This window comes from Pinus tabuliformis, chromosome 1_2 (genome assembly GCF_031772625.1).
Source record: "Pinus tabuliformis cultivar Carrire ecotype Pingquan chromosome 1_2, CPIR1, whole genome shotgun sequence".
Taxonomy (NCBI): Eukaryota; Viridiplantae; Streptophyta; class Pinopsida; order Pinales; family Pinaceae; genus Pinus; species Pinus tabuliformis.
This window is the reverse complement of record NC_142298.1, coordinates 1,123,854,576-1,123,998,754: the sequence shown is the minus strand read 5'-3', so window position 1 is coordinate 1,123,998,754 and position 144,179 is coordinate 1,123,854,576. Positions and strand designations below refer to the sequence as shown.

At 38.7% G+C, this 144,179-nt stretch overlaps 1 protein-coding gene across 1 annotated transcript; it reads right to left on the bottom strand.

Moving 5' to 3' along the window:
- Nucleotides 1-290: 290 nt before the first annotated feature.
- LOC149210094 (uncharacterized) lies at nt 291-920 on the bottom strand. Its single transcript, XM_089398866.1, has one exon. The coding sequence runs from the start codon at nt 918-920 to the stop codon at nt 291-293; it is 630 nt and encodes a 209-aa protein (XP_089254992.1).
- Between the last annotated feature and the right edge of the window lie 143,259 nt (nt 921-144,179).

Genomic DNA, 144,179 nt, shown 5'->3' with positions numbered 1-144,179 from the left:
AGCTCCCCCATCAAGATAGGCTTGATCAGGTCCTCAACATCCTCCTGATCTACAAAGCGGGGGAATAAACGGGCCACTCTTATGATTTCTGCCAATGAAGCATTGCGGGGTGCCCTGTAGAGATTCCTAAAATGTGAAGTTCCAAGGGAGGCCAGATTTTGAAAAGAATGTACCTGAATTCCCTACTCATTTGTCATTTACCAGATAGTGTTAATAACTCTACATCCATTAGAAAATTTATGATAGAAATTTGTATTGTCATCCCCTTCTTTCAGCCAAATTTCTCTGCTTCAGAGTCTCCACGATTCTTCCATGTCCTTTAGAATTTTATCCCTTTGTGTTACAAGGGAGGTGAGGTGTTCCTTATGGTCAGTAGACAGGTAGCCACGCCCATGCTCATCTTCCAAACTTGCAATCTCAGATTCAATGTTATGAAGGGTTTCATCATCTCGTAGTCTCTTGTTATGTGCCCAATTCATAGAGAGACACTTGAGATTGATAAGATTATGAGCAAACCCTTCCAAAATGTTCCTTCCTGCACTAGGAGGGTTGGCCTTCCAATGGTATGTGACAAGCCAGATGTGCTCAGGATCCTTTAACCATGAAGCATTGAATTTGAAAGGTGCTTTGGGTTTGTGCACATGGCCACTGAATTCAAGATATATGGGCAAGTGGTCAGACATGCCCCCAGAACCAACCCATTGTCTGTAGATATGACACTGTCCTAATAGTCGCTCCTTGATAAGGAAGTGATCCAATCTCCAGGCCAACATTGCATCCCCCGTCCTCCTGTTCCTCCAGGTCGGTTGAGGTCGAGCCAAAGGGATATCAATTAGCCCATGCTCCTCAAGAAGGGCCTCAAATGTGTCGGATAGAGTATCAATCTGTGCATTTTGTCCCCAAGATTCAGCATATCCCATTGAACAATTAAGATCACCCCCCAATATAATATTATCCACTTGGAGGAGGCTGGATCGCAGGAGATGTTCCCAGAAAGTTGTCCAATTATGACAAGGACCATAAACATTGATCAGCCTAATGTCAAGATATACCTCAAATGAAAAAATGCCTGCCCCTATGTTACCATATCCACCCAAATGTTGTTCAATTTGATCAGCTTGGGATCAAGTAATAATGTTATTCCTCTAGATCTCCCATTCATATCCAAGGCATGGAAATGGAATCTAGGGATCATTGCTTCGAGTGATGCGATGATGTTCTCATCTAACCCAAGTGTTTCTTGAAGAAAAATTACTTTCACCTTCTCTATGTACAAGAGTCTGCGAAAGGCTAGTTTTTTGGTAGGAATAGCTAACCCTTCGCAGTTAAAGGAGAGTAGCTTCATGAGGGGGAGGATACCGGGGTATTCTATGCTCTAAGAACCTGTTCAATGGTGAGTTGGAGACCAACAACTACATCCATACTAGCTTGAATCTTGGCATTGGATATAAACGAAGGTCGGCCCCAAGGTGGTTTATGGGGAAGGGGGGGAGAGATAAAACCAATTCCCAAAGAGTCCTATGATGGGGGTGAATCAAGGATCAAAGGTTATAGGAGCGAGATCAATTAGATGAGTCTGAAGTTGTAGAGGGAGACCTCGAAGAGGAGTGGTCTAGGAAGGAAGGTGGAGTACAGGAGAAGGTCAGGGGGGGGGATTCAAGGGACAATATAATGAGGGGGGAGCCGGAACAAAATTATAAATGAAATTTGATGCAAAGTTGAATAACACAAAAGCAGTGGAAGTAAGGGAATTAACAAAAGAGCAAAGTTTGGAATTACCTGAAGAGAGCTTTGTCGTTGCTGCCACTCGAGCCTTGGTCAGTGGAGGTGAGGGAGACCTAATGTGAGCAGTGCCACGCTTCATCTTGTAGAAATTCTCGCTGTAGATTAACCTGATTATGCAATAGACTAAAGCAAAATACTTAATCTACTTCTACAATCAAACTTGTGGAAGCTTAATCAATTTGAGCAAGATCAAACGGAACACATATAGTAGAGAAGAAGAATCAATATGCATGAAACAGAGAAGAATACTATGGGGGAAGCCTAAGCTAAAAACCCCGCTATCTGTATTATCATACAAGGTGGAAATACATCAAGATTACACAAAGCCTTAGCTCCCACAACTAACCAGCTCTTAGTACAATCCTCCTAGATGCTCACAGGAAAACAAGGCTTCTCACAAACCTTCTCCTCTGCCCTCCAAGCCTCATATATCCTTGCATTGTTTCTCCTGGGCGATCCTACTATTACCAAGTGTAACACTGATCACTCACATTGATCTCACACCTTGTAAAACTACAAAATCCTCAAGGAACCTTGTTCCTTCTGCATGGATGAGTTTCCTTTATAGGAAAATTCCTCCAACTGATAGTACATTGTCCCTGTCTTTAATCTCAACTGGGTCTTTGTCTAAACTGACATGCATGAGTTATTTATGAGAGAATCTTCAGTTATCTGGAGTACACTAGTTTGATGCATGCATGCATTAACTAACTAAACTCACAATTAGTTCCTCAAACTATTTGTGTTATGAAACCAGCTCACAAAAAGATAGAAAAGAGAGATCCACGCCTTAGAATTCAGCCTCTTCGAGGGGGAAACCTCCTTTACATTACAAAAATGAACAATTCTTGGATGATACAAATGAAAAGACCTCCTTTCTATATATAGGAGTCTAAGGGGTCATAACATAATTAGAGCCGACATAACAATAATAATGTAAGGGCACAATAATAACAATAGTGGGCTTCTATGGGGCACAATAGTAACAATATGGGCACTACATGGGTACATCAATATAATAAGTCGGTTGTACTAATAACAATGAGGGGTTACACTAGTAGTATAGGGGCCTAACATGCCCTTCTCCTTCAAAAAGCGTTGTCCTCAACGCTTGAGTAGTTCTTGATGCTTCTGTATAAAATTCTTGTCCTCCCATGTGGAATCTTCAGCAGGTAAGTTCTTCCACTTGATGAGATACTCTGAAATTGATCGATTTTGTAGCTGTCGGGTTCTTGTTTCTATGGCTGCTCCAGGTTCCAATATGATTTTTCCTTCCTCTTCAGTTTCTGGCAATATTGTTTGAATTGGGATCTTTTGCAACTTTTGAGTAAGTGGCGATACTTCTTCATCCTTCTTCCATAATTTCATCCCTTGCTTCGTTTATCCAATCTGGTTGGATAATAGAAATAGCACAAAACAATGCTTCCACATCCTCATCCTTGAAGAGTCTTCCCATTCGGTAAGGTCGCCATTTTTTAAGTGCATGTAGTATTGCCAACATTTCCTTCTCATAAATAGCTTGCTTGAGATGTAGCAGTAAAAATACCCAATCACCTACATCAAAACATTTTTCACTACGATGTTGATCTACCTGTTGTTTCGTTTGATTTTGCACCGAAGTGGCGTTATCCTTTAAAAGTTGGAGAACTTGTTGTTGATGCTCAATGTGATCTTTCACTGCTTGAACCTTTTTCTTCTTGATATGTCCTTTTATCTCTAGATTTTGAGGAATGGTAATTTCTTCCAATCCTTTACAAGATATGGTCGGATTCATTTCTTGATGCTTGATGTGATCTTTCACTTCTTGAACATTTTTGTTCTTGATATGTCCTTCTATCTTGATAGTTTGAGGAGTGGTAATTTCGACCAATGAATTACAAGATATGGTTGGATTCATTTCTTCTTTCTCGATGTGATCTTTCACTTCTTGCACCCTTTTCTTCTTGATATGTCCTTCTATCTTGAGAGTTTGAGGAGTGGTAATTCTTGCCAATGCTTTACAAGATATGGTCCGATTCATTTCTTCTTTCTCTGGGGTGGGGTCCTGGTGTATATCTTCTTCTTTTGATGTTTCTTGATCCTTTTCTTCTTCCTCTTCATATTCTATGTAAAATAATTTCTTCTCAGCACACTTATGACCTTTAGTGCATTTGCTATCACAATTGTAACAAAGCCCTTTTTCTCTTTTTTCTTCCAATTATTGTGGTGTAACCCTTGTAGGTTGTGGAAGGCTAGGAGAAACAACACTTCCATCTTTATAGTTGTGAGGGGTATGCTTCCTGGTTTCCATAATTTTTCTTTCCACTATGTCACAAAGCCCTTTTACTCTTTCCAATTGTTGTGGTGTTGCTCTAAAGAAGGTGTTGCTCTTTGTATCCTCATAATGTGCTATCATTTCCTCCGTGAAAATTGACCACGTAACAAGTTGTTTACGAGAACAAAGCCCTTCATACCATAAAAATTTATCCGGTTCTAAATATGAAGATGCAATACATACCTTTTGTAATAGTGGTACATCATGTAGATCAAAATATTGCTCCATCTGAAGTATCCAATTTACCGGATCCTTGCCATAAAACTTCCTCGTCTTGCTTTTTCTTGATTTTAGGAGCTCAATCTTGAAACAACTGTAACTATGTACTTTCAGATCTTTAAGTTCTGAAATTGCAACTTGTAGTAGCCCTCTGTGTCCTCTTTCCAATGCCACCAGTCTAATCCAAATTGGATTCTCCAAGAAAGAGTTATGCACAATCTCCCACAGTGACCTGATTATAGACTAGTTCAGTAGAGCGAACTTGTACGACGTGCCACGAGTCACTGTTTCAACCTTTGGCTCTGAAAAATATATACAAGAAACTACAGTTTGTTCTCTTTCTATACCTTCTTACGAAATTTCAATCTGATGCTCAGAGAGAAAGTTATGACGCTTTTCCCCAGGTCACCTGTTTGGAATATAATCTAGGAGTCTGCAAAAAGACCAATGTCCTCAGATCATATCTCCGTAAATATAATACAAAAAGCTCTAAAATTCGGATCCAAGATTTAGAGAGGTTTCTTCTCAAATGTGTTTTTCTTTTAGTTTCTGAAACATCGCAAAAAAAAAAGTTATAGTGAAAATGCCACGATGACCTGTTTGGAGCAGCGAAACCCTAGAATCTAAAGCTCTGATACCAAATGTTATGAAACCAGCTCACAAAAAGATAGAAAAGAGAGATCCACGCCTTAGAATTCAGCCTCTTCGATGGGGAAACCTCCTTTACATTACAAAAATGAACAGTTCTTGGATGATACAAATGAAAAGACCTCCTTTCCATATATAGGAGTCTAAGGGGTCATAACATAATCAAAGCCGACATAACAATAATAATGTAATGGCACAATAATAACAATAGTGGGCTTCTATGGGGCACAATAGTAACAATATGGGCACTGCATGGGTACATCAATATAATAAGTGGGTTGTACTAATAACAATAAGGGGTTACACTAGTAGTATAGGGGCCTAACAATTTGGAACTAATTTAACTGGACTTAACTCAGTTAACTGAGCTAACTAATTTCAAATCAAACACAACTCATCCTTATCTCCTTAATTAAGGGATAACTTCCTCAAGCAAAGGGATAACTGTTGCATGACTTCAAAAAGACTTCTAACCTGAATTTCTCCAGCTAATTAACTCAAGATGAGTGAATTAAATTTTCTTTCAAGCAGCTGGTGAGACTAAATTCGAATTTTAATTCAAAGAAAAATTAAAATTGGAATATACTGAATGCTATTTTTAGCATTTCTTGTTTCTATTCTCAACACTTCCTATCAACAAGAAAGGAATTCAACTCGATCTCGATCCTGAACCTTTGGAATGTTCTACATGCAACACTTCTCTCAAGTGTCATTGCTCTAGCAACTCCAGAAACAAAAAAAACATCTAACCTAAATCAGTATGATACATCTGTCATCAAAGTCTCTGACTGATATTGCCTCTGTCAACTGAAAGCTCTGCACTTCTGCTGACTCTATCTTTCTACACTGTTGTCAATCCTTCTCTGCACTCTTTAGTATCTGACTACTCTAGCCTCTATCAATTTGATCTCTAACTGCATCAATCCCACTGATTCCTCTTACTACTATGTACTTTGGGTTCCCATAGCAAGGTAAGATCCATGAGATAAAACCTCTCAATGGACCCTGCCCAATTTTAGCCTTCTTGGGACTATCACTTCACATCGTCCCACTTCACACCTGGTGGTATGGCTGCATGTGCTCCCTCTGCCTACTTGGCTCGAAATTCCTCCCTATTGGAGGTATCTACATGAGTGGATTCCTCCTCTCGGTCTCCTCTCAGCTTCTCCAATTGTGGCTCCTCCAAAATTGTCTGAGACTTCTTCTGGTACTGCATATTGAGAGGTAATTTACTCTCCCTCTCAACCACCAAGTATCTAACCTTTTGCCTTGCTCATCAAGGCTTTGCATGCATCTTGAACCTCAAGAGCATATAGGTTTTGTACCCGTGAACCAATCTGTTTCACCTGTCCCGTGGTGATGCGTCTAAGGAAAACCTTTCCCTTACTGAAGACAACATCATAGCCTTTGTCCTCCAACATCACGATCGATACCAATTTCTTCTTCAGTCGAGGCACATACTTCACATCTGTCAAGGTGATAAGAGTTCCATGCTCCCTCTGAAAAGAAACCGTGCCCACTCCTGAAACACTAACCTTTCATCGTCACCCATCTCTATGAGTATCTTGATGTCTTTCTCCTCCAAGGTACTGAATAAACTTTTATCGTCGGTCATGTGGAATGAGGCTCCACTGTCAAGAAACCAACCACAACCCATAATCAAAGACACCATGCATGCGATGAGGGTGAAGTCCATTTCGAACTGAGAAGCCAATGCCTCACCTTCATATCCATTCGAGGATCCCTTCTTGGACTTCTTCAATGGACAATTAGTTGCATAATGGCCCACCTCATGACAATTAAAGCATCTCACTTTAGATTTGTTAATCTTCTTCCCTCCATGAGAAGAACTCGATTTGGAATGGGAAGCCTTCCCTTTCCCTTTCCTTGCCTTACTTTCTAAGGCTAGATTTTCTTCATAATCATTCTTAGATGAAGAACCATCTCTGGTGCTCCTCCTAATCTCCTCCCACATCAGATCTAACCACATTCATTCCCAATCCGACAGTTTCTCTCTTCCATTCACAGAGTCCTGGTAGCTATGCCAGCTCTTAGGAAGACCGAGGAGAGCAAGACTCACCATATCATCATTGGCTGTCGTTATTCCCACACTACCAAGCTCATCTCTACAGGTGGTGAGCTTGTTCAGATATGTAGAAATAGTGTCACCCTTTTCACACTTGATTTTCCGAAGCTTATCCTTGAGCGCCAGTTTCCTTTGGTCGCTACTGTTCTGATATAGGTCCTTCAATGTATTCCACATTGAAAATGGAGTCTCCTTCCCATGGAGACTCAAGACAATATGGTCTCTAAATCCCTCTAGAAGAATCCTTCTCACCTTTGCCACATACTTCTTCCATTCCACTAATTCTTCTGCATTAGTTGTAGCTGGCTTGGGGATTTCTTGATCAATGAAATCGTTCAAACCATTGTCTTATAATACCACTTCCATGCGATCTTTCCATGCGATGTAATTCGAGCTGCCATCCAAGGCATACTTGAGTCTCAAGCCATAGAACGCCATTGACCAACCTAAAGTATGAGATGAATTCGATTTGTACCTGCAATCCCGAACTTCAAACTTCGAATTCTCCTCTCCATATAGTGTTTATTGTTTTGATGATAATAATTTCATGCCTCGCACACCTTGGCATCTTTGACCAGTTTTGTGCCTATGGTCACTGGATGATCAGGTACCCCTGGGTTGGTCTCAGGTTCCACCGACTGATGTTCCAGAACAGGGGAATGCTTTACTAGAGGATATTCCTTGAATAGGTGCCCGACTTTGTGAGAACGCCTACAATGAAATGGTACACCCTCATAATCCAATATCTGAATGCGTGTATAATGCTTCCAATGGAGTGTGATGTGTTCCTCTAACCCCTCTCTAGTGTCCAAATGAACCAATATCTGCGCGAGGGACATGTTTTCAGATGATAAGTATTATTTATCGTGCTCTAGGTATGTGTATAGAGCATTCCCAATGCGCTGGAAGATATCCTCTAACCAAAAGTGTAAGGATAAACCAGGGAGTCTTACCCAAAGGGGTCAAACTCCTAATTATTCCCGCTTTGGATCAAACAAAGGGCTCCATCTCTTGAGCAACACTGGGGTAGCAATCAGTAGATTAGTCAGGATGTTCCACCAAATGTCCATTACCTAATGTTTGAGCCTGGCCGATGAGTAAGTCTGTCCCCGAACGTGTCCGACTAGCACCTAGTTAGCAGTATTGACAATGTCTCCCATTTGTATGCCCTCTCTGAATCGAAGGGATATGTCATGATTCCTTGCTTTTACACACTTTGATTTCTTTCCCCATTTAGATATATTGTTGGGTCGAGCTTCCAGGGAGGTTTCAGGAGGGGGTTCCTATTCATCAACTCACGGTTTAGAATCTCCTTCCACCAAACTCGATGGTGTTCCTTTGAAGAAACCAGATGTGGGGGGAGCAGATACAAGGGTATGAAAAGGTCTAGAGGGTAAATCTGGAGGATTTATATCCAGCACAGTGGATGAAGGAAGGGTTGAAATTCCAACAAAAGGAGATATGGTAAAACCTGGAGGATAAAAGGAGGCATCAGGGTCAATGCAGGAGGCCAGGAATTGTAGGGAAGCCGATGAGGGGGGAGGGGTAGCAGAATCCATCCAGGGGAGAGAGACATTAAGAAAATGGTCAATTGGACATGAGGGGCCTCGTTCAAAGTGCAAGGGAAAGGAAACCACTTGGGGGAAGACGTCAAAGGAGGCAGGATTCAGAGACAATGACACGTCTGGTATTGGGGGTGGTGTGGTCATCCAAATGGGGACTGAAGTGAAAGGATGCTCTGAATTAGCAAATTGATCAATCTCCATGTCCATAATTGACATTCCATGAAAATTCTGCACCAGGTGCTAGAACCGTCAGTGGAAGCGTTAACATCCGGGAGTCGCAAAAGTAGGAAGGAAAACAGGGTTGCAAGTAGGTCGTCGAGGAGATCACAGAGGGTAAGCAGGTAAAGGAGATGAGCAGATGATGGGCATGACCAGAGCATTTGCTGCAAGGAAGCTTAGAACCATCAAACCCTAACCCTTACCTGCCTCAATGTGCAGTCGAGTCTGTAACAATAGCTTCATCGCCTTATCCTCATTAATGCAAATACTATACATGAAAATGCTCACCAGATTCTCTATATTATAGTTTTATATGAATGATAAATTCATCTTCTTTCCATGCTTATTATTTTTAGTGATTTTTCTAAGAGGTTTCAAACAAAATTCTTAATTTTAAGCTCTATTTTGTTAGGAACTTCATGTTTATGTTACCTGTCTTCTGTTAAATGAATTCATGATTGCCATGCTCATTTTGATCTTTGCTTTTCTACCCTACATTAAATCGATAAAACCCCAAAGTATCACAAAGGCATACATACCCTTCTTCTTTATATCTCTTGCAACTGAAACCTTTGATCCTTTGACCTAGTTCCCTGATTTTCACTCTTGATCCAACAAAACCCTAAAATCTTCAAAACCCTAGAGCTGAACATATCTATCCTAACATCTTTTCCCACTCCAGTCATCGTTCGTTGTGAGTTCATAGGGAGATCCCTCTCTGGTTTAACAAAGCTAGTTGTTGAACCCTAAATGGTTTGAGATTACCGCCTTCAATCTCCTTTCTCATCCTTGGGATAGTGTGGAGGATAACATGTACAATAGTTAATATTTTACAATTTCCTACTACTTCTCCTGCTTGTCTTTTTTTGCACTTTATTTCCAAATGTCGATGTTCCCTCAAAATTACATTGGCGTTGTTGATGGCACTAGTTGTAGTACTCAGAATTTGTCTTCCGCAGCCTGGGTTATTTATTCACCTAGTGATGAGTTAGTATTTATTCATGGAATATTCCTCGATAAAACAATGAATAATATAGCATAATATAGTGTAGTAACTGAACTATTATCTGACACCATCTCATTTGTTATTCAAAGTTTGATTTTTAGGTTAGATTCACAACTCGTAGTATTAGATTTAAACAATGTCTATGCAGTAAGAAGTTCATCCATGTTAAGATTTTTTTACGGGTCCGTCTTTTGGAAAGGCGGTTTGATTACATTGAATATCAACAAATTCCAAGGAATTTAAACACATTAACTGATGCACTAGATAATTGTGTGTTAAATAGACATTTGTGACATTTGTAAGTAAAAACAATATTCATCCACATATTGATCAAGATAAACTGAAATCAAAAGTAGTAGTCTTCATTAGCTTAAAGTTTGTATAAAAGTGTGTCATACAAAAATATGTCATCTGAGGACATAAAACCCCATGGCCTTTATTATCCAAATATGTCGATACAAAAATCAAAATGTGACCCTAAAAAATAAACAGCTAAGCATGATGATTCTCGTGATAGCAAACTGTGGCACGGGTAACCTAGCAAAACAATCTCGCCTAAGTGGTCCTGGAAATCCAACCATGTGCCATTGGGACCAAAGAGGTATGTCATATGTTCCAGTCTCTGGGATGTTTAAATTCAACCTCTCCAATTTTTGTTCTAGCTCTGTTAATGCGTCCACTACATCTGGGTTAACTTTTGAAAATACTATAGGCTACTCACCTCACCTGTCAAAGCGTCTCAACCCTATTGGTTAGTTTAAGCCCACAAATGCATATCAATTTCAGATAATTAGCCTTTGAAGAAAAAAAACACATTAAAAAAATAAAAAATGAAAACATATCAAAATGAGAAATTCTTACCTAGTTCAACCCATTGTATCCCTACTGGAAGTGGGCTATTAGGGTCGCCTCTCTAATCCATCCCTACATATGGGAAGTCCTTAATCGAAATGATATGTTGGCCCAACTAGTAAAAAAAACTCGAAGGTATATCTCACCACTGGTCAATTACCTCCATGACATTCCATAAGCAAGACCCATCTCAGCATACGTGGATCCTAGGGACCTCCCTCATCCACTAAAATTTGTTGTCGCTGAAGGAGTGGAATCCTCTATAGGGCAAAAGAAATCAGAATGGAACCATAACTAAAATTATTACGTTTTCCATTCTTACATATGGTTAGTTTTCCTTTCATGTTGACAGCCACTGTATCGTATGAGTTAAATACCATGGATTCCCAACATTCCACGTCAATCTGCATCTGTGCCCGTGTGGCCACATGCAGAGTTGCACTGCCACACAACTTGTTGATAGTAAAATCTATTGTCCTCAAGGACAAGATCCTAATGGTTTGAATGTCAATCCTTCCATCCTTGAGTTGACATTCCCACAAAAACATTGTAGGTACCCATCAGTAGTGTCTCCTCCTGTTCTCTACCCAAATAAATAAATATCGGCTCCTCTACAAGAAAGTCCAATCAATAAGTAGATTTCATCGGCATCGATGGTAAGAAAATGATATCAGATCAAAAAGAATTTTTCCTAGACATTCCAGGTCCTTACCAACCATGTCATCAGATCTACCTGAGCTTTCATCCCACGAATGAGAAAATATTTCAATAGGAAACAAGTTCTCAAGGCATGCAAGGTATCTGGATCTTCTAAAGTTGTTGCATCATTGGCTTCATGTTCTTTCTCCCTCCATTCCATTTTGGAACAATAAATAGACCTAAAATATCATTTAGAAGGATTTAGAATCAGTATTGAAGCCAATCACACATTTTTGGGGTTCATTTTCTTTGTTTTTAAAAACTCTCGACATTTGCACTGTCGATCTTTTACAAACATGGCACAATTGCACAGATTTCTGGGAAGATTTCCATGTAGGCTGTGTTTTTCTAAGTGTAAAAAATTATTGGCCTGTGTGAACCCAATCAAGACACATTCTAAGGAATTTAAAGAGCTAAGGGCGCATATTTTGACAAATCTCTCCCCAAAAACTGAATTGCAAGCCTAAAATGAAAATATGAATGGATGGAAAGATAGATTGTGAGGAGACCTCTTACTTGGAGGAAAAAATTCATTATTTCATCCACCGATTGGCTCGTTAACAGTCCCAGAACTTTAGTGGTAAAAAGCTCTTTTTTCTGCTCTCAAATGGTAAAAATACAATTGGTAAAAAATGAATTACTTTTTCAACTTTTATGAGTTTTTGAGTGATTAAAATATTATTTTTTATGATTAAGACCTTTAAAAGTGAAAATTTTATGTTTTTACCCTAATATTGAGTAGTAATGATTATTTATTGAGTTTAAATGTGCTGAACATATTACAGCATAAAAAATGATTCATTTTGACTATCAACAGACTTTTATCACTTTTCTGCTCTTAAAAATTACGAAAAGTGAAACCCTAGAGTTCTCTTTTAAGCCCTTTTCAGACTCTTGAAATATGAAAATATCGTCGAGTACTTGATTTTTGGAAATCATAAAAGTAAATGAACAACCCTCCACTCAGTATAAGTTTAGCCCTTTTACGGACCGAGCTATGACTGTTTATGAAAAAGGTATACGTTGATAAAAAATGGTCAATAGAGTTCTCTCTTGTATTATTTTATCCTTTTTCGAACTTGAGAGACTTAATTTATGGAAAAGAACATCATGGAGTTTACTTATGTTTTTCTTCTAGATCCCTAAAAGTGAAAAAAACTGAGCTTTACTTTCTTCGAGCTTGTTAAAATTTTATGGTAAAATAATTGAATGAGTTTTCTTTTTGTGTATTTTTCAAACTCTTAAAAGAAAATGACATCGAGATACCCCTTTATTGGACTCATAAAAAGTAAACAGTATAGGACTCGTTAAGCATAACGAGACCGAACCATTTCTTCTTAGGGTTTGGTAAAAATACTTCGATGGAATCATCTGAAGGATGAGCTTAGAGGACAAGCATATGTTATCCTCCTCAACCTTGTAAAAAATAAAGAGGTACCTGCCAACAATGGTGGGGAAAACTTGGGAAAATGTGTTCATTTTACATTCATTATAAGGCAGTACGTCACTTTTGAACATGACACTCCATCATATTTTTGTCTAGGTTGGGAAACCTATTTTTCTTACAATTAATCGGACCTCATTGAAAATCTTCAGTTGGTTTTCAGTATTATCATTAAGTCAAATTCTACCAAGTCAAGTGTCGTGTCGCTATGTGTTCAAGAGAATTTCAACCTCAGTTCATGTTCCTTTGCAAATTTTAGCCTTCAATTGTGCTGACCATCCCTGAATCAGTCCTTTCAAACTATTTTCCAAAACTTGAAATTATGTTTCATGTCGTAGGCTTTCCTACAACGGGTCACTTCTTATCAACTTCAGCTCATTATCTAGGAAGTTGATCTAGAAACCTTCAGTACCTTGAAGCATCCATGCCTTAATCGCAGGTTTCTCACCTTCAGTGATAAGATCTCATCATTCTCCTTCGATATAATGATTGTATGAGTGTTCGACATCAAATCATTTATTCACACTTCACAGATTGTACTAGAAGTACCTTGAGATCCATTGTCATTATTGGTGGTTTCTCTCGCACTTATTAACGGTTCAAATCATCGACTAGTAATCAAGTGGTTTCTACCATGTTCAACTTCAAGACATTCACTCGCATGGCTAGATTCATACTATGGATCGAGAGATGGAGATCAAGACCTTGGATCTAGTTTCATCAATCCAGGTTGCAAGGAGTTTTATATTCATGATAATGTAGACAGATTCATAACAGATTGTACACTTTGTTAAGTAGGTCTTGCATGCTTTTTCCTAGAATTTTATGCACATTCGTTGAACTTATCCCTAAGAACAGCGCAAAACTACGCTCTGTCTGCCACTGTGGACCACGCAAGTGAATCAAAGAAAGTAAAAATAAAAGTACGTTCTAGAAGCATAGTTGTTCGAAAATATCCCAACTGAAAGCTTCTAAGTGATGCCTATTCAAGCTATGACCCTCAGATGATGAATCTTAATCCCTTTCCTCAAGGAACCCTAATCCCTCAATTAGAGGATCTCACCCTCCTCTTTTGGATCTAAAACTTCTTACTCTTCGCCTATGAAATGACTACAGGGCAGAGGGATAGATAGGGTCAAAACTCAGAGAAAATAAACTTATGCTACTAGTTAGAGATTGGAAAGATTATCATCTAAGGAGGAGATTGGATGCATTTGGGAGTAACCTCACGACATCAAGGAAAAGTTTGTAAGGATCTTCTTTATCTTTGATTAATACAAATGAATTCTTTTCCCCATTAAATTGTCTTATCAAAGTGATGAGTGGTCTATAACTATTTAGATGTTCATTAAAGCAATCTCAATTCCTAATCTCCTTGATCATTAGTTTAAGTCTGTTTGAATTATAATGTCGCATATGCTTTTGATCCTTCTTATGTTGATGGTCGCAAGTTTTATTAAGCATTGAGAGGTTACATCGACACACAACAAGGGATCTTAATCAAGCATTTTGTGAACAAGTAAGAGGCTAGTTTACCATCTTTTGTATCTATAATTCAAATGAGATAAACTTAGGGAAATAGTCATTTCAATTGTCTGTTTGTTTCTAGTTTCCATCTAGGATATAGGGAGATCACTCTTGTCAACAAGAGGGATTTGTCTACTGTAAAAAAAACAATGATGAATTCCATGGAAACGACTTCCCATTTCCACTCTGGAATCACAATCGGTTGTAGCAATCCACCTAGATGTTAACATTCTACCTTCACACCCTGATAATAAAAAAAATCTAACCATGAACTCTGCTACATCCCTTTTCAAATTTGGCCAATAGTAAAATCTCTTTACTATTGTCAATGTCTTCTGATAACCTGAGTGACCTGAATAAGTTTTTACATCAAGCTCTCTCAAGATTACCTTCTTGATCTCACTGCTATCTGGCACATATATCTTGTCTCGGAACTTGATCAATCCATATGTTGTAAGGAAATAGTCCACAATTTGTGTACCTCCACATGTACTCATACCTATACCACTACCTGTACCTATATTATCATATATACCTATACCTATACTATCACTTGTAAATGTACTTGTACCCTGCTGCAACCTGCGCAAAATCTCCATATACTTGACATCCTGTTGACTTACCTGCAAGATCCTATCCTATAAGTTTATCCCATAAGAGCTCATAGATACCAAGTGATTTACCTATATCCGCCAATTAAGAGCATCTGCGACTCTGTTCTCTTTACCTTTGATGTACTTGATCTTGAAATCAAACTCACTGATCATAGCCAACCACCGATCTTTCCTTCCATTCAGATTTGGTTGGTCGAATAGATACCACAAATTACTGTGATCACTCATCAATGTAAACCTCCTGTGCAAAAGATAGTGTCCCCACATCTTCAATGCATGTATAATCACTGCCAACTCAAGATCATGTGTCAGGTAGTTCTGCTCATGCTCGTTTACTTTTCGTGACCCATAGCATATCACTTGTCCATCCTACATATGGACTCCACCAAATCCTTTCTTGCAAGCATTTGTACATACCACAAAATCTCTGTCTGAATCTGCAATATTTAACATTGGTGCATGTGTCAACAACTACTTGAGATGCTCAAAACTAGCCTCACAATCCTCTGTCCATTCGAATTTCTTAGCTTTCCTCTACAGTGATGTAATAGGATAAGCGATCTGTTATAATTTCTTGATGAACCTCCTGTAATAGCCTGCCAAACCCATGAAAGATCTCACCTCATCCACATTCTTAGGAGCTACCCACTCCATGATGGCCCTTATCTTTTCTGGATCTATTGTAATACCTTCCTTGGAGACAACATGCCCCAAGTAGTGTACCTCACTCTGAAAGAAACTGCACTTGCTGAGCTTAGCATACAATTGATGCTCTATCAACAACCTCAATACTGTTGCTAAATTCTTGACATGCTCTTTCTCATTTTTAGAATATACCAATATATCATCAATGAACACAATAACAAACTTATCGAGAAATGGATGCAACATACTATTCATCAAACACATAAATGTAGCTAGAGCATTAGTTAATTCAAATGGAACTAAAACAAACTCATAATTCTGATGTCTGTTCTGGAAAGAAATCTTATAAATGTCTTACTCTTTGATACGTACCTGATGGTATCCCGATCTGAAGTCGATCTTAGAGAACATTTCTTCTCCCTTCAACTGGTCGAACAAGTCATCAATTGTCGGTAATAGATACCTATTCTTGAAGGTCACTTTTTTCAACTGCCTGTAGTCAATTCATAATCTAAGAGTATCATCTTTCTTCTTCACAAAAAATACTAGTGTGCCCCATGGTGATACACTTGGCCTAACATACCCCTTTTCTAGCATTTCCTTCAACTTCAACTTTAACTCAACCAACTTAGGTGTGCTCATCATCTAAGGTGCTTTTGATGCTGGAGTTTCCCCTAAAACTAAATCAATAGAAAAGTATACCTCCCTGTGTGGTGGAAAATACATAAATTCCTCAGGAAATACATCCTTGAACTACTATAGAAATGGATACATGCTCAACACATCTTCATCCTCAACCTCCTTACCTTTGTCAATAGAAATGTGCACTACAAATAACTTACACCCTTTTCTGTGACTACACTTTTTTTGCATAGTTGTCACCATCGTAACTAGTGTGGCTTTCTTCTATCCCTGCAAGACTCTTGGTTCCCCATTGCCATTGACACACTCAATGGCTTTCTCATAATAGTTTACCTTTGTTCTATGAATATACAACCAATCCATGCCCAAAAACATACTGTATGAACCCAACGATAATACATTCAAGTGTGTTGTGGTAGGCATACCATTCAAATCAAATGCACAAGCTCTTACCCAATGATGAACTCACTTCTTCGTACCTATAGCCAACTGCACTAACCAAGACTCTCCATGCAATTCCTTACTCAAAGCACACTTATCCACCAAGTCAGGACTAACATAGCTATAATTAGATCCAGGGTCAATCAAAATAGAAATAACTTGATCATAAATCTTACCATCCATCTCAATGATAAATGGTTGATGCTCTAGTTGTTTGTTATTTCATGTTGCATACATACCTGGAATACTCTGACCAACATCCCCAATAGTCTGTGCCTCCTGCGCACTGTATATCTTAGGCCTACTACTCTGGTACTATTGACAATACCTCCTGCAATGATCTCCTCCACAAGTCCAACACTGCATGGGCTCCTCATTCTGCTCCTCAGATATGTGTCCCTATCCTCTATATAATGCATTGAACCTCTTAGGTGATGCAACATTCTCCTCGTTACCTGAATTGTGTGCTCTTACTCACTTCTTGTCACATTTTCCTTTCGTTTTTTCATTACCTCTTGAGTTTGGCTTAGTCTCAGATCTGCACTTCGATTTTTCATATCAATGCTTCAGCTTTCAGATGACCTCCTCCAATGATCTACGCTCATCGAACTCAATCCTGTCTTTGAATGCCATCGGAAAACCACTGGTGAGTCTCTGAATCTTGGCCTTCTCCTCCTTAAGGTAAGGCACATACTTTAACAACTCCAAGAACCTGCTAGTGTATTCGTCATCTGTCATGCATCCCATCTTTAGCTCATAGAGTTCCTTTGCTCTGTGATCAAAGTATCTCTCTGAAAAATACTTCTTCTTGAATAGCTGCTCAAATTCTTCAAATATTCCTCTCGTATACCTCTGACATTCTTCACATGTTCCCACCAAATGTTTGCTTTTCCTTTGAGACTAAATGTAGCCACTCTAACCTTCATGTTCTCTGAAAAGTGATGCAACCTAAAGAACTGCTTCATGCCTAGCAACCATGCCTCCACATCTTGTGATTTCTTTAACTCTCCATCAAAAGTAGGTGGCTTTTCTTTCTTAAACTCATCTGGAATACCCCTTATCACTCCTCTTGTAAGCATGATAATGATATCGATCCTCATGGTTGTCCAAACCGGAACTAGAACATTACCTGTGTGTATACCTTCTCCTATCTGGAGTGTCCAACAATCTTCCATATCTGATTGTATCATCTCTATCTGACCTGTGACCACCATGTGACCAACTACCATTTGCCCCATTAGTTATATCCTCCTGCTCATGGCTGATTTGAGGCAGTCCCTATTGTTGCAAATTTGACAAGCTCTGAAGTATGACTGCATTTACCTTTGCTAACTTTTACTGTGCATGTATGATTTTGTCATTATCTACCTTACAACTCCTTATTTCTTCCTTTAAGCTTCTCAGTGTAACTGCCAAATCTGAAGAGTTCCCAACACCATATTGCTATCCTGATTCATAGGGAGAGTCTTTGTAGTCAACCTTCTTCATATCCATTTGATATTTCTTCCTGCAAGGTATATCATGTCAACTAAACCAAATCACCATAAACCAACGTACCTTAGTATTTCTCAGGGAGGATACCTTGTCTGCAATATCAACAAATTAGCGTGATACATGTATAACATAATCATGACAACATATAGAAACTTAATACATAAGCATATGACCATGCAACTGCCATTCCAACTAGGGTCCAGTCATCAATGCACGACCTCAACAACAACACACACCACGACCTCATGCATGACAACCACCATCATTATATCGCTATACACTTGACCACATGCAAACATGAACATGCAAAAGAAATGCATAACCATCCACACATATTCATAAACACAGATGATCAAGCATGAATGAAGAATACTTGAAATCAAACCTACAAGAATGATACATGTAACCAACAATCAGGATTGCAACCAAACATACTACAACTATACCTATAAGCGACATAAATTGACATGTAACTAGTCATAAACTCACAGTGATGCATCCCACAATAAAACACATCAACTCTACATGACGACATCACTACCACCATGAACAACATCATGAAAATGCAACAAGCACATGGAATGCAAGTGTGAGAGACACACATGAAACTGACATGCATGCATGACCAACACATAGCCCATATACTCTGAGGGGTGAACCATGCTCTAATACCACTCTATAACACCCTCCTCCCATATCCATGCAAGCAACCAGCTAGGTGATGTAAACATGCTATGAGAGGCCACCATGATATGATTCGACCCCCTAATTCACGTTAAGGAAGTGGAACTGATGGACACACACCATATAGACATTCAACATCAGCTACATGACCCTCAGGAACTAATCCAATACTTTAGACAACTTCCCCTTGGGTCCCACTAAACTTTTGAAAAACTTAAGCCTCAGTCGCTCTCATGCTATAGGCATGACAGCCTCCCGAAACCCAATTTCACTCTCATAGGCTTTCCTGCTAATGACCAGAGACTAAATTTTTCTATGATATGCCAGTGACCTCAAGATTTGAGCCACTTTTTCAGGCCCAGAGCCTAGGTCACTATCCATGATTAAACGATCTCTTCAAAAAAGTAAAATAACATGGAAATGTTAGTACTAAAGAAAATACTTGAATGAAACCTTAACTGGAGCCCTACGAGCCATAACAAGTATTTCATCAAACATATCACGAATATGTAATCTACAGGTTTAATAACAGTTTTGAGCATAGGAGCCTCATACTTAGTTGAAAATCGCTAAGACCCATTGATGTCTCAACACATAAACTGCCATTCCATCCATTAGGTCATAGATACATTGATCATTCATTTACAAGTAAAAACATCATGAAAGCCTAAAAAAATACATAACCAACATAATAGCAACATAAATACTCATGAAAGTACATCCATATAGACCACATAGAATCCATCAAAATGATCATAGAAATACAAGGAGAAATAAACTTTCATTGTTGATGCAAAATCCAACCCCGGGATGGGACTTCCACGTTCCACCCGATCGTAGAATGGCTAAGCCAAATCTCTCTTCAACCATTCACCGTCGTGCCATATTCCAAGCATGAATGTGAGATCTCACATAACACATCAATCAAAACTCATCTAGGGCTTCCAGAGGCCATCCACCTCAACCCATCAAATAATGATTCCACCTCACGATTGTACATAACAAAACCATCATCAGATTGGTCTCTATCCAAGATTTCCAGCTCTCCAGAGCATTTGTCCAACCAAGGCTCCAGGATAATAGGTTGTCAATGCCACTAACAAATCCATGGGAAGAGGGCAGTAGGATAATGCATTCATCATGCAAAGGATAATAGGTCATCAATGCCACTAACAAATCCAAGGGAAGAGGGCAGTAGGTAACTTCTACATTACTTCTTTGTGTCATTTTTCTTGTTAATGCACCTTAATTTCCACAGTTCCATTTCGCTGTCAACATTAACACTCTCTTGCTTTAGCCTTCAAGAATCAAAGGTTCTTGGAATTTTGTTGTGGTGGAATTGTACTCATTCATAATACTAGAAGACGTTTGAGGAGACGAAAAATTGCAACTATGATAAGAGATGGGGGTGAAGTGGATTTGATTAGATCTGGTGGAGTTCTTCACTCCCTTATGGTGACCTTTCCCTTTCTATCTACCACTAGATTAGTGATAATAAATCCAATCACACCTTCCATGAACCTTTCCCTTTCTGTCACTGATTTCATTCACACTAAATCCCATCACAAGATGACAACCATATCAATCCCCTACCTCAATCAATGTAGAGTACTTAGTGTGTCCCATCCTTTAGCTGGTAAGTATGTCCTCAAATTATTTGAATTCCCATTAGCCTAGCACTACCACAATTATTAGGGATGCAATAAGACAAATGGTGAAATATTAGTAATAGCGTTGTCACCCCATCATCCACTCTTCCCCCATCGAATTTGTCTTCACTTCAATCCTCTTATGAATAGTTGTGAGAAACCATATAGAGCTGCAAATCTCCTCTACATTTTCACCTCCCTCTTGTGGAATGTGGAATTTTTTCCAATACAACCCCTAATCCCCATTTCATGAGTGTTTAAGAGGCGTATAGGATTGCACTATGGGATCTCTTTGTTTTTCTTTTGTTATATTTTTTCTTCTCTTCATCTTTTCATTCTCCTCCTCTGCTCACTCTTTTTGAGATGATTAGAACTCCCTAATGGCATTCAAGAAGATCATTTCAAATTATCCTTATCATTACATGGAAGATTGGAGTCTTGCAATCCCCTCGTGTAACTGGATTGTTGTTACATGTAGGTTGTCATTCACTGCAAAACTGAGTAGTCTCCCTCAACCTTAGTTCTATCGATCTAGGTGGCTCCATTTCTTCTTACCTTGGAAATTTTTCATTTGTCCACTCACTTGATCTTTCAAACAACTCTTTACACGGTCATATCCCACCACAGTTAGGACACCTATTTCGTCTGAAGAAGCTCAGATTTTCTTACAATAAATTGGAAGGAAATATTCCAAGCTAACTCCATAGTTGCAGAAATTCAGTTTACTTGGCACTCTCCTTCAACAATATGAGTGGGAATATCCCCAAGGAGTTGGGTTCCTTAACCGTTAGAAATATGCCCTGTTATCCTCAATGTATAAAAGCGGGTTGGTAATGTTGCAACTCTTATCTATGTATTCCTGTAGAGGGTTGTTCTGAAACTCCCAACTGTTCTCCTCTTGTTGCCTTGTGAGGGACTTGGGTCGTTCCTCAACACTAGACAACTTGGCCATTGATTCAGCACATACCCCTACGAGCTCCTCAATTTTTCTATTCTTCTGTAAGATAGTGTCTTGGACTGTTTAGAATCTCTACTTCAACATCATTAGATATGTCTTGAAATGCGTGATATTTTCCCGAAAGTCCTCTACTAGAAATTATGGTGCCCTTCTAAATTCTTTTGTATTTATCTGCACCGGATGCTAAACTATCATAGCTCTAGCTTGAAACTTTGATCGACTCTCCAGAAATGGCTCATCTTGCATACTATATTTTTCATGTTGGTCCTTATGATCATTCTCATCATACTAGTTTACCATCACTAGCTCCACATTTTAGTCCCCTTGAATGTCTTCTTCCTGGCCTTCTCCACCTGTGGGGACAATTTGTTGTTCGGCCTCTTTGGTTGTCAAACATGGATGCACCAGTGGACTCTTATTTACGCTTGATTTCTCATACTCTTCATGGATGTCCTCCTAGAGATAAGAGTCTACGATATTGTTAGGAAGAATTATCTCCTTCCTTTCTCCATGTACTTTGTCAAGCTGACTGATTATCATCAGCTTGTCCTGCAAGTCTCTTTGAACAACATTGTGTTGTTGCTCACCATATGTACTTGACTGCTCGGATCCTTCAGATGAATCCTCATGGTTTGAAGGAATTTCCTCTGGTTTTGTCCTTGTTGCCTCCTTCCTATCACATGGACATGAATGGTTAAGTGCCCAAGATCCCTTGCATACAAAGCATAGGCTTTTCCTTCTTAGTTCATTCTTCTAGTCCCCACAAATCCTTGTTAGTTCCTCCTTCGTTAACTTCCTTTTAAGTAGCTTGATGTTCTATTTGACCAACCCCTCAACTAGTTCATAGGAAATAAGTGATAGAATTAGATCCTTCCTCCAAATGGCCAATGATTTGGACCTCAATTGTTTGCAGATGGCCATATCTTCTCCTAAGATTAGGGACGTGATCTTTTGCATGTCTGTTTTGAAAATTTTTGGATGAGATGTTGTGATGTTGGTGCAAAAGCATTGGAGCATTTGATGGATTAAGTCATCACATTCTAGATCCAACATAAGTATAACAAATCTGGATTTTTCCATGCATTCTAAAATTTTTCACCTCTGAAAGAAAGTAAGAAGGTTGATATTGTCCAATCCTTGGAGGGCTCCTACCATTACTCGAAAAATCCTCCTCATGATGTCATCATTGTAGGGCGGTAGCATTGCTGTTAAGGCTAAGATTTTACTAAGACAAGCGGCGGATGTGAGTTTAACCCTTTCACAAGAATACTCTAGGAACCTAGGCTGTATCAAAGTAAGCATGGATGGCTTCAAGGCCCAACTTGACCCTTTCCAATCTGATTTCTCTGTGAGACATAAAACTATGTATAATGTGTCTAACAGTAGGAGGCCATATTCTGACTTTGTTCTCTACATTTTGGATCCAAGTTCAAAGAGACACTTGCTTCTTACATCTTCCTTTTGGATATCCTTTGACCGTTGAAGGATAGCATAGATCTTCTGAGAGAAAGGCCTGTTGTTTTGCTCTTGCTTCTAATATGGAAGTTGTTTTCATTTTTTATTCACCGAAGTATTGCAGCCCAAAGAACCAGCAAATGTAATACTATGTTGATTCCTCAGGCGTTTCCAAAAATAGAATGATGACATTATGGCTTAGCCTTCATTCTCTCCTCAATTTTTTTTAATGCAATCTTAGCAACTACTCCCAATAAACTCTTACCTCATTTTTAATTTTAATATATATATATATATTCCCAGCAATATGCAAGCCACTCCACGAAAACATACATTATTTTTAATTAAACTATTCTATTAAAAAAAAATATTTTATTTTATTTTTATTTTCTGATCAACATGCAAGCCACTCCACTGAAAACATAAATGACCTATAAATATTGCACAGGTTCAACACACGCCTTTCCAGCAAAATACAACCCAAATCACTGCCAATACGCCTAGCTTCAAAACCCACGAGCCTCAGTAGAATCCAACCAGTCATCCAGTGATAAATAGTGTTGCCAATCTGGGACATAGAAATTCCCACAACCTCTGCGACGTTTGTTCTGCCAAGGATCTAAAAACAGTAGTCCCATGCAAATTATTGGAAATTATTTTCCATGAATTGTCCCTTGCGGACTAATCGTTCAGCTTCATATTCGACCCACAGTTACTAATACAAATTTCAACTCAATACAATTGATAAACCTCCAAAAATTTGGCCTACTGATACAAGGGAAGTTTGGCCCTCAAGGGTGCTGAAAAATATTCTTCCTCGCACAGGATATCCACAACTCCTTCAATTATGGTATTAACCTTCAGTGTGTCCGATTTCTATGACTGGATGTAATTTGGCTTTGATGGAGTTGATAGCCCAGAATTCAATCTTCAAAAGAAAACCCCTTTCAGATGCAATATCTTCCAGAAAATACCTTTCAGAAATTTTGTCGATTCAAGATGGCTAAAGATTAATGCCTTTGTCTAAAGTATGATTTGTTGGCAATAATTGGCTCAAAATTGGTCATCTTCCAAATCTGAAATTCGTGCTTCAAGAGGTCATATACAAGATCAGATTGCAATGTGAATTCTGGCCTATACAAGTTGTCTCATTATCCAGACAATTAAGTGGTGAAGCAATTTTCTCAATTCCGCCTTTGTCTCTAGAAAATTTTAGTTCTCTGGTTCAGTCTTGACTTTTTTGGAGATGATGATATAGCCTTGGTGAATGCGGCCTCAAATAATAGAAATAACCCTTTCTTGTAGCAGGTTTTACCCTCCGAAAAATGGCAGTTACGGAGCTTTTGAAACTTCAGCCACCCAATTTGTGTAGCTTCGAATCTTAATCAACCATATAAACTGCCCACGCAGTATCTTCGTCCAGCAGAAATGGAGATTCGGTCCACACTCAACAATGGTTCTTGGTTGCTTCAGTGAGCCAAACTTGACCCATTAACCATCTCCGGGTTATGTTTGGAAAAAATAAAACAGCTCGACGTTTGGAGAATGTCAATGCTCGCAGGTCACACAATTTCGAATTCTCCCCTTTAATATCACTTAGCACTCTTCACAATCCGGTGGAAAATTTGTCCTGTCTTCAAGATCAGGCAGGCACCAGCTTGAAATTTCAGATAGGGCTTCAATATGGTAGATCAATTCTCCGCTCCTAATTACAAAGAAGTTCGGTGCCTTTAACTCCACAAAATATTATTTGATCTGGGGTTTTAGAAGAATAAACCAAATAATAATAGTTTGGCCAAAACAATTTCTTCTTCGACCTTCCAATTAAATCTGGCTCAGTAAATTTGTGAATTTACTCAATTGAAGAATTTGGTCTTCAATGATATGGCATAATTCGATTCCACGATAAGAACTTGACCCATAATAATTAAACTCCAACCACTATACTTCTTTTGGCATCTTGATCTTTAAAAAAAAAAATCACATGCGAATCAAACTTCAATGATAGGAAAACAATTTCTTTGCAATGGTTAATTAGGGTGGCTATAGATGACCACTGAAATTAACGAGATTTTAGCTAGGGTGATTATGGACGATCACCGAAAACTAGTTTCTCTTGAAATTCTCAATCAATCTGCAATAAACGCTCAAACAAGATCACCGAAAACTAGTTTCTCTTGAAATTCTCAATCAATCTGCAATAAACGCTCAGACAAGAAAACTAGCTCTGATATCAGTATAAGATTCTAGAGTGCAAAATTTTCAATAGATCTGGCACATTACAGTTTCCTAAAAATACTTCAACCCAAAATACAAAACATAAGGGATCCCAGAAAGAAAAATGCAACCACTTATTTATATTAATAGTTGTAAATATGATACATGCCCATACAAGTAATATTGAAACCCCTACCAATGGCATGCACAACTGCTCATCAAATGACTAACCTAAAATATTGAAGCACTTTGTGAATCCGGGATGGATCCACCCAACAAAGATCACCATGGGGTTTTCGTCCCGGATCAAACTAGAACTGGCCAAGCCAAGTTCTCAACAAAACACAATAAGATTGATGAACTCGAGATGTCCCAAATGCCTAGCTCCTATCCCCTTTTATAGGCTTGATGGATTCTCTAGAAACATTATTTTATCGTTTTCCCTCGAAGGCAAATACCATGGGCAGATACCAAAGCAAATACCATGAGTAAATTTTTTCCATTTGACCTTATCAAAAAAAAGAATATTACATAAATGTACAGCGCCTTTTAAGTCTTGTTAGTCTTGTTATTCCATTGTCTCTAAGTTGGATGTTGTCATGATTGCTTGCCTCACCAACAGAAATTTATTGCTCAACCACAAATAATGGAAATAGATATTTTGTAAGAATCCTTGTCTTTCCTTCTCCGTCTCAAACCATCTACATGGCATTGTTTTGTTTAATACCTTAGCCAAGTTGGCAAAAATATATGACTCATTGTCTTGCAACTCCGTTCCAATGTTTGTAAAGTGAAGAATAAATAATTCCATAAGTAGAGACTCATTTATCTAGACCTCCATTGCATCTGTAAACATTAAATTCTACAGCATGGAGCATGGAAAAATATGTGTTCGTATGTGCAAGTTTCCAAATATATTCTGCAGTTCTATAGAAAAATTAGGAACTCCCCCGTCTCCTGAATTTTCATATCATTCTTTGGCAACATCCATCTCAATCAATGCATAACAAAATGACAAATTTATAGTTAAATTAAGGATCCCCTATCCCCACAATTTCAGTGTTTATGCTTGGGAATAGTCGAAAACAACCTCATTCTTTCCCAGAAAACCAAATGCCTCCATTTGTAAATAGCTTAAAAAGAAAGTTAAAGAACTTGGTATTTCGTCTAGCAACAAAATGAAGATACAAAACTCCAAAAACATTAGATGACTTACCCACCCTCTCTTAGATAAAGAATGAGCCCTCCAACATGCATGTAGGTAAAACCACTTCTGGAACAAAATGCTAATTTCTGAACATGCCACTAAAATTCCAAAAGAAATATAAACAAAGTTTTGATGCTCCCTGTCATGATCTATTATACAATTGATGTTTTGTGCTTGTAGTTGATCTCTCCCAGACATGGTAGTTTGATTATGGATTTGAAAAATGATATTAAGATAATCTCATCTCCATTTTTTTATTCGTAAACTTTGAATTGTTTAAACTACAAAGCTGAAGCTGAAAACAGGAAATGAAAATGACTTAGTTGAAATTCAAGCAAAGTATCTAAAATGAGGAATGAACACTCTTGCACCGCACATCATGGAAATATTCAACAACAACATTCAACAAGGATTCCCAAGGGACTGGACAAGTAGCCTAACAATACCCCTTTTTATAAGTGGAGACATTAATAATCCCTCGAGTTGTAGAACCATTTGATTTATCCTTTGTTTGCAAAGCTTTTCAACAACATGGTAGAAAATAGAATCAGTAAGTGGGCAGAAGTAAGAGAAAAGAGGGCAAAAGGACAGACAGGTTTTAGGCCAAAGCATTCTACAGTGAATCATGGTATCACATTGAGACACATTATTGAAAAGGTTTGGGGGGGAAAAGAAGAAGTATTATGCTGCTTTGTTGACTTCAAAAAGACATTTAACACAATCCCCAGAGATAAGTTGTGGCGTCGAATGGAAGAACTTGAAATTCCTTTGCATTATTGAGTCATTGTCCATAGACTTTATGAAGAGGTGAAAGTCAAAATTAGAACCTCAGTGGGTATTTCAAAAAGCTTTAGAAGTGACATTGGAGTCAAACAAGGTTGCAAGGTGGAGATGGTGTTCGGTTGGGGGAGTTTGTGATAAAGTTTCTTTTATATGCTGATGATCTTGTATGGATTGTTAAATCGGCCCATGGACTGCAAATGCACCTATATACCCTTGAGCATTTTTGTAGAGCAGTGGGGATGCAAGTCAATACTAGTAAGATCAAAATAATGTTTTTCTCTAATGAAAGGAAGCAGAGCCAGCATATGTTCTTCTTTGAATGAAACATTCTTGAAGAAGTAAACGAGTACAAGTACTTCGAGATTGATTTCAACAACAAACTTAATTGGGAGGGCCGCAGAAAGAAAAGAATTTTAGGATGGTGGAAAGCATTATATGCTCTTCAAAACAGATGTAGAGAAACAAAGTTATGAGATTGGAAAACAATTAAAGTGCTTTTTGAACTCCTAGTTTGTCCAGTGATTCTATATGGGTGTGAATCATGAGCTAGTAGCACCCCCATCTCAAAATGTAAACAAATTGAGAAAATCCAAAAACACCTGATCATGAGCAAGTTCAGAATAAGAAGTTCGGTACCTTATGAGATAATCCTGAGTGAAACAGGCACAGCTATCATCAAAGCAATTGATATGGTGCAGCTCATAAGATATCTAAAAATAATTGAACAAATGAGAGTAGGTACATGGCCTAATGTTATCTTCAATGAAGGCATGAGTGAAAGAAAGAAAACATTGATGAGACAAAACTACACATAGATGCAAAAATGAAATATCCACCTCAATGCTTGTCCCACAAATAGCAAGGAGGTAAATAATTTTGTTATGAAGAAATTTCATAAACAGGTATGGGGAAAAGAGTTGGGTAGAAGGAAGAAGTACTACATTGAGGAATTCAACCCTACGTGTGATCTCGAACAAAAAGAGTACATTGGCACTAGCATTCCGTGGAGGGAAAAGGTTCTTATTGCTCAATTAACAACCAATTCGGATCAACTTTGGTGTGAAACGAGATGGTGGAAAAGGCCTAAATAAGCTTGAGAAGGATGGGTGTGTACATTTACATATATGGGGCAATGGAATCCGAAAAACATTTCATTTTGGAATGTGATGCATTCAAAGACATCAAATAAAGTTATGAGAATATGTTAGCATTAGTTTCTTGTCATTGTCTTTTCAGCGAGGGGACTGTCAGAAGGTTGGGTCAGCTCATCATCAATTTGAATAAGCAAATGGTTGAATTGCAAAAGACCAAAAACAAGAAATTGATGGTCCATAAACTATTTTTAGTCTCGTAGATGTTAAAATATCATTTCATTGAATCCTCTTAAGTGATTAAGGATTTAAAAATTTGCAATTTCGTTAACTATGTAATTAAAAATTTTATTACAAATAATAAATTAACTGAAGTTGATTTTTTTTTCCTTAATCAAATAACTTTTAATTAAAAAAAATTATTTACACACCCATATATATATGTATAAAAAACAATTAAAATAACTTTTAGTTAAAAAAATTATTTACACACACCCATATATATAAAACAATTGAAATTCATGTTATGTAGTTGTATTATTTTTTTAATGTTTTACTTTCTAATTAATTTTTTTCTCAGAATTGAAATTCCAATAAAAATTATACTAGCAATAAGCTAGTTACGTTCTCTATTAACCATAATCGTTGTTTGATCCATCTTGTACAAATATATAGGCAAGTTAAGTTTTATATTAACCATCATCACTGTTTGATCCATCATGTACAAAAAAACAAGAGCAAGTGGTTATTGTTTTTCAATCAAATTTTTAAATAAAATCCAATTTTCAAATTGCTTTATATTAATACTTTCATCTCTATGTAAAACTTCTGCTTCCATTGTTTCAATGAGCTTTGGGGAAGAGGCTTAGGATTACTTACCACCCAATGTTCTGGAAATGTCAAGTCTTCCCACCGGATTGTCTGATGCTCAATTTTTTGGTTTTTCGCATCAGTCATGACAACGACACTTGACTTTGAGTCTCTACTGGGTGTATGGTGGATGGCTGGCCACAAAGTATTGGTGTGCCGAAAACAGCCTTTGGTCTGAATGGCTATGTTATTTCTCTTTTTGTGCATGTCGAAACCAGTAGTTTGGACCTGGAGTTGGAGGATCTGGTCTATGGTTTCATCGAATGTATATATAGAGAAATTTGGGTAACAGTCAAAATAGACTGGGCCATTTGACAGAGGTGCAACAATTCCGCCTACTAGGGAATCAATATACTTATTGTGCGTTAAATATTGGACAATGGCTAACACAAAAGTATGTAATCCTTTATGTATCAAAGGATTGATCCCTACTCGAATGCATCCTAAATTCAGATAGTTTGTTTTCAATCTTTTAGCCTTGGCCTGTAACTCTTTTGGGTTTAACAGAGATATAGTTTGGATATTATCTGAATTTTCTTGAATTTGGCTCACAGACTCTTTAATATTAATTCTAGTTGCAGCTTTTAAATGGAAAATAGACAAATCACTATACACTTCTGAGGGAGCTATGGCAGATAGTTCCCAACGGGCAGAAGGCTGGGGTTCTTCATATTCAAGTTCGGCAGAATTCAGAAAACGACTCGAACTTATTGCAAACATATCCCTTAAAGGGTTTTCTTCAGCCTTAGAATCTCTCTCTTCAAACACTCGGAAAGAAACTGATTTCCAGAAAGAATCCATTCTTTATGAGTACAAAGGTTTTGAATACCGACCTTCTGAACCGGACGTTACTAGCTCTGATACCAATTTCTAGCAGGGGCTCCTGTCACAAGCTTGCTTCTTGCTATGTCTCTTCGTTTTTTCCGATGGCCAACTCCTGGTGAACTAGTGGTGAACCTACTAAGAACTTTCACTCTCTCACGGCCTTAACAATGACTTCCTCGCCTAACAACAGCCTTGGCATCCCTTCGTTCCTTTGGCGAACTTGCTGTGAACTTCGGATGAAAGCTCAAAGAAAACTATTACCATAGCAGAGTAAATAAATGCACAGAGTATTCAATTGCGAAATGGTGTACTCATTTTATTTCAAAATGGATAAAGCTTTACAGAGAGAGTTACAAAGAGATTCTTTACAGAGATTGATTATCTTCACATTTATCGGGCTTTATGTTGTTCGCACAGAACAAGAAATACCAAAGGCTACCTAGCGAAGGATAAGCTCTGCCTCAGAATAAGACTTGGACTCATACACAGACTGGTCGACTCTCTATATGATTCAGCCACTTTAGGTTCACACCAACGTCAAGCATTGATGCGCAGGCTCCCAAATCACCTAAGGACTTGAGTTCTTCTCATGATGCAAGCAGATCAGACTGAATGTCCATAGATGTAGAGCAGGAGAGAAACTCGACACAAAACACAAAGACTCCAACTGACTTCGAGTGCGAATGCCTCGGCAATGAGCCTTACCCTCCTTATATAGGAAGTGAGGGGGGACAAGCATTACTGTGGGTCATCCGTGAACTGACCTAAAGGTGGATGGAATCATTACTTTTTAGTATTGCTAGGGCAACGTCCGCACAAAGATTCCAATCCAAGTGGATGGAATTATTTCTTTCGGGTAATGCCATGGCGTCATCCGTCCAGCAGATTCTTGTCCGAAAAACAAATCTTATGGAAAAATTTTACATAGAACAAAGTGGATGCTTTTATCAAAGCCCATGAGACCAACAAAAAAAAGTGGATGCTTTTCATAAAAGTCCACGGGAAAGATTATTTACACAGTGGAAGCTTTAGTACAGCAAAGCCCACGGGAAATCTGGTCACAATTAAGCCCTTGTGACTGGTACTCGTATTTACAATATGGATACTTTTAATGGAAAGCCCCTGTGAACCATCAAAATACTTTTAAATCAGGGAATCTATCTCTTTTATATAACAGGTCGTCCCGGGCTTTAGTGTATATCTTGTGAACTATCATTGGTTTTCCCAAAACAACTTGATGTTTCACTTTGGTTAAGACTAACCATTCTAAGTGTTCCCTCATATATTCCTGGAGTGAGTAGTTTAAGTTATGGAATGGAGACCATTCTTTGTCTGTCATGTCTTTGACAGTTTTGTATATAGTATGAAAACATTCTCCAATACCATGTTCTTGGCACCAATCACAATTTTTTCTTTTGTACGCCTCATGGTATACCAGATCCATGGCAGTTCTGCTTACTCCATAATCACTCCACCATTCTCGAAACCACTGGCACTGTTGATTTCTCTGAGAAGCAGCTAATGTGCTAAATTTTAGCTTTGTATAGTGAGTTTCCTCTTTGTCGTCGACATTAAGAAAATCCCATCACAACTTTTTGTATCCTGCAAAATCATAAACAGTATCAGGAAATATGATCTTTGGGTCATTTCTTGGCCAACGAGCACAAGGTTGGACAGGCCAATGTCCTTGTTCATTCCAAAGATCTCTGGTCCGGTAAATGCAAAATAATTTTTCATATATGCCAGTACTACGCCCTCCGTGACACCAAATCCCAGCAATATCATGAAAGTTATGTTCTAAAACTTGGTGTGTAATTCCAACATCTCTTTTAGCCTTATCATATATCATGTCATGAATCCACTTGCTACCTTTAGGGTACACTTTTCTTTCGGGTACAAAGTGCTAAATGTTAGTATGAGGCTGCAAGTTGGTGTCTGGGACCTTCGTGTTTCTGAGCTGCCAAGTGGGTTTCCAATTTTTCTTTTACTCTTCCCAGACTTGGTTGTTTGGGATGGTCTTGAGTACTTCTTGTTTCTGGTGCTGATCCCACTCAGTGATGATCATCATGACATGCTCTCTGTCTTCAATATATTCCCTGCTAAGGAAGTCAGGAGACTGTTCTCTTTTCCTTTTATGTGTTCCACCTAAAAATCAAAGTTTGCAAAAAGAGCTTGCCATCTGACAAACTTGGCTTCTCCAGCCTTCTTGATGTCTTCTGTTAACAGCTTCTGCAAAGAAGATGCATCAGTTCTAAGCAGAAAAGATTTGTTAATGAGATAAACTTCAAACTTACTAATGCAATTCCATGCTGCCTTTACTTCTTTTTCTATTGTGGAGTAGTTCAGCTCGGCTGGATTCCATTCTCTAGAAGCAAATTGAACCACTTGTTCATCTTTTCCAACCTTTTGTTTTAAAACTCCACCCCATCCAATATTACTTGCATCTGATTCAACAATTTTATATGCAAGATCATCGGCGACATATAAGATAGGCAAAGATTTTACCTTGGCTTTGATATTCTGGACTGCCTTTGTATGGACATTTGTCCATTCTGGAGGATTCTTCTTCAGTCTTTTGTTCAATATTCTTTTTTCACTGGCACAGTCCTGATAGAAATTGTTGACATAGTTGAGGCAGCCTAAGAACCTTTGTAGTTGGTTCTTGTTTGTTATGACATCTGGAAATTTATTTGCAAACTCAAGTGCATGTTTTTGCAAGGAAATCTGCCCATTGCAGATTGTGTGACCCAAAAATTTGATAGAAGTTTGAAAAACTTCTATCTTCTTTTTGCTAAGCACCAAACCATTGTGCTTAACCAAATTTTTAAATATATTTACATGCTTAAAATGATCATGAATGGTTTTGGAGAAAATTAATACATCATCTATATATACAATTAGCCAATCAAAATATGGCTTGAAAAGACTGTCCATTACCTTTTGGAATTTTGATGGAGCATTTTTTAACCCAAAAGGCATGACATTCCATTCATAATGTCTTGCTAGTATACCGAAGGCAGTTTTGAATTTATCTTTCTCATAAATGGCTACCTGCCAAAATCCTGCTTTTAGATCAAACTTGGAGAAGATTTTGGCTCCTGCTATCCTTCGAATTAAATCTCCTTTATGAGGTATTGGATAGGTATCATCAGCTAGGACTAAATTTAGAGGTTTATAATTGATGACTAGCCTTGGGATGCCTCTAATCTGCTCAGCTATTTTGTTTACGTAGAATCCATAACAGTTCTAGGGACTGTTTGATTCTCTTATCAATTTTCTGTTAAGGAGCTGCTGAATTTCTTGTTCGCAAAGATCTCTGTATTCTTTGCTCATAGGTATTGCTCTGCTCTTACAAGGTTTGCCAGCATATCCTTCCTTGTAAGGGAGCTCTACTGTGTGCTTCTTTCTATGCCAAAATGCATTAGGTTCCTCTGAGCAACATTCTTCTTCAATTTATTTCTTTAAATCTTCAATCTTACTTTTTATTTTGGGCAACTTGAGTTGTTCTTCAATTCTCAGGGTAGATTTTAGATCTTTCAGATCTGATAGTCGAGCTTCAGCCTTTTCCAAATTTTGTATAGTTTGGACACTTGTTGAAATTCTGGGATTAGAAATATATGGGAGCTCAATTTTCTTCCTTGTCCCTTTGGATGTGGGGACTGATATAAATATCCAGCTTTTCCTCCTTTGAGTCTAAGTGACCCATGAGGTTCTACTGCTGCTAGAAAGACATTGCCAAGTATGCAATCTACTGAAATGTTAGCTACTGCAAATTTTAAATAAACACAGTGAGTATCAAAGTAGAGAGAAGCTTTGGGTACCTCATATTGGAGCTTTTTTTTACCCAACCCAACTACCTTTTTTTGTGCAACAACCCAATACTTTGCTGGAATATCTTTCATATTTAGGATATTTATGTCTGCTCCAAAATCTAGGAGAGCAACCATTTCCAACATTATCCCTTTTATGCAGGCATTCACTTTAACATGGTGTTGCTGATAGGAGATATTTAATAATCTCATATCTCTAAATCCAAAATTTGGATCCTTCATTCCTTCAGCAACTTGGACTTCTTAGCTACTGCTATATTGAGAAGTATCCCATGGTTGATCATCTTCTTCTTCTTTTGCCATTTGTTTTCCTTTCTTCAGCTTTGGAATTTGAATTTTCATTGCAGAGATTTCTGCCTTGAGATTATGAATCTCACGGCTTACTTCTCCCAGGGTGAGTGATCTCACTCTGTCAGGTTTTTGATGATGCCTTTGAAAAGATTTTGTGTTTATTTGATATGAAGCATCAATGAATAAAGGCTTCTTACCTTAATCTTTTAAAGATTTGGATTTGAGCTAGTCTGTAAAAGCTTTGATCAAGCGGCTCTTCATTTCTCCTTCCTCCATGGCTCGTATTTGGGATAGAATTTTGAGCTCATCTTCTTTTATTGCTTCCATGAGGACCTTTTCTTTCTGGGGCTTGGGTTTTTCCCCTTCTTCACTTGATTCACTGTAATATTCAGAATCAGAACCATATTGAGCATGACAAGCACATTCTTCAGGATCAGAACATAAACAATCTGAAGAACTAGAATGTGAATATTGCTCCATGTAGGCTTGTAGTTTTTCTGCAGAAGAAGAACTAAAAGAATCATAGGATGATTCTTCTAACTGGTGCTGCTGAGCAATTTCCTTGATGGTAACATTCGGGCAATGCTCTGTCTTGTGTGTACGAGAACCAAATTTCATACAAATCATTGGTCCTCTTCCTTCTTGCTTAACTTGTTTGGCTTTTTGGGCAAAGGCTTCAGATTTCTTCCCTCTGTTTAACTTTGATTCTTCACCTTGTGGACACCTAGAAGATGTATGTCCATTTTTCCCATATAACCAACAAGTGATTTTATTCCACTTCTCCTGCTTGGCTGTGTGCAGGTGAATATCAGAGGGATTATAATAGTGTGTTCTAGGAACATACTTATAATACCCTTTCTTTGCTTTGGAGGCTTGGCCTCGCACTAGTTTGGAATATATTTTCTTGTCCTTTGGATATTTTCTTTTGTTTTTGTAGAAAGTTTCTTTAAACACTCTCTTTGCTCTTTTCTTAGCTTTCCTTATTTTTACCAAAGGATCATCCATTGTAAGTCCATACTTGTTACAGATGGAATTTTTGTCTAGCAATCTGGAAAGTTTTTCCAAAGATTTATTTACCTTTGAACTTGTACAAAGACTTACCAGTGTCTTTGTAATGTGAGCATATATATCACCCCATGTATATGACTCAAAAGGTAACTGGAAAACTTCTTGCATTCTGATATAATCAACAAATCTAGAAGGTAGGGCTGCAAGATATACCTGTTTCCATAACAGGTTCCTTGAATCTTTGACTTCATAGATCCTTTGAATATAGTCTCTATGGAAGTCTTCATACTGGGACATCTTGTAGCATTTTAGATTCATTAGAATAACTTCATTTTTGTCAGCAATTTCTGTTTCGCTTCCATAGCAATGTTCTAGAATCATTGATGTCAAGGCACCTATCATATTGCTGGTAACTGTGCCATCAGAATTGTGTATTACATCTCCTTTCTCATATTTGAGAACTTTTGCTTCCATTATTTCAATGAGCTTTGGGGAAGATTCTGTCTCCCACCACCTGAGGAGTGTTCTTGTAAAACACTGAATAATGGTCCTGCAAGCATCAATTTCACTTTTTCCTCTAAGACACATGAGTTTATATTCTGTATACATCATGTCAATCATCTGCCTGATTTGGCTGACACTCATGTTATCTATATTCCACTCTCTGTGGGAATCTGGGAAAAAGGTATGTGCTTCAGGAAGCTTTCCTTTTCCTTCAATGTTAGGGGCTGGGTATTTGATGAACCTATGCTCCAGAGGTTCACATATGGGAAAGATTTGTGTATCCTAACTTTTCTGTTCTTTCTCCTTTTCTTCTTCTTCATCCTTAAATAAGGACGCAATGGTTATCTTTGTGGTGGACTCAGAGTCAGAAGAAGAGGCTACTTCTTTGGGAAATAAGGCGGGAAACCTGTTGACATTTTTAACAGGATCCTGAATCTTTATGCTTCTTTTTACAAGAAAGGAGTTTGGAACTGGTTTTTCAACTTTTGACAAATTCATCTTTTCAACTTTATCTGTTAAACCAGTTATAAGATGTTTAGTTGTATCTAAATGATCGACTAATTTTTCTTCAACTCCTATTTTAGATAAAGATTCTCTTGCATAAGAACGAATCAAACTAGAAGCAAATTGTACATTGTTCAAACATTTATTTACATCATTAATTGATACTTGCACAGTATCAATTTGCTCCATGACTTCTGCTGATTTTGCTGCATTTATTTATAAACCTTTCAGTGCAGTATTTGTCGAGTTTATCTGTTCACTGGCTTTTTGTATTCTTCCATCAATTCCTAAGGCATTGTCATCTTTCTGCACTAAGGGAATGGCCTTGGTTGCATTTTGATTATCTCCAATCACAATTCCTTTGAAAGGAGGAAATGTTGATGGAGTTTCAACTTTTGTTCCATCTAGTGCAGTCCAAGCATGCTTGTTTGCTGAAGTGATTGTGGAACCAGTAAAAAAAATTAATGGAGAGATATTATCTTTCCAGGAATAGAAAGATATCCATGTGTTATTTACTTCCATAAAATGTTTCCAGTCTTCAACTAATTCTCTCTTCTCATTGGGAGTATAATTCTGATCAGATTCATCTGCCTGGGGATTAGTGTAAACATCCCAATTTAACATTGCTTTCATCCATTTTGCACTAATATCTGATTTCAGGCATCCATTCATGAGAGAGTAGAATTTATGTATCTCCATAACTGCAGGCTTTTTGCAATCAGCAGGAACTGGGTGGAATCTGCAATCTGGTATCAGGAAATTTTCATGTTCAAGATGTCCTAGGCCGTATTTGGGTTTTATTGGTCTCATTAGACACATCATCTTAGTTAGCCTTGGGTCTTCTCCTTCTAATGTCACAATTTCATGCATCATGAGTACATGATTTGTATCCTGCTCATGTGGGAAAGGTATATCTGAGCACTTGGGATTCGGACATGGACTGACAGAGGTTGAAGGAGGAGCAGTACCAGATCTGGGGTTGTGATTGGCATGGATAGCAGATTCTGCCAGAGTTAGCATATTTATACTTTCTTGGCATTCAGGGCATTTTACTTCTAATGAATGATAATTTACAAGTTGTGCTAACTCAATCAAAGAATCATGTTTACAAAAAGATGAACTGGAAGAAGCAGTATCTACAGTGGAGGGGTCTCTATAATATTTGGATTGCATACAGGCAGCCTCAATTCTTCGGCTATCAATTGTAGATCTTCTAGGAAAAGATATGACAGCAGTGTTAGCACCCAAATTTTCCTTTGGCTGAAGGAAGGTAACATTCAAGGTAACCACAAACCACGCTCGGTCTGGTAGCTAGCCCTACTAGAACAGGAGAAGGCTCTCTCCAGGTCACACTCATGAAAATAAACAATAGGGTCTGAGATGACTCAAAAATGAATACTGATTTTAGGCTAGGTAAATGAATGTGATGGAGATATTTTAACAAATGACTGAGTTTTCTGGGATGTGTGGGACCAAGGAACAACATGAGCAGAGAACTTAACTCAAAGACGTAGATTATTTCATGAGGCAAGATAGGCGGAAAGTCTAGAAATTAGATTCGAAATAACATGAAGTGGAGAGATTGTTTAAGAGTGTGAAAAGGGCATAAATACATGAATCCTTTTCAACAGAAGAAAACATAGAACGTGAAAACTATCCCAAGGCAGAGTAGCACACTAAATTCTACCTTTTCACTTAGAAAGCTTTCACTGGAAATGAATATGAATGAAAATACAAAACATAACGAAATACATATGAAACATAAAGAAGATACATTTGCTAAACTCACGCCATGGGAATCTCATGAAGCAGAGCTGCAATCTTTCATTAATTCTCTGTCAAAATGTACAGTGAGTGACTGGGTTTCTCTCCCACAGTTTCCCAGAAATTCCCACCCTTTACAAAATGACTCTCAATACAATAAATAAGCTTTGCCATGAGAAGGTTGATCAACCCAGGCAATGAAGAGCCAACCATCAGCAGTTACATTTAATTTTCCATGAAGACCAATTAGAAAAAAGAAAATATGAGCATAGATTTTGTGGGTGGTTGTTCGCCTTCATTTGGCCACTTGGATAGAAGCCAAAAATGCTTTTTAAACTTTGCCTTTGATGCCGGGAAAAACTTATTTCAAATGAGCGGACCCACTTGGAGAAAATTGCGAATCGAAATTTTGCGAAGCGGGCACGATTTTGGCCTTTGGGTGTCTGTGCGCCGTGCCAAAAACTGTATGCGTCATGCTAATTTGGAGCCGGTTTTCGTTGACACCTGATCCTCTGCGATTGGGTGAATTTGGAATGTGAACAGTCATCAGAAGATGAACTGAGCAATCACATCCTTTGTATATAACAATAGCTACCTAATGAAATAAATCGAATCAGTTTTCTACCAAACTGGAGTTACTCCTGGCCTGACATGGTATCAGAGCCAGCTTCTTTTTAGCTCTTGTTCTTTGTAACTCCCTCCTGCATAGTCTGCTCATACTCTGCCCATGTTCTGCAGGCTGACATGTCTGTCATATCCCTCAGTCGCTGCTTAATAATTTCGTTGTGTGTGAGTTCCATTTTGCTATGTGTTATACGCATGGATTCGTTGTAAGTCTCAACCCAAGCCTGCGCCTACCTGTTCTTCTGAATACATAAACGTTTCATAATGTTTTAGCGCTGTCCTTCATGGTACTGCATCTGCTCCAGGTTCTGAGAAGTGTAAATACACTGCTGATATAATCTACCTGCCATATTAGAGTCATAGTAACGCTGTTGAATCATAGTAACGTTGTTGAATCATAGTAACGCCGCTCTGTTGAATCATAGTAACGCTATCCCACAGCATGACTGTTCATCTCTCGATGCGAGTAACGTTGTCCCATATGTTGAACCACCTTAACGCTGCGTTAAAATTTTTTTGTGAACACCTCTGTTTAGTGAATAGCCTGAACGCCTCTGTCCAGAGCGATTAATGTCCAGATCGATTGGCATTTCGGCGGATTGAACCTACGACCTGCCCGGTACCAAACCGAACGCCTTAGTGGATTATCAAAGCCTCTCATTGTTCCGGTATTCTCAACTATTCAATACGCCTCTCATTGTTCCGATATTCTCAACTGTTCAATACGCCTCTCATTGTTCCGGTATATAGTATGCGTTAGTGGGTTATCAAAGCCTCTCATTGTTCCGGTATTCTCAACTGTTCAATACGCCTCTCATTGTTTCGATATTCTCAACTGTTCAATACGCCTCTCATTGTTCTGGTATATAGTATGCGTTATATGGTATCGACTGTTCAACGGAGCAGTAACAACCTGGTATATGGTATATGGTTGAGTGCGGAAGGGTTTCTGCATTCCCATTTGCGTTGAATGTTGTATATTAAATGGTATATATTGATGGCATATGGTTGGACAACGCATTTTTTAGTATGTCTTTAAAACGACTTTAACGTTGTCCCATATTTAAAAAAAAAATTTCCAGCACTTTAACATTGCGATATTTTTATTACTGGCTTCAAAGTCTAGAGAATCAAAGGGATTTATGGTGATTTTTTTAGTCTTTTCAGTGAACTTTGAATTTGTAATACCGTTGCTGCTCCAACTTTGTAGAGCTCGCGGTGAATGATGGATTATTTTTAAACAACCAAAATTATTTCCCACAGAAATTTTTTGAGTACAATTTCACTGTATATCAGCAGAAGTTTTTTTTTATCAATAGAAGTATTTTTTTTACAGAATGCATTCAATCATCTCTATGGTAGGAATAGTTCTCACTGGCAAGGAGAACTATCCTAAATGGTCTCGGATGATAAAACACACCCTCATCTTCAATGAGTTGTGGAAAGGAGTGTGTGTCAGAGAAGGAGACAATGACCCAGTGCAGCCTACATCAGACAAAGAGCTCGTCATTTTGGAAAACAAGAATAGCAAATCCTATGCATTAATCGGAGCATCTGTAAATGAAGAGGTGAGTCGCCATATTTCATCATATTCAACTGCCTTTGAAGCTCTACAAAAGCTGAAAGAACTCTATGACTCACATTCTGCACTTGAAGTTGTTCAGCTCATGATTAAACTCTTCACCCTTGAACTGAAAAATAATGATCCTCTTGCTCTTGCATCTGAAGTAAAATATATAATGCATGATATCAAATCCACTAAGCTTGAGCTGGATATCCCTCTTATTGCTTTTCTCAAGGCACTCTATCCTACTTACTCAAATTATCTTGAATCTTTACAAGCAAATGGAAATCTTAAAGATATAACCTTTGACTCTCTTGTGAAAAAGTTTGCTGAAAGAGAGAAAGCCTTTGGAAAGAAGAAAACCCCTGAATCTTCCGAAGAGACTGTGTGCCTTGATCATAAAGAAAAGCATCTTGCTCAAGATTCTACAAGTGGAAGAGGTGGACAAAGAGGAAGAGGAAGATACTTCAGAGGCAAGGGGGGCAGACATTCTCAAGGAGAAAAGGCAGACTTACATTGCATTCGCTGCAAAAGAAATGGATCACATGATGCCTCTACATGCAAGCTACCATGGGACAAAATTGAGCAGAAAAGAAACCAACAAAAAGGTAAAACTGATGATACAGACAAAGGTAAAGCACCTGAATCCACTCACTATATTGAGGCACAATGTAACATTGGAGTAAATGAAGATTTGTTTAATGCTTCACTTGCTTCTTCGAAAAATGATTGGTTGCTTGATTCAAGAGCAACCTGTCATATGACTCTTAGAAAAGATATTTTTGAAGATTTCACTGATAATGTTGATGGAGTAGTATACTTTGCAGATCAGTCAAAAATCAAGCCATCAGGGCTTGGCACAATCAGGCTTAAACTGCCTGGTCTTCCAGACTTTCTTCTGGATCATGTTCTATATCTCCCATAGCTCAAGAGAAACTTGTTGTCCTTGGTCCACATCCGCCAGCAAGGTCACTCCATTCATATGTTTGATGGCAAACTTGAGGTAAGAAAAGCTTCTGACCACTCACTTGTCATGAGGGGAATAGAAGAAGAAAGGCTTCTCAAACTGCAAGGAACCTCTGCTCATGCACAACATTTCTCATATATTTCTCATCATGAAGAAGGTACACTTCCATCAAGTTTATTATGGCATGCTAGATTTGGACATTTAAACTATAACAGTCTCCGCTTATTGAAGAAAAATGGTGTTGCTGGTTTGCCTACAATTCCTAGGAAACATAAGCAATGTGATGCTTGCATTCTAGGAAAGCATAGCAAACAGTCTTTTCATGATTGACATTCAAGAGCACATAGGAAGCTTAAAATCACTCATTTAGATTTATGTGGTCCAATGCCTGTTCCTTCTGCAAATGGAAATAAATATATCATGACATTTATTGATGATTACACCAGAATGTGTTGGGTTTATTTATTGAAGAACAAATCTGATGATTTTCAAACATTCAAGAATTTTCATAAATGGATTGAAAATGATGCACAATCTCATATTGGGTCTATTCGCACTGAATGGAAAAGAATATAGATCAAATGAATTTGAAAACTATCTTCGCCAACATGGGATCAAACATCAAACAAATGTGCCTTATAATCCCCAACAGAATGGTGTAGCTGAAAGAATGAATAGAACAATCTTGAATATGGTACGATCCATGCTTTTCTTCAAAAATGTAAAGATAATTTTTTGGGCTGATGCTATTTTATGTGCTGCATATATAAAGAATAGATGTCCATCTAATACTATAAGAAACAAGACTCCTTATGAATTGTGGTATGGACATGTTCCTTCGGTAAAACATCTCAGGATCTTTGGTTCCACCTGTTATGCTTTGATACCAAAGGTAAATAGAAACAAACTTGGTGCTAGAAGTCGTAAGTGTATCTTCCTGGGGTATTCAAACACCTCCAAAGCATACCACCTCTATGATGAAGAAAATAAAAAGTTTGTTGTATCTAGAGATGTAATTTTTCTTGAATCATCCAAATCTGACAATGTTGTTGAGCGGAAACTTGATCGCTTGGATAGATTCGAAAAAACAAAATCATTTCAAGAATTTGATAATAAGATTCCACATCTTGAAGGGGGGATTCCTATACTAGATCAACATGTGGAATCTTCTTCTGAAGAACAATCTCCCCTGCATGAAACTCCAACAACGGATGATGCTTTAAGTGATGTAATTGATAGAATTGGGAGACTCAATCTTCATTCAGTCCTAACTCAATCAACAGAGCAGCCTGGACCATCTCAGAAAGGTCCCCCAAAGTGGCTGACGAAGACACTTGAAAGTGTTCATCCTGATGAAATTGGAAAAACAGGAACCAGAAACTCAAACCAACAAAATGGAGGTGATGTATATGACTCTAATTCACCTGTTGATATGGATGTTACTTATGATTGTGAATTGAACTTGTCTACAAATTTTGAACCAACATCCTTCAAAGAAGCTGCTTCTCATGATGAATGGAAAGAAGCGATGCAAAAGGAGTATGATGCCCTCATAAAGAACGACACTTGGAAGCTGGTTGATCCTCCATTTGGAACCAAACCAATTGGCTGCAAGTGGGTCTACAAGAACAAGTACAAAGCTGATGGCTCACTTGACAAGCACAAAGCTAGGCTTGTGGAAAAAGGTTTTGCACAGAAGGAAGGGGTTGATTATGAGGAAACTTTTTCCCCCACAGCAAAATGGCCCACCATCCGGACACTCTTTGCACTAGCAGTCAGAATGGTTGGAAAGTCCATCAAATGGATGTAAAAACTGCCTTCTTGAATGGAGATCTAAAAGAGAATGTTTTTATGTCCCAGCCTGAAGGATTTGTTGTGAAAGGACATGAACATAAAGTATGCAAACTTGTGAAGTCCTTGTATGGCCTCAAACAAGCACCGTGATCTTGGTATGAAAAACTAACTGAGCATCTTCTGAAACTCAACTTCAATCCTTTTGATCTTGATGATGAAACTTTATTTGTCAAGAAAGTTGGCAAAACAGTTGTATATCTTGTGGTATATGTAGATGATCTTTTAATGACATGGAACAATGAAAGCTACATTGCATCCATAAAGAAGGAATTGGGGAAAAGTTTTGAAATGACTGATTTGGGCTATGTTCATTACTATCTTGGCATTGAAGTAACCCAACATCTAAAATCCATATTTCTTTCTCAAAAGAAATACATTGGAGATTTGTTAAACAGATTTGGCATGACAGAGTGCAATCCTCTTTCTACTCCAATGGAACAAAACTTAAAGCTCACATCTATTGAAGGAAAGGAATTTGAGGATGCAACAAAGTATAGATAGCTTGTAGGAAGTCTCATCTACCTCACTACTACTAGACCAGACATTTCATTTGCTGTTAGAATCCTCTCCAAGTTTATGCAAAAGCCTTGTGAGGGACATTGGTCTGCTGCAAAAAGAGTTCTAAGGTACTTGAAGGGAACTCAAAACCTTGGAATCAAGTATACACAGGTGGACAACTTCAGCTTGATTGGATACTCTGATTTAGACTTATGGAGACAAAGAAACTAGAGTATCTACTTCAGGATATGCTATGAGTCTTGGATCAGGAGCTGTCTCTTGGAGATCATGCAAACAATCAGTTCTAGCAGATTCCACAACAGAAGCAGAATACGTGGCAGCAACTGAAGCAACGAAAGAAATTGTGTGGCTCAGGAAAATTCTTGAAGATTTGCAGGTAAAACAAGTACAATCAACTCCACTCATGATTGACAACACCTCTGTAATAAAGTTAGCCAAGAACCCAAAGTTCCATGATCGTACAAAGCACATCAATACTAAATATCATCTGATCCGACATCATGTTGAGGCCAAAACAATCCATCTCCGTCATTGTTCCACAAATGAGCAAATTACAGACATCTTGACCAAAGCGCTTGGAAGAGAAAAGCTTGAAAGATTCAGAACGATGCTTGGACTCACCAACATCCCTTCAGATTAAGGGGGGGAATGTTGACACCTAATCCTCTACGATTGGGTGAATTTTGAATGTGAACAGTCATCAGAAGATGAACTGAGCAGTCACATCCTTTGTATATAACAATAGCTACCTATTGAAATAAATCGAATCAGTTTTATGCCAAACTGGAGTTACTCCTGGCCTGACAGTTTTGAGGCCCTTGTCGAAGTCCAAATTGAGCCCAAGTGTACTTGTTCGAAAGCCCTGCCTATCTACTCTCCAACCCAAGTGGAATTTCTGAATTTGGTGCCCATTTTCCCCTCCAAAACTGCAATCTCCCAAGACTGCTTCCTGTGTGTCAAAATAGGGGCAGAGATGTCATTGTTTGGGTGTTTTTGACCTCCTAAGGACTCAAAACTAGCCCAAACTTCTGGGAAATGCACCAATAGTCATGATTTTCCATGGAAAATCTAGAAATGCAAACCTTTTTTCATTTGGAGCTCCCTATTGTAAGCGCGCGCTAGGTGGTGTGGCGCACAGGGAGAAAAACCCTATTTTTGGCACAAAAATTTCCAAAAACACCAAAAATGCCCCAAATTTCTTGAAATTTGGGTTGGAGCTTCCTTATCAAGTGTTATGCTGGGCCAAAGAGGCTTCGGCCAATATCTGAAGACGATCGAGCTCCCTTTGCCTCTTTTGCTTCTTGATTGCCTTCCTCAATTTCGCCTTCAAATTCCTGATTCTCGCTTTGGAGCTCATGTTTCGGGCCATGTAATGGTGAGTCATGCACCTCAGCATTACTTTCTCCCTCTTAGCCTTCTCCAATAGCTGGTCCAAGTGAACGTTCACTTTCTCTAAAACATACTCTCGGTCCTCATCTCTTTGCTCCTCTAGGTCTACCTCGTGCTGCCACGATGTGTTGCCAGTTTTCCTTGCTCAGTTGCAACTCTATCTCAGCTTGCTGCTCCTCAAGTTGTTTGTTCATCTGCTCTAGGTATGTCATATTCCATTTAGCTCTCCAATATTAGGCAAGCTGGTAGCTAATGAAATAGAGTCCGGTGTAAGTGTGAAAGTAACACTGGCCAAAGTAACTCGAGCACCATGTAAATGTAGAACAAATAGGCGAGCCAACTCATGGTGAAATTGAACATTTGCAACCTTTTCACAAAACTCACAGCGTGACTGAAACCGAAAACAAGAGATGGCAAAAGGGCAGGCCTGCAATTCTGTGAGGGTAGTCGGTTCTTCTCTAACATGTTTGCCACTTTTGTGAGGCCTCCAGGGTGCACGTTCTTCCATGGGTGAGTCACTATGAGTTTCCTCCTCATAGTCCGATGAATGCTCAGATGCCATGACTACTATACAAAATACCTCGAAGACAAGATGACTGCTGTGTATGAACTGTGCTTGAACTGCTCTTTTTGGTGTTGTATTTCAATTTCTGTCACCAAGGGAAAAAGCAAATGCAACAGGGACTGTTAGGGATTGTTAGGAAGGGGGAACAATATTGAGGAATGAGAATTATTTGGATAATTTTAATTAGGGAGAGGAGGGGGATTTTGTATATGGAAATAAGGTTTAGGGTTTGGGATTAGTTATATAGGGTTGAGAGGATTTTAATAAGGGCTAGGGTTTTCGGATGTTGAATGTAATGTAGGATTGATTAACTTGGTGGGGGGGTAGGAAATGAGGCAACAAGGGAGAATGGGGAAGGAGGAGAGTCCTTGGTGACAAAACTATGAGCTCTGAAATCCTGGCAGCAATTTTTTTTTTGTTGGGTATGAATTTTTGTTTTAACCTTTATTCACCCTTACACCACCATATCTTATCATAAAATCTGAGGCAATGTCAAAATAGAAGGCCCTACCTAACAACTCCACGCAAGGGATGAGTAATTTTAAAATATTTGACACAATTTCGGGCTCTAAACTATGTGCACCACGCCAAGAACCCAGTGCACCGTGCCCTCTATGTGTGTCGCGCCCGTTCAAATTAACACTAGGCGGAAATCCCCAGTGCACCGCGCGCTCTATGTGCGCCGCGCGCTCTATGTGCGTCGCGCTCCTCCACATGTGCACGAGGCATTTTTGCAGGAGCCTTTTGGAGACCTTCCCGGTGTCCAAATTGGGCGTAGGATAGCTCGTTGGAAAGGTATTTGAGTTTAATTTCCAACCCAACTATAATTTGTCAATTTGGAGTTCATTTTCCCTATAAAAAAATTAAATCTCCCAAGACTGGTCAAAATGTGCCAAATGAGGCTGCCTCAAGGCAGAGTGTTGTTGCAGTCAACTTTTAAAGGTGTTCCTCAACTCCAAATTGAGCTCATGATAGCGCATTGGAAAGCTCTTTGTGTCTAGTTATCATTTGACACATCAAGTAAGTCATTTGGCTGACTACGCTATGAGAAAATTTGATTTTCCCAAGGTCACTTCAGAGGTGCATCAATTCTCCCGAGGCAATTGTATTTTTGACATTTCTCTAAAACCATGACACCTGTGTAAAAAGAAAAGGAATTTTTTCTTCCTTGGCTTATTTTGGACAAAAACCGCTCTCAGTTTTCCCAAATTCATCTTTTATTGCTCAGAAACATCATTGGAGTAAAACCTATCCCGATGTGTGGAACAAGAGATTTGTCGAAATGAAGCGAAATGAAGGGGATAAGTGATTTCTAAATTCTTGGGAAATTTATTGGAAGTAGGGAAGGATGTTAAGAGGTAGGGGAAAGTGGAATTTCAAAGATTGAGTGAGGGGAAGGCGTCCAAAAAGGCAAAACACAGGTCCAACTTAGAAAATTGAAAGGTTGTACAAGAAACTAGGGTTTGTGCGAAAATGAGGAATTTGGGGGATCTCAGTGATGGGAAGTGTTTGATAAGATACTTGAAGGATAGGGGAAGGTGTATGAACATTAGGATACAAGATTTGCCGATGATTTGACCGTCCAAGAGAAATTTCCTTCAAAACCCTAGGAGAGGGAAATGACCTTACCTAGGCACAACTGAAGCATGAACAAGGTGTAAAATGAACCATTGGAACTTGACATGATAATGAAAACCTCTGAATGATGGCACACTCATCTGAATGGTGACATAGACCAACATTTCGACAACTTTGAAAGGAGTGAAAGCAAACCCTAGACCTAATGCCTAGTGACCAAATTTTACTTGAAGACTCACTGAAATGATAAAATTTGACCTTGACACCTTAAAATCACTTTGTAAGAGCATGTTTGATCACTGGAGGAAGTCTGCAAAGATTGACACTAACATTGGCTCCAATGGGGATGGTAGCTCCTTGGAGGTGCCAAGAACCGCAGAGCTTTGGGTGAGCAGACAATGCCTTCGTCCATTGGGCTATGGAGTCCATTATTTTGACTGGAACTTTACTCAATGCAAACTAACATGACTGAAAAAACTTGACTCTAACGAACTAACTCAAAATACTAAGACCTGAACTTAAAACTTAAAGCTTGGTCGTAGTACATGACCACTTTTGTTTCTTACAAAGAAAAATATGCTCAAACTACATCAAAATGCCAATGTAACCAGTCAATCAAATGCCTTCTTGATTGATTCTCCTGATCAGATCTCCTGGTCAACAGTGGATACTTGTAACTGGGCATCCAAAAATATAGTCGACCATGATCTTCTTCATCACTGAATACTGCAATAATGACCTTCACTGCTGACTGCAACAAATCTGCCATCGGATCCTGAAAAATATGAATATTGGCCTCCTACTGGAAAAACAAGGTATCTTTTTCTCTTGATTATGGTATTTCTTCATAAGGTACTTCGACAAGAGTATGTTCCTGGTCCTCAAAAAATTCTAAACAAGTGGATGAGCAGATCTCCTTTTCAAAGAGCACTTCAAAACATGATACATACGAAGAACAATCTGAAAGAGAGTCTCGAATGGTCTGGTCTGCTGAAGTCTGAATATATTGTAGATCATCTTCATATGATATGATAGCCAGATTGTCATCACATTCATCAATCATGAGAAAATAAACTTTAGATGTTTCGTGAAACTCAAGCATGACATTTCTATCATCTACCAACGATTCATCCAGAGAAACTTTTTCAATTACTTGAACAAAGCTCTCACCTTGTTGTTCATGAGCGGACTGGATTACCTCTTTATGAAGACTGTGTTCTGATGACCTGAGTACATTAGGATCCAAAACTCTATTTTCTTCATCCCAGATGATTTCAGCAGCAGAGTTCTCTTTCATGGGACTTAGTACAAGGTTTTCTTGGTCATCACAATCTGAATTTGAAACTTGACTTGCCTGCATGCTGTCTTCTTCTATGAACAGATCTGAAACAACACTTTTTCTTTCATCATTTTCAGCCATAGAGACCTATTCAACCTGCTGATCTATAAAGCTGCTTACAGGATTGTCATCCTTTTCAGAAGAGGAAGAAGTTCCGCCCTCACCTTCTCGACCATGTGCACACTGTAGATCTGTGTTAACTTGAGCTATAACATGACCATGCAAGAGTTGATATCTCTCGTCTTCTGATAGAGGAGATAATACTTTTAGTTTTCTCTTTCTCAAGTAGAGATTGTCTTCATTAATTTCCAGTGAAGGAGTGTACAAAGTTTCCTCATACTGCTAATCCATTTCATGTAATTCTTGTTGACTGTCAAGATGAAAAATTTCTTCATCTTCCACCGTAGTAAAATCTTGATCATGCTGCAAATTTTCATGATCGTCTTTATGCTGCTGAAGTGTTTTTTCATACAATGCTTCCATGATTTGTCCATCCATTAAGTCATCATGCCCATAAAAATTCTCAAGATCTTCAATAAAACTATGAACATGGCTACAACAGTCCTGAACTAAAGCCAAGGATGGATACGATTCTTTATACCTTTCAAAGAATATTGTATGAAAATCTTTTAAACAATGAATAGAAGCAGGTGGCAAACTTTCATACCAAGATCGGGCTTTGTCTTCCAGAGTAGTCATAAACATTTTCATCAAACAGTCTTCAGGAAAATTGATCTTTAATTTATGCACATGAATGTGAAATTTCACCAGATGAAGAGCATCGTCATTACCTTCCACATTTTTGAACATATGAAAATTCTGAAGCCAATCCACCTTGGGCATTTTATTCGAGAAACCTGGGATGTGATCTTGGCTCATGGGAGTGTATCTTCTTATAATCCATTCCATCATGACAATCTCAAAGCTACTGATCTCTTTGTAGTGGAGTCACCATGAAGGATTGATTGCTGGATTCTTCAATGAATGGAGTCGCCAGGTGAATGATTTCAGCCTTCTTATGTCTGATCGTTGTTCACCATCAACAATTAGCTCTGAACTTGAGATATGTACTGGGGCAAAACAATCTTCAAGCAAACCATTTTCATCCCCAGCGGAGTCGCCACTATGTTAGCACCTAAATTTGCCTTAGGCTGAAGGAAGGCAACATTCAGGGTAACCACAAACCACGCTTGGTCTGGTAGCTAGCCCTACCTAGTTAAAGAGTCAAAAATGGTTTACACTTATTTATGTAACTTGAGTCGGCTTTTGAAGATCTACCCATGGTTTGTAGACCATGGGATTGTATAAATAGGTGTGTCTTAGAGAGTCTAAAGCATGAGGATAAAATAAGATGAATGTAATGGGTCAATAGAAGGAAGATCGAGATAAAACTCTTAGAGGATAAGAGGCTCTGGAGCTGAGTATGCAAAGACCTAGAGTAGTGTCCGTAGTTGAGTGCACGGACCCCTGTAGCTGAGTGCACAAGGAAGTCTTGAGTCTGTAAGCTTAACTAATTATTAATAAAGAAGATTGTTGCAGAAATTTCTATGTTTATATCTTTACTTCTATTATGTATGATTGCGCTTTATGTTGTGATGAATAATGGTATTATGAAATAATGATGTATTAATGCACGACTTTACTGGATCTATATTTTTATCTGAACGCAATTGGTGTTTGGTGTTTACGCGAAGATTATAATGCTTTCTGTTAAAGTTATCGAACACTAAGTAGATCTGAGTAAACACTAGTTTAAGAGTAATCTATGATGCACGTAAGTAGCTAATTTGCCTATTCAGGGTCTGCAAAAGCCAGTCGTAGACCTTCGCAGAGGTCTAGATGTTTATTAAAGGAAGTTACATCGATAAGCCATAAAAGCTTATCGATCTGCACGAAGACAGATCTAGGTCACAAATAGACATCACACTGATCTCTGGGTGCGGAAACTTTGTTCCAGCATGATCAATTAATGAAAAAGGTATTATAGACTATGTGTGAATTTGGTTATGTTACTTAGTGCAATAGATCAAAAAGATTGGGAAGAACATAAACACATAAGAAAGTTGAAAACACATTCAAACACATCAACACAGCCAAATTTAATAAAGGAGTTCACCAGAATTTTAGGCTATGTCTCCTGGTCCTTTCGCTTCGAGTGCTGACCTGTTTATTTTGTCTTCAAACTGTTGTTACAGGTATGAGCTCAAATATAGAGTCACAAATAAGAAAATGGACATCACCACTACGTTCAACTCGAAATTTCGAGTCAAACAAGTATAAACTCGACCAGATTTGGCCACTATGACCTCTAAACCCCCTGGAATGGTCCAAAACCACCTCTGTCCCTACAAAACCACCCTTCGTTTAGCAAAAACTACTCTGGCCTGCATAAAACCACCTCGGACTGCACGTCAGTGGCAAGGCGGGTTCAACACCTGCACTGTTTATCAAAAAATGGGTTTGGCTTTATTTCAAGCCCGAATTGCTGACATGATGGTTAGCAGAGGTATGCGAAGTCATAACATATATATAATTTTGGAAGGGTCGAGGGTTCAAAACCCCCGCCCAACCATTCCACCGTTGGTTACGTTAACATTGGATATGCGATATATTACTCCATTGTTCCGTTGGTTATACATTGGATATGCGATATATTACTCCATTGTTCCATTGATCATACTTCAGTGATATGGTATTGATATACCATATGTGGTTATAATCTGCAGTGAATGTGGGATAATACGATAACATAAAATCAAAGGACCGACGGTCGTGGGGTTGACCCCGACCATCCGGCCTTTTTCCGACAACTACAAATAATTCACCATAAATACAACCTTACTGCGAATCTAAAAAAGCCCCAAAGTAGCTCGCCCATTGCAGTCCTCCGGTGAAAATGTTGCTACTTCAAGAGGTCAAGGGTTCGATCCTCCCTGACCCCAAAATTTTGGGATTTCATGCCAACATTAGGCAAATCCGGGCTGCCACGTGTCAGCACTGGATTGGCCCATGTGAACAAATCAAAAATTGCCACGTTACCTTCCCTGCTAAAATCATCCAGAACCCGTGGCTCATTCCTGTGTTGCCACGTGTCCTGTTGACGTAGGCATTGACTGTTGACCGTTGACTTGGTTGACCTTTGACTTTTGAATTTTTTCCCTAATTTTCCACAAAATTTGACCAGCTCTAACGTCTCCATTTGGACTCGGATTCACACGCCGTTCACACTGTTGGAATCATATCAATGAGTACTTCGACTTGATCCCACTTTCGTCTGCATTTGAATACTTTGATCTGGAGGCAAAACTGAATCCATTTTGGATCACTCCTCCCCACTAAAAGCTTTTGGTCCACCAAAAGTTGGTTTTAGCTATCGAGTAAGTGAGGATAAAGTTCCCTCACTTTTCCAATCTCTATCCATTGTGCTTTACTTGTATTTGTACCTTTGAGTCCAACTCAAAGATACACAACATTTCTTGGTTGCGAAGTCCTTATCCTCCTGTCAAGAACTCTGTCCTCCTGTAGCTCATTAATATACTCGGGCAAAATATCTTCAATGGAAGGTATCTGACCTTTCTATTCAAGATCTTCAATCAATGAAGGCTCATACAATCGCAAGTTTTCAACATTTACGACAAAATAGATTTGCATGTAAGCTAGTAGATCTAGGCGGAAAGCATTTTCACCAATTTTGTGAAGTATTTTGAAAGGACCATATCTAATTAGTTTCAACTTCTTACCTTCCTCTTGCAGCCTTTCTTTGCTGATGTACACCCAGACTTGATCACCAACTTGAAAAATATGCTCAACTTGATGCTTGTCATGCCACACCTTATACTTTGCTTGGCTTCTTTCCAGCTGTTCCTATACTGCCTAGTGAATTTCCTGGATTTGTTCAATGAACATGGTTGCTTTGTCCACATCATTGTGTCCATCAACTGCTATGTCTTTAACAAAGACAAAATCCAAGGGAGACTTTGGTATAAAACCAAAACAAGTCTTAAAATGAGAACTCTGAGTAGAAGAATGTTTTGCATGGTTGTAAGCATGTTGCACATAACACAAATGCTCATCCCAAATTTTGGGATGCTTGCTGCAATATCCTCTAAGAAAATGTATCACTATTCTGTCTAACCATCTATTTGTGGATGAAATGATGTGCTCTTCTTCAACTCTGTGTCCATTTACTCCCATAGACTTGACCAAAATTTCCCGACAAATCGAGAATCTCGATTGAATACAATAGAAGTGGGTAACCCAAAATGAACCCATACATTTTGAAAGAACAACTTTGTAGTTTTTTCAACTACGACCTGTTATTACATGGTGTCAAAACACACATCTTACTGAGCCTATCCACAACTACATACAAATAATCATGACGCTTTCTAGACTTTGGCAATCCCCCAACAATATCCATGGAAATACTTTCCCAAGGACGAGAAGGAATTGGAAGTGGACTATATAAGCCTAATTTTCGATTACTTGGCTTGCTTGTAGCACACATAGTACATCCTTTAATATATCTAGAAATTGTCTCATTCATTCGTGGCCAATAGCAGAATCTTTGTAATTGTGAAATTTTTTTACTTACACCAAAATGACCTGACATGAGAGAAGTATGTGCTTCTCAAATTATATTAACTCTTTCAGTTTGTGGAATGCATAACTTTCCCAAATGATATAAGAGATTTTCCTTTATGAAATAATCCAATTCTTCTACCTACTTTCCATGACTTAAAGTTGCATATACGTCCTTAAAATTTGTGTCTTGAGCATATTGTTCAATGTAACTTTCTTGAATTACTGAATTATGCTTAAGTATTGTGGATGCGTTTATAATTGGTCTAGATAACATGTCTACAACCTTATTATGTATGCCATTCTTATATCTAATAACAAGATGAAATTTTTGTAGAAAACCCATCCACCCGTAATGTCGTGATTGTTGCAATTTAGTTTGTGAGTGTAAATATTGAAGTGGTTGATGATTTGTGTGTATGATTGTTTCTTTACCCATTATGTAATGTTTCCACTTTTTGACACTCTGAACTAATGCATATAATTCCTTATCATATGTAGGATAGTTAACTAATGCTGATGTGAATGTCTCGGAATGAAAGCATATAGGCTTTCTATGTTGCATCAACACTGCCCCCATGGCATATTCACTTGCATTTGTCTCGATCTCAAATGGATGCTAAGGATCTGGCAGTGCTAGTACTGGCTCTATACTGATCCTTTCTTTTAATGTGTCGAAGGATTTTTTTGTTTGCCTCCCCACTGAAACACTTGTTTCACACTTTTCAAAGCATGTAAAGGAGCCACAATCAAATAAAAGTTAGCAATACAATTTCTCCAATATTGGGTTGTTTTATAGACATTTTTGTGCCTTACAGCTATAAGCATGAAATGTCCATAAACCAAGGGATCCTAAGTCCCTAAAGATTTTGTTCCAGCTCCTAAAGAAACAAGGTCAACAAATTACAGCTTCTCCCAGAAGTTCTCCACCAGAAACTGCTCAAAACTAGTCAAAACAGGATCATTTCAAGTGCTCCACTAGCTGGCTGCGTTGCAAAGCACCCAAATACACTGGCTAGGTGTGTTGCAACACACTTGAATGCACTACTAGGGTGCGTTGAGCGGGAAATGACAAGTGGCAGAGTCATTCAACGAGGTGGAGAGACAATGGAAGCTTCCAGAATCTTCTCTAATGACACTTGCCTCACTGAATTCGACCAATGATGAGTAAGAGGCTCTCAGTATCCAAGTGGAAGCAAGAACTGACAGAGAGAAGCCACTAATCAATTCATGAGCTGACTCATCCTCTTTGCATACATCTATATATGGATCCCTCACTAAGAGATCCAGAGGCTGGAATTTTGTACATTGCAGAGAATTGTTGTTGGTTTTGTGATTGATATCAGAGTATTGGGTGATTTATGCTTTGTTAGAGGTGAAGAAGGGATTATTTGCTGGGAGGCTGATGCTGGATCAGGAATCATCGGTTGTAACTCCTCCTGGATCTTCTTGTTTTATCAATAAAACTACTTGAGTTTCTCCTACATGCTTGTATATCTGATGTGTGTTATATTTGTATGTTTAGCTTAAATCTGATCCTAAGCTTTTTATGAACATAAATCCATGTCTTTGTGTAGTTTCTCTCTTCTGTGAACTTGTAGGAACTTGGTGATGCTGGGCAAGTGAGGGAGCAGATCGGTGGAAGTTGGCAAAGAGAGGACAAATTGGATCGAACAACTAGCGCAAGACACAGGTCGGTTCATCTTAATCATCTTCATTTATAGTTCATAAAGAAGAATACAAGAGTATTTTTCCTTGTTTTCTTCTGAGGTCTCTGTCACAACCCTGTGGGATAGGGTCGTTCTGAATAGACACTTTTCCCGAAAACAAAATGGCGACTCCACTGGGGATCGTGTCTAGTTAGTTTATTTGTGTTTCTATTGTTGTTCATCTCATAAACTTAAGAGTGGCGAATCGAACTGCATTTTCCATTTACAAATGCAAAGTAGACATCTGCTACTCTAGTCCATTCACTGGGCCTGTTTATGATCTGAACAGTTGACTCACAAATGATCTGATTACCCTTTGTGATAGCTCTCAAACCTCTTGTAAATCAACCCTCTGATTGTACACATTTGATTGCTTTTATCCGGCCAAAAACCATAGATTAAATTGCAAACCGTGACCCAGAACCCAGAGAAAATTCTCGTTTCTACTTCAGCGCAGGCTCTGTGAAGAGACTCTGCATTTCAGCGCAGTTCCCGAGAGGGCTACCTGCGTTGCAATTCAGTTTTTCTGTGTAGCAGGTGCGTTGATCAGCCTAGCCCTGCCTAGCTAAGGTTCTTTGCTCACTTTTTCCTGTTTTTCCTCTGATTTTAGCAGCCTGTGATCAGTGTGTTTGTCTGTCTAAAAGCCCCTTTTCTTTGCCTTAATTCCGCCTCAGTTGTATAAAAGAAACTGTATTTGTTTTTGTGTATTTGTTACGTCATTTACAGTTTCCCATTGCAAAAGTAAACTGGTCATACTGTCGCCCTTAGATGTAGATCTATCATAAGTGTCGTTTTGATCTTAGGAGAAAGTTTATTTGCTGTTGACAGTTGATTACGCTTTTACTTTTGCCTTTGGTTTGAATTTGTGAATTTCTAGTGTCGAAACAAGTGTTTACTTCAAAATCATAAGGTGTCGTAATCGTCTCTACTTTCTGATTTCGAAAAGAAGCTTGTTTGTGTTTTTCACTTGAAATCGAATTCAAATTTGTACAACAACTTTATTTTTAGGCATCAATATTAAGAAAGTGAAAAACAAATACATGCACAAGTGCATTTGCATATTGACAGTTTGTATGGCTTGATTTAGGAAAAGTACATTTACAGTGTGCTCTTTGCTCTTTGAGAAAAGATTGTGTCTTTCTTTTCCCCTTGTAGCTAGGATTTTCATTGCTGAAAAGAGATAAAAGCTTGCTTATCATCTTTAGACTGCAATTTAGGAATTACATCTACATCTCGTGGTGAACCCAAAAGGAAAACTTCATAAGAAATATCAACCTAAAATAAATTCAATGAACTTAACAACGCTTTGTAACTTAACGCACAACATCTAGAGGTCTAGGCTAGAGACGTATTCTGGCGTCGTAAAGCCTGGTAACTGTTGTCCTCACTGTTGGTTGGGTGATTCCTCCACTTTGAGACGATAAGTGCCAGTACGGACTTGTGCTCCCACGTACCGTCGAGTATATATTGGGAGACCCCTATAGGCATAAATCCTTTATCCATAGGAAGCCGTGTCGGCTGCCCTACTGATCGCAATGCACTGAACACAGCATTCGGGAAGATTGACCACCGTACCTTAAAAAGTATTCTGCGGTTTTGCGATTGGTTTGGCACTCCCTCTACCTAGACCTCCAGAGCAGTCCCTTTCGTTCCTTTTCAGACTCCTTAATGGAAAAGGTCCATCTGAGCACTTGTCACTTCAGGCTCATTAAAAATCGAAGGAGACTAGAGTCATCTTTTGTTTTTTCTCGACTCTTAAAAATTGAAAAAACAAGTTGTGTCAAAGCGTCTAAAATTTATTTTAAATGGAATAATCATCACCATTCCCTCATTGGTCTTCGAAGTTAGTCTCTTTTCATCGCAAGTTCTTGTAGAATCGCTAGAAAATCTTTTGGATAGACTAGATATGTCTGAACAACCGTCGACATCCAAGACTGTGTCATCCGACACAGCAGCAGTAGAGCCTCCTGCTGCTACTCCAACGATGTTCGATGGTATATCATATGTCCCGAAAAGTTATCAACAACAAGCCGGAGTCCAATCAGGGACTGTTTCGACGACATGGTCAGTTCCTATTTCTTCATCCAGATTATCATTTGGTATTTCTTATGTTGAAACTCAAAAAATCGATCCAATGTGTTTTCAAAGGCCAATATACCCTTTAAGTACTGGATTTCCACCATATGGAGGGCAGTATGCCTTTTCATTGTTCCCTCCCGGAGAACAACCATATGGGAGTTTACAACAAAGTTCAGGTCAAACTGGAATTACATCCTGCGGTTGGGTACCAATACTGCCTCAACAACCAAGGGTTGCATATTCAATGCAACCAGTCCACCCTGTGTCGAATATTCCCACTATACCTAGTATGGTGATTGTGTCGCAAGTACAAGCGCTACCTGTTGTATGTCAACCCCAAGTTTCTCAGGTTGCAATACAACAACCTCTTGTCTCAACAACTCAATCACAACCTCAGGTTAGTGCCTCCTTATCTGGAGTGACTCAGGCTTAAACAAGTACTATGACTCCTCATCTTGGTCAATCATCCAGTATTGGACAACAGCAAATGGTCCAACAACCAGGGCTGGTTCAATCTCAACAACCGCAATTCCAGCAATCATATCAAGGACCTGAGCAACAAGTCTTTGTAAGTAATGGGCAACTGCATTTCCAAAGCGGTTATCAACAACCATACTATAATGGTTATGCCCATCAACCTTGTCAAAGTTGCCAGCATCAAATACATTATGCTGGTATACAAAGACTCACTGCTCAGGCGATTCCATCTTATCCTGGGTATGCTTCGCCTAACCTGAATCAATAGTTGCCCTTTGTAGCAACTCTAGAATTACCAGATCTAAACCGGCTGACGAATGATCCAATTGCTTATGCCGCTTGGTGGCCAGCGATTCCGCATAAACTTCCATCAGATATTCCTAAATTTAATGGAAATCTGGGTGAAGATCCGTCGAATCATGTGATGACCTTTCATCTGTGGTGTTCATCAAACACCCTAAACGATGATTCGATTAGGCTTCACCTTTTTCAGAGGACGTTAACTGGTCCGGCAGCAAAATGGTATATCGAATTGCCTAGAGCTTCATTCGACAACTTCAGTACCCTAGCCACAACCTTTTTAACCCATTTTCAATTACCGATAAGGTATGAAACGGGAACGGAACTCCTTACCAACTTCAAACAAACGACGGCCACTCACATATCTGATCATATACATGAGTGGCGACGTCGTTGTAGAATGGTAAAAACGTATGTTCCTGATCAGCTTTTAGCTGAATGGTTTATCAAGTCATTACTACCTTCCATCACGGAAGATGTGGCAAAAGGGGGAGTCGTCACAGAAGAGCAAGTTATCGCTCGTGCGCAATATTTGGACTTGATTTACACTCAGTTCGGCACGCTCTACGATAAAATACCTAACGCCCCTAGACCAGAATTCTCAGTTCCTCCTCTTCCTAAATCAAACAATGAATCTCATGCCATCGATGGCGTGATTGGCGTGACAGACAAGAAATCGACAAATGCTACATCTAAAAAGGCCTGTAAGATTTCTAGTCAAAATGCAAATGAGGAACTTCTTGCCTCGGAAGTAAATGTCGTGTCGACTGACAAGGGAAAACAACTGAAGCAACCAGGGGGCAAGAAGAAAAAGAAAGGGAGAAAAAGGAAGCAGGATGAGTCATCTCCTGAAAAGCCTTCTGGGCAAAGGAAACCCCCTGCGGGGTGTCATATATGCGATGAGGATCATTGGACGAGAGATTGTCCACATAAAGCTGAAGTTAAGAAACTCTTTAAGAGTTCAAAAACCTCAGCAGTATTGACTGATCCGTTTCCAAGCCTGGGAACCAAAATGGTTGCTAATCAAAATGCTTCCCGATCCCAAGTGCTTATGTTGTCTATCTCAAAGCAGCAAAATGATTCTTTGGCAAGGAATAAAGATTACGGGAATCCACAGGTGTCGAATAACAAGGCTAATGAACAACCTAGTAGTTCGACAACAACTTTGACCAAAGTTGTGCCACCCATCATTCCTGAACAAATGATAAAGTCACCAAAGGGAGTAGTGCACAAATCGACATTTAATCCTCATGCAAAAATTTCACAGAATTATAATATAATAGAGGATCTGGCCCAATCGTCGTCTGCTATGTCGACACTTGAGGTACCGCAAAATTGCCTCTCCCAAGAGCAAGCTTTATTATCAGCAATAGGTGGGATTGACCCAATGGATTCCAATCTTGTGGCCTTTGATCATAAAGGATATGACCCTCAGTTACCAGCTCAACTAGCTTTCCTTATTCAAGTGAAAGCCCTCAACAAAACTGTTCATCGAACAATTATTGATGAGGGGGCATCTACATGCATTATGTCGATGAGTTGCTGGAAAACTTTAGGATCTCCAACCTTGTCGCGATCTTCGACGACATTAAAAGCATTCGACGGAAGGACATATACACCATATGGTATCCTAAGTAACTTGAAAGTTGAACTAGGAGGGAAAACAGTAGAAATTGATGTTGAAGTAATCGACGGAAACCTTGATTACAACATCCTATTGGGAAGACCCTGGATATATGCCATGGCCGCAGTTGTGTCGACCTACTTCAGGAAGATTGCATTTCCCTTCCAAGGAGGAATTACAATCGTCGACCAACAAACATTTCTCCCCAACAGTTCACAAGTTACGGGAAGCATTCCAATGATCCATGGAAGCAATCATTCGCTCCAAAATATCGGAGTAGGTCTCCTAAAAGACCCTGCCTTAATGGGTACTTTTGCCCTACCGCCTCCGAGTAATCTGGCGGAAGTGGCCACAGTGGAATATGAAACCTTCTATATCTAATGGATTTGGACTTCGAGGACGGTTCTTATCTCGTGTCAACCTCGTTAAAAAATGAAACAAGGAGTTATGAGGATAGTTCTTTTACTGTGTCAACCTCATTAAAAAATGAAACAAATCCCCTTTTCAAATCTCAAAGGTAAACCTTCATTCCAACCACCGAGTTGAATGCAATGAAGCTTGGGGGGCATGCACCTCGATTTGCGTTATTATGCTGGGGGCATGCAAACTTATCATCGAGCAGTTTTAGCACATAGTTCAAGCTCGTTAAAAAATAAACATAAGATCGAGCAGTTTTAGTGCATAGTTCAAGCTCGTTAAAAAATAAACATAAGATCGAGCAAATGTTTCCACCCGCGTTTAAGCTCGTTAAAAAATGAACTATCCTCCGGTAAATAACCATCGTGAATGAAGCATTTTCAGCCATTAAAGCCTTGGTCGTGCTTGCACCGTCACCTCCACTTTTCATTTGGCCGATCATTCACCTCCATTTGATTGTTTACCCATTTTGAGGAACAGCTGCGAAGAGTGATTTCACTAGCCATCCTTGTGACACTGCCGTGATTGGAGAGTTCCAAACCTTACCTAGAATCAGCTGCTACCCATTCTATCATTCGTTCCTCAAAAGGCGAGTCTTCTTTAAGCTCTTTTCATCTGACTCGTAAAATATGAAAAGATTGTCGAGTTTTGGCCTTTCAGCTCGTTAAAGCAACCGGAAGTGCTATCCCTCCTCTAGATTTTAATCTTTTTGGACCTGAGGGATTATTGCACAAAAAGATCGAGCGCTTGTTTTGTTCGGCTCGTTAAAATTATCGAAAATTCATCCCTTTTGTATTGTTTTATACTTTTTCGGACTTAAGGGATTAGGTGACGAAAAAGGAATTCCGGAGTTATCTTTACGTACCTTTTCAGACTCCCTAAAAAGGAAAAGGACCGAGTTATCTTTGTCGTTAGGCTCGTTAAAAAGATTAAATAGCGACAAACTTGTCTTTAGACGAGAACGAGTTTCACTATCGCTAGGCTCGTTAAAACATAGCGATGGGTTTGCCCGAAGCGAAAATTATAGAACAAGCATATGTTATCCTCCTCAAGCTTGACAAAAATAAAGAGGTACTGGTCAGAAATGACTGGGGAAAAATTGGGAAGAAAACTCAAAGAAACTTTATTGGTAGCAAGTCGCTCTTGAACATGACATTTCCACTCCGTGCCAAAGTCGGGTTGGGTTGTTTCATTCACCGGTCACATCACCATGGTCATGTCATACCATCCACATTTGGGGTAAATGCTACCGATCCATCACATAAGTGTCGTCGACATGTTCAAGAGAAGTCATCCAGAGAAGTCACCCGTGTCCCATCCACTACCATACATTATATTTCACTCTTTCGTGACCTCCACCCTGAACCGTATGTCACCAGATCGTTTTCACCTCCATCAAAATCATTTGCTCCATTCCGTGTCATTGATGTGGGATTCATTAAGGCCCTCCTTTGACAGATCGCTTCTTGTCGACATCAGCTCATTATCCAAGAAGTTGATCTAGGAACACCCCTTCAGTACTTTGAAGCTTGCACGCCTCAATGGCAAGTTTCTCACTTCCGATGACGGGTATACATCAATGACCTTCGACCGAAATATTTTGCGTGGTGTTCGACGCCAAGTCCTTTATTCACACCACGTGAATTGTACTGCAGTACCTTGAGGGTCATTATCATTATCGGTGATTCCTCTCGCGCTTGTTAACAGTTTACATCATTGACTGGTAATCAAGCGATGTATTTCCATGTTCGACTTCAAAACATTCCTCACATGGATCGACTTGTACTTAGAGTGAAGATCGGACGAGATTGAAGACCCCGGATCTAGTTTCATCCATCCGGGCTGTGATATATATTTAGGAAAAATAAAGACATTGAAATGTACAGCATTGCAGCACAGATAATCATCCTACCAAAAGGATGATGACTTCACCAGAATCATTAGTCTACCATCAGACGATTGTCTGTCCTAGGTACATGAAAATGAATTTATAAAGCTGAGCATGGGAATGCCCGCCTCAGCTAGATCATGAAAACAGTATGAAAATAATGTATTGTATTGTATCTCATTACAGGTATCCTCTCCAGCATTAGAAGAACTTTGGATCCTCCTAATAAAGCATTTCACCCGATAAACGGCCTCATACTTTAGGGGGCAACTGTTATAGACATTTTTGTGCCTTACAGCTATAAGCATGAAATGTCCATAAACTAAGGGATCCTAAGTCCCTAAAGGTGTTGTTCCAGCTCCTAAAGAAACAAGGTCAACAAATTACAGCTTCTCCCAGAAGTTCTCCACCAGAAACTGCTCAAAACTAGTCAAAACGAGATCATTTCAAGTGCTCCACTAGCTGGCTGCATTGCAAAGCACCCAAATACACTAGCTAGGTGCGTTGCAACGCACTTGAATGCACTACCAGGGTGCGTTGAGTGGGAAATGACAAGTGGAAGAGTCATTCAACGAGGTGGAGAGACAATGGAAGCTTCCAGAATCTTCTCCAATGACACTTGCCTCACTGAATTCGACCAATGATGAGTAAGAGGCTCTCAGTCTCCAAGTGGAAGCAAGAACTGACAGAGAGAAGCCACTAATCAATTCATGAGCTGAATCATCCTCTTTGCACACATCTATATATGGATCCCTCACCAAGAGATCCAGAGGCTGGAATTTTGTACATTGCAGAGAATTGTTGTTGGTTTTGTGATTGATATCAGAGTATTGGGTGATTTATGCTTTGTTAGAGGTGAAGAAGGGATTCTATGCTGGGAGTCTGATGCTGGATCAGGAATCATCGGTTGTAACTCCTCCTGGATCTTCTTGTTTTATCAATAAAACTACTTGAGTTTCTCCTACATGCTTGTATATCTGATGTGTGTTATATTTGTATGTTTAGCTTAAATCTGATCCTAAGCTTTTTATGAACATAAATTCATGTCTTTGTGTAGTTTCTCTCTTCTGTGAACTTGCAGGAACTTGGTGACGCTGGGCAAGTGAGGGAGAAGATCGGTGGAAGCTGGCAAAGAGAGGACAGATTGGATCGAACAACTAGCACAAGACACAGGTCGGTTCATCTTAATCATCTTCATTTATAGTTCATAAAGAAGAATACAAGAGTAGTTTTCCTTGTTTGTTTCTGAGGTCTCTGTCACAACCCTGTGGGATAGGGTCGTTCTGAATAGACACTTTTCCCGAAAACATGTTGCCCCTAAGAAACTTCTAACTTCTGTAGCAGTAGTGGGCTTAGGCCAATTTACAATGGCTTTGGCCTTAGAGGGGTCTATATTCAATTCACCACCACCTAAAATATAACCCAAATAACTCAAAGATATTCTGCCAAATTCACATTTTGACAGTTTTACATAGAGATTTTCTCTTTTCAAAACATCTAAAATCTGCTTTACATGCTTTACATGTTCAATCCATGTTCTACTAAAAACCATAATATCATCTAAATAGACTATTACAAAATCATCAATGAATGGCCTAAATACATCATTCATGACTCGCATGAATGTCGTTGGTTCGTTAGTTAAGCCAAAAGGCATAACCATCCATTCATAGAGTCCTTGCTTCATTTTGAAAGCAATCTTCCATACATCATGTTCTGCAACTCTGATATGGCTGCTTTGCAAGTCCAATTTAGAGAAGTAAACTTCATCTTTTAACTGATCTAAAAAATCATCAATATGAGGAAGAGGATAACAATTCTTTATTGTGATTTTATCTAATGCTCTAAAATCAATTCACATTCTTTATTTTGCACTAACACAATAGGTGATTCGCACAATGATGTGAACGGTCGAATAAACCCTTGATCGAGCAAATCATGTACCTGCTTCTTTATCTCTACATTCTCTAGAGCTTATAACCTGCACATTCCAATGTTAGGTAGTGGAGCATCTTGCTGCAAATAAATCTCATGTTCTATCTCTCACTTGGGTGGAAGCCCTTTAGGCTCTTGAAACAGAATATCATAATCGAAAACAAATTTAACTAGATCTACTTTCTGTTTAGGATTACAGCCTTGGAATGCATCAGATTTATCAATATCCTTTGCTTTTACAATCATAAGTAAAAATTGTTTACTTGAATTTACAATTCTTTTCATCTGTCCTAAATTTATGAGAGAGAAATTATCTTTGAGTTTATGAGCCCTTACAATATATTAAATTCCATCCTTAGTGAGTTGATACTTATTTTTAGTTCGATAGAAGATAGCATTTCTGTCGTACAAGTATGGACTTCCTAATACAATTCCACATATGTCTAATGGGACTATGTCTAACTCAACCTCATCTTCAAACTTTGACCCAATAGCAAAACGAAGTTTACATTTTTTCGTAACTTGTAACTTAGTTTTATCACACGCCCAACCTAATGGATATGGCTTTTTATGAGGTTTTGTTTCTAGACCCAACTTCTTTACAATTGCTTTAGAAATTAAATTAACTTGTGACCCACTATCAAATAAAGTATCAATTTTATTATGCTTGGAAATGATTCTAATGTGAAATATCTCATTTATTTTCCTCTCATCATTATCATTATGAACAGAATGCGAATAATTACTTGTAGATGCTTTAGAATATTTACCTCTTATACTTGTAGCTGTAACCATTGTCTCATCACCTGAATCTGATCCCAAGTCCTTTTGAATAGCAGCAGCATTCTTTGGCTCTTTACTCCCAAACTTCCTAGGCTTCAATTCTGGATGCAATGACCAGTAGTGTGCTTCATCGTGTCCTTATTTCTTACAATGAGTGCATGAAGGTTTATCTTTCTTCACAGTGTTTGTTTTCTTCTCCTTCCATTTAAGTTTCTTCTTGCCTTTATTCTTTCTTTCAATAGGTTTGGATGATTTCCCAACATCTTGGGTTACATTTTTAGCTCTAGCTTCTAGATAAGTTGCTTGAACCGATACATCATCTAAGCTAGTTGTATTAAACATAAGTATGGTATGCCTAAAATAACTACGAAGACCACCTACGTATTTCAACAATGTATCTGGTGTGTCCAATGATATTCCTAATGTTAAATCTCTCTTACGGAATTCTTGAGTATAACTTTGAACACTTTGACCTTTTAATTGACATAGTGTTTTCCAACTCATCATTTCTTGTTGCATATAAGCAAAGGATAAAATTTCTTTTTAATGGCAAAAACAAATTCATTCCAAGTTGAAATGATTTTACCATGCTTTTGGAGATATGCTTGTGTCTTGCCTTCCCACCATACAAGTGCAGTTCCTCAAAGTCGAAGCCTAGCAAGCTGGATCTTCTTCTTTTCTAAAACAACTTTCTACACCCTACAATACACTTCAATTTGTCTTATCCAATTATCAATCTTTTCAGCGTTAAGTTCTCCATCATAAATTGGCAAATCAAATTTTACATCTAATTTGATCAAAGAGGATTTCTTATTTTTCTTCTTAGAAGGACTAGATTTATGAGAAGAATAGGATGATGACGATGGTGGTGATGATGGAGGAGATGGTGGAGGAAGAATTCCTCCCTTTCCCTTATCTTCTTGATCTTTAGGTGATGAAGTGCCTTGATCTTTGTTCTTCTTAAACTCGCGATACATCTCTTCCACCATTGCATGTATCGTCATGAAACTATCCAAGAATTGAGATTTTGACCCAAGTGGAGTTTCATCTGTCATCCTTCTTCGTGAAAAGACCCTTCCAATCTCTAGATTCACCTCAACAAGTTCACCTTCACCTCGTTCGAGCCTCAACCTAGTAAGCATTCAAATCTTCACACAAACTTGTCTAACCGTAAAAACCTTGCTGCTTTGTTACAACTTGATCCGTTAATGAAAAAGGTATTATAGACTGTGTGTGAATTTTCTTATGTAACTTAGTGCAACAGATCAAAATATTGTGAATAACATAAACACATAAACAAGTTGAAAACACATTCAAACACGTCAACACAGCTAAATTTAATAAAGGAGTTCACCAAACTTTCTGGCTACATCTCCTGGTCCTTTCACTTCCAGTCCTAACCTCTTTATTTTGTCTTCAAAATGTTGTTACATGTATGAGCTCGAAAACAGAGTCTCAAATAAGAAAATGGACATCACCACTGTGTTTAGCTCGAAATTTTGAGTCAAACGAGTATAAAATCGACCATATTTGGCCATTGTGACCTCCAGACCCCCTGGAATGGTCAAAACCACCTCTGTCCCTGCAAAACCACCCTCCATTTGGAAAAAAATTCTTTGGCCTACATAAAACCACCTCGGAATGCGCACCAGTGGTAAGGCGAATTCGACACCTGCACTGTTTATCAAAAAAATGGGTTCGGCTTTATTTCAAGCCCGAACCGCTAACATGATGGTTAGCAGAGGTATGCAAAGTCATAGCATATATATAATTTTGGAAGGGTCGAGGGTTCAAATCCCCCGCCCGACCATTCTGTAGTTGGTTATGTTAACATTGGATATGTGATATATTACTCCATTGTTCCGTTAGTTATACATTGGATATGCGATATATTACTCTATTGTTCCATTGGTCATACTTCGGTGATACGGTATTGATATACCATATGTGGTTGTAATCTGCAGTGAATGTGGGATAATGCGATAACATAAAATCAAAGAACCGGTGGTCTTGGGGTTGACCCCGATCATCTAGCTTTTTTTTGGTGACTCCAACCGATTCACCATAAATACAACCTTACCGCGAATCTAAATAAGCCCCAAAGTAGCCCGTCTGGTGCGGTCCTCCGGTGAAAACGTTGCCACTCTGGGAGGTCAGGGATTCGATCCTCCCTAACCCCAAAATTTTTGGATTTCATGCCAACATTGGGCAAATTCGAGCTGCCACATGTCAGCATTGGATTGGCCCATGTGAACCAATCACAAATTGCCACGTCACCTTCCCTGTTGACATCATCTAGAACCCGTGGCTCATTCCCGGGTTTCCATGTGTCCTGCTGACATAGGCATTAACTGTTAACGGTTGACTTGGTTGACCTTTGACTTTTGACTTTTTGCCCTAGTTTTCCACAAAATTTGACTGGCTCTAACTTCTCCATATGAACTCGGATTTACGCATCGTTCACACCATTTGAATCATATCGACGAGTACTTCGACTTGATCCAACTTTCATATGCATTTGGAGACTTTGATCTAGAGGAAAAACTGAATCCATTTTGGATCACAACATCCCCCCACACTGCTTCTAGTGAGACTTCGATCCACGCACCGCGGATTGATGCTGAAAGGACCAGTAGTGTATGGATTTGTTTGGCACAACTAACTCTAAAGCTAGGTCAGGACCCACTAAGCCAACAATTGGTTCTATTTTCGGGACCATTATCTGCATAAGGAGATGTGTGATGTCGCACCACTGGAATCCGACCAGGAAGGAAATTGAGAAGTAGTTGGATAGAAATATCCATGAATTTGCAACGCAAGAAAACATAAATTCACGCCTAATGAAAGAATAGTGGTTGGAAAGATATCTGTACATAGAAATACATAAAATATTATTCTACACCTTCCCGATTGAACTATATGAGTGGATCGCTAAATTGGCAGACGGTCAAGGAAGGTGGAGGCTTGATGTTCCAATAGTGTGAACCCCGGAGTTAGTGCGGAGGTTGGAAGCTTTTGAAGATAAGATCACGCACGCTATTTATCATTGGCTTGATCAAGTCATAGGAGGATTTGTGACATAATTCATGGTCGACACCTCAGTCAACTACAACGAAGTAGAGCGACATTTCTTCAAGAGACCGCGAGGTAACTATTTGAGATCTTTGAATACTTGGATTAAGATGCTTTTGTGTGAAAAGAAAGTTACGCCATTACCTTGATGTTTGGATCGATGCGAAGTTGACGAATCTTTAGAAATCAGGAGAGAGAAGGTCCTGAATATAGCCCATTGATAGAACCTCCTTCGAGTGACAATGAGGGAATGGTACAAGCCTCAATGCGAAGCATTGTACAGTTTTTCGCGAATACGTCATCCGCCCACACCACCTCCACATTCACCTCCACAACATACACCTTCTCCCACACCACGACCACTTATTTCACCATTCAACATGTCAAATACAATGAAGTTGCATGTTTTGAAAGGCTTGGGAAGTGAGGACCTAGATCAGTTTTGGTTCCTTACGAAGGCTGTGTGGACAACACAGCAGATTAGAGACAATTAACTAAAGAAGACGTAGTTAGTTACTACTCTACAAGATCACGCGTTGATGTGGTACATTAAGTACTGCACTGATAATCCATTGGCGTCATTAGCAGAAACTCAGACCGCTCTAAACAAAGAATTCGGTAAGCCTGAGTGTGAGTCGGGATCAGTAGTTGGGTTCAAGGAAATTGCAATGAGGGTCGGTGAAACACCTTTGGAATTAGATCAAAGATTGAAGTGCCATATCCACGAAGCTAATATGAATCTCACAAATAGTCAGCAGCACAATTGGTTTATAGTCGCACTCCTGCCCCACTTAAGGATTGCTTTGTCACAGCAAAACATAGGAACTCAGGCGGAAGCTCTAGAGATTGCGATGAGATTACATGAGACATCTATCTAGGATGCTTCTTTAGAAGTTCAATAGATTCATGCAGAGTTGCAGAACCTCTGCTTAGAGTTGCAGAGATTGAAAAAGGATAAAGCGACTTGGTAAGAGATGTGTGAAGAGGTTTGGTGCCTCAAGTGTAAAAGCTAGGGGCACTATAAAGATCACTGCCCTATCTTCGCAAATTATATTACAAGGGGAGGGCCAATTCCCTTGAGGAAGGAAGCTCTAGCAAGACCAAGTACAAGGCCCATGTTACGGTGCGCTATTTTTCAGGTGGCTGGAAAACATGTAACAGATAATTGTCACTTGCTACAAAAGATTATACAGACACCACAACAATTATTATGTGATTTTTGTAAATCGGTGGGTCACAATGAGTGCCATTATCATAGCTATGAATTAATAATGGACAGCATGCCTGTGTATTGAATGCAAGAAGAAACTCGGCCTCTATACCAGGGTGTTAAAGGAGCGCACGGAGGATATCAGGGGCGCAGATGAAGCCGAGGTGGAGGAGGATATGGTAGGGGTCATGGACAAGTTATTTTCTATAATTGTGAAACATCGGGACACTACGCACGATATTGTACAAGCTAGACACGGCCATCATGTCGATACTGCACTCAGTTTGAACATGCAATAGAATAATGACATGTGTTGATAGCTAAAATGCAGGAGAAGAAGGTGCAGCCTCAGCAACCTACCCAGAACATACAAATGATGAGATTCAAACCCCGCGAGGAGGATCCCAATGTGAATATTGTGTTGCAAAGCGGAATTACGACTAGTGATGATAAAGGGAAACAACCTAAAGAAATCAGGTGGGTCCACAAGGCTCCAGAAAGGGAGATTGGGTTTGATCTAGAGCGTGCAAAGGAAACATTCATGGAAGAGAAGAGAAGCTTCTCTGAGGCCTCGACCTTAGGAAGTCAGGACAAACTATCTGCAGCAGTTGACCCCTTTGTGCTTACTACCTTCGTGGAGACTTGTATGAAGTTGTTGTGCGATAGAAAGGTTGTGAAACGGCTAAAAGAATTGATAAACAAGTGCTGATCCAAGTGGATATTGGTGGCCACCTGCCAATTCCACTTGGATCCCTACCATTGCTTCTTTCAATTTTTCAGATTCATTAATTCTAGCATAGTTTACTACTTTTAGCAATTTTTCGGGTCCTAAACTTCCAGAGCTATTTTGAGTCCCTAAACAACATTTTTTTGGAAATCTACCACCAATGATTTTCTATCTAATATTGTCTTTTCCGTCATAGTCCTTAGAGAGATATTTCCAGCAGGTTATCATGCACGTCAAACTGAAATAATATGACCATGTCACAACCCCGGGAAGTTGGTTATCCAACTCACCCCAATGGGGCCCATAAACTCTTGTTGTTACATCTCCTCGGGTTATGGTTTTGGTTGTTTAGGGCTTTCTCTTATTGTTCAATAATAAAAATGCCCTTGAGCCTTATTGTAAGGGAGTTCAGAGGCATGTAGCTGCCACATCTCTTCTCAGAGGTAAGCTACCATCGCCCTAGCTAGTTTATTTCCATTTATGTTTGTAAGCATATTTCAATATTTTACATTAATGAAATGAAGTATTATTTCCGTTGCATCTCTGTGGTTATGGTTATATTTTTAATTTGTTGTGTTCCTATTTAAATCCGAATCAAGTGTTTTGGTAAGGAAAATTCTCTTGAAGGACATCGTGCAGTCAGAAAGATAGGAAAACATAAGACAAGAACAATGTGCAAAATGAGGCTCACCATGAAAATAGGAGACTATGAGATGGACCAGGTTATTTTAGATCTAGGATCAGATGCAGAATTTTTGCCTAAATAGACATGGGAAAGAATGGGGATACCTGCGCTGCAGTGGTCTCTAATTAAATTGAGGATGGAAAACCAGTAGAATATTATCCCTATGGGGCGATTGCATGGAATGACCATATATATAGAAGGTGTGAGAATGTTGGCCTATTTCGAATTGATAGAGATTGTTTATGATAGCAATCCATACCCTATGCTCTTGGGAATTAATTGGGCTATCGACATGAATGGGATCATTGATCTGAAATGATCATAGACTAAAACTAATGTAGAATTGATTAACCATTAATGAATTGAATGTTAGCTAAAAGTGCGGAAATTGAGGAAAAAGGCTTGAGAAGAAGACTTTACGACAACTGATTAACCACAAGAAAGATGTATAACAGAAGTGAAAACAGTAAAAACATAGCGATACTAGACAACAAAGTTGATTACGGAGTTCGTCCCTAATGGACTATGTCTCTGGGTCCACTTTCATGATGGCGATCGCTTTATTAGGATTGAAACCAAGGCGTTTGATTACACAGAGAATATACCAGAGTAAATGTTCTCACTGGCACTTCTGATCACTTTCAAAAGGAATCTCTCTGAACTAGATTTCCAACGCCTGTCACGGTTCCTAATTTCGACTCTGAATGCTCTTGTTACACTGAAAACAAAACTACCTATGACCTCCAGAATCTGCATACAAAAACTAAAACCACTCTCTCCCCTTCAATGAAGAAAAACTGCCTCTTATAGCCCTGCAGGTACATCAAAACCTCCTTTGGTTGTATTCAATATGAATTGGTTGTAATTTGGATAGGTTTTGAGCTCAGTCTAGTTTTAAATTGACACATAGGCTAGGTTCTAGGTCTTCGAATTAATTTGTAACCAAAACTTAATTGAAAACCCAAAAATAAATTTATAATATAATAGAAACCGTTTGCAGTCAGGTTAACCGAGCGAAGGTGCGAATAGATCATGTGAGGAGGTGACTGAACCTATGGTTTGGATGTCATTGGTTCCGCTAACAGTTGGCCATGGCGGTTGACGGTGTGGTGAACTACACTGTCACATGTCCACAGTTTTATAACCCATTGTGGGTATGAACCCATTACAGCTAACCTTGTCCCTGTCACATGTTACAACTGACACAATTTCCCAAATCGGTGATTAACTGAAACTCTACCTACTTACCTTCTCACATTCCTTTAACCCCTCACGGTTTTCGATGTCATTATGTCATCTGATGGTTTAGAACTTTGATGTGATGGTTAACGCTACTCGTTCACATGATTAACAGTCCCACTGCAGTTTGAGAACATGATTAGGGACTGTGTATTGTTTATTTGTATTGTTTCTTAATGTTTTAACATTAATATAGCCCAAGAGCTATTACAAACGGTTTTATGTATTGTTTAGAGCTAGGGTTAGGTTTTTATGTGTGATGTTTTAACATATAGCTTGGCTTTGTATTGTTTTAAGAGGTTTAGAACTTAGGTAATGGTTCTAGCATAGGTTTTGTATTGTTTTGGTTTTATATTTAGGATTAGGGTTTAGGTTTTACATTAGATGTAAAATACCCTTTTAAAACCAATGTCACAAAGCGACATTAGAAACATTTGTCACAATATGACATAAAACCAAATGTGCATCGCCAACACAAGTGACATTTGCAATGACAACCTGATGACAAACCATATCGAACCTCTAGAACGGAAAACACACCCATGTCGATGATCAACCTATGAGTGGACGAAAAAACCCAAATCCTGTGAGGAAAATGACAAACACATGTCGACAACCAGGTGCTAAACCATCTCAACTGAACGCCATGAAAAACCACAAGCATTACCTAAACAACCTGATCCATAACCAATACTGTCGAAATTGAACTGAATGCTGACGATGACACAGGACACTGATGATGACACTGAACACTAATGATGAACTATGTAATTGATCTGACGATGATCCTCCTAGATCAATCACCAATTTGAAGAAGCAGACAATGGCGTTTGAAAGGAAATCACTCCACGTTGTTGTACCATTGGACCCTGCAGAAGGACCGCACTATGCTGAACCAATCTGCGACTATGAGGAAAGTGATGATGATTTAGATCAACTCTATAAAATAACTACGTGAGACCAAGATTGGGTGGATCTGACAGTTGATGGACAAATTGCATGGGACCATGAAAGCTCCTGTACCTCATATTCAGATGAAGAGTTGGAGCATTGGCAAAATTGGTTGCATGAAGTATCTATGTTGCGCTGTAATATGATGACTAAATCAGTGTGTTGTATCATTAGAGGTAATAAATTTACCTTATTATGATGGTTTATCTAATGGAGATAAGTTTTTGGATGCCTTTGAGAGAGAAGTACTTGAGGACCATCGTTTCCAAGCACTAGATTTGGCGTTGTGCACTACGTCCGCACGATGGTGGGGTACGCATAAAGACAGCTTTGATGAATGGTGCGAGTATAGGAGAATGATGAGGTTGCAATTTGGTCACCCAAAAGTTCGGCTAACTAAGAAATACGATGGGAGAAATGATCTATGCAATAATTTAGCAAAATGGACTAAGATTGATGGAACAGAGCCGCAACCAGAGTGGGTGCATTTATTCTCTCACATGTTGGATATCATCCCTATGAATTGGTACCTGGAAATGAAGCTCTGCCACGGTACCGCGAAGTGGGATATCTTAAGGGAAGTATTTTTTATGACCTTCAGCTTCGAGGATGGGTTCTAAAGCACCGACAAGGAGCTGCAGGAGGTTAAGGCAGCAATCTTCAGAATACTGAATGATCCTTTGGAATTATTTCAACTAGATTGGAGCACCCAACTACGCCATGTGCTGGAATGCTATAATGTAACTGTCGAAGGGGAGAATGAGGATCTAAGAAATATTAACATCCCAGAGGCAGAAGGCCACTACGAAGTTGAGGGACCACAGATATAGAATCCATACATCATTGCATTATTGAAAACTAGGCAAGTAAACAATGGCATAGAAGCAAAATTGAAATTTACAAAGGTTGAAGACTACTGGGATGATGCCACAGTAGATAAAGTTGCTAAGCTGGTCCACGAATATTAGTATTTGTTTCCTCCAAAATTTTCGGACCTGAAAGGCATGATAGGAGACTTTTGCGTAAGGAAAATTACCTTGAATCCGGACGCGAAGACGATTAAGCAAAGGCCATATCACGTTAATCCAAAATACAAATAAAAGGTTTGCTTAAAGTTGGATAAGATGCTTGAGGCAGCCATTATAGAATGAGTCGAGGAATTTGATTGGGTGAGCCCAACGGTAGTCTAGGAAAAGAAACATAAGGGAGAAATATGAATTTTCATAGATCTTAGGAAGCTTAACGATGCTTGCATTCGTGATCATTTTTCAACACTGTTTACAGATGCAGTATTGGATAATGTTGGAGGGAAGGAGGCCTACTCATTCACTGATGGGTTCTTTAGGTACCATTAGATTAAGATCATGCCAGAAGATAGGAGTAAGACCACCTTCACAATAGAATGGGGTTTTTTCCAGTATACAGTGATGCCATTTGGACTTAAGAATGCGTTGGCGATATTCTCGCATGTAGTTATCACGACATTCAAAGAATTCTTTCACAAATTCTTGGAGGTATATTTTGATGATTGGACAGTGTTTGGGATAGTAAAGTGCCATGTAGCCAGTTTTTGCTTGATGTTGGATACATGTCGAAGGTATCAGATTGTTCTAAATCTAAAGAAATGCTTGTTCTGTGTCCATTTCGGAATTTTTCTGTGTCATGTGGTGTGCAATCAAGGATTAATGGTGGACCCTGCTAAGATCACAATCATAGTCAATTTCGAGGCTCCAAGAAGTGTCAAACAACTGCGCGCAATGTTGGGCCATATGGGGTACTATCGAAAATTCATCAAGAGTTATGCTCAGATTACCATGCCTATGGAGAAGTTGTTGAAGAAGGATGCTACATTATGTTGGGATGAAGAATATCAGCACAGTCTGGATGTATTGAAAGAAAAGATGTTCACCGCACTGATCCTGGTCTTCCTAAATTGGAAGAAGGAATTCCATGTGTATGTTGATGCCTCATGCATTGCTCTAGGAGAAGTGCTGACATAGGTTGGTGAAGGGGAGATGGATCATCCTATAGCATTTTCAAGCCTAAAATTGTCAAAGGCTGAAAAGAATTATTCGACGACAAAGCACGAAGGGTTGGCTATGATGTACACACTCCAAAAATTCAGACATTACCTGCTGGGTAGACATTTCAAGATGTACACAGACCATTCTACATTGAAGTATCTAGTCAATAAGCCTGTGTTGGGGGGGGGGGAATATGAACATGGTTGAGGTTATTTCAAGAATATGATTTTGAGGTAATTGTGAAGCCAGGAAGGTTAAACGTAGGACCTGACCATCTGTCATGCATTGAGATGGGAGAGGAGCCTACTAATTTGGAGGAAGGATTTCCTGACGCACAGCTCTTCATGGTGCGTGTAGTGGATAATCACTTCATGGATATTATCCACTTCATGACTACTGAGATGGCTCCACAAAGATACACCAGTTAGACGAAGAAATAGTTGGTGGTGTGCACGGAATATTTCTCAGTAATTGCAGGACATTTGTATAAAATGGGATCAAATGAGATACTTTGTTGATATGTACCCAATTTCAAACAAAACAATATCCTCGTTGAAGCTCATGGAGGAGTTGTGGGAGGGAATTATTAAGGAAAAGCAATAGTGCATAAGGTTTTGCGCAGTGGGTTATGGTGGCCGATGCTGCATAAAGATTCTAAAGCATATTACAAGGCATGTGATGCATGTCAGAGAATGGGAAGGTCATTGCGAAGGGATGAGATGTCCCTGAATCCACATATGTCATTGCACGAAAAATGGGAAATTTATTTTGTAGGACGGATTCAGCCCCCAGGCAAGAAAACAGGTGCGTGTTATATCATCACCATGACAAAGTATTTGACCAAATGGGTAGAGGCACAGTGTTATGAAACCAGCTCAAGAAAAGATAGAAAAGATAGATCAACGCCTTAGAATTCAGCCTCTTCGAGGGGGCAACCTCCTTTACATTACATAAATGAACAATTCTTGGATGATACAAATGAAAATACCTCCTTTCTATATATAGGAGTCTAAGGGGTTATAACATAATCAGAGCCGACATAACAATAATAATGTAAGGGCACAATAATAACAATAGTGGGCTTCTATGGGGCACAATAGTAACAATATGGGCACTACATGGGTACATCAATATAATAAGTGGGTTATCCTAATAACAATAAGGGGTTACACTAGTAGTATAGGGGACTAACATGCCCCTCTCCTTCAAAAAGCGTTGTCCTCAACGCTTGAGTAGTTCTTGATGCTTCTGTATAAAATTCTTGTCCTCCCATGTGGAATATTCAGCGGGTAAGTTCTTCCACTTGATGAGATACTCTGAAATTGATCGATTTCATAGCTATCGGGTTCTTGTTTCTGTGACTGCTCCAGGTTCCAATATGATTTTTCCTTCCTCTTCAATTTCTGGCAATATTGCTTGAATTGGGATCTTTTGAAACTTTTGAATAAGTGGCCATACTTCTTCGTCCTTCTTCCATTCATCCCTTGCTTTGTTTATCCAATCTGGTTGGATAATATAAATAGCACAAAACAATGCTTCCACATCCTCATCCTTGAAGAGTCTTCCCATTCGGTAAAGTCGCCATTTTTTAAGTGCATGTAGTATTGCCAACATTTCCTTCTCATAAATAGCTTTCTTGAGATGTAGCAGTAAAAATACCCAATCACCTACATCAAAACATTTTTCACTATGATGTTGATCTACCTGTTGTTTCGTTTTATTTTGCACCGAAGTGGCGTTATCCTTTAAAAGTTGGAGAAATTGTTGTTGATGCTCGATGTGATCTTTCTCTGCTTGAACCTTTTTCTTCTTGATATGTCCTTCTATCTTTTGAGGAGTGGTAATTTCTTCTAGTCCTTTACAAGATATGGTCGGATTCATTTCTTGATGCTCGATGTGATCTTTCACTTCTTGAACATTTTTCTTCTTGATGTGTCCTTCTATATTGATAGTTTGAGGAGTGGTAATTTCGTCCATTGAATTACAAGATATGGTTGCATTCATTTCTTCTTCCTCTTCACAATCTATGTAGAATAATTTCTTCTCAGCACACTTATGACCTTTTGTGTATTTGCTATCACAATTGTAACAAAGCCCTTTTGCTCTTTTTTCTTCCAATTGTTGTGGTGTCAACCTTGTAGGTTGTGGAAGACTATGGGCAACAACACTTCCGTCTTTATAGTTGTGAATGGTATGCTTCCTAGTTGCCATAATTTTGCTTTCCATTTTTCTTGCTAACCTGAATGCCTTCTCTAATGAATCAGGTTCCCAAAGGCACACATCATGTTGGATATTATCCTTTAAAGACCCTATGAACACATCAATCCCATGCTCCTCTGGAATATCTTTTACCCTTTTGTTCAATTTTTGGAACTCCTCAATGTGATCCATTATTGAACCCTTTTGTTTGAGACTTATCAATTGGCTAAAAAAAGTGTTGCTTTTTGTATCCTCATAATGTGCTATCAATTCTTCCGTAAAAATTGCCCAAGTGATAAACTGTTTACGAGAACAAAGCCATTGATACCATACAAACTGATTTGGTTCCAAATATAAAGTTGCCATATGTACCTTTTGTGTGTTTTGCACATTATTGAGATCGAAGAATTGCTCCATCTGTAATATCCATGTGGCGGGATCCTTGCCATCAAACTTCCTCATATCGATTTTTGGAACATGGTGAGTCTTCGATCCAACATTAGAGTCTATGGAATCATGATTAACATTTCTTTTGTTCTCATCATGAGTTTCCTTTAGTACTCTTTCACCCTTAGTGACCATTTCTTGTAGCAACTTATTCATATTTATCTTCAATTCTTCCATCTTATCATCCATGCCATCAATTTTAGCGTCCATGCCATTCACCTTAGCTTCCATGCCATCCATCTTAGCTTCCATGCCCTTTATCTTAGATTCCACGCCATTTATCTTAGCATCTGTTAGCTTTTGTGAGCGTGACATTTGTTGCACTTGTTCTTGTAATTTTGATATATCATTTAGCATTTCTTCCTCTTCTTCATGAGTCATGCTAGAGCTTTTAGGTTCCTTACTAGGTGTTTGCATTTTCTTTCCTCCGGGCATCAGTTACTGATAATAATGCTTTACTATGCCCTTTGAATTCCTTCAAACCAAGCTTATGCAAAAATTAAAAAAAAAAAACTACACACCTTTTTTTCTTTGTAGAAGCCTGATATTGAATCTGATGTATCTCTGTAATTTCGAATCATCCAGTTCTAAAATTGTGACCTGTAGTAGCCTTCTATGTCAGCTTTCCAATGCCACTAGTCTGATCCAAATTGGATTCTCCAAGAAAGAGTTATGCACAATCTCCCGCAGTGACCTGATTATAGACTAGTTCAGTAGAGCGAACTTGTATGAAGTGCCACGTGTCACTGTTTCAACCTTTGACTCTGAAAAATATATAAAATAAAATTGCTGTCCGTCCTCGTTCTGTACCTTCTTACGAAATTTCAATCCGATGCTCAGAAAGAAAGTTATGACGATTTTCCCCAGGTCACCTGTTTTGAGTGTAATTCAGGAGTCTGCAAAAAGACCAACTTCCTCAGATCATATCTCCGAAAATGTTGCGCGAAAAGCTCTTAAATTCCGACCCAAGGTTCAGTGCGATTTCTTCTCAAATGGGTTTTTTTTGCGACTTCTGAAACGTCACAGAAAAAACGTTATAGCGAAAATTCCACGATGACCTGTTTGGAGCAGCGAAACCCTAGAATCCAAAGCTCTGATACCAAATGTTATGAAACCAGCTCAAGAAAAGATAGAAAAGATAGATCAACGCCTTAGAATTCAGCCCCTTCGAGGGGGAAACCTCCTTTACCTTACATAAATGAACAATTCTTGGATGATACAAATGAAAATACCTCCTTTCTATATATAGGAGTCTAAGGGGTTATAACATAATCAGAGCCGACATAACAATAATAATGTAAGGGCACAATAATAACAATAGTGGGCTTCTATGGGGGACAATAGTAACAATATGGGCACTACATGGGTACATCAATATAATAAGTGGGTTATAATAATAACAATAAGGGGTTACACTAGTAGTATAGGGGCCTAACACATAGCCCATGAAAGACTGTACAGGGGCAACAACAACAAAGTTTTTTTTTGAAGATGTGTTGACTAGGTTCCATTTCTCGAAGGTATTTATGATTGATCGTGGTATATATTTTCTCAATGAAATGATCATCCCATTGACAGAAGAGTTCAAGGTTTACCATCAGAAAATTACACCATATCATCCTCAGGCCGATGGAATGGTTGAGGATTTCAATAAGGCATTCAAGAATGTGCTGACAAAGATTTGCAATGCACAACAGAATGATTGGGATGTGTGCATACTAACAATATTATGGGCATACAGGACTACTTGCAAAAATCTCATAGGTCATACACCTTTTCAATTGGTCTATGGTGTAGAAGCTCTAATGCCTATGGAGTATATCGTGCCTAGTCAATGCATAGAGGCTTTCACAGGAATGGTGGACCGTGGAGCCTTAGAAGAACGACTCACGCAGCTAATGGAGCTTGAAGAAGATAGGTTTTTGGCTGGATTCCATCAGCAGGTTTAGAAGGAACGTGAAAAATCTTGGCATAATCGTCACATAAAACTACCAACATTCAAGGTAAATGACTTCGTTTTATTATATGATAGTAAGTTTGCCAAGTTTCTATGGAAGTTTCTGATGCATTGGCCGGGGACATATGTCATCAAAGAAATTACAGATGGTGGTGCAGTTCAGCTCGCAAAGTTGAATGGAGAACCATTTCTAGGAAGGGTAAATGGAAGTCGCTTGAAGCCATGCACAGGGGATCTGACCCAATAGCTACATGACAACAGCATAGTCTTAGTGCTCTAGGAAGTTACAAGGCAGCGCGGGACTATAAACTACACTTCCTAGTTTGTAGAACTACGTGGCAAGGGGGTTGCATGAAAAAGGATGATGTCACAGTACCAGGAGAGATGCGAAGGGAGTTTCACTATAGAGGGAGCTACCATGCAGCACAGCCAGAAAATGACCGTTACATTCATTGTTCATGATTTGACAACCAGGAGACAGTTAAGAGGAGCGGGGGTGTTATAGACATATTTGGGCACTGCAACCCCAATATTATATTTCAATAAACCAAGGGCTCTTTAACCCCTAAAAGTTTTGTTTCATACCCTAAAGGATTATGGTCAACTAATTACATCATTCCCCAAAAGTTCCACCAGAAAAACCACTCAGAACTGGCCAAAATTGGACCATACTGACTGCTCCACTATCAAGGTGCGATGGATACTAACTCCTACACTAGCCAGGTGCGATGCATACTAAAGAGGCCTTCTGTGGGGTGCGATGAGCGAGAATGGAAAAATGTCTGAGACAGTTTGCTAAGTGGATGCTCATGGAATCTTCTAGAAACTTCTCCTATGACACTTGCCTCTCTGAATTCGCCCAGGGATGAGTAAGAGATCCAAGAAATCTCCAAGTGGAATGACACTAATCAAAAACCCAGAGATGACTCACACCCTTGCAGACATCTATAAATGGATCCCTCATCTGAGAGATCTGGAGGCTGGAATTTTGTAATTTGTAAGGAAGTGTTGATAGTTTGTCTTTGAGAAGGAGCATTGTATTGTTGGGTGATCTTGCTTTTCATGAGGTGAAGAGGGCTTTGATGCTGGATCAGACAGCTGGGTTGTAATTATCCCTTCTATTTTAATAAATTTCTTTGAGTTTTCCTCCATACAATCATGTACTTGTGAATCTTGTTATTTGTGAATGCAATTGTATGTTCAATGTATTTCTAATTTTGCATTGTTTATGATATAATAGATCGAGATGCTTTGATGGTGTTTTGTTACCTTGTTTCTACAGATATTCTCTAAGCGGGAAAAGTAGGAGAGGAGATGCAAGCTATATCAAGGGGGAGAGAAATCAAGGTTGGTCCCTTTGCTTCTCTCTTTTCTATCATACATAGAGTAAATTGCAAATTGCTTTGATTGTTTGTTTCTAGGATATCTACCAATCCTAGTGGGACTAGTAGACCGAAAAGACACTAGTTTTCCCAGAAACAAAATGGAAACTCCTCCAGGGATCGAATAGTTTGTTTTGTCTATTTTGTTGTTTTTTTTATAAACTATAGACGGAGCCTGAAGTTAGCCAGATAGCCTTCGAACTGCTTTTGCTCTGCAATTGCAAAGTAAATGAATGCTACTTCAGTCAATCTCCGATTTATTTTATGAACTGAACATCTGACCTACAAGCATTCTAGATGCCCTTTTGGTAGCTCACTAACCTCCCAAGATTATATCTCTGTACTTTGCTCTTTACTATCCATAATAGCTCAGCTTAACTCACTGAAATCAGTTGCAAATTTGAGCTAAAACCCATCTCATTTGCGCTCCCTGGCCCATCGCACTGTCTGTCACTGGAAGAAAGTATGCATCGCTCTTCCCAAGTGTAGCAAGTGAGATGCATCCCTGTTTCTGTAAAGCACAGGTGTGATGACTGAGTAATCCTATTTCTCTCCTTGAAATTTGGGGTTTTTGTCCTTGTTTTCAACTCTGTTTAATTGTTTTTGCTGCTTATGAACAGTATCTCATTGCTGAAGCCTCCTTGCATTACATAGACCAACCTCCATTGATTAGGATTAGTAAATTGTTTTATGTATTTTTCCATCATTTACAATCCTTTGTCGAAAAGTTGCTTAAATCAATCTGTTGTTTTGGTGCAAAAAGTGTTGTAACTATCGTTTTGTGTCAAAAAGAGGAGTGTCGTAAAGTCTTCCTTCTCTAGATAGTCAATTGAACCTTTTTTCGTGTATTTGATTTGAATTGTTAATATTTTAAGTGTCGAAAGCATTTTTCTATTCGAAATTGAAAAGTGTCATTTAGTCTTCATTTCATTTTGAAAAGAAATAGTCAAAATGTCACTTTGAAGAAAATATTTCAGATCTATACTTAGTTCTTTTTGGCATTCTTCACATTAAGGGAACGAAAAAAAAATACATGTATTTGTATTTGCATTTAGGATGTGTGCAAAAAATGATTTAGGAAAAGTGCATTTAGTATGTGCTCTTTGCTCTTTGTTTGAAAGAATTGTAATCTTCTTTCCTTAGTAGCTAGGATTTTCATTGCTAAAAATAAACAACGATTGTTTATCATTTTAGATTGCATATTTAGGAATTTTACATATACATCACGCGGTGAACCATTGAAAGGAAAACTTCTAAACAAGATCAACTCTAAAATAAATTTTAATGAACTTCACAACGCTTTGGAACCTATCGCAACACATCTAGAGGTCTAGGCTAGAGACGTGTTCCAGCATCGTAAAATCTAGTAACTATCATTTTCATCGAAGGTTGGGTGATTCCTCCTCTTTGATGTGACAAGTGCTAGCATGGACTTGTGCTCCCCGTACCGTCGAGTATATATTGGGAAACCATAATAGGCTTTTATCCTTTATCCATAGGAAGTCGTGTCTACCACCCGATCAATCGCAATGCACTTAACATAGCATTCGGGAAGATTGGCTGTTGTACATATGTCCTTGGTAATTTCTCTTTAATTTATCACCAAGGCGTATATTGCAGTTTTGTGATTGGTTTGGTAATCCTTCTGTCTAGATTTCTAGAGTAGTCACTTTCGTTCCTTTTCGACTCCTTAAAAGAAAAGGTCCATCTGAGCACTTGTCACTTCAGGCTCATTAAAAATCGAAGGGGACTAGAGTCATCTTTAGCTTTTTCTCAACTCTTAAAAATGAAAAAGCAAAGTTGTGTCAAAGTGTCATTAAAATTTATTAATTTGGAATAACATCCCTGTTCCTTCGTTGGTCTTAAGTTGAGATAATGGAATCCACCAATCAAGGAATCCCTCTTGAGGGGAATCCTAGTCCATTTTCTTCTTGGGGAAATATTGGTGCTCCGTATATGGCCACATTGTCCCTTCCAAGAATCACAATTGGTCTACCAGTATGGCTATTCTCAACCTCTGTCTTTCAAAATACTGTAATTCCTCAGCAATCGAATCAGCAACCATTTGATACTGAAGTTGACCCTTCATCTTCTACTTCCTTTGTTTCTCCCTCCCCTTCTTCCTCTTCGCTTGGTGAAAATAGTAATACTAGTAACCAAGTAGTTGAGAAGAAAAAGAAAAAGAAGAAAAGGAAGTCAATTAAGCAAGGGGGCAACCATGAATCATTTGGTGAAAATCCGCACACTAAATCTCCCAGATTTCCTTGTGTAATTTGCAAAGGAAACCATTTTCATCGAGATTGTCCTTGCCTTCCGCGGATCTTGAGAGAATGGTCTCCCCGCTCGCACCGTCTGGTGTCATCAACCTCTGGTGATCATGTTGACAGCACACCATCAACTAGTGAAAATGAAGTTCCTGGACAAAAAGGAAAGGTCAAAATTCCATGTGGATTATGTGAAGGGGACCATCACCTTCCCCATTTTCCTTTTTTGGATGAGGCCAAAAGAGTCTTGCGTAACCGTCCTGCTTCACCACAGCAACTTCCATCTGGATACAAGAAACTCACCTCAAGTCCTTTACTAGTTGAAAATCCAACTGACATAACTCAACCGTCGGTCGAAACACCTATCATTAAAAATGAATCTTCTGAGTCCATACCAGACCAAATTTAGCAAGCCGAGATGGCAGTCGACCCAGTCTTACCTTCAGAAGATCCACCTTCAGATGATACCATTCCCAAAGAGAGTGAGAATGATACTGTTCAAATTCCTTTTGTCACTTCAGAGTCTGATGAACTTGGGGGCAATCCACCCATTCCTTCACAACAGGAAGAGAATCCCCCAGTTCCCGCTACTCAAGGGGTTCGTTCAACCATTTATTTGGTACCCCCTCCAAGTAGTCTAGTCACTTCCTTTTATTGGAATTGACTAGCGAGATCCTACCTTCCTTCTAATGTACCATTCCGGATCATAGTACAAGTTTACAAAATGATCGTGTTTGGCACTATCATAGATGAAGGGGCTTCAGTGAGTATCCTTTCCTCAACTGCTTGGAAAGTGCTTGGTTCTCCATTGCTTATGCCTGTTACACAGAATTTGTTAGGCTTTAACAAAGAAACTAGTAGACCATTAGGGATCCTTCCTAAGTTACCGATTAATTTAAGAAGGAAAACCGTTCACTTGAATGTGATGGTAGTCCAAGGACCGTTAGATTACAATATACTCCTTGGATGCGACGATGTTTACAACATGGAAGTTATTGCCTCAACGCTCTTTCAGGTGATGTGTTTCCCGCAAGAATGAAAAATTGTCACTATTGACCAACTTTCATTTCCCGGTTCAAACACAGCTTCAAGTCAAACATCACCTCTAAATGGTCCTTTTGCATCAAGAGTGTCTCTTCAACCTTCATTCCATCCACCTGATTGTAGCGAGTATCCGGTGAATGTAACGAAGCTTAGGGGGCATGCACCCTGGTCTGCCTTGGCAGACGAACCCAACAGAAAAGATTGGTTTCCCTGTAGGTTAGGTAATTGGTCCAAAACACCATTCACCTTTGTTCATGCTGCAGATGAAGCCAAGGAAGTGTTTTGTCTACTCGGTAGATGAAACCATCCTACCATATGAATTTCCCTGTAAGTTAAGTGATTGGTCAAACACACCATTCACCTTTATCTACGCTACGGACAAAGCCAAGGAAATGTTTTGTCTGCTCTGTGGACGAAACAATCCTGCTTAACCACAGTGATTTCCATATGGTTACTGGAGACTCTCCTTTTCTCGATGCCTAGGGGCATGCAAACCTTTTTATGCAAACTAAAAACAACCAATTTCATTTTTTTAAATTTTTAGCTTTTTAGCTTTTTAGTTTTTCAACTTCTTAGGTTAGGTGATTGGTCTAACACACCATTCACCTTTGTCTGCTCTGTGGATGAAGCAAAGGAAGTTTTTTGCCTAACCGCTGATAAAACTATCCTACCTAACCTCAGTAGTTCCTTAGCTTTTTATTTTTTTCTAGCTTTTTAGTTTGGTTGTTTCTAGCTTACATAAAAAGAAAATTGAGCATATGTTATCATAGAGTTCAAGCTCATTAAAAAATGAACCTACCCATGATCAATGTTTCTGCAAGGTTCAATCTCATTAAAAAATAAGCCCACCTTTGAGCATATGTTTCCCCAGAGTTCAAACTCATTAAAAAATGAACCCATCTTCGGTAAATAACCTTTGTGATTGCCATTATATCATCCTTTTGTGCCTTGGTTGTGTTCTACCATCACCTCCATTCTTTTGGCTGATCATACGCTTCCACTTGATTGTTTACCTTTTTGAGGAACAATTGCGATGAGTGGTCCTATTAGCCACCCTCTTCACATCACCATGTTTTGAGAAGTTCCAAGATTATTTGAAACTAGTTGCTACCCTAAACGCCACTTGTTCCTCAAAAAACGAGTCTACTTTAAACCCTTTTCAGACTCGCTAAATATGAAAAGATTGTCGAGCTATTGGCCTCTCTAGCCTACTAAAGTGATTGGAAGTGCCATCCCTCCTATATATTTTAATCTTTTTAGACCTAAGGGATTATCCCACAAAAATATCGAGCACTTGTCTTTTTCGGCTCGCTAAAGTGATCAGAAAAGTCATCCCTTTTGTATTATTTTATCCTTTTTCGGACTTAAGGGATTATGCTATGAAAAAGAACTACTGGAGTTTCCTTTTCATCCCTTTTCAAACTCTCTAAACATGAAAAGGACCGATTTATCCTTGTTGTTAAAATCCTTAAAACAATAGCGACAAACTTGTCCACCCAGACAAGAATGAGTTTCACTGTCACTAGGCTCGCTAAAACATAGTGACAGGTTTGCGGGAAGGGAAAATTATAGAACAAGCATATGTTATCCTCCTCAAGCTTGACAAAATAAAGAGGTACTAGTCAGCAATGACTGGGGAAAAAGAGAAGAAAACTTGAAGAATTTTATTGGTAGCAAATCGCTCTTGAACATGACATTTTCACTCCATGACCATGATTGACTCGGGTTGGGTAGTCCGTTCACCAGTCATATCACCATTGGTCCTACATACCATCCATATTTTGGGGTTAACGCTACCAATCCATCTCAGTGTTGTCGATATGTTCAAGGGAATTCATTCAAAGAATTCACCACCCAGTTAATGCCTCATCCACTGCAATACCTTCACCCTCCACTTTTCATGACCGCCATTCCCAAACCTTGTATCATCAAATCATTTTCACCTCCAAAAAATCATTTGCTTCGTTTCGTGTTGTAGATTTGGGATACATTAAGGCCCTCCTACGACAGGTCACTTCTTGTCGACATCAGCTCATTATCCAAGAAATTGACTTAGAAACAACCCTTTCAGTACTTTGAAGCTTGCATGACTCAATGGCAAGTTTCTCATTTCTGGCGATAGGTTTACATCAATGGCCTTCGACCGAAAGATTTTGTGTGGTGTTCGACATCGGTTCATATATTCACACTACGTGAATTGTACTGTAGTACCTTGAGGGTCATTATCATTATCAGTGATTCCTCTCGCATCTGTTAACAGCTTACATTATTGGCTGCTAATCAGGCGATGTCTATCCATGTTCGACTTCAAGACATATTTTCACATGAATCGACTTGTACATCGGGCGAAGATTGAACAAGTTTGAAGACCCCGGATCTAGTTTCATCCATCTGGGCTGCGATAGATTCAGGAATATAAAGACATCAAATATACACAGAAGCTTCACAAATGATCATCCAAGCCAAGGATGACAACTCTCCATATGAAGAATCACCATTCTGCAACTGCAAATGATTATATGTTATATGTACATAAAAATGAATTTATAAAGCTGAGTATGGGAATCCCAGACTCAGCTAGTTCATGAAAATAATATGATGATGATGTATTGTATTGTATCTTATATAGGTCACCTTCCAGCTCAAATGCCTCGGATCCTCATGATAAAGCATTTCACCTGACATCAAAAGATTTACAACTCCATGCTTTAGGGGGAAACTGTTATAGACATATTTGGGCACTGCAACCCCAATCTTATATGTTGATAAACCAAGGGCTCTTTAACCCCTAAAAGTGTTGTTTCATACCCTAAAGGATCATGGTCAACTAAGTACATCATTCCCCAAAAGCTCCACCTGAAAAACCACTCAAAACTGACCAAAACTAGACCATACTGACTGTTCCACTGTCAAGGTGTGATGCATACTGACTCCTACACTATCCAGGTGTGATGTATACTGACGAGGCCTTCTGTGGGGTGTGATGAGTGAGAATGGACAAATGTCTGAGACAATTTTCTAAGTGGATGCTCATGGAATCTTCTAGAAACTTCTCCAATGACACTTGCCTCTCTGAATTCGCCCAGGGATGAGTAAGAGATCCAAGAAACCTCCAAGTGGAACCAAGAACAACAAGTGGAATGACACTAATCGAAAACCTAGAGATGACTCACACCCTTGCAGACATCTATAAATGGATCCCTCATCTGAGAGATCTGGAGGCTAGAATTTTGTAATTTGTAAGGAAGTGCTGATAATTTTTCATTGAGAAGGAGCATTGTATTGTTGGGTGATTTTGCTTTTCATGAGGTAAAGAGGGCTTTGATGCTGGGAGGATGATGCTGGATCAGACAGCTGGGTTGTAATTCTCCCTTCTATTTTAATAAATTTCTTTGAGTTTTCCTCCATACAATCGTGTACTTTTGAATCTTGTTATTTGTGAATGCAATTGTATGTTCAATGTATTTCTAATTCTGCATTGTTTATGATATAATAGATCAAGATGCTTTGATGGTGTTTTGTTACTTTGTTTCTACAGATATTCTCTAAGTGGGACAAGTAGGAGAGGAGTTGCAAGCTCTATCAAGGGGGATAGAAATTGAGCAAGGAGTCAAGCGAAAGATCCTGGTTGGTCCCTTTGCTTCTCTCTTATCTATCATACATAGAGGAAATCACAAATTGCTTTGATTATTTGTTTCTAGGATGGCTGCCAATCCTAGTGGGACTAGTAGATCGAAAAGACACTAGCTTTCTCGGAAACAGGGGGGTGGCATTTAAGGCTAAATCTAAGAGTGAAATCTTTCGATATCTACTGCCAAATCATAATTTATGGATGGATTTTGGGGGGAACAGCCAAATTTTAATTCAAATTTGCCTATAAATTACAAGTGGCTATCCAACAGAGAACACTTTTCATCCTTAGAAGCTTTGCATTGTGTTGTCTCTCACTTATGAATTGTGAGTTATTTGAAGATTTGATCGCAAGCCCCGTGTTTTATAAATTGCCTGAGTTAGAAAGAAAATTCATTACCAACATCATGTTAGGACCAAGTCCCACTGAGACTGCAAGCACTGGAAGAATTTTCGCCTCTAAAGGTGCTGCTCCTGAGGTTGTGAGCATGGAGGCTTTGTCCCCTGTGCCTACGACATTGAGATCGCCTAGGCTGAAGCCTACCCCAATGCGTGAAGCCCCCAAGCCCAAGAAATACAATCCAAAGAGCCCAATTTCAGTGCATGAGTCACCAAGGAAGAACTCTACCACCCTGGCCCAGAAGAAAGATAAACAACCAGCGAAGGATAAGGAGAAAGTTGTAGATTTGGAGGCCGAAGAGGGCATAGAGGATATAGATGTCGAGGGCATGGAGCCCATCTCCAAATTTTTGGATTAGATCCCTCTGCATAAGGGAAAGGTGAAGGTCACTAAGGATGCAGATGCAGATAATTCCTTATTCATACACTCCTACTACTCGAGAGCATCACCTTCGAAGGACCACGCCTAGCGCGGGTTCCCCATTTAAAAATGGAAGACTGGAATTTGGCAGACCATGAGAGGTTCCCCCACCTCGTGATGAAAAACTACATGAAGTGGGTGTACTATAAATAATCTACTGTCACTGCATTAGAGCCAGTGGAGTGGATTCGTGGAGTGAACTAGTAGGGGTTGTTGAACCTATTGTGGGTGCCCCACTACCACCACTCCAACATCAATATCATTTGCATCAAGCAATTGCTAACCTCGGTACATAATGGATGTTTGTGGCTGAGTGCACCAATCCCAATCATAGATATGCTAATCCATCGGATCACGCTCCTCACGCTCCTACCGCATTTAGGCTTGAATCCAGCCAAGGAGTTTGGCAGAAATACCAGTCAGTGCGACCTAGCAGAAAATATGAAGAAGAAGTTTTATCTAGTTAAGAAATCGAGCAAGTACTCCATCACGTCTATCACCCACCCGGCGATGAAAATTTCTACGAAGATCCTCGCTGGTAAGGTCATGAGGAAATTCCGTGCAGACGAGGTTCTGGCACCAGTAATTTTTTTCGCTGCACAGTGCGCAAAGGGTGTGCAATTTAACTGGTCATGCTACCTCTACAGCGAGTTCCTTTCGAATTGTCGCAAGGCTCAGTATGAGAGGAAAACCTTCCACTACGCGTGGTTGTTGCTCTCCATCATGCTAGTAGCTTGGGAGATGTCGGAGGATATTCTGTTTCCTCCCTTGGAGAAAGGATTGTCAGAGGCTACCCAATTTTCCTCCCTTTGGGCCGCAAAGGACATCACGCGTGTCATGGAGACCAAATTTTTTTGGATTTTGATGGAGGGATGCCTTTACATGGTCATCAACCAGAAGCCACTGTTGTCTCTGATTGTATATGAGCACATATATCAGAATACGTAGAGTTCAAGGCAGACTTTCACCACGTATATATCATGGAACAGAAGGACCCGCAACAGAAGTGGTTTGATTTTCCCTACCTTGCCATAGATGATTCCATTTAGGAGGTTATGAAGCATTGGCTAGAAGATTGGAATTCTCCATCTGATATGGCACAGGTACTAGCAAAGGCGTGAGGAGTTCCATGGTGAATAAAAAGGAGGAATCAAAACAGGTGGTCCAAACGTTGCTCGCGCAGTGGAGGAAAGAGGCCGAGGAGAAGGCCCAGCTGGAAAAGGAGCGCACTGCAAAACAATAGGTTGAAAAAGAGCAGCATGACTCTCAGGGGAGTGGTAAATCCCCTGTGCCCTAGATCGAGGAAGAGAAGTAGTCAGAGCAGGGTGGTGGCAGTGAAGAAGCACAAATCACTCCATTCTGGGTAAAATGGTATAGGGAATAGCAGAAGGAGGGGCCCCGAAATAAATCCAAAGCAATAAAGCCACTGCTATATACCATCACACTCACAGAAGGCGATCTTGACGAGACCAGAGATAAGGTGTGTGATACCATAGTGAAACTGTTGCAGCAGTTCTATCAACAACCCATACATCTTTTGGGCACTATTCAAAAGGATCTGTGTGAGCTGCAGATCCAGACTAGCAGGATACAGGTGGGCGCAGGGCAAGTATGTGTTGCACTGACAAAATTAGCATCAGGGATAAGCGAGGCTGCAAAGATGGTCAGATCTATTGATCTCTAGGCAATCGCACTACCAGAAGGGTCATTGAGCATGGAATTAGATGATGACAAGGTCATCGTGATTAATTTAAGGAACATTGACCTCAATCTCGCAGCACTCCCCAACGAGTATCTTCACACGTTGTAGAAAGGTGTGACAGTGGAGCTAAGGGCAGGAGAGTAGCCTGATCTCAATTTAATCAATGAATATCGTGTGAACAATGAGCAGATTTTCGCCAAAAAGACAGAGGCTCTGAAAGGAAAGGAAACAATCCAGGTGCAGAGCACCCAGCTAGTGGTCGTGGTGGCAGAAGCATGTAGGATAGTGCTAAATTTGCACATCCCTGAGGAGGCACCACTAGAGGCCAAGATAAGGAAACTTGTTGCAAGTGTCTGCAATGCTAAGGCAAAGGTGGCCAGCATTTAGTTCGAGCTAAATATGAAAATTATAGAACTGGAGCTGAAGTCATAGCCATTGACCCCGCCAGATGTTTACGAACAACACGAAGCTGCTATTAAGGATGGAGCAACTATTGTGGATACCGCGGTTGTGGACTGCACATCGTTGTTTGAGTAGGTGATGGAATTAGTAATAACCCTGCAGGGAGATCCCAACATGTATAGATTAAAAACAGAGATTTGCAAGCTTCAGCAGTAGTGTGACAAAGTGCGGGTGACGGAGCGCTCAGTGGCTATAGCAAGACGCCTCACCAAGTTGTAGGAGGGGAAGTAGCTCCTTCAACAAGTGGAAGCAGCGCAAAAAAAAGAGGTAGTCCTTAAGGCGTAGTTGAATACTTGGTTGGAAGAAACCTACCAAGTCTCCACCAACATACAGGACAAGTTGGTGAACCTGTAGCTTACACAACAGAAGATCAAGTAGGACAACACGGAACCAGCCACATAACAGTTGTTTGAACAGGTGAAGGAAGGCAGCCACGCAAAGAACGACTGAAGTAGTAGTGGTATAGGTGGAGCTAGGGGATCTTCGCAGCAATATCTCCATGCCAATTGAGTGATGCGAGCACAAGTGATGATATTTGCGTTGATGGCCTATTGGGATAGGGTCCCCTAGTTCAATTTTGGGGAAAAAACCCAATTTTTGGGGCAAAAGCCCAAGTTTTGATGTAAATTCTCCACAAGTTGTGGTCGCGGAGTGTGTAGTTAGTTAAAAATTCAAAAATAGTTTTACCCTTCTTTATGGAACTTGAGTCAGCTTTTGAACATCTACCCATGGTCGGCGGACCATGGGATTGTATAAATAGGTGTGTCTTAGAGAGTCTAAGGCATAATGAGGATAATATAAGATGAATGTAATGGATCAATAGAAGGAAGATCGAGATAGAAGTCTTAGAGGAGAAGAGGCTCTGCAGCTAAGTGCGCAAAGGCCTAGAGTAGTGCCCGCAATTGAGTGCGCAAACCCTTGCAGCTGAGTGTGCAAGGAAGTCTTGAGTCTGTAATCTTAACTAAATATCAATAAAAAAGATTGTTGTAGATATTCCTGTGTTTATCTCTTTACTTCTGTTATTTATGAATACGCTTTATGCTGTGAAGAATAATGGTCTTATGAAATAATGATGTATTAATGTGTGACTTTACTGGATCTATATTGCTCTCTGAATGCAATTGATTTTAGGTGTTTACGTGAATATTATAATGCTTTATGTTAAAGTAATCGAACACTAAGTAGATCTGAGTAAACACTGGTTTAAGAGTAATCTATGATGCACGTAAGTAGCTAATTCTCCTGTTCAGGGTCTGCAAAAGCCAGTCATAGACCTTCGCATAGGTCTAGAGGCTAATTAAAGAAGGTTATATTGATAAGCCATAAAATCTTATCGATCTACGCGAAGATAGATGTAGGTCACAAAAAGACATCACACTGATCTCTAGGTGCGAAAACTTGGTTCCAACATCCCCCCATACTACTTCGGGTGAGACTTTAGTCCCCGCACCACGAATTGATATTGAAAGGTCCAATAGTGTAGGGATTTGTTGAGCGCAACTAACTCTGAACCTGGGTCAAGACCCACTAAGCCAACGCAAAACCAGAAAGGAAAAAGAAAGGAAACAAAACAATGCTTTTATATTTTTCTTTTTAAGGAAACAAAAGAATTTTCAAGAAAGCAAAAACTACTAGAGGCTTCAAAATCAAATCCAGGCATAAAGAACCTCAAACTTCACAAGCCATTGATATCATAAGCATGATAAGAATTAGAATGTGAGGAGGCTACAAAATCAAATGAAATGATCTGAAGAGAAACATACAAACTCTAGAAAACAAGAAAGAATTCAAGAAAACCAAGAAAACTTTGCAAGATTGCAAGGAAAACTTTCTCAAAAATCAAGAAAAAACCAAGGACACCAACTTTCAGGAAAGCAAGGAAGAGTAATGCAAAGGCCAGGCTATAAATGAATTGAAACCAATTCTCTATCCCAAAGCCTCAAAACAGCCAAGAACTTCATTGAGAAGCCTTGAACCCAAAGATAGAAACCAACATCTTACCAAAAAGCAAACGCTAGGTTGACTTAGTCTTTTCGCAAAGAGATACAAGAAACTAATAATCTACCAGAAACATGACTTTCCAAGGAAATCAATGACTAAATAGAAGCAAGAAACATCAAGAAAAACCCTTTAATAGACTCAGCATTTGAAAAATTCAAATAAAACTTGGCATATGCTAAGGTGCAGTGATAGAATCATGTGTATACATGATTGTTCTCAAGGAAACACATGTATATATGTGTTTCTTTGGACAAAAACGCGTGTATATGCGACTATATAAACTAAAACTCACGTATAGAAGAGCCATTAAGGAAAAATAAAAAAAATAGCTTTGATCTAGAACATCAAATTATTTTCCCAAGTTGTATACAAGTCAAAGATACTGGAAAGATAGGAAACAAAACAAGAAATCCCAGATCGAGCAAGAAAACAACCCAAACTAGGAAATACTATAAGTACTCCCTAGCAGAGTCACCAATTCTGTTATAGGAATAATACACCCTAAGGTATGGGTTGAGCACCGCAACAAAGAAAAGGGCATACACCAACAAGAAGTAGACAAAGAAGCAACCTTAATTCTTAAACTACTGAAGTAGGAAGAAGAAGTATTACGCTAAGGTAGTACGTTTGAGGTTGTTCCTATAGGGTCCAAACCCTCTACTTCCTCCAATGCCTTAAAACCTGCAACTCATTCAAGAAAAGCATATAAAACAATAGTAATTGAAAGCATGTTCATGATATAAGTGTTAGATCATATAAGAATATAAGTATAAAACATGAAATCATACATCAGTTAGATTAAAACATGAATTAAAGCATTAATATCTAATCACCAGGAACAGTACATGGATTCTTTATTGATGACACCAAAAGAATATGGAAGAATGTAACTTGATCCTTCTCTAGCTCCAAGCAAAACCTTCCTTCAGATCCATCCAAGACAAGCCTCAACAATCCTCTTTCAAATGCATATACATGGATTCCATATAAAGGAGATAGAAATCACAATGAGGAAATAGGGGTTTCCTATAGCTGGGAGAGTAGGAGGCACACGGATAAAATTAGACTTGATCAGGGATGAGTTGGATATAATATCAATATCCTATCTCTCTCTGCTTAGGCCTTCCCCATGAGGTGTATTTATATGACCTCAAAACAATTTTTTTAGTTAGGCCATGGGCTTCTATAGGTAGGCTTCCAGTGTAACTTGTAAACCCTGCCCAAAAATAGGGATTTTATATTTTTCCATATTTTAAATCATATACGTGGTTTGGGTATGGCTAAACCCATGTGTGCATGCGCTTTTTATAGGGAAGAGTTGCGTATGGAATTTAAAATAAAAAAATCTAATATTTGGACCAAGTCTGAAGGGAAAGGGTTGCCCAAGGCCATGACTCAGAGCATCAAGTATACAAAGGTGGTAAATGATTCTATAACACCAGTCCTCCTATGCAGTGGTTCTTACCCATATATGGCACCAGGCTTATTTAAATTTTACAAAGGGCACATATGGGAGGAGGGATTGAGCAGTCAGCCCCAACCCCTGGTCATCTGCTCTCCATAAAACCCAAAACACAAAGGTTTTGGGGCTTGGGAATTTAACCCAGCCCCTAGTTGCACATCTCCCACATGACCAAATCACACTAGAACTTGAGCACTGACGAAAGGGGGCGTAGGGTTGGAGCTAGCCCTGGTCACATGCCCCTACAGAGGACTGTGGCAAAGTGTTCACTGACAAGAGTTTATGTGGGGACTATTATCACTCTAGGAAACTCTCCTAGGTTGCAGCTCGAAGATGCCTAGTAACATATAATCTTCAATATTGTTCTCTCAACTATTGGAATGAATGATGGTTTGGATCAAGCCAGATAACCATTTCAACTCTGTTTTTACTCAAGACATGCATGAACACCCTCAGCTTTACAATGCTTTAGACCACTAATGCTCAATATTTTGTAGATTCAATGGATAGATGGAGAATACTAACTGTATCGACATATGCATATATAAACACATATGAATGTCTGAAAGAAAGATGTAACAAGGGTTCAACTTCTGGAGACTATTAAGACTTTTCTACTCAAGCGTCTCATCTTCATTCATTAGCAAATACAAGCTTCTTTGGTTGTTATATGTTCAATGTCCATTTTCTCTTATGTTCTAAGCTTGCACTTGAACAGGTTGTTCATGTTTCTTCTGTATCTAATGCCAGATAACTGTCATCTTATCTCTACGTTGATAAATTAGATTTGCAAGCTTCTTTTACTGCTTGTAGCTAGCCATTCATATGTGTTTATATATGCATCTGCCGGTACAGTCATTATTCTCCTTTTACTGCCTCTAGCTAGCCATTCATATGTGTTTATATATGCATATGCCAGTACAGTTAGTATTCTCCTTTATCCATTGAATCTACAAAATATTGAGCATTAGTGGTCTAAAGCCTTGTAAAGTTGAGGGTGTTCATGCATGTCTTGAGTAAAAACAGAGTTGAAATGGTTATCTGTCTTGATCCAAACCATCATTCAATCCAATAGTTCAAAGAACAATATTGAAGATTATATGTTACCAGGCATCTCTGATCTACAACCTAGGAGCGTTTCCTGGAGTGACAACATAATTGGCGCCATTGTTAGGGAGAGGAAACTAAAGCTCAGCTTCCCGAGAGATGACACAGATCTAGCTTTGATGATAGACAAAGTCTGGGCACTTTTTTGGTTGTAATCATCTATCTGGCAACTCTATTGGAGGCCGAACCTTTTTGGCGACTCCACTTCATAGTTCTGGCTCAATTTGTGAGGCATACTCAGAGAAATCCTCAATAGCCACAAGCTGACCTAGTATCTGATCCTGAAAAAATCATCAAAGAAAGAAAGGTATTGCAGAAAGGAGAATCAGGTTTAGGTAAACCTAAACAATCTTCTATATCTCTTCAAGAAAATCTTGCAATAGAACAAATAAATGTTGAGAGTATAGCATCTAATACTAGTAGCAAAGAAAAAATCTCAGAGATTCATAAAGCTCCTTATTCTTTAGGTTCTCCTTTTGCTGCAAGCCCAAAGGAAACCTCACCTCCTATCCATCATACTCCTTTAGTCCTATCAATCACTCCTCAACCCTCTGTCATTTAGACTTCCAGTACCCTTATAGCCACCACAGCTATGGCAGGCCCACAAGCACCTACCAAAATGGAAAGAATCATAGTTGCTAGATATGGACCTCTAGTACTGCCCACTCCTTTGAATACCATGCCTACTAGAGAATATCAGAAGTATATGCCTAAGTTCACTAGGACTGAAGGTGTTACAGCTGAAGAACATCTTGAATCATTCTATAGCTATGCTGATAACCTGGACATTAGTGAAGATGATGTCTGGATGAGAGTATTTGTCCAAAGCCTAGATGGAGAGGCTAGAAAATGGTTCAGAGAACTGACCCCAAGATCTATAGCAGATATTGAGGCTTTAGATGATGCATTTCTAAAGCATTGGGGGGATAAGAAGGATCTTCTCTATTACCACACTGAGTTTGGGAACTTAAAGAGGGAAAATGGTGAGTTTCTGTCTAATTTTAATAAGAGGTTTAACCGCATGTACAGAAAGATACTAGCTGAAGTAAAACCCACCACTACGTCTGCTAGACTCATCTATGCTTGTGCCTTTTATTCTAACTTCTGTTTACTATTGAGGGAGAGGCAATGTGCTACTTTGGCTGATATGCAGGATGCAGCCTTGGAAGTAGAATCAAACATCATGGCTGCAGAAAAGCTCAAAGGTAATGTTGATAGAAGGAGACAGAGGGGCGAGTCTTCATCATATTCAGATCCCAAGATCGATAAAATGACCAAGATGATAGAGTCATTAGCCTATGAAATCTCCAAATTAAAGGTTGAGCAGCACTCTGGGAAAGGAAGAGCTCCTAACACCTTTGCTCCTAGAGATCCAAATCCATATAGAGGAACCAATGAGCAGTTGCAAATTCTGCAAAGAAGCAAAGATGCCATTGAAGACCAAAGGGTGAAGACCCCTTTCCAGAATGTAGTCATAGAAGAAGAGCAGTTTGAAGAAGATGATGAGATCCATTGTATGGAAGAAAAAAGCAGTGCCCCCTTTTTTACCTTAGCTACCTATGAAAAGTCATTATTAAATGACCAGATTAGCCAAGAGTGGGACGGTGAAGTTGTTCTACAAACTGAAGATCAAAAACGATATAATTTGAGGTCGAAGATGAATAATGCCAAGGAAACCCCTGTTCAAAGAGCTGTTGTCCCTACAGTACATCAAGCTAATAAGCAGAAGCAACCAGTAGTTGATCCTATCATCCTTAAAGCTCCAGCCCATGAGGTAAGAGGCCTTGACAAGTATCCTTCTCCTTTCAGTTCTCAACCAGAAATTCAGCTAAAAATACTTATGCCTCTGATTGAACTAGTGAAGAATTAGTCCTTCAAGAAATCCATCCTCGAGGCACTTGAGCCTAAAGCCATCCAAGCTTCCATTGATTATGTAAATCTGCAAGATGACAAACCATCTGTTATTCTCAACCCAATGATTGAAAATTGTGAAGACAACTCCCCATCATTCTATGTCTCTCTAACTATTCATGATCAAATCCTTCACAATTGCCTTCTGGATGTTGGAGCCAACCATAATCTAATGCCCAAGGCTGTCATGGATAAATTCGGTCTTGATATTACCAAGCATCATCATGACCTATTTTCTTTTGACTCTAGGAAAGTAAAATGTTTGGGATTAATCAAGGATCTAGCCATCACCTTGTCCCAGCTGCCCATGAAAAGCATGATGATGGATATTTTGGTTGCAGATGTACCCCCCAAGTTTGGCATGTTACTTTCCAGAGGCTGGATCAAGAGATTAGGTGGAACATTGCAAAATGATCTATCCTATGCTACTATCCCAGTTTTTGGAGGTGAAAATAGGAGATTATACAGAGAAGCTCAGCTGGCTTATATAATCAATGATGAAAGGAATCCCACTAATCATCCCATCTATGTTATTGACACTGATTTTGGAGCTTGTTTTCTTCAGATTGAAGAATCTCAGTTGGCCTCCACGTAGCTTAAGAAACCAGTTTGCCAGATAACAGAGGAAGAAGGCCCACAGATTTGCGATATGTTCTTTGATGGGGCTTGCTCTAAGGAAGTTGCAGGAGCAGGTGTATTCCTTGTGTCCCCCACACAAGAATGCATTCATTTACCTTTCATATTAACTTTTCAGGTCAACAAAACTTTGCAAGAAAAGCACCCAAGGCTGAAAGCATATAGAGATGAGGTGAAATATGGACCATCTCTGCCTGAAAATGTCAAATACTGGAAAGTTTTTGAAAAGGATGATGAAATTAATAGGCTTTTACAAGTCTTTGATGAATTTTCTGAAATGCATAGTCTGGAAGGAGGAGATTTTTTTGGTAGCCCAGTCAATGGGTTGTTCTTCAAACTTTATTTCATTTAAGGCTTTAAAGCCTTGGTATTGTAAATATGTTTTTTCCAGTTTTTATTTCATTACAAAATAGACTCCATGCCCAATGGAACACTAGAAGGAAGATTTGATTTTTGTTTTATAGGAAAGGCATTGTTTTGTAGTTCTTGAAACCTCACACGGAGGCTTTCATCCCCAGAAGGAGCCAATGTTAGCCTTGTTGACAAATGGCCCAAAAATGGATCCAAATATGCTGTTTAAAGTCTCCGTAAGCCAAAAAAATCATGTTAATAGATCCAAATATGCTCTTGAAGTCTTCAAATTTTGCTTAAGATCATCCAAAGATTGAAACAAGCGTAGGAGGAGAGCACTTAAGAGGGAGGAAAAACACTATCGGGAGGCTAAAACACTGAAAAAATAGTGGAAAACCACATATCGAAGGCTTAAATTGAGAAATGAACAACAGTAGTCCGATTTGGCCGATCAACAGTCTAGATCTGATTGGCATGTCACAATCGGGGTAGGAAACTGGCGGGTATCGGCGCGGATCGAGTGGAAGTTGAAATTTCTATCAGCGATGTAATGTGGATCATCGATCAAGCGCACAGATCGACGACCCGCATCGCATCGCGATATCGCATTGAATTTTCACAGAGGCACGATTAAACCGAACCCGATGGTTATATATATGATATTTCATAAAATTTGAAGTCTGCCAAAAGGAATTTTCATATATATTTTGTGTATTTGCATTATTTAATGAAATACAAAGGGAGCCTTGGACTTGCGATATGCGAGAAGACTCAGACCTGAAAGGGTTCGAGAAGGGAAATATATGATATTTAAGGTCCGCCAAAGCTGTTTTTCATGTGTTTTCAGTGTTTTGTGCATATTTCAGAATACAAAGCAAATACACAGGGAACAGGCCATCTCCAACATGCGATAGCAACCCTCAAGGTGGACCCGAGAGAGGAATAGGCCTTGTTTAAGGACTTTTGAAGTCCGGAAGAATAGAGATGGGCGAGATTTTTATATGTACAACATTTTCTGTGTAAAAATAGAAAAAGCAGTCATTATAAACATTTAAAGGGAAAAAAAAGGCACTAGGACCCATTGCACCACATAATAGAGGCCAGGAGACAGATGTCGGAAAGTGATCATGGAGCATCACAACATGATGCAGCCCGAATCAAACATCATGGAGCATTGATAGCACAGCTTAGCCAAACAAACAAAATGATCATGGAGCATCTCTGGCACGAGAGAGCTCCCTGCCAGTGCTGCAAAATACCAGAATGAGGTTATTCTGTTGTTAGACGAAGAAAACTTCGAGCCATGTTTGCCTAGTCAGGGCATCAAACCGTTAAAATGACAGAGAGGATAGATTAAGACACTCCAAGCCTTTGAGAGCTTAGGAGAATTGTAAAAGGCCTATAAATGGCTGAAAGAAAGATGTAACAAGGGTTCAACTTCTCAAGACTATTAAGACTTTTCTACTCAAGTGTCTCATATTCATTCATTAGCAAATACAAGCTTCTTCTGTTGTTATATGTTCAATGTCCATTTTATCTTCGGTTCTAAGCTTTCACTTGAACAGGTTTTTCATGTTTCTTCTATATCTAATGCCAGATAACTGTCATCTTATCTCTGCGTTGATAAATTAGATTTGCGAGCTTCTTTTACTGCCTGTAGCTAGCCATTCATATGTGTTTATATATGCATCTGCCAGTATAGTCAGTATTCTCCTTTTACGGCCTGTAGCTAGGCATTCATATGTGTTTATATATGCATCTGCCAATACAGTCAGTATTCTCCTTTATCCATTGAATCTACAAAATATTGAGCATTAGTGGTCTAAAGCCTTGTAAAGCTGAGGTGGTTCATGCATGTCTTGAGTAAAAACAAAGTTGAAATGGTTATTTGGCTTTATTCAAACCATCATTCATTCCAATAGTTCAGAGAACAATATTGAAGATTATATGTTACTAGGCATCTCCGATCTGCAACCTAGGAGAGTTTCCTGGAGTGATAACAGGGACCATCCCCAAGACATATGGTGTCCAACAGGACCATGACGAAAGTGCTAGGGAGCTCGATGGTAAGGATGGTCATTGGCCCAACGCTTGGCCCCATGGGCACCAACATGACCATCGAATCGACATATAAGGGGCTAGCCCAGTGAGGGCGGGATATTAGCCACAACCCTTAACTGCATGGCCCATGTGGCCATATTATTCTGCATAAGGGTTATTGGGCAATTTAAGTATCTAATGAATTACACCTTCCATAGGCAAATTTTTTGCCTCCGTAATGGAAAACATGGTATATTTGTAGGATAGTTAGATTGTTGGTATGATTTGTAGGACAATCAACATCAAAACTACATGTAGAGCTTGTAAATCCATATATTTGGGATTTTTTGGCCTTTTGCAGCTCAAGAAGAGTCTACGTAGGGGATTTTGGACATTCTGCATCTAATGGTGACCTTTATTTGCTAATTGCAGTACATCTAAAGGAACTTTTTACACGTTCAAGTCCATGGGTGTATGGATCAATCAGTGTTTTGGAATAGTTCTTAAAGGTGTTTGAGCATGGAGAAGGAATTGTAGGGGGTTTTCTTACCTTCAGAAGTTTACTGCAACAACTGTTACTTGCAAGGTTCAACTCATCTATACTTTTCTCACTATGCCTTGTTGAGGAAAGTTTTATGTTTGTCCTTTAATGTGGAATTGAAGTGCTTATATGCTCATGAATTCTCATTTTCAAATGGAGTACAGGGTCTTTGTAGAAGACACCTTGTGTTTTTGTTTTTTTCATGACTGACTATAGGTTGTCATGATGTTTATGTGAGAAATATTAGTAGGAGAATATTTCCTTGAGTCAGAAAATAGCCACATGTTTTTTCAACAAACTTTGATGTACTCCTTTTCCACTAAATATATGGAGCGATATAGCTATGTTGGAAGGCTCGGAGATGCATCCTAGGAGTGGTGAAATCCATCACCGAATCCTTTTTTCTAGTCTTCATGAATTGATGTATGATTTATGTGATGTTTTGTTGCTTATGCTTAAGTTTACATGTGAAAAATAACTCATAACTTCAAGAGACCTTTTGGAAAACCTTTTTGTTTTAAGAACCATTTTTCCTTGCAAAGCATCAGAGAATGATCCATGTTTTTAGGAAGAGGAAATTGACCTCCTCCTCCATTTTCAGATAAGCTGGTTTACTGCATAGCACATGTCAAGTCTTGTGTTCATAAGATACATCAAAGACCCCACAATATGCTTGTAAATTTTAGCATCAACATCTTCACCTGAAGTGGCATTCTCCTTCCTCCAAATTGTAGAATGAGGTGTGTCCATGGGCTTACAATTATCCATGTGAAATTGTTGAAGTATTTTAGAGGCATATTTCCACTAAGACACAAACAATTCACCATCACCTTATTGTACTTCCAGCCTAGGAAGTAATGCATTAGGCCCATGCCTTTCATCTCAAATTCCCTTGCAATATCCTCTTTGCAAGAGTCTATAAGTTGTTCATCACCTGTCAATATTAAATGATCAACATACAAAACAAGAATAAGCAACTTACCATCAACCACAATGTGATAGAGGTTTTCATCTACTTCACTTTTAGTGAATCCCAATCCACTGAGATAATTGTCGATCCAAGTGTACCATGCTAAGGGCACTTGTTTCAGACCATATAATGCTCTTTTGAGTCTGCACACATGTTATTCTCAATCATATGCCTCAAATCCTTTTGGTTTCTCTATGTAAATTTCCTCCTTAAAAACATTGTTGAGAAAGGTGGTCTTCACATTCATCTAGTGGATTTTCCACCCCATCTACGTATTCAATCCTAGAATGGATCTAATTAAGGAATATCTTGCAACTGGTACAAAATTTTCCTCATATTCCACTCCCTCTATCTGAGAGAATCTTTGTCCACAAATATAGCCTTGTACTTCTTGATTCTCCCATCAAATGTATGCTTCACTTTGTAGATCCATCTAGAACCAACCATTAATTTCCCTTATAATCTTGGCACCACCTCCCATCCATTTTTCTTTGTGATGGATTCAAATTCTTCCACCATGTAATCAACCCAAACAAGTTCAGAAACTACTTCCCCAAATGAAGAAGGCTCTTTCTCAATGAGCTCTATCATGAGATCCATGTAACCAGTGTACATCTCTTGTGACCTCCTTGGCCTACGTATTGATGTAGGGGCTGTCACATTCTCCCTAGCATCTTGCAATAATTTATCAGCTTCTCTGGTTCTCTTTCCCCTCTCTAGAAAATTTTGTTTGAATGGGTTCCTCCACTCTTCCTCCTAGATTCTTTGTTTCATGTGGTTTCTCCACAACCTCTTGAAGCTCATCCTAAGGCTCCTCCTTTGGATATAGAATTTCCTTCTCTAGTGGGATACTCAACTCTCATTCTAGAGAGAAGCTCATATCCTTCTCCTCATTGAACTTGACATCTCTCGTCACAATTGTCATCCTCAGTGAACGTAAATACACCTTGTAATTGTGTGGATTTTCATTGTTTCCTACCAAAAATCCAAATTTTTTTGTTGGCTCAAGTTTCTTCCTCTAATCCTTGTAGGCATGACCATAAAATGAAGCTCCAAAAAATTTGAAATGGGACACATCAATATTTCTCCGAGAGAAAGCTTCCTCTAGTGTGATCACACCACGTATCCTATAAGGACTCTGGTTCTACAAGTAGACTACAGTGTTGCATGCTTCTACCCATAGATGTAATGACAACCCTCGATCATGCAACATGTCCCTTTATGCTCCCATTATGATCATGTTCTTCATCTCAGCTACCCCATTCCGTTGTGGGTTATGGGGTGCTATCAGTTATTTTTTAATACCTTATTTAGCACATAAATACTTGAAGGCATGTGAAACAAATTCACCTCCAATGTCACTCCTAAGAGCCTTCACCTTCTTCCCAATGTCCTTCTTAACCAATTCCTTGAATTCAACAAATTTTGAGAAAAAATCATCCTTCTTCCACATGAAGAAGATCTAAAATTTTCTAGGGAAATCATCTAAAAATAACATAGTACTTATATTTTGTTGTGGAGGATGTAGAAAAGGGTCCACAAAAAATAGAGTGGAATCACTCCAATATTTTATCTACTCTTCTATCTCGGTCATGGAAAGTAGATTTACATATTTCCCCAATGTGCAATACTTGCAGACATCCTGCTGGTCAAGGGAGCCTTTGGGGAGACCAGTGGTAATTTGCTAAATTATTTTTAAGGCACCATGGTTTATATGACCCAATCTCCTATGCCAGAGCTCTCCAATATCTTGACTCGGCACTTTTTCAGCCTTACTGCTCAATGCAATGCAATATCCCACCTCAATTTTGTATAGATTCTTCACTCGAACCTCAATTTTATTCACTTACCCAATCACTATGTGTCTCAAAAAGGCCTTCCATTTACTAAAAATAACATCATATCCATGGTCCTCCAATACTGCTATAGAGATCAGGTTCTTCTTCATCCGAGGTACAAACATAACATATTTGAGGTGAAGATGGGACACTGACTCCCTCTTAAAGGTTACAATACTAATTCTTGAAGCATGATACCTCCCATCATCCCCCAATTCAATATATATCTATGGATCCCTCTCCTCCAAGCTATTGAAAATTTCCTTGTTTCCTGTTATATGGAAAGAGGCACCAGAATATAGTTACCAATCACTCCCTCTTACTATGCTAGAAAATCAAGCAGGGAGTGTGAAATCTAGCTCAAATTGAGAATCCAAGGCATCTCTTCTTGCTCTCATTGCAAGCTGCTTGCTATATTTCCTTTCTGGACTCTTTGTTGCATAATGTTTGAATTCATGGTTGTGAAAACATTTTATCTTTCTTAGATCCTTCTTCTTTCCATTTTTCTAGCTAGGCTCAGCCTCACCTTAGGACTTCTTGCCCTTTTCCTTCATGCCTTTTCCAACTAGATCAAAGTCATCTTCCTCTTCTTTAAATGTTACTCCATCTCTAGTATTTCTCTTTAATTCTTCTTGAACCAAATCAGGCCACAACCTTTCCCAATTTGGTAATTTTTCCCTTCCATTCACAAAGTCCTCATAGTTGTGCGAAGATTTTGAAAGGCCTAAAAGAGCTAGGCTCACCAAATCATCTTCTACAACATTCACCCCAACCCCTCCAAGCTCATCTCGAACTTGAGTGAATATGGAATGATACTATAGAATGGTGCTATTTTTCTACATCCTAATATTTTGAACGTTGTCTTTCAGGGCCAATTTTCTATGGTCATTTCTATTTTCAAATAGCTCAGTCAGTGTCTTCCACATAGCAAATGGTGTCTCCTTTCCATGGAGATTTGAGACCACATGGTCTCTCTCACCTTCTCGAATGATCCTTCTGGCTCTAGCAACATCATTCTTCCATTGAGCTAATTGTTGTGCATCAAACTGTTAGGGTTTCACAGTGTCAATTTTAAGATATTCTAACACACCATTATTGCCAAGCACTGATTCCTTTTGATCCTTCTATACTATGCAATTCGAGCTACCCTTTAGCACATACTCCAATCTCAGTCCGTTGAAAGACATTCTCTAGAATCTAAAGAAAAAATTGCTACACTAAAGTTACAAAACCGAAATTCCTGAGGGAAAAAATAGAATACTAGTTCTAATGTGATTTCATGGTTCTTATACCATGAAAAAAATTGATAGAAATAACAATTTCTTAAAATTTGAAACTGAAAAACAAGAGACACAATTCTACTCCACTGATCTGTGGAATGGAAATCACAATTTAGAACAACATGCATAAACATGCAATAAGAGAAACCACAAATAGATAGTGTCATATAGGTTGGATCATTATATATTTTTTCATCCATCTTGATATATTCAGAGTGGAAAAACTGGAGGAATCATCTCATGGCACTATTTTTACCGACAGGACCTAGTTTGGTGAAACAGGATCTGAAACCTTCCAAGAGCATTTTAAGGCATAAAATAACATTTTTGCGGATAAAGTTTTCCACTATAAATTTTCACCTTTTCATGCTATTCTACACACAAATACCTTTCCAGTGATGCAAGAAGCGAGTCAATCAGATTCTATATGCAAACGTTATGCTACTCATAAGTTGACCTTCCTATTTTCACACCTATAATTCGGTAGGAAGTCGTTTCATCCCCCATTATTCATGGAAAATCGGCTAGCCACGTGATTTTTATGTAAAATACTCTATAAGAGTGTATATTATAACTCTAGTTAAGAGTTTATGTAGTCAAACTTAACCACTAGTAGGCTATCAGGCTATGTTTTAACTGGGCCACGAGGAGGAAGATGCATTCCATTCTTTCGAGAGAACTTTGTTCCATAGTTGAGAAAAGGTAGCCAAGAGGGATAAGAGGTAGAGCACATAGGGAGGATTTGTGCAGTATAGCAGCCCGTGGGCCACAGACCTTACTTATTTTTACCTTCAGCCATATTTCCAAACAGAGAAAGAGAGTAAAGTGGCCTCAGCTTCTAGGTCGCTTTCTCCTAAAAGGCTTTCCCAAAGCATATTTTGTGTCTTATGTGTGTGTGTAACCTTATTTTGTCGTTATCTATTTTTCTATATATTTTCCATTCACATGCATGCACTGATTACAATTAAATCTACAAATCTTGAAGTTTAATAATATTGTAATCGTGTATAATTTAAAAAAAATTAATATAATATTATCAGATATGTTGTGACAACTAGTTTAGTGGAATATCCATGGTATTTTATGGATCATGTGGTATCAAAGTAGGTTTATTTGGTTATTTGTAGATATTTGCAAGGGATCTAGGTTGGTGGGGTCAAAAATCGTAAAACCCTAATCATGGTCGATGAATCTATAAATGACCCTCGTGATCCTGTAGAGGCGAGGTTTTCTTGGCTGAAAAAACAAGTTACAGACATAAATTGCAATGTAAACCTCGTCACGGTGACCCTAAGAAATAAGCTGGGATATTTGGAGAATATGGGGATTCAAATGTCGAAGACAAATTAGAAGGAAAATCGAGAAATTGGGAAGAAACAGAGAACCATTCTAAGAAATGATATGGAAAAGATCAACCTAGTTTGAGTGTAGAGAATCAATCTCTATTTAAAATGGAAGAAAAAATTAATTTCAATTCATACCATGGTGAGCTCGACTCTCTAAAGTTGGACCACTGGTTGCAATGACTAGAAGTTTATTTCAGCATCCACTAGATCGAGGAAGGGAGAAAGATCTCATTTTCGCTATTGAAATTAGAGGTACATTCACTAACTTGGTGGGACAACCACACAGATACCCTGAGATTGGAGGGAGAACTACTAGTGACTAAGTGGGAGAATTTCAAAACCTTCATTAAGTCACAGTTTTATCCCATTGAGTGCGTGGAGGACTAGTGGATCTAGTGGCAATACTTAAGGCAAAATTTGGGCTAAAGCGTGCAGGAGTAAACCACGGAATTCAGAAAGATCGCTATAATGTTGGGTATCTCGCCAAAGAGCCCAGATTTACTCCTCAAGTATCTAAGGGGTTTGCAACCCCATCTGTGTGAGAAAGTGAGGATATTCAAGCCCAAATTAGTGGACGAGGCTTTTGTACAGGTACCTACAGAACATAGTCTTGAAGAGACTGCAATTAATTGGATTGAAGAAGAAGAAGAAACATGATGATTCTAAGGAGGGAAATAATAAGAAAAATAGGGGAAAAGCTAAAAATACAATAGCCACAGAACACCAGTGCAAATATCCTATCAAACACTACAACCACTTCAAGATTGATGGTCATACAGAGGAGGAGTGCTAGAAGTTGCATCCTAAGCTAAACCCAAATAACAAGAAGAAATATAGTAAGAAGAAGAATCTCATGCCCACATATTTGAGCAACCAAGTTGAAAGAAGATTGGACGTGGATGATAATATCGTTTGTACATTAGTACAAAATGAGGTGAATCTATGTAGCCTTCAACAATAGGAAGAGAAAGAAATGACCAAACTCTTCCATATAGGCATACAGGTCAAGAAGACAAAGTTTAATTCTTTGTTTGACTCAGGATCACAGGCGAATTGCATTGTTGTAGAGTTGGTCAATAAGTTGGGAATAGAAGCTTGTGATCATCCAAATCCATATCCACTGGGATGGGTAACTAAGGATGCAGAGTTGAAGATAACAAAATATTGCAAAATTAGATTCTCTATCAGTGTTGATTTTATTCACAAAGTAGATCTGGATGTGGTTCCCCTTGATGTATCTGGATTTATTTATGGGAGTCCATACATGTACATGCATGATGCAATATTCATGAGGAGAGATAACTAGTGTTGGCTCTTCAAGGATGGAAACACATTCATCATTAACCCACACAAAGGCAAGTCGAAAATTTCACTGGTAAGTGCCAAGCAAGCCAATAAATTGATCAGTTCTAGTAAGAAGTATGTTTTATTGTTTTCAAGAGAAATTTAGTTTGTAGAGGAGTCAATTAGAGGAAAGGCATCCATAGAGGGGTGTACTAAGAAATAGAAACAGCAACTGGAGTAGTTTTTACATGAATACATGGACGTGTTCTGAGAACCTAAAGGGTTACCACCTAAGAGAGAACTGGATCATGGGATCCAGCTATTATCAGACTGCCCATTGTCTAATATTGCGTTGTATAGGAAGTTTTCTATAGAAGCAAGTGAGGTGAAGAAATAGTTGCAGTAGCCACTGGAACAGGGTGTCATTCAACCGAGTACATCACCATGTGGGTCACCCATCATAATTGTGCCAAAGAAGGTGGTACTTGGAATATGTGTATAGATTACAAAGCGTTGAACAAAATCACACTCAAGAGCATATACCCCCTACCCAGGATAGATGATCTCCCAAATGAGTTGCAACAAGAAAAATAATTCACCAAGTTGGACTTGAAGTCTAGATATCATTAGGCTCGAGTCAAAGAAGAAGATACATGGAAGACCGCCTTAAAAACTAGGGAAGGTTTGTGTGAATGGGTAGTCATGCCATTTGGCCTATGTAATACAGCAGCTATGTTTATGATATTAATGAATGATATATTGTGCCCATTTATAGATTCATTTTTTATTGTCTATTTGGATGATATATTGGTATATAGTGATACCTGTGAGGAGCATATTTCACATTTGATGCATGTGCTGGAAACATTGAAGAAGCACTAGCTGCTATCAAATCTCAAGAAGTGTGAGTTTGTGCATCATTATTTGGTGTATCTGGGGTATGTGATTGGTGGAGGAGAATTGAAGATAGATACTTCCAAGCTGGAGGCTATCATGAGATGGCTAATGCCTACTAATGTTTCTGAGGTTAAGAGTTTCATTAGGGTAGCATAGTACCTGAGGAAATTCATAGCCTCATTTTCAATTGTAGTAGCACCGTTCCATGCCATAATAGCAAGTGGCAAGAGCTTCTAGTGGGAAGAAGGTTAGCAGAGGAATTTCGAGGAGCTGAAGAAAAAGATAATTCAAGCACCAGTTCTAGCATTACCAAACTTGCAGTGCCCTTTTGAATTGGAGATAGATGCAAGTGGGTATGATATGGGAGCTATCTTAATGTATAGAGGAAGTCATGTATGCTACCATTTTGAAGTACTTCATGGGGCGGTTCTTACCTACCCTACCTATGACAAGGAGCTTTATGCCATGGTGCAACTTGTGAAGAATTGGAATAACTATATGATGGGGAATGAGATAGTAATTTACACAAATCACCTGTCCTTATAGTACTTGCAAGCCCAGAGTAAGCTACAATAGACTTGGCATTACAAGTGGATGGGACTTTTGCAATAGTTTCATTTGGTGATCAAGTATAAGAAGGGAAGTATAAACAACTTATCCGACATGCTCTCAAGTCAACCCACATCAAGGATCACATCTTTGGGGACTCTTATGCACATGGAGCCATTCACCCATGGTGCATACAAAGAGGCATATTCAGATGATGAGGACTCCAAGGAGGTGTTTTAGTAGTTGCAAAGTCATAGTCATGTGCACGATGGTGGCAACATTGTTAACTACCATATCCATGATGGGTTACGCTATAGGCTAGATAAGTTATGTGTTCCTAAAGGTGAGCAGCTACAGCTAATTAGAGAGGCTCACACCTCCAAGGTTGAAAGGAACTTTGATGTAGGGAAGATTGTGGCTAGCTTTCATAGGTGTGTGTATTGGCCCAATGTTACACAAAATATTGTCAGCATGACTATTTGCAGTCAGTATGGGTCAATCATCATTCATACTATCCTCCTTAACAAGTCTCAAACCTCGGCTCTTCATGTCAAGCTTTGAAAATGAGAGAAAGACCTTAAAAATCAATAAAGCTCCGGTTCCGCACTTTCTCTCATTGTTGCCTACGGTCCCGCACCCCCTATTCATGTTACCTGCGGAATTACCCGCTCTGTCTCTAAAGGAGTGGGTGCGGACCCCTGTGAAAGTCAAAAAGGCATAAGTTTATTCTTAAAAACTCACTTTGGGTTAATTCTAGATGATTCTAGAAGGAATCTTGACGTGGATGGTTTGCTCCTAGGTGGTTCATGCATCCCAAAAGTGAAGGAGCTAATCGAGAGGAGCTTATCCCTTTGAAGGAGGACCTAGTAACTTCCCTCCATTGCATTATAAATTAAGGCATTGGCTGGTTGCTGGAGAGGTTAGAAGCTGAACATTTTTTAGGGTAAATGCTGTTGGAATTGAGACTTCCTAGTTAAGCTTGAGAGGAGAGATCACATACGTTTTGGCTTCATTGGGAAGAGAGTGAAACTTGTCAAAGTAGAGGAGATTTCTTGCTGGACCCTGGGAGGAGCTTGTACAGCATCAAGGCACATGTTGTAAAGTTCTTTGATTTAAAATTAATACAATCAGATTCATTTTTCTCAACAAATTGTCTTATGTGATTTGTTTCATGAATTCCTTGATCATCATGATAAGTATGCTTTATTATATTGGCTTTTCAGGTGCTATTTGTGCTTGTTTGTGTTTGCAGATTCTCTACAAGGGAGCTCATTTGGATCAACGGAGCGAGGCTTTCACAAACTTGCATTGGATCTAAGGTAGGCCTAAAACACTTGTTTGCCTTTATTTATAAATTGCATGTTTAGAGAAAGATAGAATTTGATTGGTTTTCTTGTCGCTAGATATCATTAGATACTAGGGAGGTCGGTCTTGTCCACAAGAACGACTCATCCGCTTGACAAAATGGCGACTCCACTGGGGACTTGAATTTTTTATTTTTTCCTTGCTTTTACTTTGACTTGAGAAACTGTGTTTTTGTTTCTGTTTTTGGCTTGATGTGTGTGGGATTGGGTAGGTTTAGTTAATCTTGAATTATTTTTTGTTTTTCATACTTTTGGGAGAGGACTGCACCCTCTGCTTGTAACACAGTGTGGACCTATCCGCACTTTTGCTTTACACACAGAGCGGTACCGCACCTATGTGAACTGCGGGCCTGCGGACCCTGTCAAAATTTTGAAAAACTTAAGATTTTCTCTTTCAGTCAGCTTAGGATTTGTTTAGGTGTTTTTAGCCTCTACCCAGACCTACACGTGACTTTTCAGGAACTTTTCTTAGGTTAATTCCATTGGCATTAGGGTTTTAGGTGAAATTCCTAGAAGTTTTGGTTGCCGGGCTTGATTTTCATTTTGGTCTTGTGGTAGCTCAGAGATTAGAAGCCTTAGAAGCCTCAGATCACCTTGGCTTTTACTGGCCTTCTTATGAGTCTAACCGTTTGCAAAATGTACCTTTGTTGAGAAATCCATCTTATTTTTCTCTTTGCGAAACTTCGAAAGGACTTGTGTTAAAAGTTTTGGATTTCATTTTTAGAAAAAGAAAACAAAAATTGGTTGTTTTTTGACTGATTTGTGATTCTGGACAAATTAGTCCTTAGCTTGCTTATAGCTAAGTAAAACATCCTTGAAAAGAAATCTTGTAAGCTTTTACTTCAAATAGTTTTAGAATTTATAGATCTCAAGATTAGATTTTTCCATAGTTTTGAGTGTTTTATAAAAATAAAAAAATCTCTTTTGGAAAAAGTTTCTTTTTGTAGTATTTGAGTGTTTGAAATAAAAGGGAAATTTTCGTGAGCATAACTAGTGAGTGTATTGGAAAAGACACAAAGCTCTTCTTTTGATTTGTTTGTTAAGGAAAAGATTTGTTTTTACAAGCATTTGCATTCTCAACTCTTTCCTAGCTAGAAATTCATTGAAGGGAAAAGATTGCTTATCATCTTAAGTGCATTTTTTAGTGATTTGGAGTCGAGTCTTCACACCATAAGTTTCATCTCCGCACCTTTTGACTTAAGAAAAAACCAATAAAAAATAACGCTTAAAGTAAAATCTATCTAGTAATCTTTTTATTTCTAGGGCTCTATATCACCAACATAGCTTAGGCTAGTATCTTGGAGTAGGGAGTAATTAACTCTCCAAGATAGTAAAACAAACAAGTAGCTGTATCTTGCGGTAGGAGATAAAATCCAATTGTTACATTTATGCTCTGGGAAAGCTCCTCTTAAAGGAGAAACACGAGATCATATCTGAACCAGTGTGGGAATCAATCCTTCCTCATTGGGAATGATAGAAGATATTCATGTATTAAAAATGGTAAACCTCGGATTAACCATTGTCGAGGAGCCTGGGGTCACTTGTTGGTAAACCTTGGATTATGTCAAGGAGCCTTCAAGGGGATTGAGCTTGTTACTCTGCCCTTGCGTGCATATCGGATCGTAGACTATTCCCCCAGGTATATTTGTTTCCGTTGGTAACCATAGTGACCATATTCTATAGGATTCTTTCCTAAGGTGACGGTGGAGGGAAGATCCCACTGTACCTGGAACAGACATTGGCTAGACTCACTTGGATTTTCTGGGGGCTTCTCTCCACTCGAGATGGTTTAAGTGGAGAAACTTGTGCCAGTCTATTCATTAGGCAGGTTTTCGGGGTAACTGTTCCAACCGCCATTTCTGTATTGAATTTTGCGACGTTGGATTTCATCACCAACTAGTGTTTTCGGTACGGAAAGTTACTATTTGTGTGTGGTTTGATCTCCTAGATTCTTTAGGTGTGTGATTCAAAATTGTTTGGTTCTTTAGAGGCTTTAGATGGTTTTCATTGAGATTTTTCTTTGTTTACGTGTGTAGTTAAAATATTTAATCGTGGTTGAATTACCGAGGAAGTCCCGTAGACTTCGGGGCCAACCTCCTGAGTTCTCACCGAGCCAGCTCGAAGGGCTTCGAGTCCTTGTAACTCCTAGTGACAGTAAAGTTGGATCACCTGAAGAAGGAGAGTCTTCTTTAGTGGTACATCCTGATTATCAAGCTCTAGTAACAGATTATAATCCGCAATCTATTTCATTTTCCGAAATTACTAGTAGTTTTTCATCTACTAGTGATTTAGCTGAGGAACCTGAAATATCTGAACCTGAAACTGAATTTGCTGCTACTCCAACAACAGGATTTGCCTCTCCAACTTCTAGTGGTCCTGGTTCACCTAGGGTAGAAAGAGTAATTACCCAAAATCTTCCTTCTGGACGTATAGCTATTGAACAACTTGTTACTCTAGAAGAAAGTATCCCTATCCCTGAAAATCAACCAACTATAGAACTTAGGGAGCGTGAATCGATCTTTTACAGTCCGCCTAGGAGCGACGCTTGGTATCTTTCATTGACCAATTTTTTGGAAAACCCGGGACTAGCATTTTCACCACCTCGCATTCCTTTTCACCCGACACCTAGGGGTTATTATCCTCCGTTAAATATGTCAAGACAGTCGTCCATGTTTTCTCAGTCTCCAGAAACCTTTTTATACGGCAGTCCTTCTGTTCCCTCTGGGTATCAATCACTTACTGGTACTTTTTCGGGAGCATCTCCTCAATCTATTGAACAAGGGTTATTAACTGGTAATAATGGAACTAAACCATTGAGTGTAGAAGATATTCTTATGATGTCAGGTACTATTCCTAATCCTCAACCTCAAGGTGGCCAATTACCGCCTGGGGGCAGCCTCAAAGTCCTCAATTATCGCCTAGGGGGCAACCTCAAGGTACCCAATTTCCGCCTGGGGGGCAACCTCAAGGACAGTACATACCTATGGGACAATACATTCCTCAAGGTCAACCCCAGACTCAGTATGTAGTTCAAGGTCAACCCCAGTATCAATATGTACCTCAAGGTAAACCCCAGTACCAGTACGTGCCTCAAGGTTATCAACCTCAAGGTCAGTACCCAACCCAAGGTTTCCAACCACCTTCCGATCAATCATTTGTCTAAGGAGCTAGAAATGTACCTTTGATTTATCAACCCTACCCTCAACCCGGTTATGGTCCTCAATATTCTCAACTTGCTATGGGTCCGTACCTTGGAATGAATTTAGTGTGGGATCCATCTCAATCTCAACAGATCTTGCAACCGAATGTGCAGTTGTCATCTCAATCTGGACAACCTTTGGTTTCTGGTTCACCCCAGCAACCTATCCAGTCTACTATTCAAACTTCTGCACCTTCTGTAGTTTCTCAGCCTGGGCCTAGTATGCCTCGTACTCCCCCTCAAACGACTGCTACAACTGCTGCAACATCTGTTCAATCTACCCCACCTACTTCTGGAGTATCGACAGCTCTGGTTTCTACTGCCCCTGTATCAACTCCTCAGACATCTTTACCTCAGTCTAGATCTATAATTCAGACTTCGGTTCAAATGCCTGTAGGAAAACCTGGTCCAAGTACGGTTGTCACAAGTCAACCTCAATTTACTTATCAACCGTACCAGGGACAGTACCAATTCCATCCTGGTGTGCAGCAGCCAGTCTATCAGTATCAACCGTATCCTGGATATACGTATCAGCAACCTCAACAACCCCAGTACGGTTCGGTTAATCCTAGTTTTCCGGGAGGATATAATATCCCAAATGAAATTCCAATTCTTAGTTATCTTGGATATCCTCCTCCTTGGGCTAGTCTCATGACCCAGGGTTTCAGGGACCCTAATCGTCAGTTACCATTCATTACAACTTTGGACTTGCCTATCAGTATCAACCGTACCCTGGATATACGTATCAGCAACCTCAACAACCCCAGTACGGTTCGGTTAATCCTCGTTTTCCGGGAGGATATAATATCCCAAATGAAATTCCAATTCTTAGTTATCTTGGATATCCTCCTCCTGGGGCTGGTCTCATGACCCAGGGTTTCAGGGACCCTAATCGTCAGTTACCATTCATTACAACTTTGGACTTGCCTGACTTGTCGCGCCTTAAGAACAATCCAATTAATTATCTTCCATTTTGGCCGCCAATGCCGAATAAGTTGCTTAGTGATATTCCTAAGTTTGAAGGCAAATCAGGAGAGGACCCGTCGAACCATGTGATGACTTATCACCTCTGGTGTCCGTCTAACTCCATTTCAGATGATTCAATCTGTTTAAGGCTTTTCCAGCGCACTCTAATTGGTCTTGTGGCCAAGTGGTACATTGAGTTACCGCGAGCCACTTTTTATAATTTTAGTCAGTTAGATACTTCATTTTTAACTCATTTTCAGTTGCCAGTCAGATATGACAATGGCATAGAATTATTAACTTCATTAAAACAATCAACGTCCACTTACATCTCAGATCATATTCATGAATGGAGACGTCGACGGCGTTTAGTGAAAGTTTTTATTCTGGATCAGATCTTAGCTGAATGGTTTGTAAAATCTTTATTACCAAAGATCACTGAGGATGTAGCTAAGGCAGGAGTCGTTACTGAAGAGCAAGTAATTGCTCAAGCTCAGTACCTTGACTTAGTTTATACGCAGTCAGGTACATTACATGAGAAAATCCCCAACCTTCCTAAACAAAATCAAATAAATGCAGCTCCTTCAGGGTCTCATGCTGCTGATGGTATGATTGGTACAGTTAATACCAAAAGTAAGAAGAAATCTTCCAAGAATTCTTCTCCTATCATAACTTTGCCAGATTCCCCGACAGGAGATTCGTCCGCAGAAATTTCCGCCGATATTCATGTTGTAGAGTCATTTATAGCCAAATAAAAATCCGGCGGTAAGAAGAAAGGGAAGAAGAGAAATAAAATAGATAAAAATTCGAAAGAGAAACCAGAAAAAATGGAATCAACTGATGAGAAACGCAAACCTCGTTATCCTTGTCTCATTTGTGACAAAGAGCATTTTACAAGAGACTGCCCTCATCATGCAGAGGTTGCGAAAATCATCAAAGGTTCCCAAATGCCTGTTGTTTTTAAGGATCCTTTTCCTAGTCAAGACAGTAAAATGATAGGTTCTTCCTCAAATGCCTCTGAAGAACCCATAATGATGATGTCTCATGTTAGGATTGCGACTCGATCGCAAGATTATGGAATTAAAAGTCATGTTGATGGTAAGGAAGCAGAATCTTCTCATTCGAACCCATCAACTTCAACTCCCGGTTCCGATCCACTACAAATCGAGAAACCTAACCCAGAATTAGTAATCAAACCGCCCACCAAGGGTATACTTCGAAAGTCATTTTCAATCCACATGCGAGAGCAGCTCAGAACTATAACATTGTTGAAGATTTGGCTATTTCACCTTCGGCAATGTCAGCTTTGGAAGTGCTGTAATCATGTCCAGCACAACGTAAATTGCTATTGTTGGCTATAGGAGCTGTTGACGTTCAGGACTTGAACCTTATAATTTTCGATCTAGAAAATAGTACATCGCGCTTACCTCATCAAATGGCTTTCCAGATTCGAGTGTTAGTCAAGAAAAGACCTTGTTATAGGACTGTGATTGATGAGGGAGCCTCAACGTGTATTATGTCGATCTAGTGTTGGAGATCGCTTGGTTCTCCTATGCTTAATCAATCCCCAACGATTCTAAAGGCCTTTGATGGCCGTGGGTTTCATCCTTTTGGCATTCTATAGGATTTACCTATAGTGTTTGAAGGCAAAACTATTAATCTAGATGTGGAGGTGGTTGATGCCCCTCTAGATTACAACCTTCTCTTGGGTCGTAGTTGGTCTTACGCGATGACAGCTGTTGTTTCCTCGGTATTTCGGCTTATAAAGTTCCCTCATAATGGAAAGATCGTAACTATAGACCAGTTGACTTACTTTTCATCCGACCCAGCCTCTTCTAAAAGTATTCATCATGTTGGTAAAACAACTATGCCGTATAAGGATGTTGGAGTAGGAATAGTTAAAGATTCTGGTTTACTGGGAACTTTTCCTTTTCCTCCTATCAACGCATCGTCTTCTACTGCAACCATTGATATAATTTCGTCAGACACTATTGTTTATGATGATCCTTGGATCGTACCTTCCGAATCTGAGATAGATTCATTTGGTGATGTTATGCCTTTGAGTCCATATGAAATTGCGTATCAGGCCGTGCAGTCGTTTTTTGACCCTGCTTCAACCAAAATTGACTTAATGAATGTGGTCTATGAGGAATCACTTTCAACATCAAACTCAGATTCAACAACGTTTTCCGAACTTGTTCACACTGATGAGAAAATTCGTGAAATCCTATGTGTCGATGATTTGCCATGGGAAGATCTTCATCATAGATATTCGTTTTTACCTGAGATTAATCGCTTTGAAAATGATTTTTCATATATTTTCACGACTGAATATGTCAAGGAACCTCAGAATCCAACAACAAATTCTGATTCTGAGTTAAATTTGGGGAACATTTCTCGAACTATTCCTATTGATATTTCAGTTAAGCCTGAACTTGTTGAAAACATTCATATAGGTGCCTCTTGTACGGAAGATGAAATTCAAACATATAAGGCCCTATTTCAAGAATTCTGCGACGTGTTTGCCTGGTCATATGAGGAAATGCCAGGAATTGACCCAGCAATTTTTGTTCATGAAATCAAAACTTACCTGGATGCTAAACCCATCCGGCAACGTTTGCGTCAGATCCACCCGCGAAAAGTTGCTGCCATTAAAGCACAAGTTGAAAAATTACTCAAAGCAGGTTTCATTTATCCGATTCCGTTAATGGTTTGGGTATAGAATATTGTTCCTGTTAACAAAAAGCAAGGAACAATAAGAATATGTATCGATTATAGGTATATTAATCAAGCTTTTCCAAAAGACAATTACCCAACTCCCTATATCGATCAAATCATTGATGATTGTGCCGGCAGTGAAATATTCTCCTTCATGGATGGTTTTTCTAGATACAATCAAATCAATATTCTACCTGCTGATCAACCAAAAATGGCTTTCATTTGTCCATGGGGGACATTTTCTTATTGCGAATTACCTTTTGGGCTCAAGAACGTCGGAGCAACTTTTCAAAGAGCCATGTCTTACATGTTTCATGACATCAAGCACATTGTGCAACCTTATCTCGATGATTTACCTGCTCATTCATTACATCGATCTGATCATCTCATCCATTTACGAGCAATCTTTATGAGGTGTAGGCATTATCGAATTAGGTTGAATCCACACAAGTGTGTTTTCTGTATAGAAACAGGTCGGTTACTGGGGTTTGTTGTTTTGAAAGTCGGCATTAGTGTCGATCCCTCGAAGTTTGAAGCTATTGTCAAATTGCCTCCTCCTTCGAGTCTTCGCCAACTCCAAAGTTTGCAGGGGAAAGCAAACTTTTTACATCAATTCATTCCTAACTACGACGAGATCACAAAGGGTTTTACCCAGTTGTTGAAACAGAATACTCCATTCTTTTGGGATGAGATAGCTGATAAATCTTTTGATGCACTAAAACACGCATTGACCCATGCACCGTTATTGCATCCTCCCAACTACAACCAGGACTACTTATATCTCTCCGCCTCGCATTCCACCATTGGAATGGTGTTAGTTCAGGAAGATGAATTCGGTACTGAACATGTGATATATTACCTTAGTCGCACTTTAAATCCAACTGAGCTAAAATACTCACATTTGGAGAAATTGGCATTGGCAGCTGTTCAAGTTATCCAACGTTTTCGTCACTACATTTTACTACGCAAAACTATAGTAATTTCTGATTTCAACCCTATGATCTATATTTTGACCAAACAATTGCTAGGGGGCAAGTACTCCAAATGGATTGTAATCTTGCAGGAGTTCGACTTGGAATTTGAAAAGTCTAAGTCGAAGAAATCTTTAGTTTTTGCGGAGTTAATGTGTGACTTCCCGCGTGCTGACACGGAAACTGTGGCAGAGGAGCCCATTGCAGATGAATCCTTGTTTCTAATCAGCACTTTAGATCCATGGTATGGGGATATCATAGTTTATCTCCAGACCCAATCCTTTTGGTCAGCAATTTCAAGATCAGAGCGTTGAAAAATACGATTCTTGTCCCAACAATTCAAGATTATTAGAGATACACTTTATCGTCGTGGGGCGGACTCTGTTTTCTGACATTGTTTAACTCATGAGGAAGCTGAAAGGGTTCTAAATGACTGTCACTCTGAAGCGTGTGGCGGTCATATGTCTGGGTTTGCCACAACCCAAAAGATATTGCACGCTGGCTATTTCTGGCCGTCTTTGTTTAAAGATTGTATTAACGCGGTTCGAAAATGCCACAACTGCCAAATTTTTGATCGAAAGATGCGCGCTCCACCTGCTCCTCTCCACCCTATAATTGCCGTCGGTCCTTTCGCGAAATGGGGTATTGATTTTATTACATGTAACCCTCACTCGGTCGGGGGGCATGTGTATATCATCCTTGCGGTAGATTATTTTACCAAGTGGGCCGAGGCGATGCCTACATTTGAGGCAAACGGAAAAACTGCTGCGATTTTCGTCTTCAATCATATAGTTGCTAGGTTTGGTGTTCCACAAGCGATTATCACTGATCATGGGCAACATTTTCGAAACATTATGATGACTGAACTTACAGACCAACTTGGCTTGCGTCATGATAGTTCAACTCCATATTATCCATAGGCTAATGGTCTGGTTGAAGGCATCAACAAAGTTCTAGTCATCATGAGCCGACGAATCATTGGTATTCATAGGTCGAATTGGCATAACATGTTATTTTCATCACTTTGGGCGTATCGAACCTGAGTAAAAACGTCAACCGGTTTCACTCCTTTCCAACTAGTTTATGGTCTGGAAGCTGTGTTACCTATTGAATGCAAAATCCCGTCATTGCAAATGGCCATCGAATTACTTCCAGCCACTTCCGAAGAGGAAAAACGTTTGTTATTCTTGGCTCAGCTAGATGAGAATCGACGTGATGCTGCATTAGCGATCGAAACTCATGCCAAACGTATTAAAGCTTAGTATGATCAATATGTTACCCCTCGAAATGTTTCGGAAGGAGACCTAGTCTTATTGTACGATCAAGCAAATGATAAATTAGGCGCTGGAAAATTCGTACCCATGTGGCATGGTCCTTATGTTGTTAAGTGAAAGCTAGCAAAAGGGGCCTATGAATTGGTAGACTTTGACGGGGTCTCATTAGGTAAACCCAGAAATGGTCTTTACCTGAAGAGGTATTATGCTTAAATCTGGGTCTGGAGATTTTTAGTTAGGTTAGTTTTTTTTCTAGCTGGTGTGTTTTAGTTTTAAAAAGTGTGCTTAGCTTAGAGAGGTGTTTTTTGTCATTATTCTTGCTTATCTTGATTTTACTCTTGATATTGCAGATGTCGACACCTCTCCAAACATACATGGGTTTTGCTGATGGTGCTTGTCGTAATACACGAAACATTTCTTCCACAGCTTCGGTTATCTATTCGCCCTCTTACGAGTTGGTATCTATGCATGGGGTAAGCCTCGGTCAAACAACAAACAACATTGTCGAGTATAATGCAATGATTGAGTTATTATCTGAATCTATTTCATTTGGGATTCGGAGTTTGATAGTGAGGTTAGATTCTGAACTCGTTGTATTACAGCTTAATAGAGTATATGCCATTAGAAATCCAGTGTTATTGAGATTATTTTTGAGAGTTCGTCTCTTGGAACGTGAATTTGACTATATTGAATATCAGCATATTCCAAGATATTTAAATACATTAGCAGACGCAATTGCTTCTCGAATGTTAAGTAGACATTTGCAATAATCATACAAGTAAATTTAAAAACATTCCATAACATGTTTTACAAGATAAGCCGGTAATAGTGATATAGTATAACATAGGAGTGTGTCAAATATACATCGTCTTCGATCATAGGTTGAAAAACACCTTATGATCGGCAAAAATGATAGTACAAAAAGAAAAAAATGTCATATGTGTCTACAACAGGCAATCATCCTATCACTGGTGATGATCACGATAAGAAACCACTGTACGGGCCACCCTACAAAGGAACCTCCTGAAAGGTCCTGGGACCTCAATCACATAGCGTTGTAGCCTAAAAGGAATATCATCTATGTTGGTCTCCAGAATGTCTGTTGTCAAATGCTCTAGATGACTCTCCAATTCGGCCAAGGTCTCTGCTGATTCGTCCTGTGGGACTAGTGCTGCTGCAGCTGGTTGTTTCCTCTCATAGGGCCGAAGAGTGGCTGGTCGCCGTGGACCAACATCTGCATTTGAAACTTTTACTATCAATTTTGGGACGAGATAAAAACAAAAAAAATTAAATTAGAAAATGTTGAAAATGATTTTACTTGAGTCATCCCATTGCTCTCCTGGTGGAAGAGCCATGTCTGGGTCACCACGATAATCTACCCCAGCGTAAGGAAAGTCCTAAATAGCAAAAACTTGGTTCTCCAACCAATGAAAATACTCAGGAGTGAATCAAACGACTTATGTCCCCTCCTCAGGATGACGGGCCATAACTGCAACCCATCGCATCAGTTTGGGCTCTCGGGGAAGTTTAGCTCCAACAGTGAGATGTTGTGAGACCAACATTAGAACCCTCTCCAGACCAAAGCTCACAACTAAAGCACCATATCCAAAGGTCTTCAGTTGTCCGTTCTTTTCTCTAGTCAGTTGGCCTTTTATATTAGCCAACACGGCATCGCAGCAGTTGAAGATGGTGCCTCGAAAGCAGTCTACTGCCAACCGCATTTGGGATCCAGTGGCTATATGTAGTGTTGCACTTCCGCATAGCCTGGTAACAATAAACGCAATCACTTTCAGTTCAGGAAGGGATATGGTTTTGATATCTATCCCTTTGTCTCTAGTCTGGTCGTTGCAAAACTCTAGCCGAAGGCTATCGACAGACTGGCCACCTAGCCTAGTCCCTAATAGAGTCAAGTGTTCACCTCTCTTAGGCAAACTGGTCAAGAAGTAAATGTCTTCCGGCTCCATTTCGAGCTGGTGACCACCAATAAAGAAGCACTAGTCTCGTATGTTCCACCTGCCTACCAGCCACTGCAAAAACTCCACCTGGGCCCTCATGCCAGGTATGGCCCAGAATTTGTATAAGCCGCATGCCTTCAATGCATCAATCGAAGGTTGATGATTAATTGTGGCGAGATCTACATCCTCGTGCTCCCGTTCTCGCTAATCAAGCATGATGTATACCCTACATTCAATAAAAAGGCGAATTAGAATATCTAAAAGAAAAAATTTTGGGTGAAATTTGAGAAATTTAGGTTTAAAAACTTTTGCTGCGGAGACCGCACCCTCTCTGTTAGAGACAGTGCGTGGATCCGCACTTTGCCTTCATGGCAGGTGCGGACCCCTGACTTTTTTCCTTTTACGAAAAAGTCGAGGTCTACAGGTTACCTGTGTTATGCCTGCGGACCCCCGCGCATGGGTTTCTAACCTAAAAATCCCTTAAAAAATGAAATCAAAGCCTAAAAACAAATTTGAAATGGATGAAATAAAAGAGTAGGATGATGTGGATTACTTGGAGGAGACGATGTTCGATTCCAACGAACAGATTTTCCGCAATCTTCACGGGAAGTTTCTGACCAAAAGCTCTCTTTTCTCACTCTAAAGTCAATCGGTAAAAATGAATTTACAAAAGCCCTTTTTATAAGCTTTTTTGAATAAATGAGTTTTTAATTTGTTTATTTTTCACTTTAAGGAGGTAACTTTTGAAGCATTTTTATCCATTTTAAACAGGTATGAGTAATGTTTGAGTTTTTGTGTAGGATAACGGATTTTTCGGGTAAAATTGGTCATTTTCGACAAAAAACATTAGAGTCACCTTTAAACTCTTTGATGACTCCTAAAACATGAAAATATTGCCGATTTTTTCTTTTTAAGCTCGTTAAAATGGAACTAAAAGACGGTCCACTTACAGCCCTTTTCTGACTATAAAAACATGAAAAGATTGCCGGATTTTTGTCGTTTCAAATTCGATATTGGTTATAAAACGACGTGTCATTGATCACTTTTTTACTTTTTCATATTAGAGGCACTAATTATGAAAAGTACTCCTTGGTCGTAATGATCAAGTGGTTCTCTCAAGTATTATTTTATATTTTTTCGGGCTTGGGAGACACAAATTTATGAAAAAGGACAACCATGGAGTTTTCTTAAGTTTTTTTAGATTCTCTAAAAATTGAAAAACACCGAGTTTCTCCTATACTGGACTCGTTAAAATTTAACGGTAAAGGACCTGTTCAATTACAAACAGGAATGGACCACTCCTTCTTAGGGTTCGAATTTAAACTAAGTTGGAGCTTATAATCAAGCAAATGTTATCCTCCTCAAGCTTGTCAAAAACAAAGAGGTACTCGCCAGAAATGGTGGGGGAAAAGAGAGAAAAATGAGCCTGTTTGTCATACTTTGTAACCACTCTTGAACACGACACTTTTATTCACCTGGTTTGGGAAATCCTTTGCCTAACAGTTGATCAAACCATATTAAAAGTCTTCAGTCGGTTTTTGGGTATTAACTTTAGGTCAATTGTCTCCAAACCATCTGCTGTGTCGTTATGTGTTCAATAGGTCAGTGCAAATAAGCCATTCATCTGCGAAATATCTGTCATCCATCTTGACCATCCCTGAGTCAATCCTTGCAACTAAATTTCTTCAAACTTGATCTATGATTTCGTGTTATGGGCTTGCCTACGACGGATCGCTTTCCATCGACTTCAGCTCATTATCTAGAAAGATGATCTAGAAATCGTTAGTACCTTGGGATCTGCATGCCTTAATGGCAGGTTTCTCGCCTTCGACGATAGGTTGCATCATTGACCTTCGATCAAAGGATTCCATGACATGTTCGACATCAACACATATATTCACATCTCATGGATTGTACTGAGTACTTTGAGAGCCTTTAACATTAATGGTGGTTTCTCTCACACTTGTTAACAGTTTACATCATTGACTGGTAATCAAGTGGTTTCTACCATGTTCGACTTCGACACATTCATTCACATGGTTAGGATCATACTATTTCAGGAAGTAGAAATCAAGACCCTGGATCTAGTTTCCACCATCCAGGCTGCGAGGAATTTTGTATTCATTATACAGTGGACTATTCATAAACAGATGGCTACGTCCATACTGTGTCTACATGTGTCTATACTTGTGATGTATTACAAGATCATTCCTTTATCAGAGTAGTAGTTAGTTTTCTAGTCAGTTTTGATCTGAGTATGGGAATGCCGACCTCAGCGATGATATGATCTCATATATATATATTGCATTGAATTTTCTTACAAGTTCCAACCGGGCTCTCCACAAGATGATCCTCGAAATGATAAAGTACTTCACTCTTCTTAGATGATAAATGAAATCCTCATCTACTATAGACTTCGCACTTTAGGGGGCAATCTGTTACACAAAATATTTTCACCATGACTATTTGCAGTCAGTATGGGTCAATCATCATTCATACTGTCCTCCTTAGCAAGTCTTAAACCTCAGCTCTTCATGTCAAGCTTTGAAAATGAGAGAAAGACCTTAAAAATCAATAAAGCTCTAGTTTCGCACTTTCTCTCACTGTTGCTTGCGGTCCTGCACCCCCTGTTCATGTTACCTGCGGACCCGCCCACTCTGTCTCTAAAGGAGTGGGTGCGAACCCCTATGAAAGTCAAAAAGGTGCAAGTTTATTCTTAAAAACTCACTTTGGGTTAATTCTAGATGATTCTAGAAGGAATCTTGACGTGGATGGTTCGCTCCTAGGTGGTTCATGCATCCCAAAAGTGAAGGAGCTAATCCCTTGATGAGAGGAGCTTATCCCTTTGAAGGAGGGCTTTATCCCTTTGAAGGAGGACCTAGTAACTTCCCTCCATTGCACTATAAATTAAGGCATTGGGCTGGTTGCTAGAGAGGTTAGAAGCTGAACATTTTTGAGGGTAAATGCTGTTGGAATTGAGACTTCCTAGTTAAGCTTGAGAGGAGAGATCACATACCTTTTGGCTTCATTGGGAAGAGAGTGAAACTTGTTAAAGTAGAGGAGACTTCTTGTTGGACCCTGGGAGGAGCTTGTACAGCATCAAGGCACAGGTTGTAAAGTTATTCTTTGATTTAAAATTAATACAATCAGATTCATTTTTCTCAACAAATTGTCTTATGTGATTTGTTTCATGAATTCCTTGATCATCATGATAAGTATGCTTTATTATATTGGCTTTTCAGGAGCTATTTAATTTGTGTGCTTGTTTGTGTCTGCATATTCTCTACAAGGGAGCTCATTTGGATCAACGAAGCGAGGCTTCCACAAACTTGCATTGGACCTAAGGTAGGCCTAAAACACTTGTTTGCCTTTATTTATAAATTGCATGTTTAGAGAAATATAGAATTTGATTGTCTGGATATCTTCGGCAAAATCACATAATCAATCTTTTGTCGACGCGTTTCGAACCAACCAGTGTGGTTCATCGTCAGGACAAGTTGAAGATCTGATCAGGCTAAGCTTGATTAAATAGAGTGTGCAGAGACTCCAACGGCTATATTGCAACGGCTAATTTTGACCTGAGGATCAAAGTCAAACCCTTGAATTTTATTAATAGAAGCATATAATTAATTATTATTAGTTAATTGAGTAATAAATATAATGGTCATTATATCATCATATTTATTAAATAACCTATATTTAATATTATCCCCAAATTATTTAAATATAATTAAATAGTATTAAATTACTATTATTCCTAGAATTTAGTTACAATAGGTAAGTGTGTATTAATTTAATAATAACTGTTTAAATCAAAGGGTCCAAAGGTAAACTAGAAATATTGGTCATTAATAAATATGGTAAACTAAATATAAAGGTCATTAATAAATTAAATCTTCAAATAACCTAAATTTATTATTATTTAGATATAATAAATAGTATTAAGTTACTATTATTCTTATAATATAGTTACAATAGGTAACTGTGTAATAATAATTAAAATTCAGGGTCCAAAGGTGAACTATATCTCCTCTAAAATTAAAACATTTTTATTAATTATGATAAGTTTATACAATAATTATGTTTATTAAATACTCTATATTTACTTAATAATTTTTATCTTATAAATAGTATTCTAGTTAAGTAAATACCATAATTAAAGTACATGTTTATTTATTTCGATATTTATTACTAAAATTTTTATTACTTACAAGGTTTAAAAAAGGGTTATTTTAATTAAAAATATATGAATTCAGTTAAAGGAAATAACTAGGTTGAAAAACAATGCAAAGAATCTAATCTAATTTTAAATTACCCCCTCGGATAGGATTAAAACCATAATTGGCCCGAAACTACTAATACCAAATTACTACCTCCTGCATTCCAAGACACACCCGCCAAAAACAGAAATTGAGGAGAGGGAAGACAGAAACCCTAAGACCTAACCAAAGGGGAATGAGGAGGCTAGGAAGACAAGGCTGGGACCCAGCAACTGCTATCTTCCAGCCATCATCCCTATTAAGATTGTTCGGCCTTTTCTCAATCTCCAGGGCCTCTCTAAATTTGCGATGGTGAAACTGCGCAACTTTGGCAATGACTTGAGCATCCTCTATACAAACATGATGCATAGTCTTCCCCGCATGTTCAGCTAGGGCTGAGGACTTGGTTCTACCATGTCTTAAGTCAGCTGAATGCTCGCTAATTCGTTGATTGATAGAGCGACCAGTTTCACCAATATAAGGGGTCCCACAGGAACATGGAATGACATAGACGCCCTTCATGTCCTTAGGGTCAATAGGGTCTTTCACAGACCTGAGGGAGCTACGGATCATGCGGAGAGGTCTAAAAGTTGCAGGCACATCGTACCTTCTCAGAACCCTCGCAATCCTATCTGTGGTCCCTTGGATGTAAGGAAGGTTCACACCCATGATATGGTCTTTAGGGACTCTTCGGACTGAAAGCTCCTTTTTGGCCCTGAGGAAGGCTTTTCGACCTAGGTGCCTATTGTAACCATTCTTCTCGAAAACATCTATGAGATGAGCCTTCTCCGCTTCCAGGCTCTCCTCATCCGAAATTCTTACAGCACGCGTGGCAAGCGTGCTAAGAACCCCTAACTTCTGAGCGGGGAAATGATGCGAAGACGCATGAAAATATTGTTCAATATGCGTCTTCTTTCTAAACACCTGATGAGAAAAGGAACCATCCACCTTCTTAGAGATGAGAACATCCAAGAACGGAAGACAACCATTATCTTCTTTTTCCATCGTGAATTTAATGGCGGTGGACTGGTTATTGAGGTGACTGAAGAAACGCTCCAGTTCATCAGGACCATGAGACCAGACAACACTAGTGTCATCAAAAAATCTTTTCCAAAGCTTCGGTAAGAGACGGGAGGAGGCCAAAGCCTTAGACTCAAAATCCTCCATGAAGAGATTAGCGATGACAGGGGACAAGGGGGAGCCCATGGCAACTCCGCAAGTCTATTCATAGAATTCTCCCTCGAAGCTGAAAAAGGTGGAGGTAAGGCAAAGCTCAACCAACTTAGCCGTATCAGGGTCAGTTAGCTTATTAATTACCTTCATGGCCTCATTGATAGGAATACAAGTAAAAGCGAGACCACGTCGAAACTTACCAGAATGTCCTCAAGCTCAAGCTTAATTTTCTTAAGATCCTCAATAAAAGAAGTTGAGTCTTTGACAAAGGACTCAGTCTACCCAACCAAGGGTCTCAACTTTGCGGCGAGGAACTTGGCTAGGAGGTAAGTCGGACCACCAATGGTATTGACAATGGGTCTCAGGGGGACCCCATCCTTATGGATTTTAGGAAGACCATAAATCCTAGGAGTGATGGGGTTACCCTCAATAAGTTTCTGGGCTAGAGGAATCGTGGAATTGCACGACTTGATCGCAAGAGCGACCGCTCTGGAAACCTTTTTGTAGATCTAACCCGAAAATATATGATAACAGAAATAAACCCAAGAATAATAAGATGGAAATAGATAGAAATGATTCTCTTTATTGATCAAACCCTTAAGGTAGGGCAACACCATACATTCACTCCTTAAGGAAGGAGAATACTCCACAAGCCATATGCTTGTTCATACAATAATTCTTCTCTTCCTCTTCATATCCTCCATGTGGAGTCTCTAGCCTTTATATAGAATTTGATTGGTTTGCTTGTCGCTAGATATCATTAGATATTAGGGAGGTCGGTCTTGTCTGCAAGAACGACTCATCCGCCTGACACCCAAGATGTAATAGAAAGTAGCTAGGTTCATAAGAGGATTCATTATTTATTGTACCATCAAGCCCAACAACAGGAAATAGAGCCTATATCATCCCTTACCTATACCTATTCATCCTTGGTAAAGAATTTCCATGCACTTTGTGCAAGGTTTGTCGAAAACTGGGAAGGGACATGACTACTTATTCATGGTAGTTGGCAGGTTCAGTAAGATGTGTGTTTTGATGCCCTGTAAAAATACCATTAGTGGGTAAGAAGCAACAAAATTGTTCATTAGATAGGTCTTGGTGCACTTTGGGATACCAAGAAGCATCATTTCATACATGGATATAAGATTTCTCACTGCATTCTGGACTACATTGTTGGATAAGATGGACACAAAGTTGAAGAGATCTACAACATTCCATCCATAGACGTATGGGCATACAGAAGTATCCAATAGGACTTTGGTGTAACTACGGAGGGGATAAAACTAGAAGCATTCGAAGACTTGGGATGAAAATATGGTATATATACAACATTCTTACAATAGACCAGTTCACAATTCTATAGGAAAGTCCCCATTTGAAACTCATTTTGGATATTTTCCACCTTCACCTTTGGATATTGCATATGGGAAGAAAGGAGGAGTGAGGGAAGATATTATAGGAGATGCTTTGAGGGCTGAAATTTTTATAGGTAAGACCAGGAAAATCCATCTACTGGTACAAGAAACACTACAGAAGTCACAGGAGAAGTATAAGGTGAGGCATGATCAGCAAAGAACATAGAAATCGTTTAATGTGGGAGACAGAGCATGACTACAATTGAACAAGGAGAGGTTGTAGGGGCCTAGTAAGAGAATCAAGCCTCTAAGGTATGGTCCCTTTGAGATACTAGAAAATGCGGGTAATAATTCCTATCGACTCAGTCTCCCACCATATATACGCATTTACTCAGTTGTGAATGTAGATAATTTGAAACTCTATGAGTCTTCCATGCTAGACCAAGAAGAGGAATGGGTCCTACCTCATGTGGAGGATTTGGCACCAGAATCTCAAGTAGAGTTGACAAAAGATATAGTTTTTCATAAGAGGTCCAGAACTACAAGAAAGGGGCATCATAACCTATGGTAGATTGGGTTTAATGGGAAACTTCTAAGAAAAGCTAAATGGTACACTAGAGATAAGGTGGAGGAAAATTTTCTTCACCTCATTTAGTAGAAGATTTTGGGGCCCAAAATCCTCCAAAAATGGGGAGGTGTGATCCATATTATATTTTTTTTCATCCATTTTGATGCATTTGGAGTGGAAAAGGTGGAGGAATCAACTCAAGAGACCGTTTTTACTAGCAGGACCCAGTTTGGTGAAATAGGGTCTCAAACCTTCTGAAAGTGGTTTGAGGCATCAAACAATGTTTTTTGGGGGTAAAACTTTGTCTCTTTAGTGTCACACCTTTTCATTCTATTCAACATAGATATATATTTCCAACGTCACAAGAAGTATGTTAATGGGAATCTGTATGAAAACGTTATGCCACTCAGAAGTTGACCTTACTATTTTCAGACCTATAATTCGGGAGGATGTCGCGTCATCCCCCATTATTCATGGAAATGGAGCTAGCCACATTATTGTGATGTAAAATACTCTACAAAAGTCTATATTGTAACTCTGGTTAAGATTTGATGTGGTCAAACTTAACCACTAGTAGGCTATCAGACTATGTTATAACCGAGCCACTAGGAGGAAGAGGCATTCCATTATTTCAAGATTATTTTGTTCCTTAGTTGATAAAATATATCCAATAGGGATAGGAGGTAGAGCACATAGGGAGGATTTATGCACTGTATCATCCCACGGGCTAGAAAGCTTACTTCTTTGTACCTCCAATCATATTTCCAAACAAAGAAAGAGAGTGTAGAGACCTTACCTTCCAACTAGGTTTTCTCCTGAAAGGGTTTCACGAAGCATATTTTTTATCTTATATGTGTGTGATTATTCTGTCATTCTCTATTTTTCTGCATAATTTCCATTCGCATGCATGCACTAATTACAGTTAAATATACAAATCTTGATTGGAATCTCAAAATTTTTAATATAACATTATCAAATCTATTGTGATGAACTGTCCGGTGGAATATCCACTGCAGTTTATGGACCCATAGTGATTTCTAGGGAAACCCAACTGGGAAAAAAAACATCAAGCCTCATTACATTAATCAATTGAATAGAGAAACTATTACAATTGTTGTCTCCAACTTTGAGCTTAACCTGCAAAAGAATAATTGTTCTTTCTGTTGAATGAGAAAATATGGCCAATACTTAGCCAATTATCTACTCATATGTCCTCCTATTACATTACCCAAATCCTGAGGAAATTGTCCCCTAAAATATAGGAATTTCCTCCTAATTGATTGTGCAATTCCAAAGGATTGATATTATAACTTCATGCAACAATTGTACAGTCGAACTAGTATACAACTCATGTTACACTGACTTGTCATCTCCACTTCAATTAGGAACTCAAATTCCATGCATGCATTAGCTATTTTGGGTTGGTTGATTAGTTAATTGACAAACCTCTTAGTTAGATTGTTGTCCCACTACACAACTGACCTTCAACTGACTCTATCAAAAGTTAGAGGTCAATAAAATGAATACAACTGAAAATAAATGAACTAGATTGCTAAAATTTAGCAACCAACACATGAATAACTGAAATCCAAGCCCCTAACTCAAATTTACTAAGCTAACTAAGTGACAAGTGCCATTTCAGACTAGTTAACTACCTCCATGTTGTCCTATTGATGTGAAAAATTGATTTACTCAATTTGACTAAGGCTAAAGTTAAATTGAGCCTTTGTTGCTACATTTTTTAATATTTAGAAAGTGATTGATCAAAATTATAATAAAAATAGGGGTCTCCCTTCTTCAATTCTTGTCAAGAAAAATCCTATCTGAACTTGCTTCCTTTTAAGGTACTAGTTCTCATTCCTTGCATATTTCTTTGGCATCTCCATAGAACTATTTCTCGATGGTCCATTAGCAGTGTCTAAGTGGTTGGAAATTTCCATATTTTATTGTATTTATGTGCAGCAACTTCATTTGAAGTAGGTTCTCCTCTAATAAATAGTTTTACCCATTCTTCATTAGTTGTTACAGTATGATTCATGGGCAGCTTTCTAACCTATGTGATTTTGCATAAAAGAAACAAAATCCTTGAGTTGTGCATCTGCCACATAGGGTGTCAGATTGAATAATTTATCCTCAAAGCAAGCAAGATCATGTAGGTACAACTCACACAACAAATGTTTTTTCTAAGAAATTAGCACTTTGAAATGTTTTCCAGGAAGTCTTGTATCCCCCTTGTCTTATATAGTCCTTTTTCCTTTAGGGGTGTTAATTGGAAGAGATAGTGTTTTTCTTGCAAATATAAAGGATAAGAAGGAGAAGGAAGCCTACCACATAATGAGAAATTAATGATCTCATAAATGAGATCCTCTTATTTTTCTAATAATTTAACCTCTCCTTGTAGTTCCTTCACCTATTTCATTGCTCGATTGCTCTCCTTCTTAATTTTCGCAAATGCTACAATTCTTAATTTTTCAACCCACTCCTTCTTAAGCTTATTGACCATTTCCTTGTGTTTCTTTAGGAATATGACTTCATATTTTGTAAATAGCACTAATTTATCCCACTTCTCTAGTACCCTCATTAAATATTCAAAATTAACATGAGTTTTTTCAGATGGTGTTTCAACATTCTCCTTCTGATCCCTTTTCTCCTCCTGTTTCTTTATCTAAACAACTTTCTCTTATGTAACAAAAACATCATCGATAGGTTCTTATGGTACAATGGTCCTTTTGTTTCCATTTTTCTCTGTTTCAACTATTGGTTCTTATGGAAAAATGTCATCATAAACATGTTCTTGTGGATTAGCAAATTGTTTTTCTTCTTCCTGCTCTTCTTAAACTACGGGTTCTTGTGTAACAACAACATCATCAACACGTTTTTGTGGTAGGTCAAAATCCTTTGTCTTGTTCCCCCACTTGTACTCCAATTGAAACAATAACAATCTCCATGATTTTAGCCTCATTAATGATTTGTTGGAAGCCCTTACAGAGTTTTTATGAGAGAGTAGATGATGCCATTTCTACAGTCTCTGCCAACATATCCAATCTAGTTTCATTCTTACAATATAGTTGTTCTTTAACCAAGGCAAGTTGTTTCTTTAAATCATCAATGAGATAGTAGATGATTCCAATTCTATAGTCTCTGCCAACATATCCAATCCAGTTTCATTCTTAAAATAAAGATGTTCTTTAACAAAGGCAAGTTGTTTCTTTAAATCCTCATTTTCCTTTCTCAAATTTTCATTTTGAACAAGAGGGTCAATTTTAGTCTTACCTAGTGAAGTAATAGCCTCTTACTCTTTTGTCTAATCTTATGTTGTTGGTCCTTTTGACTCCTATTATTTATTTGGTTGTTGTTTAGGATCTACTGTAACAGCCGATATTTTAGGTGTAGAGGGGCCTTGTTATGCAAATTTATCCTAATTTTCTTTGTCATGTTTCTCCTCAAACCGATCAAGTCCAGTTGTATCAGTACATTCCCCCATCAGTTGGAGCAGTAGGTTTTTGAGTCATTTTAGTATAATAGCTACTCACACTCTTTTCCTAAGGGTTCTTCCACTAATTGTCCTTTTCACTTTCCTTTTATGCACTATTACCTTTATTGGTACTCCCATGTTCACTTCAGGGGTCTTCACTTCCTCAGCCCCAGTTTTAGGCACAACTCTTGTTCCAGCAGATTCTTCCTTTAACACTTCCTCTACAATCAGGAAGCCAAATCTTCTTTCCTCTGATGAATCATTAAACACCACCAAACATTCTTATATTCATGTCTCCTTTCCTCATGAGAATGAACTAGGGGTCATTCTAATGGAACTCCACCTCTTAGGGTTCTGTCGACCAGTCATAGGAGGTGTATCATCCCTACTCTTCTTAGACCCTACGATTTTCTTTCGCTTGGAAGATGTAGCAGTTTAAAAAAAAAATGTTGTTTCAACATTGGGTGTTTCTTAAGTACTTGGTGTTCTTTCAACACTAGGGGCTACTTCAGCACTCTCTTCATGCTTCTCATTTGCACCAATGCAAGGTCTATCAAAGAATGCCACAAGCTCCCTTGTCTCTATAATGAATGCATGATGATTAATTTAATGAGTGCATGGTTAGTGACAAAATATTTTGGATGTTTTTCCCCTTTCACATCCTCTGTCATGTGTTGCAATGACTTCAAAAAGTAGTATGGTAAAATAATCAACCACCCTATCCTCAGGTGTGCCAGCAATTGAAAGTGATAATTGAAAATAATCCCAAAACAACCCTCACCGGTAATGAATTTTTGGATGAAGAGGGTTGTGTCTTTCCAAGGGTGAGGAAGAGATGTTTGATCAAAACCCTTTTGCTTAAGCCTAAATAATCATCCCTCCTATAAGAATATGGCCTTAGCTTCAAGATTGGCCACTTCCCTTGAGAACCACCATTCTCCTATCCTACACATCCATGTCACTTTTGTGATAATTTCTTCTATAAGAAAAATTCTGAAGCCACTAACCATAGAGTGTTATTTAACTAAGCCTTGGGAAAATTCTAAAGTGATCAATTCATTGAAACCCTCTAATTTTTTAAAATAACTCATCCATCCAATCCTTTGAAAATTTTCCAATGCTTCCAGATGTTGTAACATCACATTAGCAGAGTCAGCTTCGTGTTTGACCCCTGCACCACCCATAGTTTCTCATGAGCACACTACTCAACAATGTTAGGAACCTATTACAAAGTTGCTTCAGTGCACAAATATGCTTGCTCAGGGGAGAATGTCAAGGTGCTAGAATTATAAGTGATTACTCCTCCTTATTACCAATTTGGAACTTATAAATCAAAAGGAGTTTTTGAACGATTACACTAATATTCGAATATAACAATACAAATAATAAAGAAAAAAAAAAAAATTATGATGAATAAATATTGTTACTAACGATGACGGTTACATCAATGTAATTGTAAATTTCAATGGTATCAAAATAGTTTAATAATGCAGTATTATGACAGAGTGAGGTATGCATTAATTAGATGAATTATTGGATTTCATAAATCTAGTCTGATTAGGAAAGGCAGCATGTGCTTAAGCAATTGTCTATGTAACAAAAAAAGTTCCTAGAATGTTAATTAATCAAAATTAGTAAAGGAAATGAAATGTAATAATGTAATAGAAATCTTCTATAGGCCATCCAAACCTGAAATAGCCCATCCATTAGCCATTAAACTACCTAACCCGTAAGCACCAAATCCCTTAGCTCTTGACCCTTGATCCCTTAAACCCTAACCCCTAATCCCTTAACCCTTAATCCATGTACCCCAGATCCCTAAATCCCATAATCCTCAAAGCCCTGTTATAGGACATTTTGTCACATCCAATCAATATGCCTCCTAATGGGATCAATCAAAATCCTATTCCCCCCTTTTGATTATCTTCAACAAAGCCCTAAGTATGTTTCCTTCATCCCTAGAGTTTTTTTCCCTAAACTACATCATCTGAGCCAGTTTTAGGACCAACACACCCTGGCCTCTTGCTGGGCAGCATTTAGCTACAGGTTTCTCCACTGTGGCATGCGTTGATCACGTATAGTTGGCTCCACTTTGCACCTGCATTGGTTCTAGAAATTCGAGAAAATGAGAGAAATTTCGAAAGCCTCATTTTCCAGAAGATTCCATAATTTGCTACAACCATTTACCTTATATAAAACATTTGAATCCTATCCTATCCTACTTTGGAGTTTCCATCCCTTATCCTTTAATCCCATCCTCCCATCAAAGGTGGACCTAAAACCTTAAATTGGTAATTGGATAAGAACTCCCAACTAACCCCACCCCTCTATATATATACATTATTCCATATGCAAGAGGTGGGCTTTTGGAGAGTGATTCTACCCTTATGCTTTTGTTGTGAGGGGTTTCATTTCATGCATTTGGGGTGATTGGAGGTGCACATTGTGACAAGAAAAGGACAAGTCAGCCTGGAGGATCTCTTCTACAAGATAAACACCTATTTATGGTTGTAAACTCCTTCCATTTACATTAATGCAAAGAATTCTTTTTTTCTATATGTGATGTTGTTATTTCATATATTTCAATACCATGTTGATATATTGAATAAAGTATTCAGACAATTATGCATAGATCTCATAGTTTCTTGGCTTGTTTTATCTTATAGTACGGGTTATAATTTTGGCAATTGGAGCTAGAATTGGAGCATTCAAGCTAAATAAGGAGTGAATCCCATGATATATTCTAGGTAGGTTTCATTCCATCATCTATTTACTTTAAGGGAATCACTTTTCTCCTTGTCTCTCTGTTGTTTATATTAGCCACCAAACCTTGGGGAGATACTTTTGTCCATAGTCGTAAATCTTGTATAACAAATTCCCAAGATATTAGAAGTGTGGTCCACAGGCTCACCTCGGCCTTTGTCGTCAACTTTTGGAGATCATGCTGGTGACAAACCCTCAACTAGCGATAATAAGGTCCATGGGAAAAAGGGTAAAGTCAAATTTCCATGTAAGTTATGTGAAAGGAATCATCCTATTCACCTTTCTCCTTATATGGATTAAGCCTCAAAAGTGCTGGAAAACCTTACAACTTCTTAGCCACAACTTCCAACTAGTTACCATAAGCTTTCTCCCAATCCTCCACTAGTTGAGGAAGTGATTGATCAGAATCTAAATGAAATCAATCTCTCTCTCTCTAAATGTGAATCCCATGAGTTTGTTCCTGACAAAACATTGGTTGAAAAAATGGTTGACTTGATTCCACCTTCAGTTGATCATACCTTTCCGTAGAGAGTAAACTTCATACTGCTTAGGTTCTTCTCATTTCTTCATATTCCAATGAACTGGAGGAAAATCCTCTTGTTCCAATGGAACTCGGGAGAAATCCTCCCATTCCAATGGCATAGGGGGGAATCCCCCATTCCCATGAAACAAAGGAGCAGTTCTCCTATTCCCACAACACAAGGGGGCAATTCTCCCATTCCCATGTTAACCCCTCTAATTAGTATGTTCACTTCCTTTGATTGGAATTGACTGAGAGGATATCATCTTCCTCCTTACATGCCCTTCCAGATCATAGAACAGTGTTATAATGTGGTCATACCTAGCACAATCGTAGATGAAGGTGCATATATCATTATTCTATTCTCAACTTCTTAGAAAGCTTTAGGTTCTCCGTAGCTTGTGCCCATTACCCAAAAAAATTTTAACAAAGGAACCAATCAACCATTAGGGATCCTTCCTAAGTTTCCTATTACTTTGGGAGGAAAGACTATCTATATCGATGTGATGTTAGTTCAAGGCCCTTTGTATTTTAATTTACTCATTTGGCATGACTATGTTTATGTCATGGGAGATCTTATCTCTTCACTCTTTAATGTGATGTGTTTCTCGCCTGAAGGAAGAATTGTGACCATTGACCAACTTTCATTCATTCGTCCTAATATGACTCCCAATCAACCATCTTCCCTAAATGGTCCTTATATGAAAGTGGCATCTTCCCTGCCATAGGTTGATTATGTTAACCTATCCCATTCACCTATCTAAATCAACCATCTTCCCTAAATTGTCCTTATATGAAAGTGGTATCTTCCCCGCCATAGGTTAATTATGTGAACCTATCCCATTCACCTATCTAATGTTGAAGATGAGCCTTTCACTATTTGCTCAACTTATTTCGACCTACATAAAGTAGGTGATATGGTGAGTTATCTACTGGAATCATTAGGGCATGATCCTTCCATTGGATCCCTTGATATATATCCCTTCCATAGCATTGTTCTCCCATCTGATGAGAACCTCTAGGAAGCCATGGTCTCTCGGAGGTCATGATTAGGATTGGAGAAGAGTTATTTTTCTTGTGTCAAGATCCTTAAAATGTGAAACAAGGTCCTTGGAGCAGAGTTTCTTTTCTTGTGTCAAACTCCTTAAAAAATGAAACAAGGTCCCCGAAGCAGAGTTCATTTTCTTGTGTCAAGTTCATTAAAAATTGAAACAAGCTCTTATGAGGATAGTTATTTTACTATGTCAACCTCGTTAAAAAATAAAATAGGTTTCTATAGCATAGTTATTTTCTTGTGTCAAGATCATTAAAAAATGAAACAAATCCCCTTTCAATTAGAGTCTTTGATTAGATATCGTAAATTCCTAGTCGATTCTTTCACTTGATCTCGTAAATGAACCTTCATTCCATCCACCTGTTAGTACCCAGTAGTCTATTTAGGTGCATGATATGAAGCTTGGGGGCACATACCTCGAATGGAGTCATTATGCTGGGAGCATGAAAATTATTTCAAGCATAGCTTTTCTCATTTCAAGCTTGTGTAAAAATGAAATCAATTTCAAGCAAAAAATTTCCTCTATTTCACGCTTGTGTAAAAATGAAACAAATTTCAAGCATAGTTTCCCATGTTTCAAGCTTCTGTAAAAAATAACCATTCCCAGTTTATCCCTTGTGATTGCCATTTTTATCAGTCTGTTTTTTCCAGATGAGCCTTGATTTTCTCATTATATTGTTACCATTTGCGTGGCCGATCATACGCTTTCAGTTGGTTTTTACCCTTTCCTAAGGAACCATTGTGATGAGTGGTCCTATTAGGCAGCATCTTAACCTCTACATGTTTTGAGTAGTTCCATCATGACTAGAGCTATTTTCTACCCTTTATACCACTCGTTCCTCCAGGAGTAGTCCTCTTTTAGCTCTTTTCAGAGTCCCAAAATATGAAAAGATTGTCGAACACTTATCTTTTTGAACTCGTACAAGTAAATGGAAAGACATATACTAAATATAAGTTTAACCCTTTTCCAGACTAAGAGAGACTATTTATGAAAAATGAATACCTTAGTCGAACATGGATAAGAGGTTCCCTTGAGTAATTTTTTCTACTTTTTCGAACTTGAGAGACTATCTACGAAAAGGGACATTTGGAGTTTTCTTTTTTGCCTCTTTTTCAAACTCTCTAAACATGAAAAATATGTCGAGTTTTACCTTTGTTGGACTCATTAAAACGCCAAACAATGATGGACTTGTCAAACATGACAAGGCCGAACCTCTCCTTCTGTTAAATATACTCAGAGGGATTCATTCGAAGGATGAACTTACAGACCATGCATATGTTATCCTCCTCAAGCTTGTTAAAAAATAAAGCGGTATTGACCAATATGGTTGGGGAAATTGGGAAAACAAGGTATTCCATTTGCGAATGGTAACAAGTCACTCTTGAATACAATACTCTTCCACTTCATCTTTGTGGTTGTTGGGTTGGGTAATCTACTTGTAGTTTGGTTATCATACCGTTTTCAGAGCCTCCATTTCAGTTTGGGTCAATGCTGCCAATTACATTAAGTGTCATTGATATGTTCAAGTGAAATCATTCAATTGATATTTGTTACAATACCCTTAAGCCTTCATTATATGTTTTCCTCTCCTCATCCAGTTCCATATCAACATCATTCTGATCATTCTGTCTCAATCATGATACCCGTTTCGTGTCATTGATGGAGGATACATCAAGGCCCTCCTACGATGGGTCACTTCCTTTCGACATCAACAGATCATCTAGGAAGTTGACTTATAAATAACCCTTTGGTACCTTGGTGCTTGAAAACATCAATGGAAATTTTCCTCTTTCTCGAAAACAATTTTACATCAATGGCCTTCAATCGAAAGACTCTTTGCGGTGCTCGACATCAGCTCATTTATTCACACCATATGGATTGTACTATAGTACCTTGAGATCCATTAACATCATCAATGGTTTCTCTCACATTTGTTAACGACTTACATCATTGGCCGGTAATCATATGGTTTTTACTATGTTCAACCTTAGTTCATTGATTCACAAGGTTAGACTCGTATGTTGGTTGGTCATGTGAAGAAGATAGAAAACCCCGGATCTAGTTTCATCCATCCGGACTGCGATTTCAGGAGTTATGCAGAGATCACAATGTATGACAGTCATAATCATACAAACAATTATCTAGTCATGGGTCCACCAGTTGTCATTTGTAGATGCGCCTTTTGATCATTATACATGTCATGTTAGCTTATGTACTGAGTATGGGTATGCCTCCCTCAATAACAATGTTGTCATGATGAAAATTTATTGTAACAGATGAAGCTCACCAGTTTTTCTTGATCCCAACTTATCACAAGGTAAAGCACTTCATTCTTCAATCATCATTTCTGAATTTTCTCTTTAGGGGGAACTTTGTTATAGGCCATTTTTTCACATCTGATCAAAAGGCCTCTAATGAGATCAATCACATCTTGTTCCCCCCTTTTCATAATCTTGCACAAATCCCTAAGCATGTCTCTTTCATTCCCCAGAGTTTTGTCCTAAATTGCATCATCTGAGCCAATTTTAGGACCAACACACCCTGGCCTCTTGCTGGATAGCGTTCACCTACAATTTTCTCCACTGTGGCCTGCATTGATCACTTACAGTTTTCTCACCTTTGCACCTGTGTTGGTTCTAGAAATTCGAGAAAAGAGAGAAATTTCGGAAGCCTCCTTTTCCAGAAGCTTCCAGAATTTGTTTCAACCATTTACCTTAGATAAAACATTCAGATACTATCCTATCCTTCTTTGAAATTTCCATTCCTTATCCTTTGATCCCATCATCCCATCAAAGGTGGATCTAAAACCTAATATTTGGAATTGGATAAGAACTCCCAACTTACCCCACTCCTCTATATATTTACAACCTTCCATATGCAAGAGGTAGGCTTTTGGAGAATGATTTTACCCTTATGTTGTTATTGTGAGAGCTTTCATTTCATGCATTTCGGGTGATTGGAGGTGCACATTGTGACAAGGAAAGGACAAGTCAACCTAGAGGAGCTCTTCTACAAGATCAACACCTATTTATGGTTGTAAACTCCTTCCATTTATATTAATGCAAATAATTCTATGTTTTCCTATATGTGATGTTGTTATTTCATATATTTCAATACCATGTTGATATATTGAATAGAGTATTTAGATGATGTTGCATAGATATCATAGTTTCTTGGATTTTGTTATAAGACTGTGCAAGTTCTAATTTTGGTAATCAGAGTTAGAATTGGAGCATTCAAGCTAAAGGAGTGAATCCCACAACAGATTCCATGTAGGTTTCATTCCGTCGTCTATTTACTTTAAGGAAATCATTGTGTTCCTTCTCTCTCTCTGTTGCTCTAGGTTTGCCACCAAACCTAGGGGAGATACTTTTGTCCACAATCATAAATCCTGTATTAGAAGCCCCTATCCACTTAACCCCAAACACCTCAGTTAATTAACTATTTAGGCAGATACAACACTGAATCTGGGGCTAGAAAGGGAGCTAACCAAGGAGATAATTAGGTGCAAAAAAAGGATCTAAACCCAGTGCTATCACTAGCACTATTCCTTGGGAAATTGATGGTACTATTTCTGTCCTTATTTACAATGCTATTTTTTGACGCTATTTATGGTGCTACTTACAGCGCTATTTTTGGCGCTATTATTGCCTAATTTAGCACCTAAATGTTTTAGCTGGTGAAAGCAATGCCAAAAATAGCACCATCTCAATAACTAACACTAACTTTTTCAAAAAAATAGATAAAAATACACAAACAATTCTTAGAAGCAAAAAAAGGGAGCTGATCACAGGGAATTGTTGTAGTGTTCAAGCATGAAATTCTCCTCCCACCATTCAATGGGTTTTTTGTCCTTACTATTGTTACAAATCATGAACAATTATCATCCAAACCCATGAAACATCAGAGGTTATACCAAGGAGAATAAAGGATGTTTGGCTAGCACTACCAACATATAATTTGATTTGACCATTGTTACATACAATGTTACACCAACATTGATGAATCTCGAGGAACATTGTTACAATGTTAGGGATTAAAGTTGAATGTGTACCAAATTATAGGTTAGAATAGAATTACAAATTAAAAATAGAGATATCCCTATATCGAAATTAAAAATAGAAATAGAACTATGACTAAAAATAAAAATAGAAATAGAAATTTACTTTATTGGAAGGGACACACAACGAGAACATTGTCACATAGCTTTGGCACAAATCAAATTTCCCAATTTACATTGAAAAAAAATATAACTAACCCTATAATTTACTTTGTTGAAAGTAGAACACAACAATCCCATAACATAGCTTTGGCACAAATAAAATTCCCCAAATTACATTGAAAAAAACTAAGAACTAACCCTATAATAGAAACATAACTATGACTAAAATTACGCCGACCCAAGTTAAATTACTTCATTGAAACAATGTTTCTCATTGTCTATGTGTGTCATGGAGTTATGGACGAGACAACATAATAGCATTGACATGGAACCTATAATTTACTTTGTTGGAAATGACACACAACCAAAACCCTAACACATAGCTAATTTTATCTCCAAAATCTCTAAGATAGAGGGCTCCAAAGCTCTAAGACATGTCGAGAAAACATAGGCCTAACAAAGCCCTCATTTAGATTTTCAAAACAGAGATTTCACTATTCAGACAAAGGTTTTTACTTTGGCACAAATTAAAGTCCCAAAATTATATTGCAAAAAATATAGAACTAACCCTACGAGTTTTGATGTTATGTCAAAATAGAATGAAGAGTGCATAATTTGGGAAAAACCATTCATAATTTAAAAAAAAACCCTAAGCTCATTTTGTCTCCAAAATCTTTGAGATAAGATGGGTCAAGAAGCTCTGAGATAGGTGAACTGTCTCAAGCTAACATAGGCCTCAAAAACCCCCGCATTCAGACCCTATGGTTGCAGGCCCTTCTTGCCAAGCCTGCACATCACGTCATCGATGCCACATAGGGACACTAGAAAATACTAGTCCACCAATGTCATGTCATGTGAAGATCATATGATAGACAAACTCGACACAATATCTAATGGTTCCTACAAAATTGTGGAGTGGGTCAGTAATTTAGCGCGTTTCGAGCAATGGACCACACGTTGTGGCCATAAACCATGTGGATTTTCTATTGAAAACAAAAAGCGTGTGGGGTTATTTGTTGACTAACTTCAAAGATGCCATGTAGTTGATGGTTCATATGGTATTCAGTGTTGACCAGCTATGTTACAGCCACCGTTCATTTAAAGCCTAATAGCATGGGAAATATGGCTCACCCTGGATAATGCTTTGCCTAACGTAGAGGCACACGCGATGGATTTTTTTTTTTTTTTTTTTTTTGCAGTAAATCATAAGTCATTTTCAAGCGAATCCCTTCTTTTTCCTTGGTGGGGTCCATTTTGAACTTTAAAACATGGTTTTCTGAATTTTAAATTGACTGTGATAAAAAAAATAAAAAAGACAAAAAATAATCAGTGACATGTGGTGCATCGTACTCCTCTTTGTAGGGCCTTTGGCATGGATGATGGACTGACTTCTGGTGGAATACTCTCTTTCACCCCTTTACCATTATTGTAGGACCCCACATTCACGCAATTGGCGTGGTATGGAATAAATTTCCTCGATTTAAACAGTAACATTTCCTGGAAAATGCGTGTACATAGACTGTGACGCGTGATTGTAATTTCACTGCATATGGAAAAGTATCCCAAGTACGATAACGAACAGTTGTTTTGGCTAGGTGGTACTGCCAAAAAGATAGAAAATAATCAGTGACCCGTGGTGCATCATACTCCTTTGTGGGGCCTTTGGCATGGATGATGGACTGACTTTTGGTGGAATACTCTCCTTCACCCCTTTACCATTATGGACAACATTGTAGGACCCCACATTCACGCAATTGGCGTGGTATGGAATTAATTTTCTCGATTTAAATAGCAACATTTCCTGGCAAATGCGTGTACGTGGATTGTGATGCGTGATTGTAATTTCACTGCATATGGAAAAGTATCCCAAGTACGACAGTGAACAGTTGTTTTGGCTGGGTGGTACTGCCAAAAAGATAGAAAATAATTAGTGACCCGTGGTGCATCATACTCCTCTTTGTGGGGCTTTTGGCATGGATGATGGACTGACTTCTGGTGGAATACTCTCCTTCACCCCTTTACCATTATGGACAACATTGTAGGACCCCACACTCATGCAATTGGCGCGGTATGGAATTAATTTTCTCGATTCAAACAACAACATTTCTTGTAAAATGCGTCTACATGGACTGTGATGCGTGATTGTAATTTCACTGCATATGGAAAAGTATCCCAAGTACGACAACAAACAATAGTTTTGGCCTGGTGGTGAAATGATCTGTTTAGGGATGGAATTTTATTTACTCGTGAAATATGGTTAAAATTTCTTAGAAACAGTTTTCTTTGTTACAGTTGCAGTCACATTTGATGGATTATTTCAAATTGAAATTCCTACCTGATTATACATAGGTCTGGAATTTGATATATTTTCATTTTCAAAACTTAAATACAGCATAATTGAAATGCAAAATGTGTAAAATGTATTTCAATTTAAAATATAAATTATTTTTATCTCAGTAATATTTATATAAATCATCAAAAAATTTATATGACTTATATTACCATGAAATAAACAAGGTCGCATAGTTATTGTTTCTTTCGTTTAGTTTAATTATTGAATTTTGAGAAGTATGAACTAATAGCCACCTTTGAACAAGGGCTACATTACACATACTCTAGCTTAGTCTAAATATAGCTGAATTAGAGAAAAAAATGATACTTTTATTAAAGTGATTGAGAGAGATGTAATCATAATATTGGACAAAGTATGAGCCTTAGTTTTAAATTTTTGTGCAACCCTTTGAGTTTGATTGTATTAACTTTTAATTATTCATCTTTTCATAATAATGGGCAAAGTATAAGCCATAGTTTTAAATTTTATGTGCAAAGGGTTGAGTTTGTTGTATTGCCCTTCAATTAATATTCTCTTTTAAGTTCCTTGTTTCATAACTAATATTCTTTTGTCCAAATCATTTTACGAAATCACAAAGTTTTCAAAGTAGAACAATCATAATGTAAGATCATGATATTGTTAAATTGAAACATTTTCATACTTATATTTAATGTGGTAAAACCAAGTATCTTAGACAATCACAAAAATGTCTAATCTGAAACATCCAAATAATACTAATTGCATGTCCAACCATTGTCTAACGTTGCATTGTACCAACGGTTGGCTCAACATGAACATCAATCATGGTCAAGCATTGTCCAACGTTGTATTGTGAAAAAGTTTCTGTCGATATGAAAATAATTTGTGGTCAACCATGGCCAACCATTTTTATTTTAGGGTGTATAATATTTATGTTTGGGTATATATACCTTGGGTTTATAATATTTATACCTTAGGTTTAATATCATTTCATTGGGTTTATAATCCTTGAAGTTTTCAGTATTAATCCATTGGGTTTATTGTTCACTTAAATTATAATATTTATCTTAGAATTTATATACCTTTGGTTTATAATATTAATCTCTTGGATTTATGTATCAGTCTGAGGGTTCATATTCCTAGGGCATAATATTATCCATATGGTTCATAATATTAATATTTAGGTTTAACATTAATCTTTGGGTTTATAATCATGCTCAACCATGGTCAAATTTTAGATTGCTACAAAGATTTTCTCAATATGAAAATCAACCATGGTCCAACATTGTGTTGTTACACAGATTGTCTCCATATGAAAATCAATCATGGTCAACCATGGTCAACCACAGTCCTGCATCACATTATGACAAAGATTGTCTCAATATGAAAATAAAATAGGGTCAACCATGATCGTTTTATGGTGTATAATATTTATCTTAGGGTTTATATACCTTGAGTTTATAATATCGATCCCTTGGGTTTAATATTATTTCCCTGGGTTTATAATGCCTTGGGCATTTAGTATAAATCCCTTGGGTTTATTGTTTCTCTAGGTTGATAATGCCTTGGGTGTTTAGTATAAATCCCTTGGGTTTATTATTTCCCCAAGTTTATAATATCAATCTCTTGGGTTTATTATTCCTTTGAGTTTATAATATCAACTATGGTCAACCATGGCCAACCATTGTTAAACATCGCATTATGCCAAAGGTTGTATCAATATGAAAATCATATGCGGTGAACCATGGTCAAACATGTTTATTTTAGGATTTATAATATTTATCTTAGGGTTTTGGTTTAATATTATTCCCTTAGGTTTATAATCCATTGGGTTTATATACCTTGGGTTTATAATATTAGTCCTTTGGGTTTAATATTATTCCCTTGGGTTTAATATTATTCCTTTGGGATTTTAGAATTTATCCCTTGGGTTTATCAATCTAAGGGTTCATCTCCATTCAGTTTTTCAATCCATTGGTCCAACGTCACATTTTGAAAACCGTGGTCAACCATGCTCCAAACTCGCATTATGAC

Coding starts and splice junctions, on each gene's coding strand:
- LOC149210094 (XM_089398866.1), bottom strand. CDS start 920: ATGGGATATGCTGAATCTTGGGGACAAAATGCACAGATTGATACTCTA.